This window comes from Acomys minous (genome assembly GCF_964271855.1).
Source record: "Acomys minous genome assembly, chromosome: 10".
In the NCBI taxonomy this organism is placed as follows: Eukaryota; Metazoa; Chordata; class Mammalia; order Rodentia; family Muridae; genus Acomys; species Acomys minous.
The window spans coordinates 71,289,292-71,428,474 of NC_140491.1; the positions used below are offsets into that span (position 1 = coordinate 71,289,292).

At 51.5% G+C, this 139,183-nt stretch overlaps 1 protein-coding gene and 1 long non-coding RNA gene across 3 annotated transcripts; one reads left to right on the top strand and one right to left on the bottom strand.

Annotated features, from left to right (window-relative positions):
* Window positions 1–38,191: 38,191 nt before the first annotated feature.
* On the bottom strand, window positions 38,192–117,772 carry LMX1B (LIM homeobox transcription factor 1 beta). Of its 2 annotated transcripts, none has more exons than XM_084798444.1 (8): window positions 117,518–117,772; window positions 116,564–116,750; window positions 44,596–44,828; window positions 42,695–42,876; window positions 42,413–42,490; window positions 42,227–42,293; window positions 40,469–40,612; window positions 38,192–40,164 (listed from the first exon to the last, which is right to left on the bottom strand). In XM_084798444.1, exons 1-8 carry the CDS (start codon window positions 117,654–117,656, stop codon window positions 40,007–40,009), a joined length of 1,188 nt encoding a protein of 395 aa, XP_084654570.1. In that variant the 5' UTR covers window positions 117,657–117,772; the 3' UTR covers window positions 38,192–40,006. The 2 variants fall into 2 exon arrangements, with proteins under 2 accessions (XP_084654570.1, XP_084654569.1); XM_084798443.1 differs by having other exon boundaries at window positions 40,448–40,612.
* LOC311606982 lies at window positions 116,808–121,515 on the top strand. Its single transcript, XR_014782487.1, has 3 exons — window positions 116,808–117,272; window positions 118,553–118,678; window positions 120,585–121,515. It is a non-coding gene; the product is annotated as an uncharacterized lncRNA (long non-coding RNA).
* The last annotated feature ends 17,668 nt before the right edge of the window (window positions 121,516–139,183 follow it).

Consider the following 139,183-nt stretch of genomic DNA (forward strand, 5'->3'; position numbering starts at 1 on the left):
CAAACAAACACCATTCACAACCCTACTGGTGCACCACACAGCATTGCTTCTGACCAGAGAACTCACTTCATGGCAAACTGAGTCAGTGTGAAGAAGGCTGTGTCCCAGGGGACCCACTGTTCCTGTCACGTTGCTGCATCTGTTATAGCAGTGGCCTTTTGAGGAGTCAGGTGTGACACTAGAGGTGTGGCAGCCCTTTATAAGGTTAAGGCACAGTCTTCCCAGATGGGGTTATACTCTGAATTAGTGTTACCAAAATGTGTCTTTTATTCAAGCAATGTGCTGTCTTACACTGGTTGATTGTCGTATTATTCCATGAACAGAATCCAAGGCTCTGGGGTCAAGGGTTGACCATGGAAATGGCTTTTCTCACTACTGCTCCAATGGTCCATTAACAATAATGTTACTTCCTAAGTAGTTGGTGTCCCTGACGTTTTTGGACTCTGCTGGTTTAAAGGTCTTGGATTCAAAGGGAACAGGGCTCCCGCTGGTGGCCGGGATTGCCATGCCATTGACCTGGAAGCTGAGCCTCCCTCCTGGCTACATAATTTCCTCAGGCCTGTGACCCAATAGGCAAGGAAGGGTTTATTGTGCTGGGTAGATGGATGGACCCTGGAGCCAATCAGGAGCCTGGGCTCTCACAAGGGGGTCAGAGCAGAGGATATGTGGGATACAGAAATCTTTGGGAGAGACTTCATCATATCTTATGCCCTGAGATTAAAGTTAATGAAAATTGACAACATCCCCAAACAAATTCTATGGTTTGTATATGTGTATATATACATACATATATATGTGTGTATACATGTTCAATTGTGTCCTCCAAGGATCCACTATGATTGGTAGTTTGGTATTGGGAGGTGGAACCTTCAAAAGCTGGAGCTTTGAGGAGGATCTTATATCCCTGGAGAGGCATCCTCAGGAAGCACAGGTCTGTAGGCCAAATGTCAACCTCGGGAGCCATTCCTCACCCTCTCTTAGTGGCCTAGAAGTCACAAGGAAGCTAAAGTAGCCAGCTAGCAAGACCTGGGATCCACCTGTCTCTGCATCCCCAGTGATGGGACACATAATAGTGCTCTAAGGTGCCTGGGCGTCAGACTCTGGTCCTCATGCCTGGAAGGCAAGCACCTTACCAGTGAGCTCTCTCCCGGCACATTAGCTTTATATCTGTTCAGATTCAGTCTTTAAAGTCACTTCTAGCCATCTGCATCTTTCTAGAAACATGTCTATTTCCCATAGGTTAGTTTGTTCATTGTGTTCCCCGAAAAGACTTTTTATTTCTAGAAAGTCAGTTGTATCCTCTCTTTCATTTCTGATTTTAGTAATTTGAGTTTCTCCCATCTCTTGGCCAAAACTTGGTAACATTCATTAATTTTGTCAAGCCCCTCAAAGAACTAGATTTTGGCGTGGTGTTTTTCCTTTTGTTCTTCCATTTGCCATTGAGTTGATTTCCACTTTAGTAGTAATTTTTCTCTTTACTACTTGGGGTTTGGTTTGTATTCCTCCCTTATTTCCCCTAGGTCAAAGATCAAACCATTGATCAGGGCTCTTTCTTTCTGTCAGTGTGTGCATCGACAGCCATGGCTTTCCTCCTTAGCGTTTCTTTACCTAAGTTTGCCATATTCCATTTCTGATCTTCCTTCCTCCTCCTCATCCTCCTCCCCCATCTCTGGGCAGGGTCTTATTATGTACCCCAGGCTAGCCTCAAAATTTCTAAGTAGCTTAGGCTGGTCTTGAATTCCCAGCAATACTCCTGCCTCAGTCTCCCGAGTACACAACCATGCCTAGCCCTGTGTCCATGTTAATTCCTCCTGAAGCGCTTTCTAACCCTCTTGTGGTTTTTTCCCCTCCGACTTGTTAGTTATCTAGCTAGGGCTGTGTTGTTGAATTGCCACACGTTGTGAATCCCCAACTTCCCTTCTGCTGCTCACTGTGAACTCTTGTCTAGTGACTGGGGACAGTACTTTGACCCAGATAGTTTTAATTTGTTGAGACTTGTCTGCTGGCCCAACAGATGATCACCCTGAGGAATGTCTTGTGGGCACTTGACAAGAAAGGACACTCAGCTCCTTGGAAGGAGTACATTGTGACCCGCGTCGGCTACGTCTGGCTGTACACAGCACTTTCATCTTGCTTCTTGGTTGATCTTGGTAGACGTTCTAGCCATACTAAGGCTGGCACTATGCCTTTGGTTGTGATTGTTCAATTGTCTATTTTTCCTTTTAATTCGGTTAGGTTTTGCTTCTGTGGTTAAGTCTGTATATGTTTATAGCTGTTGTGGTTCCTTTAAGGATTACCACTTTTATTATTATAAAATAGTCTTTTTAAAAAGATATGTTGCTGGAGAGATGGCTCTGAGGTTAAGAGCACAGTCTGCTCTTCCAGAGGTTCTGAGTTCAAGTCTCAGCAACCATATGGTGGCTCACAACCATCTATAATGAGATCTGGTGCCCTCTTCTGGTGGGCAGGCATACATGCAGGCAGAGCATTGTACACTTAAAAAGATATGTTTTATGTATGTGCTCCTGAGTATATTTGTGTGCATCACACATTTGCACATCCCTGCAGAGGCTAGAAGAGGGTGTTGGATCCTCTGGAACAGAAGTTACGAATGGTTGTAAGCCACCTGACATGGGTGCCAGATCTGAACCCAGGTTCTCTGCAAGGGCGTAGGTCCTTCCTGACTGCTGAGCCATCGCTCCAGCCCTAAAACAGCCTCCCTAGGGTGGGCATGTGGCACTCACCTGCAACCTCAGCCCTGAGGAGTGAAGGCAGGAGAATCTTTAAGGTCATCCTCAGATATACAGTGAGTTTGAGGTCAATTTAATAAATCTACATGAGGGGCTGGAGAGATGGCTCGGAGGTTAAGAGCACTGCCTGCTCTTCCAAAGGTCCTGAGTTCAATTCCCAGCAACCACATGATGGCTCACAACCAGCTACAATGAAATCTGGTGCCCTCTTCTGGCCTGCAGGTATACGTGCAGGGAGAATACAGTATACATAATAAATAAATACATCTTTGATCTACATGAAACCCTGTCCCAAACAAACATTTTTTTCTTTTCCTTTCCTTTCTTTTCCTTTCCCTGTTTCTTTCTTTCTGTTTCTAGCAATAGTTTTTGTCTTAAAGGCAGTTTTGTGTCATCTTGGACAGTCACTTCCAGACCTTTTTTTCTTTGGTATTTCTATCATATACCAATGTATAGCTATTTCCATTGAAAATGTATTTGTTTTATATGTATATTTTATCTGCATATATATTTGTGCATCACGTGCATACAATGCCCTTGGAGCCAGAAGAGGGTGTTGGATCCCTTGTAGCAGACAGTTGTGAGGCATCACATCGGTGCTGGGAACTGAGCCCAGGTCCTCTGCAGGAGCAGCTGGCGCTGACTGCTGAGCTCTCTCTCCAGCTCCTATTTCCATCTATTACCTTTCAACTTACTCATATGTGTGAACCTCAGGTTTGGGTTTCATAGATGGCTTGTAGTTAGACCATGTGGCCCTTCAAATACTACATTGACCTATTTTTCTATCTCTCTCATCTATCGTGTGTGTGTGTGTGTGTGTGTGTGTGTGTGTGTGTGTGTGTGTGTGTGTGTGTGATGGGGGTGCCTGTGCCACAGTGCGTGTATGCAGGCCAGAGGACAACTTCCACTATGTGGGTCTCTGGCATGGAAGTCAGGGCCTCAAGCTTGGCAGCAAGCATCTTTACCTGCCGAGGAGCATCTCCCTGTGCCTGATCGTGCGATGTTTTTCAGACCCATCCTCCCAAGTCCTGCTTCAGATGGGAACATTCCACCCACCCCCATTTAACGTAGCTGCTGACTCAGCCATGTTGACACCCAAGCTCTGCGTCGTGCTCGCTGTGTCCCCTGACACCTTTGGATCATCCATCCCTCCTCTACTGCTGCTTCTTACACGTATATTTTTCTAGTGTGCCATTTGCATCCCCTGTCATTCTTTTTGCTTGTGTGTTGGAATCATTTTCTTTGTGGTTACCCTAGGGGATGGAGTGAACAATTTAAGACAGTGTAGTTCATTTAATATCAGTTTGATTACAGTGGTGTGAAATTTTCATCCTACACAGCCCTGTCCCCTCCCCTCTTGTCTGCGGTCTGACCGTCTTGCAAATGATGTGCCACCAGCACAGACTATATTGCTGCTTTACTCTTTTGTCATTTAAATCAGGAGAAAAAATTTTTTTAAATCTACTTATACTTTTATGTTTACATATATTGTTACCTTTGCCAGTGATCTTTCTTTTATATTATGTGTGTGCCTGTCTGCTTACCTGTCCATCCATCCATCCATCCACCCACTCACCCACACCCACCCATACAACACCCATCCATCATCTATCTATCTATCTATCTATCTATCTATCTATCTATCTATCTATCTATCTATGAGTCCTGGCTGTTCTGGAACTCACTATGTTAACTAGGTTTGCCTTGAACTCACAGAGGTCTGCCTGGCTCTGCCTCTTGAATCCTGGGATCAAAGGTGTGAACTACCATACCTGACCTGATCTCATTTTTATTGTTTACTCTGTGTGTGTATGTGTGCATGTGTGTGTGAGTGTGTGTGAGCATGTGCGAGCATGTGTGTGCAAGCAATTGTGTGCATGCGAGTACATACACACATGTGCGTGTGCGAGTGTGTGTGTGTGTGTGTGCGTGCACGCGCGCATCAGATTATAACTCTTGGGAGCTAGTTCTCTCCTGTCACCTGGTCTGATCCGAGGATCAAACTCAAGTGGTCGGGACTGTGCAAACACCTCCACCCCCTGAGCCTTCTTGCCAACCCCAATCTTTATTTCTGCACATGAACTGGAATTGCCTTTGTGTGCCTTTATTTCACTGGTCTCCATTGTGGATGACATCACCTGTCCATCCACCCATCAAAAGGAGGCTCCCACGTGTGGTGAATTCCTTTCCTTCTGATGCCTTCATATTCCTTACCTTCACCTCCCAACAGCGGGTGGTTATCCAGGCGTGGATCTCTTTGATACTATGTAATCTGAGGATCATTGATTTTCTCTGATGTTGTAGGTTATGTTCGCCATCAAATTTGGGTGGTTAAAGGCCATTGTGTTTTGTTTTTTTTCCCCAAGTCTCAGTCTCCTCCTCCCCCGACCCCCAGATTCTCCACTTGCATATTTGACACTTGGTGATGTCTCAGAGGTCTCCACGACTTGGTTTTTCTCCATTCTTTCTCACTGTGCTTCCTCCACAGAGAATCCCCACTGACTGCTTCAGGTTTGTTCGTTCTTCCTTTCCTCGCTCGCATCAGCGCCTCCAGTGAATTCTTCAATGTGCTTCTTCGGCTCTTTCGACTCCAGCATTCCTGCTTAGCTATTTCCCATAATCTCTATCTCTATTGGTTTTCTCTATTTGGCATTATTCTTATGCCCCCTCTAGTTTTCAGATGTGGTTTCTCTTAGTCCTTTGAACATATTTGAAATAGCTGATGTGCGGTCTTTCTCCATAAGCCCAACATCTGTGTTTTCACAGGAACATTTTCAGTGGACTGAGAGCTTCCTGTTTGCAGCCATAGTTTTTGTTTCTTCGCATGTCTCAATTTTGTCCTAAGAACTGGATATTTCCAATAATTTAATGTGGCAACTCAGGAAATTCAATTCAGCCTTCCCTTCCCTGCTGAGAGTATGCTGTGACTGTTTTTGGTTGATGTTTGTTTAGAGTCTTGTGAACTAGTTCTGTAAGGTCTACATTCTTTGTCACATGTGATCACTGATAATCTCTGTATGACTAGCTTAGTGGTCAGCTAATAGCTGGACAAAAGTATTTTGAGATGCCTGGAACCATTGTAAGTCTCCCGGTCACTGTTACATTTATCTATCTGTTTGTTTGGATATTGTATGTATTTGTTATTGTATGTTATTGTATGTGTTGTTTATTGCGCGGTGCATGCAGTGCACGTGTGTGCACATAGCAGCACGCCACAGAACACACGTAGACGTTCAGAAGACAACGTGCAGGAGTTGGTTCTCCCCTTCTGCCTTGTACGTCGCAGGGATCAAACTCAGGCTGTGAGGCTCAGCAGCAAGCACCTTTACCTGCTGAGCCACTGTGCCAGCCCCACAGTCTCCAAGCCTTTCGGAGGGTTCACATCTGTGTGCATGTCCAGCATGCCTTCAATGCTCAGGTGGTCAATACGCAACTCTACCTTCACATCCTGTGTGCACAGAGCTCCCGTGGCAACCAGAGGGGAGGGCCTAAGTCCTTCTAGCATCTCTCTTGAGCGTGAACACAGTCTTACACATGCTTGTAGCCTTCTCCGTTTCCTGGCATATGCCAGAGCTTCCCCCATGCTCCCCATGAAATGAACACCAGGGAGTGGCATCATCTGTGGAAACACCCAAAGGGTTCGATACGGACTGTTTTCTGGGAACAGAGCTTCAAGGTCGACCAAACTGGCTTTTCCCTTTCTAATAGCTCCTGGGCTTTGGGTCTGCCCTAAAATCTGTGAGAGGCTGCTGGAGAGCCAAGGGACACAGATGGGAGAAGGGAGGTGAAACCCCCATAAAGCTTGCTGTTCTTGCCAAGAATCAGCTATTGCAATTTTTCCCCCTGCTTAAACAAATACTTGCAGATTGCTACAATCCTTTGGTTAATTTCCAGGCATCTGAAAAGGTTGTTCCTGACCTTCCTCCTCCCCTCCCCCACTTGCTAATGTTTTCATTGCTTTTATGGAGGAAGGAATTTTTAGGTGATGTCACCCCCTTTTCTTCTTAGGGGCACATAAAATAATAGTTTTTTTTCACAATTGATGACAGATTAGATAAAATACGCTAAACTTTAGCCCTATAATGTAACTAATGGAAGAGTCAAAAGTAAGATAGGCCAAATGTTAAATGAGAATGATTATAAAGTAATATTTTCATCTTTATGTTATTTCATCTTTATGTTACCTCTTTATGTTAGAGGTATTGATTAGCTCTTGGCTTTGCTGTGTCAATCATTTGCGCCAAAATTTAAGGAGAGCTACTCAAAACAATATAAATATAATATATAACTTTTAAAAATGATTGCTTGTATGTGAGCACACGTCACAGCATAAGAATGGAAGTTAGTGCTCTTGTTCCACCATGGTGGTGCAGGCCTTGAATCCCAGCCCTTTGGAGATGGAGGTAAGAGGTTTAGGCCTTCCTTCCTTGGCTATGGAGTAAGTTTGAGAACCTATCTAAAAAATAAAAATAAAACAAAACCAGAATGTCTGTAAAACTTTCGCAAGATACATCCAGGCATGGTGCAACATCTTTAATCCTATCACTCAGGAGACTGAGTCAGGAGAATCTCTGTGAGTTCAAGGTATAAATAGTGAGTTCTAGGTCAACAAGGGAGACCTTGTTTCAAAACAAACAAACAAACATTGCAACAGTATAATACCCAAGCTAATGTAAAATTCTGGTGGAGAATGGAGAACATATGTTTTTCATACAATGTTAAGATTTAAAACACAAGTGTAAATAGAGAGTGAGGAAACGGGTAAGTGAATGTATTGAAGATGCAACAAAGTTCTACCAGCCCAAACCAGAGTCTCCACTACTACAGATATTAGAGTGCAGCAAACTTCAAATGCCTTTATTAGAAAAGCAAAAGTGACTAAAAACAATGAGACAGAGGGCAGAAAAAATGAACAGGAAGCAGTCATTGTCTTCATTGTCTGCTAAGTTACAAGCTAGTTCAGTTAAAACACCACTCGCAAGACTGAGATCTTTCAATATTTGGAAAGGATACACATCAGAGACCGTAGACGTGAAAGGAGCTTGAGGGGTCCTTTGAGCGATGCTATGCAGTTAACTTATAAACTTGCATGGAGTATAGGCACCTTCTTTAGAATCTAAAAAGAATTATCTGTGGGAGGAAGTCAGTAAACCAAACAAATTGCTGAAGGATTGGACCCAGGTTAAGCTGGCAGGAGAGAACTGATTCCACAAACTTGTCCTGTGCTGTCATCTGTGTCCCGTGGCATTGTACAGCTCCTTCGCCGCACGTATACATCAATAACAAGTGGGGAAACTTAAGGTTTCATTTACGGTAGAGACAAAAAACCAACCGAATGCTCATAGAAGATACACAAAATTGGTCTATAAAACAAAATCTTTTATTGAGCTGATGAGGTCTGACAAAAATAATTCCCAATTGTAAGCATGCTTTTTATCTCCTTTACTGTATTGGGGTTTCTTATACCTCTACCTCCTGTCCAACCCCCCAACACTAGGTAGGAGAGAAAGTTAGAAGAGAAAGGAGATATAGACCTTTTAGTTCCTTGGGGCAGCCCCAATCTTCGTAGTCAGTATGTCCAGCTACCTGGCAAACCAGCGATCAGCAAAGGCAGCAGCATGGTGAACCAGCAGCAGCCTTCTTCCTCCTCGGACGCCTTTTCTTCTCAGCGCTCTGGCATTTATAACCACTCAGAGCCCTCAGGATTAAACTATCTGCAGCTGGCAAAGATCACGCACCTCTGCGAGCCTGAACAAGGCAATCATGGTTAACAGTTGTGGACAAACTAAAGCAGCCCATATCCCACACCTGGGATTAAAATAAAAACATGTTCACATAATAACATAAATGAAACCAACACTTCCACTACATTTCCCCCTTTTAGTCTAAAAAAAAAAATTGGCCTTTTCTCTAACATTAATAAACTATATACACTAAGAATAATTATGAGAATTACCAGGTAAGAATCACATATACAGCATCCAATCCATTTGTGTTTGGCAACCTTGGAAAAAGTATTCAACTATCTATCTTATCCTGGTGAGTCCAAAGCTCTAAACCCAAAGTACCTAAGTCGCTTTCTTGTAACTTGCATTTATCAGCCTAGCAATCTTTGTAGACCTCAAACACTTTCTTAGAGTCTAAACAACTTCAGCTTTTGTCTTTATTTTTAATAAGTAAAACTGTAAGACTATATGCCTATACAGTCTTCAACCCCATCAGAGACCCGAGAAGGATACATATTATCTGAGAAAACAGAAAATGCAGAGCAAGCAGCTTCTAAAATTATAGAAATGACAGAGGTTACTGGCTATATGGACAGTCGCCATAGGTGTCTCTGTGTCATTGGGCCATCCAGTCTTCAGCCTACAGGCCCAGAATATCTGACAGGAATGTATCGGTGAAGCAGGAATTTTGAAGACCTGACCTACGTTGACTCTTCAAAGTTGGACAGTCAATTTTCCAGTGTCCTGCTTGTCAACAGTTTGGACAACCTGCTGTCAGCAGTTGAGGTAAGGACAATTTTTCCCCCCAGTGGCTAGCTTTGCCATGTTTGAAGCAAACTCCAAGTAGAGGTTCTTTGGTGCTCATCATCTTCTCTGAGGTATATTGGAGGTGCTGCCAGGAGAGATGGCTCAGAGGTTAAGAGCACTGTCCATACTTCCAAAGGTCCTGAGTTCAATTCCCAGCAACCACATGGTGGCTGACAACCATATATAATGAGATCTGATGCCCTCTTCTGGTGTGCAGGCACACAGGAAGGCAGAATACTGTATAAATAATAAATAAAAAATTTAAAAGATTTAAAACATCTTTAAATGCCATATTCCCTAGATCTCTGAAGTTTTTGAAGGCAATCTATCTATAGTATATCACAATAGAGAAATGTTGCTTGTTTCTAGCATTCTACTTTTGCTTAACTTTGAAAATATATACAAGAGACTAAATAAAGCTTATTGCTATAATAAACTAAACAATACCTAACAAGACTACAAGTAAGTTTATTTATAGATGACTAACTACTAACTTGTATTTCTAATTATCCTGAGCAGTTTGCAATAGTAGATTTCATAAGACTAAAACTTTATACCTCATTTTAAAATGGTGGCATATATACAATACATTTATTTATTTATTTATTTTACACATATGAATGTTCTATCTGCATGTACACCTGCATTACAGAAAAGGGCATCAGATCCCAGTATGGATTTTTTTTTGAGCCATCATGTGGTAGCTGCAATTGAACTCAGTACCTCTAGAAGAGCAGACAGTGCTACTAACCACTGAGCCATCTCTCCAGCCCTGCATATATACAAAAAGCAAGAGTTAAAATAATCGTAAATATCCATCAATATACAACAATCCATAACAATGTAAAATATTTCAGACTAATAGATTCAATAAAAACTTATTGAAAACTTATAACTAACACCCCTAAAAAACAGCAAATGGCCGGATGCTGGTGGTGTACACCTTTAATCCCAGCACTCAGGAGCAGGAGGCAGAGGCAGGCAAATCGCTGTGAGTTCTGGGCCAGCCTGGATCTACAAAGTGAGTTCAGGACATCCAAGGCTACACAGAGAAACCATGTCTTGAAAAACTAAAACAACAACAACAACAACAAAATAAAATAAAAATAAAAAAACAACTCAACAACAGCAAATGTCCACAACCTGCCAAATGACCAAAAATACCCACCCCACCTCTTGGGAATGGCAATGTTGTGTTCTTAAAATTACTTCCTGCTGTCTGGGGATGAAGACATCTTTTGGGTACCCTAAGAAAATTGAGATATTGGCAAAGTCCTGGGAGAGTGAGCTGTATCTTTTTCTGTCCAGCCTCTGTGGGATCACTTGGGCCAGCCCTTTTAAAGTTACCTGGATTCAGATTCTTGAGGAAACAATAACTGTGTCTGTAAGGCTGAATTATCTGGGGTGCTTGTTTTGTCTTCATTGTTATCTTGTCTTTTACTCTGAAAATACACAAAGTTCTAAAGGAATATTATAGCTACATTTCTGCATTAACATATATATGGAATATACAAGGTGGAAAAATCAGCTAGAGGTAATTTTTTCTGCTCTGTATTTGAGCAGATACAGGTATCAACTTTATAAGTTTATCTGGACTGCAATACCAACTTTGGGGGATAGGGTAAGAGACATATATGTGGCCAGATCTAAAGCCTCACTGCCTCAGTAGCGTATGTGAATCAGTCATACTTAATTGTGGTTTCCCTGTGTGTTTGTTACCTTGTGGCTGACCAAAGGAAAAATGGCCTTAAGCTGAAAGGCCCCTCAGTTCATTTCCCTGTGGCAAGAGGTTACCTTGTATGTTTCTCCTAGATCTGCATTCATTAATCCAATGCCTTCTTTTACCACAGCAGCTACAAATCTCGGGAAACCTGGGCATTCCATTGCAGCCAGAAACTGCTTGTTTGTGGCTATGAGGGAAGGTACTATATTTCCCAGAGTTAACACACCTGTCATTTTGAGCTCTGAGGCTTTTGGCCTTACGATTTCTTTGTAAATGGCCAAGCTCACCGCAGTGAGAGCACTGGGTATTTTGGTATCGGAGACCACTATGACTTGACCTGTGATACTGGCATGATACTCGTGAGAGCCAATATCAGTTGTGTCTCTTATCCACTCGTCTCTTGGTGCTGATTGTGCCTTTAATGGTCTAATTACTCTCTTACATTTGATATTTGCTTTCTCAAATGCCAAGGTCTCTATTGACACCTGTCTGAGTTCGATATAGCTTTGTTTACAGCTGAAACTGTAAATTGTAAGAAGTCTGTGAAGGCTTCTCTAGAGTCTTAGATTATCTTAGTCAGTGAAGTGGATCTTTTCCTGGGCTCATCAACCATATCCCAAGATCTTAAAGCTGCCAAGTGACATTGTTCTAGAATGACATCATCAGACTGAATTTGTTCTTTTAAGTCAGAATAACGTCCTTCACCAAGCAATTGATCTTTGACAACATTTATCCTCTTTGCTCTATTTTGTTGTACTATATTCATGGCTTTCTTCCTCTACCATGATAACTGTTGTAACTGCTGACCAGCTTCTAGCACAGCTGACACTGATCCCTTCCAATCTTGGGGACTGCTCTTATTTTGGGTATCCAGGTGTAATGAATGGGAAACATATTCTGTAGGAAACAACAGACTCTTTAAAAATGCTTTAGATCTAACATTCCTATCGGATGCCGTGTTATCTCATCATATTTGTGACCAACATCATCAGCTGCTGCACAATTACTGGGAAAATGGACGGTGACTTTGTAATTCCAAGCAACTCCTCTGGTGGTGCATTTGGATCAAGATGAGCCCCTTTCCCCTGAACAGCTCTTCCGGGGGCCTCTTGCCTGACGCAGGGGCTGCCGACACCTGACAGTGATAGTGCGTGGAGCAGGGCAGGTTGGCAGTTGTAGGAAACTGTGGCTCTCAGTTACTGGGTCTGAACCCTTTTGCTGTTTTCTCTTGGACACGCTTTGCTTTCCAAATGCTTCAACCTCCACCTGCAAACTCTCTAGTTGCACAGTCCTTTCAAAAATGAGAGAATTGAGTGACACTTCTGGGTTTTTTTCAGCAGTTCTCCCAATCTTTTTAAAAACAGAATGCAGGAAGACAACAAAGCAAAATTAGAAAAATCCCCCTCTGGCAATAAACTGGGAGAGAATCTAGCCGCAGTGGCCACTGTGAACTGTTTGTTGACATCTCGAGAAACAGTTTATTTATTCCTTCTCACCCTGCCATCTCTTATATGACATTAGAAACCAAGTGTTCCATTATGCCTAGCGACGTCTGGGTGCCACTTGTAGCACCTATTTTTTTTAAGCCTGTTTTATTTGGATTCTTTGTGCATCTAGCTCCCTTCTCCATCTCAAGCCCTTCCAACACCCCAATACCAGGTAGGTGAGAAAGAAGGTTAGTAGGGAGAAGGGGCGCAGTTCTCTTTACTCTTTCTTGCTGGGTAGGATCATTAGGTTCCTTGGGGCAAGTCCAACCTTTGTTTCAGAATATCTCCAGTTTCTAGTAAAACCGCATCAACAGCAACCAGGAGCAGCAGAGGGGAGCATCATCAGTCTTCTTCTTTCTTGGAACCCCATGTCCCTCTCAGGGCTCAGGTATTCATACCCTATCAGAGTTTTCGGAATTAAACCATCTGTTGCTGGCAAAGACCACACCCCTGTCTGAGATGAAAGAGGCAATCTTAGTTAACAGCTATGGACAAACTAAGGCAGCCCTGTTGCAATGATCCATATGGCCTAGGAAGCCGATAACTGATACAATGGGGCTGAAGTTTATTTCAAAGCTGCAGAATATAAATTACTACTAATCTCTCCACCAACTGTCAACTGTCACCTCTCCTGCTACTGGCTCCTCCCATCTCCCCTGGAAGCCCTGCCTTCCACTTCCTGTCCTTCTGCCCAGCTGATTGGCTAAACAGTGCTTTATTGACAACTGCTACATCCACTCAAGGCATTCCTCCACACAGCCCCATGCCCCACACCTGAGATTAAAACAAAAACATGCTTATATAACATAAGTAAGTTATAAAAGATTTATTTATTATGGATCCAATATTCTGTCTGCATATGTACCTGCACACCAGAAGAGAGCACCAGATCTCATTATAGATAGTTATGAACTACCATGTGGTTGCTGAGAATTGAACTCAGGACCTCTGGAAGAGCAGCCAGTGCTCTTAGCTTCTGAGCCATTTCTCCAGCCTCATTAAAAAAAAAGATTTATTTATTTATTTATTTATTTATAATTGAGTTTGTTTTTTGTCTTTTTGTTTCTTGTTTTTTTTTGAGACAGGGTTTCTCTGTGTAGTCTTGGCTGTTGTGGACTAACTTTGTAGACCAGGCTGGCCTTCAACTCACAGCAATCCACCTGCCTCTGCCTCCTGAGTGCTGGGATTAAAGGCGTGCACCATCACCACCCAGCTTCATAATTTAAGTGGTCTGTGCATATGATTGGAGAGACACATTATTGCAGGCAGTGAGTCTAGAGATGTGAATACTGAAATCAGATGGAATTCCAACCAAAGACACAGCAGTGGCTTCTGTAGGGATGCAGCCAACTATGATGAAATCCCTGCAGGATAAGACCCAAGGGCTACGCAATGGCTCAGTGCTTGCCACACATGCAAGGGCCTGGGTTTGATCCATAGGATCTACATCCTGGTGCATGCCTGTCGTCCCAGCATTCAGAAGATGAAGATGGGAGGATTTCTGGGGTTCTCCAGATAGCTCGCTAGCTAAGTTAGGTCAGCAAGCTCCAGGTTCAGTGGGAAACACCACGGTAAAAGAAAAGAAACAGTAAGACGGAGAATGATTGAGACACCCAGTGCCAACCTCTAGCTCTCATATGCACACCAGCACATACACACCCCTACACCCACTCAACACATGCAAAGCAAGGATACCCAAAAACAGTGCCATTTTCTTATATGCTTTTGTGATGATGGAAATGGAACCCAGGGTCTGGCATCGGCTAGGCAAGTCTTTGCTCCTGAACTACTCCCCGAGTCCCAAACAGCCAACACAGCCTCAAAGAGCAACAAGGAGGAAGGGAGGCAGAGCCATGAATGAGCATCCTCAGCTGCCCAAACAAGCAAATCTCAATGAATCAAGGTCAAATAAGGTCCTCTCTCCTAACCCAGAATCCTAAAGAGAAGTTTCTGATCAGTGGCTAGCTCTCCTTTTTGGAGACCTCTATTTGGAGACCTGGTTTGTTTGCATCAAGGTGATGGAAGAGAGAAGTGGGTGAAGGCTTGGCGCCGTGCGGCTTTAGACTTGAGTGCTGCTGGTCTCCGTTTACTTCGCTGGTCACAACTCAGTCCCATGGCTACCCTTGCTTGCAGTGAAGGCTTACAGTGAGCCCAGCTGAGAGCCTCAAGCAAGAGTGAACAGGTGTGACGAAGAGCCTGCAGTCTGCTACACTTGAGATCTATGGAGTGTGTGGTCTCTCTCTCTCTCTCTCTCTCTCTCTCTCTCTCTCTCTCTCTCTCTCTCCCTCCTCTCTGGGTTGTTGTAATCATGAGTGTGACACTGCCTGATGCTCAGAGCCAACTGCACCATTGTACGTACGTTAGCGTACATGATCATCCTCAATCTGCTGGCACTTGGGACCATGTCTTGAGATCTGTCCATGTTGTTGGGCATAGACACCGGTTTGTTCATTTCATCAGGAGCCCAGCAGCCCAAGTTGAAAGCAACATGACCTCAGGTCACACATGTACTCTGACTGACGGACACAGATTCCTGATTTGTTGAAACTGCGAATGGTCCTTGTATGACTAACCATGTGCATCACGGCAGAACATCTCAGGTGCATCTATCAAGGAGGGAAATCGCTGGGCCCTGGCATGTATGGGGTGTCATATGGTCCTCCTTCCAAATTGCTCCAATTTACTCTCCCATTAGCAAGAATCTTCATTTCCACACATCCCCACTAACACTTGGTGCCACTGGATGTCAGATGCCACACTTCTGGGGATGTAAGAAGGGACACTTTTGCTTGTCTATTTTTTTTTTCTTTTCCATTTATTAGTGAAGCCGAGCATGTTTTCATTTTCTTATGGGAAATTCTCATTTTCTCCTCTTCATATTAGCTGTTCATATCTTACTCTCACTTTTCCATTAGTTGTTTGCCTTTGATATTACTGTGCTGAATATCTTTATGTAATCTGAATATTAACCTGTTTTTCAAGCTCCGAAAATACTTTCTGCCATTTTGACTTTTAAAATCGAACTAATAAATAGTTCAGAGTTTATCTAAAAGTACAAGTAATTATTGCCTGTCTTATGGATTTATAGGGTATTGTGTAGTGTTTTAATTAAATTAGTTGATTGTGTGAGTGTGTGCAGGCACAGGCACACCTGTCACGGTGAGATTGTGGAGGTTAGAGGTCAGCATGCCGGAGTTGGTTTTGAGGCGGGGTCTCTCTTGTTTCTGCTGGTGTGTGCTTGTGCTAAAGGGTCTGGCAGACTCCCCTGTCTCAGGCCCCATCCAGTCCACAGCCTAAACTGTGAGTCGCAATCTATCTTAGTTACCTTTCTGTTGTTGTGGTAAAAAATAAAATAAAACAAGCAAAAAACATAATGAGGGGTTGAAGAGATGACTCACTAGTCAAAAGTGCTTTACGGCTCTTGCAAAGCATCCTGGGTGGGTTTCCAGCACACACGTATGGCAGCTAACAACTCCCTGTAACTCCAGTGCCAGGTGATCTGACGCCCCCTCCTGGTCGCTGTGGGTACTTGCACACACAGTGCATATAAACTCACGCAGGCAGGCATACACACACACACACAACCAACCAACACATCTTTAAAGTTCCCTGACAAAAGCAACTTGAGGGAGGAAGAAGAAAGTCTCACAGCTCTAGGCTCCAGCCCATCGCTGTGTAGAGGTTACAGCCGAGGATCTTGGCCCAGGGAACAATGTCACTCACACGGAGTTAACCTAATCTATGCACTCCTCCACAGGCATGGCCAGTGGTCCCTCTTTTAGGTGATTCTAGACCTCATTATCTTGACAGTTGCGATTAACCACACACACCTCCAACTTGGAGTTCTTAACAATATAGGGTTCATGAAGCTGGACCCCAACTGGAGCATAGTGAATAGTTTCTGAACTTGCAATGACCAAAAATTAATTCAACATCAAATGTGGAACAGGGGCAGTGGCCACCGGTGTTGCATTAGGAGGCGTCACTGCAGCCTGGGTTCTGAGCACACAACCCGTGCACTTTACACTGCTAATGTGGTCATGACACACTAAGCCAGCGGACGCTGCCCAACCACCTCCACTCAGACCTCAGACCATTGCATGTTGCAAACAGCAGTGTTTGTTTGTTTTTAACTGTATATTCATTTTTTTCCCTGATTTTTTTAGTAGTTTAACTGTAGGAAACAAAAACCTTCAAATATTTTTCTGCTGTCCCACCTCAACTTGTGTTGACTTGGGGTATTTTTGGATTGTATTGTGCTGGAATACTTTATTTTAAAATATGCTGTTTGACTTGCTGATGCGTTGTGTAAAGAAATCATCTGATGGGTATTGGCTTGTGACTAGGACAGAACTCCCCACGCTGCGTCAGATGGCACTAATGATTCTCCTGTCATTGTTCACGACATATTTATGTGAAGTGGTACTCATTATTATAAAATTAAAATAAAAAACCCTGCCATGGAAGAGTGGGAGGGAAGGATAGAAAGACCCAGAAGGGACAAGAATGCTGCAAGAAGACCAACAGAATCAACTAACACAGACCCATGGGGACTTACAGAGACAGAGCACCAACCAAAGAGCATGCATGGGCTGGACCTAGGCCCCTACACATATTAACCAACGGGCAATTTGATCTTCATGTGGGTCCCTAGTAAGTAGACTGGGTGCTGTCTATGACATGGACTCTGTTGCCTGCTTTCAATCACTTCATCCTACCCAGGCTGCCTTGCCTGGCCTGTGGCTGATGATGAGCTCAGTCCTAATGGGACTTAATGTGCTGGGGTTGGATGGTGGGAGGGGGGCTCACCTTTTCTGAGGACAAGAAGGGCGAGTAGGGGAAAGAAGGTGGGAGGGAGGGCCCAGGAGGAGAGGAGGAAGAAAGCTACAATTGGGATGTAAAGTGAACATATAAATTAAAATATAATAATAATAATAATAATAATAATAATAATAATAATAATAATAATAATAATAACTCTGAATAACTTGGTTGTTCTATGCCCTGTGTTAACAAATACTCAGCCAAGATCCAATTCTTTATGTAAAAATAAACAAGCAAATCCATCAAGTATGCAAAATCTGCCCATTTAAAATAAGTGCCATAATTGTATATAAACTTAAATGTTTTAAAATAAAATTCTTCATGACTTATTATTAGGAAATGTCTGATTTATAGGTTTGTTTTATATACCGACATTCCTGGGGTCAGGAGAAGTTTCTTAAGTGGAAAATTTTTGAGCAAATTTGGTTCTTCCCCGGTATTGGTTTATGCGGTGGGTTAGGGAGAGGAACGTGAGCGGCCCCTATAGGCCAAAACAGTTAATGCAGCTGAATCTTCAGAGCTCTACTAGTACTACTAAGAAAAACAAACGGCCTCCAGAGGCTTCATAAAGGTATTCAATGTGCAGAAATGATCCGTTCAAAGTCCACAGACTAAGGACTGGCCAAATTATGAATCAAACCCAAGTCTGTTGACCTCCTGCTCTCAACCATATGCCAGGGGGAGGGCGTTGGATCATTAAAAGTCCTTCAAAGTGACCCAAACCCAAAGTGACCCGGCCTTTTCTCCTTACTGCCACCCATGACCTTTGTCCAAGCACACAAAGCCATGGCGGCCATGCTGGGGATGGTGCCAGACCTTTCTAACTGCCGTCACTGGCTGGGTTCCCTGGGGATTCTTTCTGTCAAACTATCCATGTTTCTAAGACTCAACAGTTTTTTTTTTCTTCAGGGTTCTGCAACATGCGCAGCGCTGTTGTTTGCTTGCCTGTCTCGAGGCTTCAGAGATGGGCTCATAGAGATAGGCACTGACTTGACCAAGTTGGTCTGCCCAGCTGGTGAATAAATTGAGAGGTGAGTGCATGAATGAATGGTAATGGCGATATTAGAGATCGGAAAGTAAGCCAGGAAGTCAGGAAGGATGAGGCGCCCGTAACCATAGCAACAGCGATGCTACTGAAAGATAATGCTCGGAAGATGGTAACCATAGTAACCTTGATGTTGAGGCGTTGTTTGGACCGACTTAGTCCCTCAGCTGTCCCTGTCCATGCCAAATTTGACCTGTTTACTGTCCTGACAAGATAACGACCACAATTAGCAGCCACTGTTCCAATACATTGGCCACACTCTCCTCTTGTGTGGCCCATGATGCTCAGCAGCTTCTCCAGCTGGGAGAGCGCAGAGCCTGCCTGGGAGTGAGTGCGTGTGGCAGGGAGGAGAAGCTGGCTGGAGGGCAAATGGGTAGGGTGTGGCTTGCGCAAAGGCGGGAGTCAGGCAGGGATGTGGGCGTGCGGCGGGTGCGTGGGTGCGTTGCTCTTCAGAGGAACAGTTTCATGAGTGTGCAAGCCTCACGGTCAGACGTACCGAAGGCACGGTGTGTGTAAGGCGGGGTGGGGCGGTGTGTGTGGTCGCTGTGCGGGGTCTCTCTCACTCTCCCGAGTGTGTGCGCGCGTGCTCTCGCCTCTGGCTGTTGGTGCAGGGGGCTTGGAGCGGGGGGGGTGCTCCGCACCATCCATCACCCTGAGTGCATTGAGCCGGGCGGATATGGCGGTGTCACGGGCGCCTCGGCTCGCAGATCTTATCCTCTTCATTTCCGCCCGAGCCGAGCCCGCCCGCGCCGGCTCCCTGAAGGCTCCATCCATCACTGGGGGAGGGGGCACGGGGGGGCGTGGGGAGAGAGAAGGTGGGATGCGAAGCCACCGGGCGGACACCCGGGAAAAGCACGGGGCACATCGGGCGCTGGTGACAGGGCCCTGGAGATGGGTGCGGAGCGCAGGCCCGCAGCCTGGCCCGGCGGGGTGACCTTGCCCGCTGCCCCGGAGGGAGGCCTTATTTCATTTCCCCGCGCTGCTGAGGTTTCTGCGAAGTGTCTCTCTCACCTCTTTAAATTTTACGGCGCTTGGCCCGTGGCCGCCGGGCTCCGCCCCGGGGAGGAAGCGGGTGCCGGGGCGGAGAGGCTCCGTGGGCCGAGGGGTGGCCCCGCCAGGCAGGGAGCGGGTCAGGCGCGGGTCCCAGGCCCTCCCCGCTGTCTGGACCCCAGGGCGGGGCTTCCTAGAGCTTCTTGGCCACTCCACGCCCATTTCACCCGGCTCCTTCACCGCCTCACCCCCCTCTTCCCGCTCCCGGGAAGTGTTGGGGTGTGCGATGGGACCCAGATCGTGGAAGAGGGAGCAGGTGGGGCCGAAAAGAAGCCAGTCTTAAAGCCCCAGGGGACACACTAGCATTCTGGAGGTTTCTGCTGGCAGGGTGGTGTCCCGAGGTCTAAATCACACTCAGGGATACCGGGCCAGGCAGGCAACACACTGGTTGAGGGTATTCAGGCTGGTGCCTAATGAGAGACCAGGGGATCAAGTTGAGAGTTGGGCATCAAGAACTAGAAAGAGTGAGTCTCTAGGCCTCAGCTATTCCCTGAGGAGTCTGCGGTAACTCTCGTCCAGCATAAATCCATAAGGGAAAGCTGTCTGAGGTGTGGGCAGGAAGAGGCTGTGTAGCCTTAGAGGTGCTCTGACAACGGTGGTGGTGTGGGGCGCTAGAGAAAACAGAAGACACGCGTGAACAGCAGAGCGGGTTGAAGGGGAAAAGTGTGACCAGAAGACGGGGATTGACGGGGAGGGGCGTGGAAAGCATAGGGGGCAAGAAGGAGAAAAGTGTGAATAGCTCAGGGGACGGGAGGGGGAGAAGTGTAAAGGGGCGACGGGGAGGGGGAGGGGTATGAACAGAGGGGTTGGAAAGGGAGGGGAGTGAAGAGCAGAGGGGACAAGAGGGACGGTAAGGGGGGGCGGGCGGAGGGGGGGGCGTATGAGAAAAGAGAGGCTGAGGGGGCGGGGTGTGAAGAATAGAGCTTGAAGATGAGAGATGTGAGCACTAAACGGGGACAGGGGCATGAGAAGCAGAGGAGAGGGTACACGGTAGGGGTGTCCTTAGTTGAGTGTCTTTAGGGACTAAGCTGTCAGGTTTGTGCCCCCTGGGGGGGGGGAGCTGAGGAAGTAGCTGTCCCAGTACAAACAGCCCATTCCAGGGGAGGTAGGATCAGGACACAGTTCTTAGACCTGCCAGGCATCAACCTGATTTCTCCACAATTTACTTTGCGCCAGTTCAACCGCGGCACAGCCAGCCGAGCAGTCATGTATACATCCTGGCCCCATATATGTGTGGAACCAGAACCAGGAAACCAGACACTTATCCCCGGGGATGAGGGGAGCCAGTGGCTGGGGTGTGTTCTGCAGAAGCTGTGGGATTCTGCGTGTGGAGGTTGGGGTGGGGAGGTGGAAGCTGGAAGTGACCACTTGGTTGGAGCTTGCTGGAAACCTCAGCGGCTGAGTAAGCTTTGGAACGTTCTTTTTATTACACACACACACACACACACACACACACACACACACACACACACACACACACCCCTGCATTGAGTTGGAAGGAAATGCTTTGGATATCACTCTCCAGGGAGCGCAAACATCGTCACCTTGTTGGGCACGCTGGTCACCTCTCTGGACCCAGCAAGAGTCAGCCTGCCTGGTCTAGCCTTCCTGACCCACTTCCCACCTTGGCTTTCTGGGGTCCCCTCGGGCTAATGCCCCAGTTATCACAGCAGACCCTCTTTCTCCTAATCCTACCCGTGCACCCCTCTACACATCCCTCACATCTGTTCCCTCCTCTTCTAACTGTCCTGGTTCCTGTGGTCCCTTCCTCCTTTGCATTACTGCACAGTGCTCCACCCCGGGGCCTCTGATTTCATACTCTGATGACAATCGTCAGCCCCTAGAACCATTTAAATCTTTCTCACTAGGCCTAGGCTAAGGCTTCAGCGCACAGCTTATTCATGGCTGAATTCTGCATGCCCTGGCCCCACGGGCTCTGCCCTCGCCCCCTTTACTTCAGAGCACAGGCTACCTCACCATGGTTCCCCTGCATGAAGTGCTCACTCCTCTTTCCTTCTCTCACTGGCCAGCCCCTCACTACCTCCCCTTCCAGGTCCTGCTCAAATACCCCTGCTTGCTGATGGCGCCAGTTCTACTGTGCTCTTGTGGCCCCTTATCTCTGTTAGGAGTTGTCTGACCTTACACTCGACTGATTGTTTGCCAACAGCTGGAGAAGGGGACCGGCACCTAACAGGAACCTTAGGACCTGGATCAAGGAGTGAGGAGAGTCGCCTCCGCTGGATGAAAAAGGGAACCCGGTGCCCAGTGGGCCCAGCGCCAGGGAGACTGCAGGCTGCTTCTGGCCTCTCCTCTCTAGGGCAACATAATTGGGGCATGGGTGAGCAGAGAGCGGCTAGTGGTGGGGCATTGCAGCTTTCACTTGTATACACGCATTCCTCTGGGCAAAACCCTCATGCTGTCTTCAAGGTCTGTGGGACAGCCACCTGGAAATGAGGACTCAAGACCGAGGAATGTTCCACTCACTGCTTGTGGCTTTTGCATCTCATCTCAGAGGAGGACCGGTTGCCATGGAAACCAGGGGTGGGGGGTGGGGTGCAAGAAGTGCCAGCTGGCTACTTCCCAGGGTGGGAGGCTCACGCTGAGCAGGCTGCACAAGCAGGCTTGGCTGAGCCAGTGTGGAGGGCACCTGGTGCCGAACGACTTTTGGCTGCGCTGGGTCTCTCCTCATTCCGTCCCCACAGGAATGTGAGAGCCCATCCCTGACCAAGCTGCGATCCTCCACCCCCCACCCCAAACCTCTGTGGAAGCTCTCGGGCTCTGGTAAACCTGGGATGCAGCAGCGCTCGTCAGGCTTCCTGTCCAGACATTTTAAAAAAAAATCAGTTTGCTTCTCTCTGAAATGGGGTTAAGAGATGCGGCTGCAATATCTGCTATTGGGAAGATGATGGGCTCTGCCGCCAAAACACAACTGTTATGGTGCGTGAATGACGAAAGCAAACAAGACGCTCTGGAGCCTGCTAGAAAGGAAGGGGCCCTTTTAAAGGCTAAAGCCCACCCGCCCAGCTAAAAACAAAGCAAAAACAAACCATAACAACACAAAACAAGCAACAAAACAAACCCACAAACCTCAATGAGATAACTGTCAGTTTGTTCTAATCTAGCACCATCTGAGAAAGGAGCCTCAGCTGAGCGATTGTGTAGGTCACGTTGGCCTGTTGGGCAAGTCTGTGGGAGACTGTCTTCACTGTGAACTGACATGGAAAGGCCAAGCTCACTGTGGGCAGCACCATTCCCTAGTCAGGTGGTCCTGAACTACACGAGGCAGAAGCCAGATGAGAGCAACCCAGAAGTGTGTTTATTCTTCCTCTACTCCCGACAGTGGGTATGACGCTCTAAATTCCTACCTTGACTTACCCAACAGTGGAATGTAGCTTGGAATTATAAGCCAAGTAAACCCTCTCCCCACACCCCCTTAAACTGATTTTTGTCATTGTATTTTATCACAGCAACAGAAGCCAAACTGCACAGCAAGATGATGTAGAACTCAATTTTTTTCTTTTCTTTTTTTTTCTTTTTTTGTTTTTTTGAGGCAAGGTTTCTCTGTGTAGCCTTGACTGTCCTGGACTGACTTCATAGACCAGGCTGGCCTTGAACCTCACAGCGATCCACCTGCCTCTGGGAGAACTAAAATTTAAGCAGGGAGTGGTGGTAAGCCAAAGGTTGCACTGGGCTCTGAGATGGGCAATTTGAATGTAGTCCAGAGGCCAGGTGAGAGAGGTGGACTTGACGCTTCTGCATTGAGTCAGGGTCTCTTAAAGGCGGCTTACATTGTCCAGATCAATAGTGGTCCCAGCCCTTGCAGGAGCAAATAGAAATGCCTCAGAGTGTCCTTCCAGCACAAACCTTCAAAATGCTCACAGATCAACTCCTCCACAAAAGAAGAGCACACAGTCAGTGGTTGCCAAACTACAAAGAAAGGAGCCATGATGAGTGACAGCCAGGCAATAATATACTTCAGCAGGCACCCTTAACACTTCAGGACACACACACACACACACACACACACACACACACACACACACACACACTTAGAAAAATTCTCCAAGCATGAATGAGAGTACTGGAAAATACACCATTGTTGTCAATGGTGTAAGAATCTCTTCAGGGTTGAGACAACAGCTCAGTGGGTAAAAACACTTGGCACACAAGCCTGACCCCCAGAGCTCAGCATCCCAGAACCCACATAAAAGCTGGACTCGGAACCACAGAGGTGAAAGCTGCTGCCATGGAAGCCGGAGAATGGCTCAGTGTGGGTGGGGCAGCCACCAAGATATGTAAAAGTCGATGTGTAAAAAAGTTAGTGATGGGATCCTGAGCTGATTAGGTTTTGTTTTTATTTTGGTTTGTTTGTCAATTCAACACAAGCTAGGGTCATTTAGGAAGAGGACATTTCAGTTGAGAAAACGCCTCCATCAACTTGGCACGGAGGGCAACTCTGTGGGATTTTGGTTGTTTTTTGTTGTTGTTGTTGTTGTTTTATGATTGATGTGGGAGGGTCCAGCCTACACAGGGCAGTGTCACCCTGGGCATGTGGTCCAGGGTTGTATGAAAAAGCAGGACGTGGAGCATAAGCCAGTGAGCAGCGATCCTTCATCATTTCTGCTTGAGTTCCCGCCTTCAATTTCCTGCTCTGACTTCCCTTCATGACAGATTGTAAGATGAAAGATCAAATCAAACCAGACTGGAGAGATGGCTCAGCTGTTATCAGCACTGGCTGTTCTTCCAGAGGACCCGAGTTCAATTCCCAGCACCCACAGGGCAGCTCACAACTGTAACTCCAAGATCTGTCATCCTTACACAGACATACACGCAGGCAAAAACACCAATGCACATGAGATAAAGATAAATAAATTAGAAAATAAAAAAAAAAAAGACCAAATAAACCTTTTCCTCCCCAAATTGCCTTTGGTCAGGATGTTTATCACAGCAACAGAAAACAAATTTAAGACAGACCCCTGTCCCTCCCCGAGAGCAAGCTGGCTAGTGAGACTAGTCACGTCGGCAGTGTGCTTCATTGAATAAAGAGGAAGCAAGATCAAGGTTAATTATGACACTGCAAGCCATACACTTGTGCCCACATACACGTAAACATGTGCACACATCACACACATGGAAATGGAAAAAGGAAACAAAAGCTGGACCCAGCAGCAAAAGCACCGTGTGGCAGCACACTCCTGTGGAAAGACAGGAGGCGTCTCCAGAAACCCACTGACCACTTAGCCTGACTTACACAGTGGCAAGGAGACCCTGCCCAGGCAAGGTGGAAATGGTACACAGGTACAGTAGTGCATATTTGCAACCTCAAGCATGAACAAGCACCCACCCACCCACCTACACACACACACACACACACACACACACACACACACACACACACACACACAGAGCATCTCGGCAGATGGGCTCAATAGCAGATTGTATACAGCTAAAGATATAATCACGAACTGGGAGGTAGATGTGTAAGAATTACCTGGACCACAAAACAGACAGCAGAGGGGATGCAGCAGGGAGATGACGGTTGATAAAACCGAATGAGAAGGGCTGTTATACTACAAGACCCATCAGGAAAAGGACAGAGAATGGGGATGTGAAAACCGCTGGCTCATGACGGAAAACATTTTCACGACTTACGAGATTTGAATTCACACCCAGATGCATTGTGATATTAGAACGAACGTGACACACCTGTGATCTTTGCACCTGGGAGGTGAAGGTGGGAGGATCAGGAGTTCAAGCTTGCCCTTGGCCACATAGCAAGTTCAAGACCAGCCTCAGATGCACGAGACTATGAAGTTTGTCTTCTCCAGAAGAATCAACCAGCTGGGCGCAGTGGCGCACGCCTCTAATCGCAGCACTCAGGGAGGCAGAGGCAGGTGGATCAGTGTGAGTTCGAGGCCAGCCTGACCTACAAAGTGAGTCCAGGACAGCCAAGGCTACATAGAAAAACAAAACAAAACAAAACAACAACAACAAAAAAAACCGATTGGAAAAAAGAAAAAGTTCAGAACAAAAACAATGGCATTTGGAATGACAGCTGAGGCATCCCTGGCCACAATAGGAATCTGGAATATGTAAGGAAGTCCAGGCTGGAGAGATGCCTCAGTGGTTAAGAGCACTTGTTGCTTTTCCAGAGGCCCAGATTTCAGTTCCCAGCAACCACACGGGAGCTTGCCACCTCCTATAACTCCAGCTCCATAGGATCTGATGGTCTTTTCTGACCTCCACAGACCCTGCACTCACATGCACACACCCAAACACAGAGATATACACATAGGCATATAATTTAAAATAAAAATAAATTCTTTAAGAAAAGAAACCACAAGTTATCTCTTTAAAATGTATTTATTTTTATTTTATGTCCATTGGCATTTCGTCTGCATGTGTTTCTGTGGGAGTGTGTCAGATCCCTGGAACAGGAGTTACAGACAGTTGTGAGCTGCTGGGAATTGAACTCGAGTCCTCTGAAAGAGCAGCCAGTTCTTTTAACCCCCGAGCTATCTCTCCAGCCCCAGAAGTTATCTTTAAAGGCATTTGAACTATTAAAATAAAATGAATTAGACAATGTAATCAGCAAAGGGAAAGAATTATTAACTTAGACCTTTATACTTGGCACAAATCTTTCAAAGTTGAGAACAAAAAGTCTCTTCACATAGGCCCAAACTGGAACTTTTCCAGAATTAGATGGCTTCCCTAGATAGAGTTCATGAGGCCTTAGATCTGATCCTCCTCCCCCTGTACCTCAGAAAATTAAGTTGAACTTAAAAGGAAAAGAAAAAGATTATCAATTTAAACGTCATTATAAAAATAAAGAAGTTCCTAATAATGATAAAAGTTTTAGTACTGGGAAAATGCAACAATGTAGCCAATAAAATAACCTCAAACCATGGGAAGCGCTAATGAAGAGGACCAGAGTGATGGATAGAAGCAAGATCATCATCTCATCATCGATCTCAGTGTATCCCCTCCCGTTGTCCCTTAGCCAAGCAAAGAAGAAATGGAAACATTGAAGCTTTACATTACACAACAAGCTTCCACTTGCTAAGCCAAATTTGTGAGGGGTTCTAAAGGCTTAAATGCAACAGTCTTTTCAGGCATGCGTGGGGGACACAGTGTGAGCACACTGGAACACAGAAAGCTTGTGCGTTGCGTATTGAAATGTAATGTGGGACCAGTGAGGCTGCTCAGCAGCTAAGAACACTTGCTGCCTGATGGCCTGAATTCAATCCCTAGCCTCCATGGTGGACAGAAAGGGCTAACTCTCAAATGTCGTCCTCTGATGTCCACATTCACACCAGGACATGTGCATGCATGCACACACACACACCACACACACACACACACACATGTAAAAATAAAGAATCCAATTCACATTTTTTCAATTCACATGTTTTTTTCAATTCACATGCTTTTAAATGAGAAAAATATTATTTATTTATTTATTGAGTATACAGTGTTTTGCTTGCTTGTGTGCCTGCATACCAGAAGAGGGCACCAGATCTCATTATAGACGGTTGTGAGCTACCATGTGGTTGCTGGGAATCGAACTCAGGACCTTTGGAAGAGCAGCCAGTGCTCTTAACCTCTGAGCCATCTCTCCAGCCCCGAGAAAAATATTATCATGGAAAAATTTTAAAGTGCGCGGCCCTGAGTGAACATCCTGTATGTATGTATGTGTATGAGGGTCTATGGAACGAAGCAAAAGTGACGGCAGGGTGAGAGAACCCTCCAGCGCTGGTGCTCAGGGTTGGGGAGCCTTAACACAACAAGCTCACCATGGCGCTTAAGACACGGCTGAGTGAAAGACAAACGAAACCCGGTAGCAACAGAACCTAGAGCAGCAGAATGCCTCAGAAATTGACTAAAATTATGCTGCCCCATAATTTCTATCAAAACATCTCACTGAGAACACACTGAGCTTAGATCATCTGTAAAGCGCGTGCCCTAACACTACGAAACAGTAGCAATAATACTGTTAATCATAACGCATTTTAAAAGTTCTTATCTTGCTAGGAATAAAAGGAAAGTTTAACTTGCAAAACTCACCAAAGCCGTACGTAGGCAGTAATCAGTAAGAAGTGTCCATCTTGCTTACCAGACTAGATAGGTGTCCAAGCCAGTGGCACCCATGTCAACCCTTAGTGCAAGTTCTGGCCAGAGTGTCTAAGAATGAGAGGAAAGTTTAAAAACTCATCATGACTCCTGACTGTAGAATTGCCTACACATAAAAATCCCAACTAATCTAATCTAATCTAATAGGCTGGCTGATCTGAATTAATTGGTTAATCAAAATGGCAAGGTAATCAGATCACTACTCAAACTTTTAAAAAACAAACAATGTATGTGTATGCAAGTGTGCTTTTTGTATGTATGTGCACCGTGTGCATGCAGGTGCCTGAAAAGGCCAGAAGGGGGCGTCTGATTCCCCAGATCTAAAACTACAAGTGATTGTGAGTCACCTGATATGAGGGATGGGAACCAAACCTGGGTCCTCTGCGAGAGCTGCGAGACACTACGCCATCTCTCCAGCCCCCACTATTCAAACTTAAATTGATTTTCTCTACGCTTGCTTACAAAAGCAGTAAATTCAGAAAAGGTAAGGTTAAGAATAGAGGCAGAAAGGAGATCTAAAGATATGTCCAGATAGAGAAGTGCAAAACACGGTTCAGCCTTCCTGGAAAATAGCAAAGACAACAAAAACACACAAGGGTGTTAATTATGATTTATCAGCTTTCCACGGATTACCTAAAATAACCATAAATCCAAGCAAAACTTTAAATGTGTTTTATAATGCATTATAAAGCCCATACAAAAAACCGGAAGGCCAAGGCCAGATGTGTGGTGCTCCCATGAGGGGGAAGACCTCCTCCAGACCCCCTCTGCACAATAGGAGGGCTAGCCATTAGGGTAGCGCAGGGCTGCAGTGTCACTCAGTGGCCAAGAGCGAGCAAGTCCCTGGCTCCATCTCCAGCAGAGCAGACAGAGACAAACAAAGTAGTATGTTGTTGTCATAGTGCCAGGGACACAGAGCGACGTGGCCATAATAAAGCACTCACACTCGTGGGAACCTGGCATATGACAAGACTGAGACCTCAGTTTTGTGTGCTGGGATAACTGGGTATCCATAAGGGAAAAAAATTTGAAAATTAGCTTTTTGCTTCACCTGGTTTCTTTAAAAAAAATTGAAAACAAAGATTCATGATGTGGCCTTGGAAGCAATCTATTTTAAGGTTTTAATATTTAATTACTGATTGATTGATTTTTTTGTGTATGTGTGTGGTGTGGTATGTATGTGTGTGTGTCTGTTTGGTGTGGATGTATGGTGTGGTGTGTAGTGTGTGTGTATGTGTATCCTGTGGTATGTTTGTGTGTGTCTGTCTGGTGTGGATGTATGGTGTGGTGTGTAGTGTGTATGTGTAGTGTGTGTGTATTGTGGTATGTTTGTGTGTGTCTGTCTGGTGTGGATGTATGGTGTGGTGTGTAGTGTATGTGTGTATGTGTTTATGGTGTGGTGTGGCTGTGTGTGTGTGTGGTGGTATGCATGTGTGGTTGTGAGTGTGTGGTGTGGTGTGTTAGAGGTAAATGAGAAAAAGACAAACAGCCAGAAGAAAAGTGAACAGAAGTCATGAACGTGTCACAGGACAGGACACTGAAGGAGAGGGCAGGTGTCAGAAGCGGCTCAGATTCAAGAGCAGCTCACACGGTTTAGGGCAAGTCAAAATCAAAATGTCAAGGTGCTGAGGTCGTGATGCCTCAGCTATTGGCAGCTCTTGAGGACCTGAGTACTGTTGCCAGCACCCACATCAGGCAGCTCACTACCCTGGGACTCTACCTGCAGGGGAGTCTGCCATGTTCTGGACTCTACGGGTACCCGCCCTCACAAGTGCACATGCACGCATACAATTAAGATAGAAAAAGAAATCTTTTTTTTTTTCCGAGACAGGGTTTCTCTGTGTAGCCTTGGCTGTCCTGGACCCACTTTGTAGACCAGGCTGGTCTCGAAACTCACAGCGATCCACCTGCCTCTGCCTCCCGAGTGCTGGGATTAAATGTGTGCGCCCCCACGCCCAGCTAGAAAAATAAATCTTATATATATAGAAAACCTCATGAAGATGGCCAACACAGGAATGCTTGTTGCTGGTGGAAGAACCCTGGTTTTGTCCCATAAACTTGACCCTGGTATTTTACTTTACCCTGGTAACCAAGCAGCACCCTCTCCGTGTGTGCTGGAAGGTTCTGGAACTTACACATTAGGACCTGTGCAGACAGGGACACTCGCTGCAGCACCGCGCATTCTAGTGACGGACTGAGAACAACTTAAGTGTGTTCAACAGGGGAATGGATGAATGCAGCGTTACACAGCTAACGAACAAGGAGTAAGCAGTGAGTCTTGTCACCAATAGGGGTTTCCTGTAGCCAAGGATGACCTTTGACCTCCTTCCTTGTCACCAGAATTCTACCCCCTAAGATCTAGGATTATAGGCATGTATTGCCATGCCCTGATAAAAATAGATTATTATTATTATTATTATTATTATTATTATTATTATTATTATTATTATTATTATTATTTAACATACACTGAGGGCCAGTGAGCTGGATCACTGGGTAAAGGGGCTTGCCGCCAAGCCTGATGGCTTGAATTTGATCTCTGGGTCCCAGGTGGTAGAAGGACAGCCAACCCCTTCAGCTCCTGAAAGCTGTCCCCTGACTGCCGCAGGTGTACTGAGGCACAAATAGGCACAAATGCATGTGCACACAAGATGAACATATGAACATGAAATATGTACATGAAGAAATTGAGTGCCGGGCATCCCGGTACATGTGTGTCTGCATCCAGGTACATGTGTGTCTGCAGCACTCTGGGGGCCGAGGCAAGGGGCTTTTTAATTTAAGGCCAGATTCTGCCTTAAACAAACGGAACCAAAGAAACACACCTGGATCCTGCACAGAATAAAATCATTCAGGTAAAACTCAGGCCAACTGCAACTGAGCCTCATGTCATTTTAAGTGATCTGGAAGTTTTTTGTTTCGTCTCTCAAGACAGGGTTTCTCTGTGTAGCCTTGGCTGTCCTGGACTCGCTTTGTAGACCAGGCTGGCCTGAAACTCACAGCGATTCACCTGCCTCCGTCTTCCTGAATGCTGGGGTTAAAGGCGTGCGCTACCGTGCCCTGCTTGGAGTTTTTAATTTTTAATTTAATTTTATTTTAACTAGACAGCCACTTTAACCAGCTAAGCACTCGTTGATATGAGTAATCAAAAGCAAGTTAATAACAAACATAGCGCAAGATGGTGATTACACACACACACACACACACACACACACACACACACACACACACACACAAGCACACTGATCCTATATAGAAAACAAGAGTCTTCCAGTGGCTACTTTAACTGTGCAAGGCAGGCTGGAGAGATGGTTAAGAACACATGTTGCTCTTCCAGAGGGTTCAGTTCTCAGCATCCTTATGGAGGCTCACAACCATCCATGACACCAGTTAGGACTCCCACCCTAACCTCCATGAGCACAGTGCTCTGGCCTTCTCCAGCAACGCCAAAAGGGTCCAGGGACACAGCCAGGCTCCCAGGGGTCCCAGCTCCTTCATCTACTCCTTCATTTGGTTTTTCTCATGGAAGGTCCTCTCTTTTTCCTGCCTGCTTCCTCAACCCTTGCCTGCCAGATGACAATGACTTTGGAGGCTCTTATTTACTCATTGCCTTCCTGGTGGGGCTATGGGAAGCATACCTGTGATCATGAACCCTGGGTCTAACCTCCTCTGACTCCGAAACATGCTCTCACATGTGCACAGGACTTGCCAGCCACCCTGAGCTCTGGGTTCCCCTTGGGGGCACAGCTGGTGCCTAGGCAGGACAGGTCCCCAACCATCAGGCTTCCCTACCCACGTTCATTCTCTGTGTTCAGGCACAGTGCCAGCGCCCACGAAGCAGCTCAGGACATGGCCACACCTCTCAGCCCCTGGAGCGATCTCCTAATCTGTGGGTCAGGCCACTCCTCCGAGCTCCTTGGCTTGGAGGCTGGGCTACTGAAGTTGCCCTAACCCTCAGGAATGCAGAGATGTAGAAAGTGTGGGGGTGCTCTCTGTCTTTCGTCATCGTAGGCAACGCTGCTTCATCACACTGGTGCCCTCAGGAGCTACCACTCGACAGCTCTGTGGACTTGAAGAGGCTCCCTCACCTCTCAGAGCATCAGTACCTTAAACCCTACAATGGGGGTCACGATGCCACTTTGAATGGGAGCTGACCGAGATAACACCCAGAGACTCCGGCTCGTGAGCAGAGGAGCCGTCACTACTGTTATTGCCACGGCCATGGATATTACTGTGCCTCAGCATTGCCCAGGCATGTTATTAGCAGAACAGCCAACTCACATCTTCCGCTGACCTTGGCTGCATAAGAAGCATCCGTCTTCCACAGGTACAGGAGCAGAGGACCCCGTTCCGTGCAGATGCTCATAGCAATGAGAGATGAGAAAACAGAAACCGCTTGCAGGGATGCTATGTATTTATATTGTCCGCTATACATGTCCACCGCCCACTTCTGCTTTGCTGTCTTTGGACCTTTGAGACAGGGTCTCCTTGTGTGTAGTTCAGGATGGCTTTGAGCTTAGTATGGAGTCCTGGCTTGTCTCAGACTTTCAATCCCCCCCTGCCTCAGCTTCTGAGTGTTGGGATTACAGGAGTGTGCCATTCAGCTTTAAAACAACAACAACAACAACAACAACAACAACAACAACAACAACAACAAAAACAGAAAGGCTACCAGCTGGGGGCAGGGGTAGCTAAATTGGTAAAGTACTTGTGCATAAGTGTGAGGGCCTGGCCTTGATCCCCAGAACTTACACAAAGCTGGGTGTGGTGGTTCTGCTTGTAACCCCAGCCCTGGAGAGGCAGAAACAGATTGATCCCTGGGAGTTTCCAGCCAGCCAGCCTGACCTCATCAGCAAGCCTCAGGGCAGAAAGAGACCCTATTTCCAAGAAAAACAAACAGACAAAAACAAAAACCAAACCAAAACCAACCAACCCACCACCAACAATAAAAAAAGAAAGGCAGCTGAGTATAGTGGCGCACACCTTAAATCCCAGCACTCAGAAGGCAGAGGCAGATGGAACTCTGTGAGTTCGAGGCCAGCCTGGTCTACATAGTTAGTTCTAGCCCAGTTGTGACTACATGATGAGACCCCTGTCTCAAAAAAAAAAATAAAAATAAAATAAAATAAATAAATAAATAAATAAAAATAAAGAGTGACAACCGAGGTTGTCTTTTACCCCGCACCCCCCACATGCACACACGAACACGTGTGCCTGCACACACCAGCATTGTGTGTGCATGTGTGTTGTGTGTGCATGCTGTATGCATGTACGTGTTCATGTGCACGGTGTGTATGTATGCCATATGTTGTGTTTAAGCAGCGCTGAGGGTGCAGCTCAGGGTCTCTGCATGCTAGGCAGGTGCTCTGTTACCAACCTGCACCCTCGGCCCACATTTATCATCCCCATTTGTTCTCTTACTCAGAATGTCTGACAATATCTTGTTGGAGGTGATTGCAAAGAAAACACCTTCGGTTTCTCTTCTTAAACACCAGTTCAACATATGTCCCTTATAGAACAGAATGGCATCGTAAATTTGGGGCTTTCTATGCTAGACAGAGTGTGTCACCCAAGGAAGGAATGCATATGCCACTCCAGTGACAGATCTGGGAGGCAGTGGAGCTTTTGGGCAGTGTGGCCTGGGGAGAAATACTCAGGTCTTGGGAGCACTGCCCTCCTGTAGTTCTCAAAGGGGCCCTGATTAAGAGGGGATCTTAATAAGGCCAGCCTGACCTGCCAGAATCCGTGACATGGAGCTATTACAGTTGCTTCTCCACGGTGTGGGGCAGGAAATTGTCAAGATCACGCATGCCATGAACCCCCTAGTGCCTGACATTCATTTTCCTCATTGGCCGTCTTCAGAACCCTTAGCAGTCTCTTCTGCAAGCTCTGGGAGGCCAGCGGGGCAGTCTGTGGACGATGGCCTGCCTGACTCCCGAGTGCCACCTTGTGGCCTGATGTGTGACTGCAGGCTCACTGTAGAAATTCTGGTGGTTCGGTCTTGGGGATTTAGTAGCTACTAAAAGAGAGGGAAAAGAAAAGAGTGGGGTGGCATTCGCAGAGAGCCACATGGGTGCTCTGTCACACGGGGGAAGATGTCCCTGCCAGGTTCTGTGCAAAGAACGTTTAATATGTCAGTTGATGATCAATTTTCCAAAGCAAAAGGTGGAGCCTCCTGGGACCATGGCAGGCACACCCAGGCCTCCAAGGCATGCACGATACAGTCTTCATCTTCGGAGTGGGCACGGGTTTTGTTGTCCCCTTTGTTCCATTCGAGAGTGCAGACATTTCTCTGTGCTATACAGTAGTTCTCAGTGCCCTGGCTTGATTTACCCTGCTAGTTTGAAGATGGGGGTGGGGGGGCATTCACTTGCCCCTCCTTTCTTGTCTGCTCCAGGCACGCTCTGTGTGGACACCGGTGCCACTCAGGCTCTCCATTTTTGACCCTCAGACTCCACGTTCACACGGGGTTTGCCCTACTGCCACGCCTCCTGTGCCCTCTGCTTGAGCCAGTGCCCTGATGTTCCCCCTCTTCCCAGATGTCCTGGGTGTTTCTGTCTTTGTTCACTCTACTCTGAGCACTTTGGGATGTTCAACCCAAGTGCTTCCTCTTCCAGAGGGTTCCCCCCCCCCCACCCCCGGAGTTCCAAATACTGTGGTGACTTCTTCCCACTTTGAGTCACTTATGTCTTTCACTCATGCTTGGCTCAGGAGACACGGGTCATGGAAGAAAGACAAAATGGGACTGGGATTCCCAGGCCTTCTTCCCCCCCCCCCCCCGCCCCCATCCACCCAATTCCAGCCAAGTCTAGGAGCCGCTGAGAACCCAAGGCTGCGACCAGAATGCCCCGATGTGACAGTGACTAGGACCAAGGTCTTCCTGGAATAGTCTGGGGATGCTGAGAAGCCATAGGCCTCCAGGAACAGGGACTTGGAGGAGAGGATCCCTCCCTCTCTCACCCCCTAGTCCATGCCTTCACCTGGACTGGGAGGGGGGAGGTGACAGGCAGGTGACAAGGAAGCAGTGGATTAGCTCAGCCCCCACCCCCACATTTTTTAGTGACAGGATTTTAGACATCGCTGTAGGCTAGATTTGGCAGCCCACTGCTCTTGAGGAGGGGAACAGGGGAGCCCCCTCCCTTCATCCCCCCACCCCACCCCAGTTCCAGCTTGGAGCCCAGCCACTAAGGCTCTGTTTAGTCCTGCCTCTGAGCTGTGCAGTTTGGCCCATGTGACTTACGTTCTCTGAGCCTTGTGAGGCACCCTGAAGGTAGGAGAGTTCCCTGGTTCCAGGTGTCTGGCTGACCGCGGAGGATCAGATCAGCCGGCAGCCGCCAAAAGCAGTGGGCCTGGGAGGAGCAGCTGGGAGTGGGTGTGAGGGTGGGGTGGGTAGGGATGGGGTTGAAGTGGGCTCCAGTGGGAACGGCAAGTCGGAAACGTTTGTGGTCAAAACCGCTTTCCAGTTTTGTCTTCCTGACAGCTTTGTTGTATTGAACTATGACCTTCTTTCCTGGGCCTCAGCTTCCCTTGTGAAGCCTGGGATCCCAGCTTTCAGGGTTGTTGGGTGGAGGGGGCACAAAGAAGGAAATGGAGTCTCTGGAGTTGCTTAGCTGCCAGAATTACCCACAAAATAGCCAGCTCAGCAGAGGCTGTGGGGGAAGGTCCTTAGGGGGCGCTGATGTTCATGGGCAGAGTGAAAGGTCCTGTGGTGGACCTCAGGTGGTCCTGACAGCCACGGGAGCCACTTTATTTGGTGTGTTTTGTTCCCTGGTTAAGCTGCCCATCTGCATCCCAGTGAGGAGACCCCATGCTTGACCTCTGGTTCCTCAGGGGCCCAGCCGTGCCCCACGTCGTCCCATTTGGGGGCATCCTTGGCATGCTCAAGCTCACATGACTCAGACCAAAGACCCCTTCATTCCTTCTTCTTCTGTGCCCCAATAGTAGTAACCTCAGGAACCTAGATGTTATCCGAACACCTTGAAAGTATGGGCTTTGTTTTTTTGTTTTTGTTTTTGTTTTTTCGAGACAGGGTTTCTCTGTGTAGCCTTTGCTGTCCTGGACTCGTCTTGTCTGGGCTTTTCTTAAGTCTCTCTACAGGCACCTTCCTGGTCAAAGTTATTGTCACCCCCTCACTACAGTGACAAGGCTGACCTCCCTGCCACTATTTAGTTCACATAAGCCATCTTTTCTCCTCAACAGCGTCCTTCTCCTGGCCCCACCTTGGCTACCTTTCTGGCCAGATTCTGTATCCTCCGAGGTTTATAAGCCTGGACCACTCCCAGACACCCCTCTCTCACCCCAGATCCCTTCCCAGCTAGAAAACTTTACATCTCAGTTGAATGGCTTCTTCCAGGAAGCCTCTACTGATCTCCCACCCACCCCACCCCCCCACCGTGAGACTAGGTGCCTCACTGTACCTCACCTGAACCCCGTCAGCCTTTCTACGTCAGTGGAGGTGACCATGCCTTCTCTGCTTCTCAGCCTGGCTGACACTCAAAGGACCCTTCATAAAGCAGAGGCTACGTGACTGAAGGAATGCGTGAGTGATGTAGGGGAGATGAAGGTGGATGGCTGTTGGGCTCAAAGTTGGAGATGGCAAGGGCTGAGGCAAGGAGAGAAGGAGATTATGAGGTGGAGTTGAGCAAACCCAGGGACCTCCCTCACCCCAAACCCTGTGTTCATGACTTGCTGCCCCTGGCAGTCTCAGGGAGGTCCAATAGCGTCACGGGCAGCTCCTTCTTCGTCCCAGTCCCCATCCCCCAAGGAGAGGCCACACAGGCGTGTACAGGTTGTTTATTTACAAATATACCAACATCTCATCTTTTTTTCTCTCGTTGTTTCCATTTTCTGCTTTTATGGGAAGAGGCAGAAGGTGAGTGGAAGGCGGGGGTGGTGATGTGGTAACGCTAATAAATAATTTAACAATGACAAGTTATTAAATAAAATGTGTGTGGGGATGGCAGGCGGGCAGTCTGTACAAGGTAAACGGAAGAATACGATGGGTGGCCTGGCCCCAGCCGGGCTGCAACAAACTCCCTCTGGTGGGATCCCAGGGCAGGGCGGGGCCGCAATCGCCTCTATCAAGGGCCACGTGTGGAGGGGGTCCTTCCTACTTCCCTGTTCCCAGGCCACGCGTGAACCTTCTTGTGTCAGGTGTGAGTGTGTGTGCACATATGTGTGTGAGTGTGGTGCCCCTTTCCCCACAGCGGTCAGCCCTGGGCTGCAGCATCCCCCTGGCCCTAGGGGTGCCCAGAGCTCTGAGTCCCTCTTCCCCTGTGTTTCCTGACTGAGCAGGGGTGGGGGTGGGGCATCCAGATAGACTGGGGAGGTGGCCTCACTTCAAAGGGCTATCCCTAAAGGAGGAGAGGCTGCCCCTCAGCTGGGCCTACTCATGTGAGGGCAGCTCCTAGCCACCCACATCCCCCTACAGGAAGCCTCCATGATAGGCAGCAGGCTGCCTCTGTGTCACCACTTGGTCCGACCCTCACACCCAGTGTGGTGTCTGGGCGTGGCCTCTTGTGGGTCTCTGAGGACATCATAGTATGAGGAAGCTTCATGGAACGAATCCACAGATAGGGCCCTGGCTGGGACAAAGCCTGGACTCTCGTCACCCCTGTATCACCCCTGAGCAGGCTCCATCCTCTGCCTGAGCCTCAACATGCCACATCCCCAGCCAGGGGGTAGGATTTGGTTTTTCTCTGAGATACCCCTACCCATCTCTCAATTTCTGCCTCTTCCACATCCCTCTGGTCCTTCAGGCCGCAGGCTAGCCCTTCCAGCCTCCCGCCCCCCTCACGACTGCCTTCCCTCAGCCTCAGTTCCCTAATCATAGTCTCTAACAGGGTCTAATCAGGGCTGGAGTGAAGGCTGTCTCTTCCCACAGCACAGAAGCCCCAGTCTCTGCAGCATCCAGGGCTGCCATGTTGTCTCAGCAGGGCCAGGAGGCCACAGCCATGGTGAAGGGATCCTGAAAATGGCTGCCAGGGCATCTCAATATGATGGCTGAGGTCCCTTCCCTGGCAACTTAGAAGTGTCCTGATAACATCTTCTGCTTTGGGACGCTAGCAAGAGGACAGCAGAGGCCGGGGCTGGATTTGAGGTCTGGAGACCCCAGAATAGGAAGGCAGGGCCCTTGGGATCAGCAGGTGTGGTCACTGCTGAGACAAAGGAGGTGGGGACAGACCTTCTGTCCTTTTCTCGGTTGCAGTTCTGCCACTACCTTGGTGTGAAGGCCCTCTCCTGTCTCAGATTCCCAGCAGCCACACAGCTGATTGGTATTGTGTCTTCCAGCTTAGAAAGTTGATTAAGAGTAAGCTGGGTCTCCTGGGAGCTGGTATCTACCCTGGGTCTGCCCCCAGTATGCCCTGTATGATTCAGCCAGGGGCCTGTGCCAGAGTGGTGGTGGGGGGAGGGGGGAAATCTCAGGATAGCAGCTGGCCCAGGACCACAACAGCCTCAGCATGGAGATTAGTGATGCTCGCTTTATAAAAAGAGGGACACAGGAGGGCTATGCTGGGGGCTCTTCCCTGCTGACTCCATATTGTGACATCTGAGTGGGGTTAAGGGGCTCTGGAGTCTCCCCAGAGACAGAGAACAAACCCACACTGCATAACTAGCCAGACACAGGAGCCCTAAGTGGAGGTGGAGAGAGAAGAGAGAGAGAGAGAGAGAGAGAGAGAGAGAGAGAGAGAGAGAGAGAGAGAGAGAGACAGAGAGAGACAGAGAGAGACAGAGAGAGACAGAGAGAGAGACTCATCCTTATGTGCCCAAGGCTAGATCTTAGCAGACACCAGGATGGGGGGTTTAGGATTCAGCATTGAATGAATGACAGCATCCTGGGCATCTAGCCTGGGACACAGTGCTTGCCAGGGACCAGTGGGGGGTGCCAAGGAAAGACCACCACTGCTTCTGCTTTGGGTAGGAAGAGTCCAGGAGACTGGGAGCTGAGGTGACACAGGAGGCTGAATGATGGTGGGATATATACTGTGCAAGGGTACTGTGGGGAGCCCCCCAGGGCTGGCCTCTCACCCAGCTGAGACAGGACAAGGAAATAGGGTGGGTTCAGAGTGATGGCCCAAGCTGGCTGAGCCAACGAAAGGAAAGGCAACCAGGCACGGGCTCTAAGCAATCTGCACCCCACCTACACATATCGAGGAGCTGTGGCTTGTCATTGTACCTGTGTGAGGCCCAGGGGGTTCGTTATAGAACAGGGGCAGTGTTCCAAAGTCATGAGACCTAAGCCAGCCACCTGCTGGATCTCAGAACCACATCCACAGAGGTAAGGTGCCAAAAGCAGGGAAGGCGAGATGGGCCTGTTCAGCGTGAGCTGGCTAAGGTCAGGAGTAAAGTTGGTCACAGCTGTCCCACCTCTGCAGGGCAGGCAGGAGCCCTGCCAGTGTACAGCCTCAGCCTACTGAGACGAGGCCACTAAGTGTCAGGGGAGGCCCCGCATGAACGGCAGCTGGTCCCGTCTAAGCACAAGGGCTGGGGGAATTGAGTATCAGATGGTGGCAAGTTGGTGATGAGTCTTGAGGTCCTTTCCATCTGGCGTGTCTGCTGTGGCCCAATTCTACCTTTAGCCATCTCTAGGCTGGGACCTGGTGGGTCTGTGACTGCTCCTCCTGCCCTGGCAGTCATGACCTGTACAGAGCCCAGGATCCACTTAGGTCCACCTGCTCATACCTCCAATTGCTCTCAGAGGCAGGCCCTGGTCACTGACCCCCACTTCCTGAAAAGAGCGGCACTTCTTCTACATCCGTGTGTGCGTGTGCACCCAGGTGTGCACCCGGGTGTATATGCATGCTTGCACAGGTGTGCCTACAGATGTGCCTCTATGGGCGTGCATCTCTGTCCCTTTGGATCTCATCCCTTCTCTTGCTGTGACTCCTAGTTCAGGCAGGGTCAAAGAACCTGTCATACCTCCTTGGTCCCTCCTCTCCTCTGCTCCAGCCTAGGGCCGGGAACAGTGACCCGGGGCTTTCTAGGGCCCAGAAACCATCCCCTGCGCTGACCAGATGGGGAAGTGGTTACCAGCGCAGGACACCCGTATAACTGTTTCTCAGGTACCAGGCACTGTCCCAGGGACAGTGGAGGTTGGCTGGAAACAGAATGTTTAAAAAAAAAAAAAAAACAAATTTAAGTCTCCCAAAAAAAGAGGTGGGGAGAGGGAAAGGTGGGTGATGGAGTCAAACGGCTGGGAGGTGAGTGGCTGTCCAAGAGCTCTGGGTCCCCAGGGGTCACAAGGTCTCTGTGGGCAGGACACAGTTCCTGCCCAGGCTGCACCCATCTGCCTGTCTGGCTGTGCCCAATGGGCACTTGAGCCAGGTCTGGCTGGCCGAGGGGAGGGCACCGTATGGCTGTCTGTAGAGTCAGAGCGGGTGGCGGGCTGGGGGGCCGACTGGCTGCAGAGGCCTGTGGTCCCACCCTAGGCCCAGGCCCAAGCGTCCATGCGGCCCGGCTGGCTCTCAGGAGGCAAAGTAGGAGCTCTGCATGGAGTAGAGCCGGTCGATGGGGTTCCCCACGCGGGCCTGCAGGGATCCCACGTCGGAAGAGCCGAGGAAGCAGTCGCTGAGGCTGGTGAGGGAGGTATCGCTATCGATATCATGGAAGATGGAGTCGTTCCCTGTGGGGTGCAGAAGGGGATGTTAGGAGCTGGGTGTAGGCCAGGGCTCCAGGGGGTCCTGGCAGCCCTGCAGGCTCCATGGCCAGGGGTTATGGGCAAGCCAGCTGGCTGGGGCTAGGCCCTTCCCGTCAGGGGAAGGCGTGCTCACGGTAGTGCTGGCTGGACTGCCCTGGGCCCTGGGCCTCTTGGCTCTGGGCAGCAAGGACTGTCATAGCCTCTGTCTGCCTGGCTAGGCAGGGACGGAGGGCAGTGCTGGGGCAGATGCGGGGGTGGGGCAGCTTACCATAGGGGTTCATGTGGTCACCTGGCATTTGGGGCGGCGTGAGGCCCTGCTGGAAGGGGTCGCTGCTTCCGTAGGGGCTCTGCTCCATGGCCACGATCTGCTGCTGCGGAGGGGCCAGCGGGGTGTAGGAGGCCATCATGCCCTCCATGCGGCTTGACAGAACCTCTGAGGACAGTGAATGTTTTCACCAACCGGCCCTGCCTACCCTGCCCTGATAGTCCCTGCAGATGCTCTCCAGGGGCCCCTGTGGACACCCCTCCTAGACGCACCTTCCATCTTCTATCTCCAGGTCTCCCTGTGCTCTGCCCCTGCTCCCAACATCTCTTCCCCATTTGCTCTATCTTCCCCCTGCTCCGTCTGCAAGAGCTGTGTTAGAGAGGTTGCGGGGTGGGGGAGGGGGGCGGCTTCGCTAGTCGTAGCCATGTACCACAGTTCATCATGTGGGAGCATTTAAGGTGAAACCCAGGAAGCCTTCCTGGAGGAAAATCCACCATCCCAGCAGGAACTAAAGAACCACCAGGAAGTGGGTACAACAAGCTGGGGGGAGGGGATGGTCAGTCAGATGGGACTGGAAAGTCCAACTGCTGAGGCCAGACCATCAGGGAGTGAGGCAGTTAACATGGGCAAACGGGTAGGACGGATAGACCATAACGGGGTGCCTTGGGAATTCCCCCTGGGACTATCTAAAGCAAGGGCAGCACAGTGGAGAAATGTTGGGAGTGCGGGGGTGGGGGTGGGGATGGGGGGACAGAGCACAGAGGCTGGGTGTGTTTGGGGGAAGAGGAAGTGGGGAAGGTCCTAGGGACCCTTTCAAGGTCTCTCTGTAAGAAAGGCAAACAACGGGGCAAGGGACAACCATTCCCCAGATGGTGGCCGAACAGAGGGAAAGGTGGGGGTCAGAGGGGGTCATGGGCAGTGAGTTAGCACTAAATGGGCTCTGGTGATCTGGGAAGATGCCTGGTGGCCAGGGACACTGGAGAACAAGGCACGTTGTTCTTCAAGAACAAGTACAGGGCTGCCTGGTGTCTGGAGGCAGGAGACGGTGGCCCCAGGAGGACATAGAAGGAAGGGTCAACAAGAAATATGGGGCTTTGGAAATTGTCAGTAGATCTCCAAGTCCAGGCTCCAACCCTGACTGGCAGAGCTGCCTTATAGGTGCCTGGCATCTTCCCAGGGGCTCCCCGCACCCCCAGAACAGGTGCTCTATCACTCTAACCACACCAGTAGTCTTTGGAGCTGTCTACACCTTCTCTCTCCCTATAGCTTCGGAGTCTCCACATCCCCGTTAGCCTAGGAGACCAGCCCTGGCCCAAGATGTTGGTACTGAAACAGATTTCTGAGCAAAAGTCCAGCTTCAGAGGACCTGGCCTCTGCTCCGTGGACAGACCCCTTACTGCTAGCGCAACCTGGGCTTCCCCTGTACCTCCCGGCTTCTCTGAGGCACTTTCATAAGGTGAGTGATCGGCCAGCTCGTGCCACTGCTAAAAGCGCAGGCAGGAGCCGTATATCCAGGGTAGCTTTGCCCCGTGGTAGTGGTGTGGTCCCAGAAGGTCTCTTGACTATCTATCCCCCTGCCTCAGTTTCCTCATAAGGAATGCCTGACAGCCCTGTCCTGTTGGGATCCCATGAGCTGAATGTGACAGGGTGGGTAGCGTGTGGGGAAAGAGCCCGGCCACCCTGAGCAAAGGGGACAGCAGTGGCTTTCACAGCAGAGACCCTGACAACCCTCCCATGGAAATCTTTGCTCCCCGACTCCCCCGGGGGGGGGGGGCGGCTCACCTTGGCCCAGCCGCTGGGAGTTCTGTTGTTCTTGCTGCTGCTGGTGCCGCCTGGCCAGCTTCTTCATCTGCAGAGGGACAGGCCAGGTGCCCACTCAGTCCCAGCCCACGTGCCAGGCCCCCTGTCCCTTCCTCCCCCCATCTCCTCCGTCTGCCCTAGAGCACTGGTGTAGCAGTGACCTCTCACCTTTGCTCTTTGGTTCTGAAACCAGACCTGTACCACACGCACGCTGAGGCCCGTCTCTGCTGCCAGTGTCTCTCGTACCTGACCCAGAGAGAAGTAGACAGATCAGGTCTGTACAGATGGCAGCTGGGAGGTGGTGGTTGGGTTGAGGGGTGGAGGACACTCCTGCCCGCCCCCCCGACACCCTCACTCCCAGTGTTAGCAGTGGGTCGGGGAGAAGGAGGAGACCCACGATAAACAAAAGAGAGATGTTGGCCCCAGACCGTCCCACCCGGAACTCCTCACCTTGCGACAGGGCTTGGAGGAGACCTCAAAAGAAGCCTTGAAGGCTCTTCGCTGCTGCGTGGTGAGGATGGTCCGGGGACGTTTGGGCCTTCTCGGGTCCTTCCCGTCGTCCCCGCTGCCCTTATTCTGGCTGCCCTGCCCCTTGGCCGGCTTCATGTCTCCATCTTCATCCTCACTCTTCACTGTGGAAGACACAACCCAGCCTGTCAGTCCGAGCTTCGTCCCTTTAGGTGAGAATTCTCTCGCCCGCTGCGGACACCTGCTGGGGTTCCCTAATATCTCAGGATAAAGCAGACCCTTGCCTGGGCCCACAGATCCTTCTTTGCCAGGGCCTTCATCTCCTGTTCCCTGCATGTCCCGTGGCCCCAATATATGCTCCTCACTTCCTCATTCGGGGATCTAGGCTGGTCTAACCCTCCCGACCCACAGAGTCTTTTATGGCATCCACAGGCGCAGCTGTGCACACAGACACTCAAGGGGACTGTGAGCCAGGGCCCAGTGGGGAACAGTCCCCAGGTGTGTGCCCGTGTGCAAGCCTCAGGTAGACACGCATTAGAGTGTGTGCAGTGTTCTGGCACTTTCACACAAGGGCAGATTATGGCCCAGGCTGGCCCTGGGCTTCCCTGCCTAGTCTTGTTCGAAACCCTTCTTCTCCTGCTGGCCTGCGAGGATCATGTGTCACCCTAGCTGGGGACCATGGTGAAAAGAGAAAAATGCCTGGGCCTCTCTTTCTTGAGGCTTCCAGGGACTAACAACTGATTAAAGCACAGGGACCGGGAATCCTCACAGGAGGACTTAGGACCGCAATATGCAAACACACACACACACACACACACACACACACACACACACACACACACACACAGAGTGTGTTCACTGATGGTTACACACACCTGCATCTTGGTATGGAGGCCCACACATATGCTGTTTAGAGACATTTCCAATTGTGGGCTCACAAAGGTCTGAACCTCTGTGCGGGACACATGGACACAGGCACAGACACATACATGCCAACATACATGTGGCATGAAGAAGTATGAGTGCACACCTAGTAACACACACACACACACACACACACACACACACACACACACACACATCACTTCCATGACCCTAGGGTTTGGGGTTAGGTACATGGCCAAGCTTTCCAACAACCATAAGCTCTGACACCCTTCACTGGAACCTGTCCTTTCCCTAGCTCCACCTTTTTTGGAGGTGAGCCCCATGGAGGACTGTGATCCCTTCTATCATGTCTGTAAGCTGGGCCAGGGCCTTCCTTCTGTGGGAGGGCAGGTGGCCACAGGGATGCGGTCACAGTGTCTAACCCAGGGACGCCCAGCAGCAGATAACATGAAGACTCTGCACACTGAGACCCAGACACTGGGGCCCTGGCAACAGCAGACACTGCCCCCACGTGGGCAGCATCCATGCTTGTGGGGCTAGGAAACCTCCAAAGGGCAGGCCAGCCATCTTGGCATGTTCCCTGCTCAAGGATCAGGCGTGACAAGGTGCCAGAAAGCAAGCATACGCATCATGTGCACAGTGCCTGTGAGTGTGTATATAAACACTCGTGTGCAGCCTATGAGTGTGCCGGCCAGGTGCAGAGCTATGCAGCATATACACGAACGTGTGTGCACCTAGGGGGAGCTTTGCATGTTTGGCTGTGTGAGTACATATCCCCGCATATGGGCATGTGGGGTGGTATCTCTACGACACTGGGTACGTGTTGTGGTTGCACACAGGTATGTGTGCCTCGGGACTGGCACCAGATAAGTGATAAGGTGGCTTGTAGGGGTGGACGTGACACATCGATGCTGGCCTGGGGGGTGCAGGCCTGTGGCGCTCAGAAGACCAGCATCCTACTGACGGGGCGTCCTGAAGCTGCCCCAGCCTAGGCTCACCAGAGTCAGACTCGTCAGGGCTCACGGAGCTGAGAAGGTCCTTCTCCTTCTCGTAGTCGCCTTTGCACAGCAGCTGGCCCTCCTTGAGCACGAATTCGTCGCCCTTGCGCAGCTGCCTCTCGCACACGCAGCAGCAGAAACAGCCCAGGTGGTACACGCATTCCAGCGCCCGCATCACGAACTCGGTAGGTGCGATCTTCTCCATGCAGCCGCTGCACTTCGCCGCGAAGAGCCTGCAGGGTACGGCGGAGGCACAGGCTGGGCTAAAAAGGTCTTACCCAGAACACCCCCCACCCCCACCCCGCCACTCTAACAGACGGGGCGGGGGGGCGGCGGTGGCAGGGACACTCCCCCTCCTCTTCTGCAAGTCCCAAAGGGTCGGACCCTGGGTGGTCAGCTTTGCTTCTGGCTCTTCCTGCTCAGGCATGGGAGCCACTAGAGGGCAGTGTGCAGGGTCAGCCTCACACCCTGACCACTAGCCCCCCCCCCCACCCGTCACCCCCATTGCCAAACAATCACAAGTTTGCCCCTGCTCTCTAGCCAAGGCCCTTCTCCCCTCCTCTGATCCTCAAACCCTTTCACTCTCTCATACCCCGTGCCCCAACACAGGGCAGGGAAGCACCGTTTGTAAAACGCAAGTCGACTTTGTTTTTTCCTGCTCCACAGTCTTCCATAGCTCCCCAGTGCCCTTAAAACAAAAAACAAAAAACAAAACAAAACTCATCCCGTCTCTCACCACCCCCTGCTTCCTGGCTGTGATCCCTCAAGAACAGCCACAGGGTTTCCAGAGCACCCTCACAGCGGCTTCTGGACATGTTCTGTCCCTACCCGTTGGCTTGGCGCCACCCTCTCGACCGTCCTTTTATTTCAGCGTGGGGACACGGGTGGCTAGCTGCTATACTCAGCATGTCACCTGGTCTTGCAACGGCCTTTGAGACCAGAGAGACCTGGCCCCGTTTTTAGGAATGAGGAAATGGAAGAGCAGACAGGAGTTCCTCTTGCCCGTGTGGGCTGGTCCAGGCTGTCGTCATGGCAGCCTCTGTCTCCCATCCAAGGAGCCAGCCGGGATAGTATCTCTGTGCCCCTGGCTGGCTTGTGCTGGAGGGTCCGGATGTTCTGCTGACCGCTCCCCCCCACCCCCCCACACACACCCCGCACCCTGTCACATGCCTGCTCTGTGGGAACTCAGCTTCAACAACACTTTGATGGAAAAATTTATGAAGAATCAAATTATTGCTGCTGGGAGGGAATTAAAACCATTTTTCATTCCCTGCATCCCCGGGCCACGTCTGCGGGCGCCACCTTGGGAGCATCTCGCGTCCCATCCCTCTTTATGGCCCGCCATCACGGGCGCAGATTACAGCTGCAATTCTCTGCTAATCGGTTCTGGAGCAGGGACAGCCGTAAACACCAGGCTCACGCCCTGACTCCCTTCCTGGGGCTGCCATCAGTGCTGCCCACGACAAAATGCTGTTTCGCAGTGGACAGGGATTCCTCCAATTCTAAATGCTGCCCTGGCACTGGCTAGAGCACTCAGCCTGGGGACAACCCTAGTATCCACCTCTGTTCTGCCTGGCAGACTCCTATTCAACCTGCAACACCCAACTCCAATGCCACCTCCTCTGGGAAGCCTTCTCTGATGGTGCCCTGGTCTAGGGGAGGTGGCCTCTCCCACCTACGACTGAACTTCCTTTTTGCGTCATATTACTCTGCTGCAAAAACGGGGGTGCCAGAAGGCCATCCTGATGATTTAATGACATTGAGCGTGTGAGTCAGCATGGAGTCACCTTGCAGGTCTGCACGTCTCTGAGGGGGTCCCAATTCTAGTGGGGATACTTCGAGGCAGGTTATGGCTGCTTCTAGCTCTCAGGGCACCTCTGTGTGGACTTGTGGTGTGGGTGTGCAAAGCCTTGGTGTGGGACTGAAGGTCAGACCAGGTGTGTGAGGCAACCCTCCAACCCTACTCCAGCTTGCGGCTTTGCAAGGAAGGCACTGGGCAGTGTTGTTCAGAGTCCAACCTGCCCCACTGGCAGCCATAGGCAGACAGAGGCTCCTGGTCACAGACTCTTTCCCAGAGGCAGATGCTGCTCTGTGCTTGACCAAGGTGCCCAGTGAGGGCTGCAGGGGTCAGAACAGATGGGCATTGGTCAGGTCCCAAGCCAGAGTCAGCACATCTTGCAGGCTCCAAGAGGCAAGAACTCCCTAGCTAGGCTGCAGAAGGTAGCAAGCGAGTGGGGCGTGTGTTGGGGGGTGACCTGCATTCAGCGACTGTGCCACAAAGCTGGCGTTCCTGCATTCAACAGCCACACTAATGCCTTGGCAGCAGGGGGTGGATTGCGACTTTCTCCAGGCTCATCAACACAATCTATTATTAATACCCCTCCGAAGGCTCCAGCAGCCATTTCCAGGCAGCACAGCCACTCGGGGTGTCATCTGTTATCTGGATTGCAAGAGCCTGGGAAATAAAACAAACGGCGTGCACTTTATAAACGAAATGTGCCATCCGTTCGGTCTCCAAGCATCTCTCCACCCAATAAAACATCAGGGGGCACGTATGAAATACTCACTCCCAATTATGGGGCAGGCTTTGTGTACCGTGCAGACAGGGAGTGAGAGCTACTCACGGGTGCATGGGTATCTGTGTATGTAGGGGTTCCCTCCTCTCTCCAAATCCCCCTTCTCTCTCTCTCTGTCTCTCTCTCTCTGTCTCTCTCTCTCTGTCTCTCTCTCTCTCTCTCTGTCTCTCTCTCTTTCTCTCTCTCCATCATGGGCACATGGCTGGAACCAGAAGCCACTGAGAGCTGGGGAGAAGCAGGCTGGCCACAGGCAGGGCACGGCCATCACGGAAGCTTGGGGCTTCAGAAAGAACAGCTCTCTCCCAGCCTCAGCTTGCTTTGTGTGTAATGGGCTCAAAGCTGAAGCCTACTTTCTCGGGCACAGAGGGCAAGAGCTTAAAGCTTAAGGCTGCAACCAGACAGGGCTGGGACGCACCTTGACGCCACGGCTTCAAGGTACAAACCCAGATCGTTGCTCGTCCTAGGTGAACGCCCTATCCCTTAGCTCCATAGCTACTTTGGACAAGACATTTAACCTCTGAGAATCCAGTTCTCAATCTATTACACAGAAACATTTGGGTTGGGCACGTAGCTCAGTTGGAAGAGTGCTTACCCAGCATGCATAAAGACCTGGGTTCCATCTCCCACACCATGTGAAGCCAGGCACTGTGGCAAACATTTATAACCTTAGCACTAGGGAGGGGGAGGCAGGTGGATCAAAAGTTCAAGGTCAGAGCCAGTGATATGCCTCACTGGGACTTGCTGCAGAAGTCCGAATCCCTGTCCAATCCTTCAGACATGCATAAAGTTGGAAGAAGAGAACAGACCTTCGTGTGCATGCTGTAACACGTATGCCCTCCCATTACACACACACACACACACACACACACACACACACACACACACACACACATAAAAAGAAATGTAACAGTTCAAGGTCATCTCTGCTTATGCAGAAAGAGTTCAGGGCTAGCCAGCCTGGGCTACACAGAGAGTTCCAGGCCAGCCTGGGCTACACAAAGAACCCTATTTAGAAAAACCAAAAACAACAAACAAAAACAAAACAGAAAAGTGGTGTGTGGGCACTGCTGCTCTCTAACTGCAGAGCCATGAGGAAGATCAGGTCCTTGTGAGGAGGCTCTTGGCACTATGCTGGTCCAGGGGTCCTTCCACTTTGATCTGCCCTCTCTGCCCTGCACTGTCCCCGACATTCACACTGCCTTTGTGGTCCATGCTTACTGGAGCCTCCATGATTTCTGAGAGCAGGTTCCTGACATTGGCTGTGCACACAAGTCCCAGCATGCCTTGCAGAACCCCCTGGCCTCTGGCCAGCTTCTCTTGCTCTCATCTGCCCCAAAGGACCCTGCTCTCCTGACTAAAAAACCATTTGTCTTAGGGCCGCTCTTAGCACTGAGCAGGCTTGGTGGCCACACCCACCACCTGCAGTCATCATTCTAAGTCCTCACAGACCTGGAGGGCATGGGCAGAACCTTGTCCAAGGTCACACATAGTGCTGCCCTGATCCCGTGAGGCCAGCCATCCTTGTCTCTATTTGCTGAGCCTGTAAGTCTGCCCCCAAGGTTATGAGCATCCTGGAGGCCCAATCGACTTCACACCCCGTGATTCTTTCTCTCTGTGAAGGGTTTGGGTTCTTTACAGACCAAACCGAGGGCTGGGAACATAGTTCAGCATGTTTGCTGAGCATGCAGGAAGTGGGGTTTGATTCCCAGCATCGCATAAAACCCAGGCATGGCGACAAGCATGTGTAATCCCAACACTCGGGAGTTGGATCAGTAAGCTTAAAGTCATCCTTGACTGTATAGTGACTTAGAAGCTAGCCAGGGATATGTGAGACCCACTGTAAACAATAATAATAAAATAAATAAGAACCAAACTGGACATCACTCTCTATGCACAGTTTCCAACGATTGCTGTATAAAACATTCTATTGTGAGGCTTTCCATCTCTGAAAGAGTCCCAGGCTGTGAGAACCCATCTCCAGCAGCAATTCGTTTGGTTTGTCTAAAGCACAATTTATTAAACTCATAAGAGGCTCATTAAAACACAACAAGTCTAAAAAGACAGTGTTTTGCGGAGGACTTGAATGTGGGTCACAAAACTGACTAACTCCCTAGGCAATAACCACTGTGGGACGCATGGAACACAGATCTTTAGCGGTGCACAACGCTGGCCTCCCTGAGGTGTTCCCACTCCAGATGTCTTCAGCTCAGAGCTCTGTCACTTCCAAGCCGTGGGACCTTGTACTTATCCTTGGGCCTCAGCATCTCTGTGTGTTTAATGGAGACACTGATAGCTGTGGTTGGCTGAGGCAAGGCTCCTGGGGCTGGATGGGTAGATGGGGACCACAGTTGCTGCACTGGTTTAGCATTCTTGTTGAGTGGAGGCTCCCTAACTGTCCAGCACGCGTGTGCCCCACCATCGGTGCACTTTACGGTGTGTGTGGCCCTTTGTCAGGTTCTGCCCCGTGTTTGCTCCATGCCTCTCAGTGGGACCTCCCTCAGCCCTGTAGGCAAGCCCTTACTTGGTGGCTCCAGTGGTGAGCCCTAGCCTCTTGGGCCTTGTAACCACCAGGGGCCTCTCCAGTGGACAGTGCCACTTCTCAGTTGGTAAGGAAGAGAGGCTGAGAACACTCAAAACAAAACAAAACAACAACAACAACAAAAAAACCAAAACCAGTCTTACTTCCTTACTTCCTTCGAAAATGCCTCAGAAAGGCTTGTAGGTGACTATTAGCAAGTGGTGTTTCTTTGGAAGGTAGGGCCTGGGAAAAGGTTAGGCCCCTGGGGTGTAGCCTTGAAAGGGATACTGGGGTCCTAGCCACAGCCATGACGTCACACCCTGCTGCAGACTCAAAGCCACTGGGTCTAGTGACCATGGACCAAAGCCTCTGAGCCCAGATAAACATTTCCTTCTTAGTAGCTGATGCACTCCTTTGCCAGTCAAGTCAGACTTCAGTTTGCTTCGGAACACTTGAGAACACATGATAGTCTCAAGGTGAACTCAAGACTAAGCCAGGGCCCTCAAAGCTACAGCCAGGCCTGCCCTCAGCCATCATATTTTTCACTGCTCCCCAAACTGTGAGTGAGTGTGTGTGTGTGTGTGTGTGTGTGTGTGTGTGTGTGTGTGTAATGGGAGGGCATATGTGCTACAGCATGCACACGAATTCCCATCTCCCTCCAAGGTTTGCTTTCTCTCCCTCTTCCTTTGCTTCCAGAATGCCCATCCTTCAAGGTCTGCTTCAAAGGGCTCCTTCTCCGGGAAGGCGTCCCTGATGCAGTCTCAGCCACGATCTGCTTATGTGTTCAAGGTCTCTACTGAGCTAGGAATTGGCAGTGGGTCTAACTCACGCCCTGGTCTGACACTGAGATTTAAGTGTTTGTGAAAAATGAAACGGCAGCCAGGTTGGGTGAGGAAAAAAAACTATGTTTCTTTAAGGGGCTTTAAGAATATCACTTAGAGAGCTGGGCGCGGTGGTGCACGCCTGTGATCCCAGAACTCAGGGAGGCAGAGGCAGGTGGATCTCTGTGAGTTCAAGATCAGCCTGGTCTACAAAGTGAGTCCAGGACAGCCAAGGCGACACAGAGAAATCCGGTCTTGAAAAACCAAAATCAACCAAACAAAATCAAAACAAAACAAAATACCCAACCCAAACCAAAACCAACAAAAATACCACTAGGTAAAAAGAAATACAGGTCTTTTCTCTCTGGCCCCCTCCACATCTATACAACTATTTGTCTGTCTCTTTGTCGAGGTTTCTGTCAGAATGTCACCCAGGGACCACCATGGTTAAGGCAAATGCTTCCTAGGAGGCCACCCTTAGCTAAACCTCAGAGTTCCTGGACACTGCTCAATTCTTCTTCCCAAGGGAGGCCATGCCAATGGGTCTACTGTCCTGATGGCTCTCTGTTCCCACTGCTGCGGCTTCCTTAGCTTCACCCAGCCACATGCTGCCTGGTCCCACAAAGATGATCACAGCGTGGCAGGTGATCTGCTAGGCCACGCTCACCACAGGAAGGTGGGATGACTAAATGTGGAGGAGAGCTAGGGGCCTTCCTAGGGGTGGGGACATGGCACGGGCATAGGAAACAGGTTCTAGGGGGTGGAAGGAGTGGTTTTTAATCCTGGCTCTGCCCTACTAGCTTCCTGATTCTGGGACAAGCCACTTCTACCCAGTGAGAAAATGGAGGCTAGATGCAAGTGTGGTAGCTTCTTGTCCAGGCCACACCCAGGTAGTAGCAGGACCCCAGGTTCCACCAATGGGGCTCAAGATAGCAAGAGCTCCCTGTGGTGTGAGCTCCTTACAGTGGGGGCTGTGCTGTAGGTACAGGGGTGAGGAGCAGATTTCTAGAACCTGAGGACAAGGCCTTGGACAGTAGGGGTGGCGGGGTGTGTAGAAGCCAGCCCATCACTGCAACTTACTGACATCTTCCCCCGAGTGCCTGTGCATCCTTATCATTCCGGGCTTAGCTGTTTTTTATTTGGAGACAAAAAGGGGCCTGTTGATGGGATCCAACTCAAACCAGCTGCAAACATCTGCTTTGATGCGGCAGGAGCCGCAGGCAGGCCCGGAGTGCGTGTCAATCAGGCGGCTGGAATGTGCTGTGTGGCTGGCCATGCTCACTGGCTGCTGGGTTGTCCTACCTCCTAGCCTGCCAGGGCTTGGCAGGGCCTTGCTGACCTGCAGCCTGCCCAGCCTGCATGAGGGCTGCCTGGGGGGGGGGGCTTCTCTTAGTTCTTTGATCCACCTCCGGGGCACAGTGGGGAGGCCCCAGCCAGGGCTGGAGGTCACAAGCCATAGGCAGGCAGGGACCAGCCCAGCTTGGAGCCTGGGATACTGTCTCCACACCAGCAGGCACACATTCAGTGATCTCAGACACTGGCACCATCTCCATGCCAGGCATTAAGTGGGGAATGGAGCCAGGAGCTGAAGAGACAGCCCACTCTAGGCCCCACCTCAACTTCCATTCTCATAGAGGGGACATTCTATCGGTGAGGACAGTGTGTCTATCTGAACAAACGGACCATCACACACAATGTACAATAGGAGACAATGAACACAGGAAGCAAGGAGGAGTCCAGAGGGCTGCAGTTTTAGAGGGGGGCAGTCAGAGGCAGCTGGGGTATCTAGGAAAGGGAATCCAGCTGTGGGAACAGCAGTGTAAAGGCCCTGAAGTCCGAGTGCATGTGCGGTGCCAGGAAGTGACACAGGACACTGTGGCTGGAGCAGGTGAGGGACCCAGGCGCAGGCAGAGCTTGGGGAGGACAGATTCTGTGACCTGGGAAGGCACTTAAAAGTTTAAAAAAAAAACAAACCATTTATTTAATTAATTGTTTGTTTGTTTAGTGTTTGGAGGCGGTGAGTTACAATTGTCTGAGGTCTGGAGTCAGTTCTCTCTCCTTCTACCATGTGGGTTCTGGGATTCGAACTCAGATCATCAGTCTTGGTGGCAATCACCTTTTTACACAGTAAGTCATTTCTTTGGCCCACTGGGCAGGCATTCTTAACTGGCTTTGTCTGCGGCTGTGGAGCCGTGATGGATGAGGAGCAGAGACAGGCAGGGGGACATTGGCAAAGGTGAGGCTAGTTCCTGCTAGGTACCATCAGGGAAGCCATCTGAAGTAGTGCCCCTCCCCACCCCCCACTGCTCTGGGTAACAGATAGGATCCCCTCTTGCTACCAGGGAGAGACAAAGACCGGGACAGAGGAGATGTGGATAAGCACCTCCTCCCCATATGAGTACCTTCCCAGGATGCTGGTCCTGACAGAAGAGCCACAGGAAAGGCAACTAAGGCTGCCAAGTGTTTAAAGAGTATGGGTTCTGGTCTGGGCCCCCAGGACTAGTACTTGGACGGTAGAGGTTTTGCCCAGCCTATAAGAAGGCCTGGGTTTAAATCTCTAGCACTGCATAGAGGCAGGTGAAGGAACACATGGCTGCAATCCCATCACCTGGGAGGTAGAGGCAGGAAGATCTACAGAGTGGGTTGTCCTGACTCAATGCATTTGTGAGCACCTATGAGCCAGGCCTTGGCCCGCTGCGCCTTCCTTTCCTCCTGCCCATCATCCCTGCCCCAGAAGCTGATCCAGGTCCTGCCCCCTCCCCCATCTTCATTTGAGGTTGCCAGCTCCTGCTGCTGGATCCAACAGCCCTTAGTACTGATACCACCACACTCTAGTGTTTTTTGAGTGTTCCCTACAGACCAGGCCCCAAGCACTCTATGCACACAGACTGTTCCTCTCACTCGTCCAGTATCATTACAAACGAGGGAAATGGTGCTAGAGAAGGAATCAGGTTGCGGCTCTCTTGGCCTTATCGAAGGCTTTTTTCTTTTCGGTTTTTCAAGACAGGGTTTCTCTGTGTAGCCTTGGCTGCCCTGGACTCACTCTGTGGACCAAAGTTGTCCTTGAACTCACAGAGACCTGCCTGCCTCTGCCTCCTGAGTGCTGGGATTAAAGATGTGTATCAACACGCCTGGCTTTTTTTTGGGGGGGGGGAGGCTTTTTAAATTTTAAATTAATTAATTTATTTTATGTATATGATTGTTCTATGTGCATGCACACCTGCAGGCCAGAAAAGGGCATCAGATCACATTATAGATGGTTGTGAGCCACCATGTGGTTGCCGGGGATTGAACTCAGGACCTCTGGAAGAGCGGCCAGGGCTCTTAAGTGCTGAGCCATCTCTCCAGCCCACAGGGTTCTTGTTCTAGAAGCCCTCTGTGGTTTGCCTCTTGCCCACCTAGTGATAATTTTGTCTCACTCTTTCAGGTCAGAACGGCCATGTCTGTGACCTTGGCTGGAGGTGTCCAGGGCATAAAGGGCTGTCTGCTGCGGGGGTCTGTGCACACCTTGACCCTGTCCACAGCCCAGGTGGAAGATGAGAAAGCCTTCATCATGAGAAATGGAGCCATTGGCTTTGTCTTGAGGTCCTCCACGGCCAGAGTGGGCTGGGTCCAGAGCCATGTGCCCAGGAAGGGCACATCCACTTCAAAAGACTACATAGTATTCCAGAGAGAGAGAGAGAGAGAGAGAGAGAGAGAGGGAGGGAGGGAGGGAGGAGAGGGAGGGAGGGAGGGAGGGAGGGAGAGAGAGAGAGGGAGAGAGAGAGAGGGAGAGAGAGAGAGAGAGAGAGAGAGAGAGAGAGAGAGAGAGAGAGTGAGTGTTGGGGGGGGGGCGAGAGCTGCATTCTGTGTAGAGACAGACAAGTAAAGAGGCCAAGCCAGGTGGGAGTTGCTGGAAAAAGCAAAGGTGTGAGGAATACATGTGCTCTTTGTAAGGCTGGGGAGACAGTGGATTAGACTGAAACAGGCTGATAATAACGAATGTCAGTGAGCAAGGCTCCAGGCCCAGCACCCAATACCCAAAGGTGAAGCTTTCGTCCCATACAATGATCTATCCACTCACAGAGCCACCTGACAAGCCATGCATCCATCTTCTCTACCACTCTCTTGCCCATCTTCCCATCCACCCACCCATCCCTTTATCCATAGCCCGTCCATAAATGAACCTAGCCAGACACTCACCCACTCATGCATCCATCTGTCATCCATCCATCCATCCACTGACCTACCCACCCATCCATGCACCATCCACACATGCATTCCTCTACCACCGTCCATCTACTGACCTATCCACCCATCTTACATCCACCCATCTATTCACACCTATGTCCTTCTTACACATCCATCCTTCAGACATCTGCCATCTACCAACTCCTTTATCCCACCCACCCATTTCACTCCAGACCTGCCTATCACCTCACCCATCCGCATGGACTGCCTCTTCATCCACCTGTCATCATGCCAGTAGGAAGTGTTAACATTTACCACACACACACATGGCCAGTTGCTGTGCCCGGTGACAAGGACTGGGTGGGGAAGGAATAGAACCCAGGTCACAGTCACAGGCTCTCCTGGTAGAAGAAACAGCAGCAAGACATTCAAGGGAAGGGGTCTCCGCAGGAGGGATCCGGGACACCATGGGGGTGGGGGTGGGGACGGAGCACTGCTCAAACTGGCATTGATGCCCACCACAATACCGAAGTCCCAAAGATGTTGGCTTCTTTGTGTGTAAACTGAAGCAGGGCTTAATTAGGGTTCTATCAACATTGATAAACTTCCTTTGAGCTAGCGTGTTCTTAAGGCAATTTAATTTTTTGATCAATTTTCTTTCTTGTATAGTTAAATAATTTACAAATTTTCCCTTCTCATTTTTTAATTTTACTAAAATTATTTTTATTGAGATAAATTATTTTTTTCACAGACTTTTTTTTCTTACAGAGTGCTTGCTCTGCTGCGGGGGGGTGGGGGGTGTCTGTGCACACCTTGAGCCTTGCTGACATTGCCCCTCGAAGCCTCCCTGCTGGCAGCTAGCTGTACTTCATACTGCCTTTTTTTTTTTTTTTAAACCAAGGTAAACCTCCCTCAGGCTCAGGAGGGTGTTTTTCAGTGCTGCCAACTAAATCATTGAAGTTTGTTTTCACAAACTTACCAGGCAGCCAATGAAAACACACTCACCCAAGGGACCAAAACCCAGGGTCAGGACAGACTCGCAGGTTGTCATGCGTGGACTGCAAGGGTCCCCAGAAATTGTGTGTTCCCTCTTGTCCTTTGGGGACCCAACACTACCTCCTTTTCTCAGTCCACGCCCCAGGTCCCTGTGACTTGTTTCTCAGAGTCTGGTCCCTTACTGAGTAAGTCTGAGTTTTTCCAAAGAGACTGTAAGCCATAGAGTTGAATAGTTCATTTCTCAAACAGGTGAGCTTGGTCGTTTCCTTACCTGCTTTCTGGCCCATGTTCCGCTTGATGAAGCTGTAGCACACGCTTTCTAAGCCCAGACACTCCAGCTACCGTGAGATCTGGCTCTCCTCCACTACCCATTTTTGTGTGCACACGTTTCTCTGGTCCTGCTCTGCTCTGGCCCACATTGTGAAGCGTGTATAAGGTCCTACCAATTGCCACACTAATGAAACCTGCCCCGGCCAGAGCTCACAGCTACACAGGAAGAGGCTTCCTTCAAAAATCGCTGGATCACCTCTGAAATGGTGGAGTCCTTTCCTCAAAGCAGAGCCAGGGCCTGACCCAGGCTAGTCCAATAGACTGGCACACACGTATGACTTTGGAGGGAACACAGTTATAGCTGGTGGGTAGACCAAGTTCCCAAGATGAGCATCCCCCCGCCCCCCAGGAGGATTCCGAGAGGTGGGCGCAGGAGGTGGCGGGCTGAGAGTGATTCTACAGGCTTGGAGGCGTGTGGGTTAGACCTCTCAAAAGCCGGTGGTCTTTCTCCTGCAGGCTGGGGGTGGCTAAGGCAGGATAAGCCTGGTGCCCCTGCTGGGTAGGGCATACAAGGCCACTCACGCAAGGCCACTCCTGGGGGACCCCCTTCTACTGTTGGCCCGTTTAGTGGGTAACTGATCGCCCCACGCCCCGCCCCAGCCGCCCGCTGCCCGCGCGAGCCGCTTAATCACCGCCCGCCCGGCTGCATTAGCATAGTAATGGCCTTTAAATTGAGCCTCTTTGTTTTTTAATTAAGCTCCCAGCAGGTACAGAGAAGAGCGATTATTGAGGAAGCTGCCAGCGCTAATCGCCCGCAGTCATTTGACAATTAAAAAGCGCCTAGCTTTAACCCTTTCCCTGCGCCCGCAGCAGTCCCCCCCAGCGTTTAGCACCGGCTCTGTGTGCGCACGCTTTCGATTGGGATCCTGGGATCCGTCCCCTAGCAACTCGAGAGAGGTCTTTGCCAATACCCCCATTTTGATGAGGGGTAAACTGAGGCACAGAGCAGGCTAGTAACTTGCTCAAGGCACACAGTTTGGACGTGGGAGACAAGCGGTTGGCAGACCCGGTTACTATGGAGATCCAGTGCCCGGCCTTGGCGCCCTGCAGCACCCTTTGAGAACACCTTCCCACTTAACGAGTCTGGCAATTTTTTTTTTTCTCACCCTTCTAAGCCCTTGTGGATATCTCCTAACGCCCGTGAGATGAAATTCCCAGGCCTCCTCTCCCTGCCCTCACCCATCCGTTATTGCGTACAGGTACGAGGTTGGGGCTCCCGTACCCCTGAAAACAACTGTGTAAGAAGAGAATGGAGTGCGCTCTGCCCAGGTGGGTGACCCATCAAGAAGTGGGAGGGTCAGCCAGTGTAACCCTTACCCCTGAAGTTTGGAGGGGAGGTTCTGGGGAAGGCTGCAGTGTGTGCAAAGACACAGACGCACCGCCAGCATGACCTAGAAAGAAAAGCTGAAGGGGAGGGGGCAAGTGGAACCAGAGACTCCCGAAGAGCAGGAGCTAGCCAAGGGGCGGGTCTTACCGACTTCACGAACAATCGCACTTATGTTTGAATGGATAATGCCTCCCATGACTCCCGAAGGCAGCGGGTTCACCCACCCTATTCCTAGTCTTCAGAAAGCCTTCCCAGAGGCAACCTATGTTTTGGCTGGGGTCTCCTTTGTGAGAATAAGATAAGTAACACATGAGTGTGTAGACCCATGCAACTCCCACCCCAGGCTTGGCCTTCTCTACGGGATTCTTTCTTTCTTTCTTTCTTTCTTTCTTTCTTTCTTTCTTTCTTTCTTTCTTTCTTTCTTTCTTTCTTTCTTCTTCCTTCCTTTATTTTTCACAAACCCTACCACTGTTCCCCAGAACACCTGACTTCCAGCTGCCAGGTCCCTCACGGTAGCCTCAAACCCTGATTTACTTAACCTGCACCCTGCCGACCACAGCCTTTCGGGCCATTTAAAGGATTTTGTCTTAATCTCAAGAACCATAGGAAGCCACTGAAGGGTTCTAAAGTGAGGAGTGGCTTGAGTGATTTACATTTTTAAAAGATCACTTTGGTTCCTAGCTGGAGCCCCTTAAGAATTGCCACTAGACTCCAGCAGGAGGCAGGAGGCGGAGCAGTTCCTGGCTGGGGGTGCGGGAGTCGGAGATAGAGGTTTAGGGGAGATCACTGGAGGGTGGGATAAGCCCTGGGTTTGGAGTTGGGTGGAGGGTGTCCCGGCCCTGCCCCTGTGCTGAGATGGAGGCACAAGGTGCTGTAGGTAGGCTCTCTGGCATGGCGTTTCTCTCATCTCAGGGCAAGATCTTCCCCAACATAGGCTCCACAGACACCCAAGAGGAGATGGGGTGAGCCCGGTTCCCCACAATGTCCCAAGCTCTGTCTCTGTCAGGCTCAATTTCTCAGGGGCTCTGACCCCTCTGTTACATTCTCTCTATTCTACTCCTGGTTGAGCTGAGGGAGCCTGGCAGTGGCTGTGTCCTTCTCAGAGGACTATTCCCAGGGTGTGGGGGGCAAGTGGGGTATTTGACTAGACGGAGGAGCACTTGGCCCCGGTCACTATTTTCACTCTGTCCCTGGCTCAAGGCTGTCAGCACCCTAGAGCCCCCCCCCCTTCAGTCTTTCTACGACTCAGAGCTGTGTGGCGGCTGCTCAAGAGAAGCTAGGGTAGGGGCAGTCAGGGCCACCCACCGGGCTGCCTGGTCCGCTGGACAGAGGCAAGAAGCATGAAGCCCTTGCAGGCAGGCAGGGGTTAACAGTCAGCACCCTCCCCTCCCGCCCCCCATCTATCAGCTAACATCTCCCAAACAGACAGACAGACAGGGCAGCTGTCCAAACAGGCCTGTGTACCTGGCCACAGCCGCAGAAGGGACAGGGCAGTGCTGTTTACTCAGCTCCTGGCCCCACTGCACACACACACTTACACACACACACACACACACACACACACACAGCATTTCCATGCAGTCTCCCTTGGGTTTTGTGCTAATGGTTCATAGTGCTAGCTGTCCTTGTTCTGAACTGGAGGTCCTGGCTACTGGACACTCGAGCTGACTGGTCTGGCGCAGCCGTTGTCACTGTCACCATGAGTAGAAAAGCAACAGTGGACTGTGCTCTCAGAGCAGAAGCTGACACCCTGGAGCCTGGGAACCTGGAGAACCATCTCAGATAGCCTGGGGGACTTGCCAGCCCCACCCCTCCTTCTCATGGCTCCCGGACCAAATCCCATTGAGGTTCCAGTCAAGAGCACCGACTGGTTGAGTGGCCCAGGAAGCTCCCTCCCATCAGACCTGTCCATCACTGGTATCCTTCCTATGGGGCCCCAGGTCTGACCCTCCTCCTTAGTGCTGAACTGCCTTCCACCTCTCCACTGGTCCCCAGGTCTGGGGGTATTAGGTGCCCATGAACTCCAACCATCAGCATGCCTCCTCTCCCTCTGCTGGTGACTTCCCACACACTCTGCAAGTTTCCCCCATGTCCTTCCTTCCCCTGGGGCACGGGTGCTCCCAGCAGTAGCTCCTACTACTTCTTGGCTCTTCACCCTGCTAAACTCAGCTCTCACCTCCAGCCTGGGTACCCCACTCCCACCACCACAGGAGGCTAGGGACCACACCTTTATAGTTTACCAAAACAAAACCAAGGCTCAGAGAGGCACTACGCTGTGTCAACCCGCAACAGCGAGACAGGGGCTGGAGAGAGGCTAATGGTTAAGCATGCTTGCTGCTCTTGCAGAGGACTGGAATTTGGTTCCTGACATTCATATTAGATGGCTCACAATTGCCTGGAATGCCAGCTTCAAGCAATCTGACACCCTCTTTGGGCATTCATAGGCACACACAAACACATGCACACACATGCATGCATGCGCGCACACTAGAAGAAGATGAATGAAAGAAAGAAAAGAAGAAGAAGAAGAAGAAGAAGAAGAAGAAGAAGAAGAAGAAGAAGAAAAAGGTGGGTGCAATTCATGGGGAAGGACATTGAGCCCATGACTCCTGTAAGAGATGCCCAACTTGACCAAGGTACCCTGGGGTCTGCAAACCTCATCACAACTGGGTCATTGCCTAGGGAGGGTGCCCCACTTACCAGGGCTCATGAACTCAGGCTCAGGCTCCCCCAGCAGGGGTGCATGCAGCCTAGAAAGCATATCCTCTCCCCAAGGCCAGGCTCTGGACGACTCCTTAGTGCCCTTACCCAGTGTGACATCTTTACAGCACATGCCTTGCCTGGGAAGGTCTGGGTGGGGGTGTGGGGGGAGGCAGGACACCTCTCAAGTAACGGATTGTAAATTCCTGGGCCCCTGGCTTTCCATCCCTAACAACCTCCTCCCATGGCCACAGCGCCTGTCCCTTCGCAGCCAATTTAAATGAGGGGTCCCAGACCTTGGGCGTAAAGCATTCCAGACTCCAGAGAGGGGGGCAACTATTGTTTCTTTGGGAAAAAATAAAATAAAATAAAATAAACCGGATCTCTGCAGCGTCTAATCACTCCAATATGTGCTGTGGGGTTCGCAGCGTGGACAACCCTTTACAGTGGTGAGAGCCCCTGGGGCACAAACCTGGCCTTCCCTCCCACCCTCCCACCCCCAACACCCACACAACAACAGCCTGTGAGGGAGGTCACTATGGAAGAGGCAGAGGCAGAGGGCAGAGTCATTAGGTCCTGTCTAATTTAATCTACTCCTTAACCCCACAATGATGGATGGTCCCATTTCACAGAGGGTACAACTGAGTCTCTCATTCAAGGTCAACGGCCAGTACCTAGCCCTGCCAGGATCTTCTTAGAGGCTCTGGCCTCCTGGGAGCTGCCCTGCACTGAGTGGCCTCCCTGTGTGAGGGCCATGAACTACCCTTGTAAGGGGTCTGATCCCACCAGTCCTGCCCCAGGCAGGCTCTGCCATAACCACAGCTGGGGCCTGGAAGCATCAAAGCTGGTTTTTAATAAGGAGGATGAATCTTCTTGGAAGCTTCAGTCCAGGAGGGAGGGGCAGCCGGGCAGCCGACCTCAGTTCTTCTCCCTTTCTGTAGGCAGGGAGGGGAGGCCTGGCCCACTGGCCTGTCGCTGGCCGCTGGGGGCCTGGGCGGTGGGGGTGGCTGCCCCCGGGCCTGGAGGGAGCTGACTCTTCTACCAGAGTAAGCTCACAGGATATTACACCGCCTTTGTGTGCCTGGTGACCCAGCTGCTGGTTATTGAAAAATTCCACCGCTCGGCACAGGGCAGGCCTGCTGACCCCTCATCCCAGGACGCGCCTATCTTTCAAAAGATACAGGATTAGAGCGGCAGGCCCGACCCTGAGCAAAGCCCCGTCTGGGGTGTCTGTGTTTTCGTGGCCTCACGGGATACTGGCTGGAGTGGGTTCTTGGCGCAGGATTTAATTAGTTGGAATCAGTCTGCGATTACTGTGGCGACTATTTACCCAGGCACTCGGCAGCAGTCTGAACCCTACTCAGAACAAAGATGGGCCCCTCAGCCCTGGGCTGGCCAGGCCAAGGGCCCCAGCTGAGCTTGGGCCCAGCTGCTGGGCGGGTAGGGAGAGCAGCAGGCCCAGCCAGGCCTTCTGCTGGCACACCTCATTGAGTCGATATTTGTGGGTTTTCGCAATGCAAAGCATCTATGCTTTTAAAAAATTAAAGCATCTCAAGAAATTTATGGCCAACTTCCGAGCGGCCCCTCCCCCAGCTCGTGGCTCTTTGGCGGTGGTCAGGCCAGGCCAGTGTTAGTTTGCTGAGGTGGGATAGAATTCCTTCAGGAAGATGGTGAGGGGGCTCTGCCCAGAGGCTGCCCTGGCTTCTGCTCTGCTTCCTCAGGTATCCTAAACTCATGAGCATGCGCGTGTGTCTGCAACCACGCCTGTGTGGCAACTACTTTGCTTAGGGAGGTGAGCTGGTGCACACAACAGCTAATTTCATTTGCTTATGCCTATTCCCACACTATGGGAGCTTTCCCAATGCCTATACTGCAACTGGGGGATACCAGTCCTATGGGTATACATGTATGTAGTCTATATGCCCCCCCAACTCCTGCACACACCTGCTTGCCAATGCACACATGCATGCACACTAGACTTACACCTACCTGTTTGTAGCTGTTCAGCTCCTGGTATATGGTCACTGTTTAGATGCGTTTGCGTGTGCCTGCAAATCTGAGGGTGCTCCCCCATGCACACATGCTGTGCACATGGACCCCCACCACCACTGACACAGGCCAGCTGAGCCAAGAGCCATACATGTGTTCAGCCAAGGACAAGCATAGCTCCTAGTGTGTTCACACATTCATATACAATGTCTGTACATGCACATATACACACGTGTCCCCACCTGTGAGAACATAAGCTGCCCAGGAGGCTGCAGGGGTAGTTTTGCAGCCCAGAGTCAGGTGTGGCCTAAAAATGCTTTGGCTTTTTGTTTGTTTGTTTGTTTTGTTTTGTTCAGTTATCTATTGATGGGGCCTCAGTAACTCTGGGTAGATTGGAGCTCCCTGTATATCCTAGCTGGACTCTAACTCATAGAGACCACCTGACTTTGCCTCCAGAGTGCTGGGATTACAGGTGTGAGTCACCACGCCATGCTAAGGTAGTTCTAGTATGGGTTAAGACCTGTCTGGTCAGGAAAGCTGCCAGGTCAGACCACAGGGCAGATGTGGGGTTCTGGCAGATGTGGGGTTCTGGCCTATCATTTAGGCAGGCCTTGTCCTAGCTATCATTAATCTCTGCCCAGCTTGTCCTCAGCCTCCTCTAAAGATGTCTTGTCTCTCACCCGCTCGCCCACCTTTTTCATGGCCACTGAGGCCTGCCCTGCTTGGGACACCTCAGGATTACTTGGAGGTCAGGGACAGAGAAGCAAACTGCTGGGCACAGAAAGACTTTGGGTATAATGGCTTCCCTTCCTGCCCTGCTATAGAAATAAGTACCCTGGCTCTCTACCCCAGAGCCACATGGTCTCACGGGGACCTCCCAATAACACTTGTATAACTGTGAACACTCACATGTGCAGAGTCACACCTACGTGAAGCCATTAGGATGCCATCTCCTTGCACTAAGAGACACAGGCATCTACAAAGGGACACAAAAAAACCCTGGCAGTAGACACATGGGAGTGGTTGGCTAAATGAGGACACAGTAGACATTGGTCCACACAGAAGCCTCTCCAAGCAGCAGGCACATGCTCACTAGCATGCACGCTGTGCGCACGCATGGACACATGCAGGTGTGGATGTTGCAGTCCTGAAGGAAACTGTTCTTAGGAAAACGAGTCATGGATGTTTCAATGCTGGTCAGAACATGGCTACTGGCTCACTATTGTTGAGCTTTGGGGCAGCACCTTTATGCAAGACTAGCTGGTGACCAGGCAGGCCTTCTGACTTGTCACTGACCCTCATCCCCCTCTGTTCTGACACTGATGAGGGAGGGGCCCTCCTTCAGGCTTCTCCAAGTCTGCTCCCCTCACAGACACCATGGGGGGGGGCCTCAGCTGACATCCTCCCTTCTCCGCCAAGCTGGGTTTCTTCGCAATGTCCTACACTTGCACTGGGCTGACTTCCCAGCATGCCTCGCACCTGCCCGGCTTCACAAGCCACACCCTCGCTGTCCTCATTCCACCTTTCTGCCTCGCTCTCCGGGGTAGCCATGCCCAGGCTAAACTCCACGCCTGCTGCAGTCTTTGAGTCCATGTCTTAATGGCCCACAAGATTGATGGACCCCTTAGGTCTTTCTTATAAAACCTCCGGATGGCTTCACGGAGGAGGGCCGGGCAGGACATTTTCTCAGAACTGGGCAAGGGAGGTTGTTCCCTTGTGGTTATCTTATCCCCACCCCAGCTCAGCACCACTTGGGAGGGGGCACCAAGTGGGGGGACAGTAGGATGAGGTGGTAGCCTCTCTGGGGTCTGGAAGAGGTGCACTCCAATCCCCCCTCTATTTAACTCTGTGGCCGGGGCCCCTGGCATTCCTCTAGGGCCTCGGTCTCCCCTCTATTTCTGGAAGGCCTGAGCCTGCTTCTGCAGGCACTAAATGGCAAAGTTACAATGAGAGTGTGGGTGCTGAATGCTCAACACAGACTCAGAGGGTGGCTCCAACATCCCCTCCAATTTCTGCCTCAGTTGCTATCACCACCCAGAGGGACCCTTGACCCGTGCTGAGGTCCCTGCAGATCTCAGGACCTCCATTGGTCTTAGGAAAAGTCTGTGGCCCAAGCCCTGGGCGTTATAGTACTTTCTGGTGTCTCTTCCTCCATCTTCCTCGAGCCTGTGAGCTCTCAGCTTCCTTCCCTATTTACCTCTAAGCTCAGAATCAGCAAAACCGGCTAGGCTGTTGGGCATTGTGTCTCCACCTGCACTTCCTCACCCAAGGACCCGGCTTCAGCCTCTCTGAAGCCACACACCACCACCGAAATGGACGCATGCTTCACTGTCCCGCTTTCTCTCCCTGTGTCAGAGGCAGCTGACCAGGGTTTGCTAAGCAGCTGCTGTGAAACAGGCAGAGGACAAGGGGCTGGCCACAAAGCTCACCCCCTCACCCCACCCCCCCCATCTCAGCCATCGGCCTCTTTCAGCTTGCTTACTTTCTTCCATTTATAAAATGTCACACACAGCTGGGCGTGGTGGCGCATGCCTTTAATCCCAGCACTCACTCAGGAAGCAGAGGCAGGCGGATCTCTGTGAGTTCGAGGCCAGCCTGGTCTACAAAGCGAGTCCAGGACAGCCAAGGCTACGCAGAGAAACCCTGTCTTGAAAAACCAAAAATAAAAATAATAAAAAAATAAAATGTCTCACACACACACACACACACACACACACACACACACACACACACACAGAGAGAGAGAGAGAGAGAGAGAGAGAGAGAGAGAGAGAGAGAGAGGCAGAGACAGAGACAGAGAGACAGAGAGACAGAGACAGACAGAGACATAGAGCAAGCACGACGTGGTGGTCAGAGAACAACTCTGTGGAATCCGTTCTCTCCATTGACCTTTATATTGGGTTCTGGAGATTGAACTCTGGTCTCCAGGCTTGCACGTCAGGTGTCTTTTTCCTCTGGGCCATTTCACCAGCCTCCCATGAGCCAACCCTTTCTTCTGGAAACCAGAAACTCCAGAGACTCTCAGCCCGTCTCTCCCCACTTGCAGGCTCCTGGTCTCTGCGTCCTGAGGTGCTGGGGTCACAGCCCACCTCTTCTGAAGTGTGCCAAGAGCCTCGATCAGAGCTTAGTCCTCTTGTGGCTTCAGTTGCCACTTCCAATACCCAAAGTCCCCAAAACTCGGCTTTAATTTCTACAGCACTGGCTGCTCCTCCAGTCAACTCCATAACCTTGCATTACGACATGACATCATATCACAGAGGGTACAGCAGGGTCTCTTGCTCAAGGCCACCAGCTAGCATGTGATCCAGGTGCACAGGCTCCTGAAGGCTATCCTGCCGCTGCTGACTGCTCCATCTCCTAGGCTGCTCTGTGGCTGCCTCAGGGCAGTGGAGCCTGGTGTGCACACCCCAGCTTCTGTCAGTTAGCATTTGTGCACAATGACAGATACACCAGGATGCCTGCTGATGTGTGACAGCAAAGCCCTGGCAGGGAAATGGTTAATAAATCAAGGCCTACCCATTCCCTGGACAATTGTACCTGCCAATACAGGTTAATCTGTGTACACGGACATGGGAAATGATCCTCGGCATTTTACTAAGCAGGGCAGGGAAGAAGCTGGCAAAAAAAAAAAAAAATATATATATATATATATATATGTGTGTGTGTGTGTGTGTGTGTGTGTGTGTGTGTGTGTGTGTGTCCCATGAAATGGAAAACAAGCTTCTAAGAAACGCGTTTGTGGAGCTCAGTAGATAAGGCACTTGCTTCAGAAGTGTAAAGACCAGAGTTCAGGTCCCCAGGACCCATGAAAATGTAGTGTCTGCCTTTAATCCCAGCACTCTGGAGGCAGAGACAGGGGATCCCCTGGGCAAGCTGGTTAGCTAGACTAGCTCAAATTAGCAAGCCCTAGTTTCTGTAAGAGACTCTGTCTCAGTAAATTAAAGGGGAGAGCGATTGAGAAAAATACTTGATGTCAACCTCGGGCTTCCACATGCATGCACAAACAAGCATGCACCTGTACCTGTGTTTGCCCATGCACACGGACACACATGCTCATGCCCATACCACGCATGGAAGAAGGATGGAGGGAAGGTGTGTGAGAAGGTTCTGGAACTTCACCTTGGTCATCTGACTTCCAGGGGAGAGATGGGAGAATGGGAGATGCCCCGTTTTGTTTAACTTCTGTTTTCCAGAAATGTTTTTTTTTTTTTTTTGGTTTTTCGAGACAGGGTCTCTCTGTGTAGCCTTGGCTGTCCTAGACTCATTTTGTAGACCAGGCTGGCCTCGAACTCACAGTGATCCACCTGCCTCTGCCTCCCAAGTGCTGGGATTAAAGGCGTGAGCCACCACCGCCCAGCTCAGCAATGGTTTTTATATTGGAAAACACAAAGGGATGTAAGAATTTTTTTTTTAAAGAAGTATAAAAAAGAGAGAAAGTGATCACTTTGTTATTTTTGCCTGAATGGGGGTATTATAGAGGTGACGTTACTCTCCGGGACTAAGGTCCCAGAAACCCACCTGCCCAGGTCCTCACTGGCCTCCCCAACCTCAACTCTTTCTGCCAATTCTTTGGGAGTGAAAATCCATCCAGCTGTAGGGGAGATGGCTCTGTAGGTAAAGTGCTTGCCATGCTTGCATAAGAGCCTAAGTTGGGCTGTGTGTGGTGGCGCACACCTTTAAGCCCAGCACTTTGGAGGCAGAAGCAGGCAGGATCTCTGAGTTTGAGGCCAGCCTGGTCTACAAAGCCAGTTCCGGGTCAGGCAGGGCTATACAGGGCTGTCTCGGGAAAAAAAATTAAAAAGAGCCTAAGTTGGGATCCCCTGTGCCTGTGGAAACACTGGGTGTGGTTGTATACACCTGCTGTGATAAACGTATAGGTCAGAGGACGACTTTGTAGAATCATTTCTCTCCAATCACCTCCATGTGGGGTTGTGGTGGTCAAACTCAGGCTGTTGGGCTGGGAGGAAGTGATCCCTGGGGGCTCTGTGGCCCATCTGCCTCGCCTAATCTGCGAGTTCCAAGTTCCATGAGAGAGCCTGTCTCAAAGTAGAGGCTGGAGTGTGTTATAGGCAGCCTCCACATACACTCACATACATGTGCACCTGAATCTGTTCACACACATACACATAACACATATGAGTAGAAAAATCAAACCACCATTCACAGCCAACACGGTAGAGAACCAGAGCCTCTCAGAATTGCCCCCACAGTCCCTCAGCTGGCCTCGGCTTGCCCTTTTAAGCATTAATTAATTAATTTTATACACAAAGTACTTTGTACTTTGGCTGGCACTAAGCATAGAGGGCATAGCTCTCTGCCATTCCTGTCACTACTGCTACGATGCTGACACCTGCTGTTCACATTCCCTCTGCCCTCTGCCTGTTCTCTTTGCCCTCAGCTCTCATTGCTTCCCCTGCCCCTTCCTGGAAAGAGGCTGTGTGGCTGCAGCTACACAAAGGCATGCATGCTGTCACTGCTCCCCCACCACCTCAGCATCCCCTCTCCCTGGTCCACACATTGTCCCTCTAAGGCTTTCCTTTCATCAAGGCTAGATTCGGCAACTGTTTCCTCCAGGGAGGCTGCTGGGCTGCTGCTAGGTCTCTAGGAGAGGAGTCAGGCTCCTGAGAGATCCGGGTTCAAGGCCAGCCTCTGCCTCCCGTCGGGTGTTTCTAATATGTGAGACAGGAATAAAGGCCACGGCCATCCAGCAGGACCTTTTGAGGATGGCCAAGGAACAGGAATGGGTCCTAGGTGACCTGTGTGTGGTAGGTAGGTCTCTGGGACATCAAGGTCCTTTGTCTTATGGCAGGTGCAAGTGCAGCCTCCTGCAGACTGCCTTCTGTGTCTGGGTCTCCATTTGCATTCACCCTGGAGACAATGGTGCAGTCCTTAGGGAGTGCCCAACCCCCCCTACCCCTCCCTGCCTTGCTCATCAGGGGGACACAGCTGAGATGCCCCAGGCTGGCATGGGCTGGCCCTACCACTAAGGAGGCAGACTACTCAGGGGCTGCTGGGGGGGCAGCTGGTGCCTGCTCTATTCAAAGGCTAACAATTCTCCACAGCTAGTGAGGGGTGAGTGGGAGTGCCCCCACAGGCTCCGCTCCTCTAGTAAACATGCCACCCAGGAGAAAGTGTGTTCAGATCAGAGATTTGCGTTCTCATCCCTGCAGCCCAGCACCATGGGTGTAGGGGCGGGAGAGATCTTTGTTTTCCTTGCAAGAAGCTGCCCCCTCCCCAGATCCTTCTTGAAACACCCTTCCGTCCATGTTGGCAGGCACTGAGCTCACACTGGGCAAGGTATTTTTTCCAACACTCTGTGACTACTCAGTATTGCATTAGTGCAATAAATACTCATTTTAAGAAAACGGAGACTCAATTTAGCCACCAGAGTCAGGAGCAGTAGTTAGCAGGGCTGTAGAATGTCACTGCACAGCTGGTAGCTCCACACCCTCCCCCACACCCTTCACCTCCCCCCCCCCTTGCCAACCCAGCCCTAGCTGGGGGGGTGAGGATTGGTCATAGGCCATGCCAGGCTGTACCACATCCCCACCTCCCCACCCCAAATTCAGATTACAGCATCGGCAGAGGTGGCGGGGGTGGGGGTGGCAGAGCCTGCACGTACGTTAGCAGCTCCAGGGAGCTGTGGTGGATCCCTGCACGCCGCCTGGAGAACATGACAGCCTCAACATGAACAGGAAGAAGACAGTGCCTACCTAGTGGAATCTGCTGGTGCCAAGCTCAAGACAGGTGTCATGCACTCAGTGTCTCAACTTTACTGATGAAGTAGATGCTTTTATCCTTATTGAGGGCAAGGAAGGTGAATTACTTTGGTGAAAGCCTTGTGCAGCTTTTTTTTTTTTTTGTCTATTTATTAAGCATGGAGTAGGGCCACGTGCTGTCTCCATGGTACTTTCATTCTCTCGACAAGGGAGCAGAGTCTGCACGCAGTCACACCTCTCACTCCTGCCTCTTGACCTCAGTGGGGATAAAGGGCCTTAAAGGTGTGTGGGGGTGTATACTGCCCATTGTCTCCACAAAAATCATGGGGTTGTCCATCTGACCACCAGCGCCTTGGGTTAGACGGAATAGGGGACTTGAAGGAGCCCGGCTGTAACTAGGTTCTACAGGCAAAACAAACAAGGCCCCTCTGTGAAGGGCTGGGGATTTGTGCTCATTGCCATGGAAACTGCACAGAGAATGGGGGGAGGGGGACCAGGGCCTGCCGCTGGCTGCCTTTACAGATGTGAGACCCCCACAGCCTCAGCCAGGCCAGGCCAGGCTATGGGTGGCTGGGAGGCTGCGGGAGCTAGGGGTAACCGGTGTTCCTCTGGGCTGGGCTTGGGAGACAAGGCCCTGGCATAGACCCCAGGCTTGGGCTCTGGGTGTGGTGGCTGGTGCACCGAGGGCAGGGGAATCCTTCTGAGTCACATGTGCCAAAAATATATGGCAGAGATAAGGACAGTACCTCCTACCCACCTGGCTAAAAATAGTCACTCTCAGGAAGCAGAAAGAGGTGGGGTGCTTCATCTCATTTTGCTAATGAAGAAAAAGTCTCTAACTGCCAGTTTTAAAGATGGTGGAACCCAGACCCACGGAGTCCAAGTCCTTAGTCAAAGTAAACCAATGTTAAGAATTACTGAGCTGGAATTTAAACCCAAGCCCGGTAAGGTTCAGAGAGGGACATTCATTTGCCTCATGTTACCCAGCAAGGACCAGGATCGGAAATTAGGATCTTCTGGCTCCCAAGTTTAGCATCCATCCATTCAGGCCCTAGGCACATCGATGGCCAAGGCCCTGTTGGCTTGGCAAGGCTTGCCTCTGAGGCAGCTTCCTCCTCTGTCTGGGTTGGGTCCCACCAGAGCTGAGGGCGCAAGCTCCCTGCTCCGTGGGGTGGCACAGCCCAGGACAGGGCTTGGGGCTGCCTCATCTAGACAGTTGTGAAGTTCAGCAAGGGTAGCCACTCTCAAGCCAGGTAGGGGCCCAGCAACAATAAGTCCTCTGTGGCCAGGTCAGGGCCTGCTCCAACAGGCCGCCCACTGGCTCCCAAACCAGCCTCGCGCATTTCCTCAGGCCCCTCGTGCCCACCCTGAGAGCAAGCACCCTTCTTCCGGTGATTAGCGGATGGGAGCTCACCAGGCCAGCCGGGGAACTGGTTCTGCAGAATTTTCTGGGCTGCCCGTGCTTAGACTAGGCAGAGGCCAAGAGGGCTCACGGCAGGAGCTAGTCCCTGGCACTGCCCTCTGGCAACAAGACTCCTGCTTCTCAGCTAAGGAAACTGAGGTTTGCAAGGAATTTGTGTATTTCCTGGCCCAGTACAATAATGATAATACTGACCTAGTTATTAGGTCAGCATCTCTTGGGCAGGCGTGTCTACCAGGTGTGTAAAAAGCATGACACACGGGTCCCCTTCAGATGTGAAACCTGAAGCCCAGAGAGGTCAAGCCATTTGCAGGAGACCACACAGCAGGCAGGTGACAGCGTGGATTGTGAAGGAGTGTCCAGGTTGCTCTGGCTCCTGCTTTTCCCCCCCCCCTCTATGGAATAAGGCCCTGTGTAGGGGGTGGTGTGGGGTGGTGTCAGGACCCCTGCTGTCCTAAAGGTGTTATGCCCTGTGGGCCTAGTCCTGGGAGCAAGGCCCCTCCCCTCGCTGCTCTCTTTCGACAATCCCTGCATTGTTGATTCATTAGGTAATTTCTCTGGAAGCACCAGCTGTTCGAAGACTGAAGAGATGAGTGATAGAGGTGGCTCGGGCAGCAGGGACCACTGGCCCAGAGGTGCTTTGGCCTGCCCTAGTGGGGCAGAGGTCACGTTGGGCCAGGTGTTCCACCCCCCCCCCCCTTACTGTTGCAATGACCATACCCTGAGGGAACCCCTGGTATTTCATGGACAGTGAGGGGGAAGGTCTGACCCTGCCCACCACGGCCTGGCATTCCCAGGTGCCTGCTCAATGCGAGGCCACAGCCCGCACACAAGCTGGTTGTGGGGAGGGAGGGGCCACACTGAGCCCCAGGCTCCATAGGCCCAGCTGAGCAGAGGCAGTTGGGGGAAGGAGGGACTGCCCTCATCCATGGCTCCTCTGAGGCCGCCTCAGGGCTGGCCCATTAAACCTGCTCCACTGCCCAGTAAACAGACAGCAACCATGTGCTTCAAGTCGGCTTCAGTGCCTGCCCCACCTCCCCCCATGACAGCTTCTACCATCCATACTGGGAGCGGCTGTGGGAAGTATCAGTCCCAGTTCCTGGGGCAGCATGTGTGGGGACCCCCAGGTCACCCAGAGGCTGCCCAGTATGAATTAGAAGGTACCCCGGGCATAAAGCACTCCGTACAGCCGAAGAAGCTGTCCTAGGTGTGCCAGTTTTTTCAGTCTTTTCCTTGGGGACTCAGTGTCTCTGACTATTAGGTACTCCTGCTCTGACTGTCTTTGATCTGCCTGGGTGTCCCCCCAAAGGGCACTGTCACTGCTTGTGGTATTGTTTGAGACCTTAGTATACCCCACCCCACCCCACCCCGGGGAACCACGGCTAGCTTGGTTCTGGCCGTAGTTCCTTGCTCCCCAAGCTGCCAGGGAAAGGGGATTGACAGACAGAAAGCCAGGAGGGGTGAGTAAAGTGCAAGTATGACAACCCAGCTGAGGTCCCTGGTACGGGCATAGTAACCCTGGTGCTGGGAAGCAGGCAGGAGAGTTCCTGGGGCTTGCTAAGCAACCAGCCTGGCTCAAATGGGAGCTCCAGGTTCAGCAAAAGAGCCCATCCTGAAATATAAGACAGAGGAGTGATTAAGGGAGCTCTCTGATGCTGGCCTCTGGCTTCCACATGTGCCTGTACGGGCAAGTGCATGTACACACACACACAGAGGAAGAAAGGGTTGACTAGCAAACCCAAGCACGTGAAGCGCACCCTAAGTATTCATGCCAGTCTCGGTGGTACCCTGACCTGTGGCATGTGCAGCTCTTGTATGGCGCTTACCGTGTCCTAGTTGGTGTCAACCCAACATTTTGCAAATGCCAACGCTTTGGAGGTGGGCATTGTTAGTTTACAGTGGGAAAATGGAGGAAAAGAAGGGTGAAGTAGTTTGCCCAGTTTGACAGTTGTCAACCTAGGATGTGATTCCAAGCAACTTGGATCCAGCATCCAAAATAACCATAATGCTGTATATGTTTTGTCTGTGTGTGTACTGGTGTGTGTGCAGGTGTGTGTATGAATGTGTGTGTGTGCAGGGTCATGTACATGTTTATGTGTGCAGGTGTGTTCATGTGTGTGTGCATGTAGGTATGTGTGCAGGTGTGTTTGTGTATATGTGCATACATGTGTGTATACAGGTGTGTTCGTGTGTATACATATATGTATGTGTGCAGATGTGTTCATGCACATGTGCATGTATGTGTGTGCATGTGTATATGTATGTGTGAGTGCACAGGTGTGTTCATGTGTGTGCATGTATGTATGTGTGCAGGTGTGTTCACGTGTGTGTGTGTGTGCGCGCGCACATGCTAAAATTGACCACAAGATGTGTGTGTGTGTGTGTGTGTGTAGGTAGGTAGGTAGAAGCCAGAGGATAACATTGCAACTTCGGGTGCTGTTCCTCAGGTCTTCCCCACCTTTCCTTTCTTCCTTGGAAACAGTCTCACACTGGTCTGAGGCTCTCCAATTAGACTAGGCTAGTTGGCTAATGATCTCCAGGGATATGCTAGTTTCTCTTTTCTTTTTAAAATTTACTTATTTTTATTTTATATGTGTTGGTGTTTTGCCTGCATGTATGGCTATGTGAGGGTGTTGGATCTTGGAGTTACAGACAGTTGTGAGCTGTCATATGGGTGCTGGGAATTGAACCCAAGTCCTTTGGAGGGGCAGTCAGTGCTTTTAACTGCTGAGCCATCGCTCCGGCCCTGGATCTGCTAGTCTTGGTTTTCCCAGGGCTGGGACGACATGCTTGCTTTTTAATCACACTTGGCTTCTTATGTGGGTTTTGGGGATCAAACTCAGGTCCTCATGCTTGTGTGGCGTCCACTGAGCCGACTCCTCGGCCCCCGTGGTGGTTTCTATGCTGGTGTCAGAAGTTACAGCTACAATGATTATGCTACACTAGAGCAACCTCCAAGACTAGCGTAGATGCCCAGCCCCAACACACACACACACACACACACACACACACACACACACACACACACACACACAGGAAAACAGAGCAGTGCAGACACCCTGTGCCTCTCAAGGCGATGGCTAAGGCTCTCATAAGCGCCCTCCCTCGGAACCATCTGGGAAGCTGAGCCTGTGTCTGCGCCTTGAGGAGCTGGCTGGGTCTTACCTTGCTTGCCCTGTGTGAAGGTGGCTGCATGGGTTTGGGGGGGCGGGGAGTGCCCCCTGAGCCAGCCAGCCCAGCTCTGGCCCAGCTGGGGCTCATAAGGACCTCCAGGGGACAGCATGAAATTGCCATTTTCCACTCAGGGGCTGCTGTTAGGAGGAGCCTTCTGGGCTCAGCTGGGAGGGGGTCAGCGGGTGCCCCTGGACATGTTCCACCCAAGCCTGGGACGGTCCTTGCCACCTGCCCTGAGCTGGTGGCAGAAGAGAAGCCAGACAGGCCTGGGGCAGGAGTTGCTTGAAGCTGTCATGCTCCGTAGGGGTAGGGTTCCATTCATCCAGGCCTGTGACAGAACCCTTCTGGGGCCAGACAAAAGGCTTTGGCTCTGGCTATGACAAGACAGCAAGGGAGGGAGAGAGACTGAGAGATGAGAGAAGGAGAGAGAGAGAGAGAGAGAGAGAGAGAGAGAGAGAGAGAGAGAGAGAATATAAATGTCTATATGTTTGTATGTCTTTCTGTGTGTATGTGTGTGCAGATGTGTGTATGTATGTGCAGAGGTGTGTATGTATGTGCAGAGGTGTGTGTGTGCGCAGGGTCATGTGCATGTATGTGTGCAGGCGTATTCATGTGTGTGTACACGTATGTGAATGTGCAGGTGTGCATGTAGTGTGTGTACACGGGTGTGTTCCCGCACTCCAAGTGAAGACTTCTGTGGCTCCTCTCACCACTGGCTGTGAGCCCTGGTTGAACTCTCCTGCAAAATGAAGGAAAACACTCCTTCTGAACAGACATGGGCCCGTGACAGGCGAGCATGGTGGACATCAGTCCTCATCTTGCTCTGTACACCAAGGTGTGTGTGTGTGTGTGTGTGTGTGTGTGTGTGTGTGTGTGTGTGTGTGAAGAGAAGAATTCTCTACAGACCTACTCGCAAATGCCTCTAAACCCCAGCCAGGTCCTCCCATTCTCTCTCTCAACCCTGGCCTAGGGCACCTATGCCACGCAGCGCCTCAGGATGCCTCATGTGTGCAGTGTGGGCCTCCTGCTCTTCGTCAGAAAGCCCTCCCTCCCTGCCTGCCAAAAACTCTGGCCTGTCAGGGTGCAAGGCCCTTCCAGATTTGGACACCAAGGGCCTCTCGGGCTGCAACTTATGCAAATGACTTAGCGAGGTTTCGGCTTGATAATTCGATTATTTGTTCAGCATTTATCTTAAGCAAACTGGATGACAAAGAACTGCAAACTAATGTGATAAAAACCATTTATAAAGCTGCCTTGTTCGGGGGCCTTCCCCTAAATATTTGTGACAAGGTAATAATGCTGCTGCGTGCGTCCGCCTGACTTTAAATTGCTTACTTAGCTGCGTGATGGATGACGGGCGAGGCCACCTTCTTCTGAGGAGAGCTCCTGATTTCTGATCTCATTTTTTGAGGATAATGAATTATATCTAATTAGTCCTTCCCAAATCTAATCAGGGGGTAGGGATTTGGTACCCACAGGGAAGGGGCTGGCAGGTGGCAGGGAGGGCAGAGGGGTCAGCAGGCAGGGTGCCCTGGGCCCTGAAGGAGGGGGTTGGGCAGCTGTGTACCCACTACCACACCTGGCTGCAGAAGTCAGGGCTCTGAGTCTTTCCTACTCCCTTTCTGCCATTCTGTGCTCTCTGCGGGCCTGTCTCACGCAAACTCTCCCTCCCTCTCTACCCTACTCTTCAGACCTACACCTCTATGAGCTTTGCTTTCACACCTAGTCATCTCCATCTTGGCTGGCTGGGCTCAGGCCCCTCAGCTCATCTCTCAGGCCTTCTTCAACTCCACTGTTACTCTCCCACACTCCGAGTGAAGACTTCTGTGGACCCTCTCACCACTGCCTGTGAGCCTTGGCTGAACTCTCCTGCAAAACGAAGGAAAAACACTCCTTCTGAACAGACATGGGCCCGTGAGAGGTGAGCCCTCACCTTGCTCTGTACACCAGGCTGGCCTTGAACTCACAGAGATCCACCTGCCTCTGCCTCCTGAGTGCTGGGATTAAAGGTGTGCGCCGCCGCGCCCAGCTCTGATGCTCTCTTACTTAACTTTATATAGTCCGTTCCTGGCATGCCCATGCCAAGCCATGGCACGTTCTGCTGTTTGCCAGTTGCCTGCCTGCCTGAATAATCAAGACCCTCTCACTCCCAAAACTGGCCCAGGAGCTGCAGAACTGGGCCAGCCACACCCTTGTTGAGACAAGGACTCTACAGTCAGGACGCACTACCAAGTTCCCTGATGAGGCTGATGGGGTCTAAAGCCCACATGTGTCTCTCTGATCTAACCCTAGTCCAATGGTTGGCAGCCTCTCCTCCATATCAATATGGGACCCCGGATAGGAGCTACAGTGTACCACTGTACAGGACAGAGTTCCTGAGTGCTGCTGAGGAGGGAAAGTGGCTGTGCTGCCTCGGTGCTTGCCCAGCGACAGGATTCACCCACCTCACCTTTAAACATTCTCTGACACTTCATGCGTGGCCAAAGTGTTTCTTTTCACAACTGGATGGTCCTACCATGCACCTTTCTTTTGTCCACTTCCTGTGTAAGTGAGCAGCAGGTGTGAGTCTGCACGGGTGCACAAGGCCAGATGCCAACACAGATGCCGTCCGTCTGCTCTGTTTACTGAGACGGGATCTCTCATCTGGACTAGAAGGCACCAGTTAGGCTAGGCTGGCCATCGAAGTCCCAGGGAATCTAGCTCCATCTCCCCAGAGCTGGAGTCATCGGTTCAGACCTGGTACTCCATCTACCACTCTCTTTAAATGTGGGCTCTGGAGTTGAACTCAGGTGCCCATGCATCTACCTCCCCAACCCAGTTTACTTGTTTTAAAGCCCCAGGATGACAGATGACATATTCAAGCCTCACACCCCACTGCTTGGAAGGGGCAGTGGGACCGAGTGAGTGGCAGGTGATGTCACCGCTCACACCTGGGTGCATCTCCTCTGCTCAGCGGCTGAAGGTGGTCAGCTGATCTGGGTAGGGGGTTGTTTGTGGATACACGGGAGAGAAAGGTCAGAAGGTTGGATGTTCTCTGTGGTGTCCACAGGGCACACATAGCAACTTCTGCTAGCACCTTTGATGGTTAAACTAGAGAGAGGTATTAGTGACACTGTAAATGGAGCCTGCTACCTAAGTACGGCCACCCAAGACAGCCGCCGCCCCCCCCCCCCCAATGTGGTGAGGAGCTCTATAGACTGTGAGTCTCACCTCAGAACAAGCACTGAGCCTCAGAGGGCATGGAGACTGAGGAAGGAGGAAGGACAAGCCACCATCTTTCCGGGAGCTCCTGCAACCCTCCCTCCCTCAGCAGATAGGTCTCCAGCCTGTCAGAAGCCATGAGCCCAGGGAGAGGCCTCTGAGATCCTGATCAGTATTTCCATTTATCCAAGTGTTAACCAGAGCCTGTGATGAACAGGAACCAGGCAAGAGCTGAGATTCTCACACCTGCCCCATTTCCTTTCTCACAGCACACACTTGTGCTGTTAGCACACACTTGCTAACAGGAAAAAATGAAACTTTCCCAGGGCGCGCAGCAGTAGCAGCAGCCACCGCCACCACCTTCGGTGGCCAGACAGTGAATGACTTCCAACCTTGTCCTGTTTCCCCTTCTGCTTTGGCTGCTAGGAGACTCAGGGCTCAACTTTATCCTCTATCATCACGACAGCTTAGCTTGGGTGACTTTTTCTAAGTGTCTACCTCTGACGCCTCCCACCTACCCTTTTTGAAAGGATCATCATAGAGGAAGTGCACCATAGAGAAAGTGCACCATAGAGGAAGTGTACCATAAAGCAGGAAACAGGCCAGTGTTCACAGAGAGCTATGCACTGTTCATGTCCAGGCTACACTCATTGTCAAACCAGCAATGACCTCACTAAACCCCACTGAACTGTGCACTTTAAAACAGTGAGCCAGGGCCTGTGGAGCTCTGTGGCAGAGGACTTGCCTAGCTTGTGCAAAAACCCTAGGTTCCAACTTCAAAACATGGGGGGAGAAACTTTAAAAAGTTAAATTATGGGGTTTGCCGGGCGATGGTGGCGCACGCCTTTAATCCCAGCATTCGAGAGGCAGAGGCAGGCGGATCGTTGTGAGTTCGAGGCCAGCCTGATCTACAAAGTTAGTCCAGGACAGCCAAGGCTACACAGAGAAGCCCTGTCTCAAAAAAAAAAATTATGGGGTTTGGAGAGGTGGCCCAGTGGTTAGGAGCACTGGCTGCTTTTCCAGAGGACTGGGGTTCAATTTCCAGCACTCACATGATGGCTCCCAGCTGTCTATACAGGGGATCCCACACCCTCACATACAGACCAAACTCTAAAGCACGCAAAGCAAATGAACAAATAAAGCTTTAGGAAAAAATTAATTATGGCCAGTGACCTGCCTCTCTGGTTAAAGAAGCTTTCAGCAAGGTTGGCAAATCATGAGTTTGATCCTAGGGGCCCAGGTAGTATAAGGAGACGGCTGACCCCTCTCAGCTCCCCACCCATGTACAATGGCATGCTGGTGTGCGCTGGGGTGGTAGCACAAGACTGTAAGCCCAGCACTCAGGAGGCAGAGGCAGGCAGATATCTGTGACCTCTAGTCCAGCCTCATCTACAAAGCGAGTCCAGGATAGCCAAGGCTACACAGAGAGACCTTGTTTCAAAAAAAACAAAAAACAAAAAAACAACAAAAAAAACCAAAGCAAAACAAAAACAATAAAAAGGGGATGTGATCTATGCATGAAATACAAAACGAAAGAAAACAGAACTATACTCCTTGCATTTCTAACTTAGAGGAGAGTCGTGCTTTGCTCAGAAATTGTTCATCCATTTGGCAAATACTTTCTTTCCTTTGTTTAGATTTTTGAGACAGGGTCTCACTCTGCAGCCCACTCTGGCCTGGAGCACTGTGCAGCCCGTGGCTGTATAACACCACGGTGGGCTCCACGGGTATTTTTGGATTGCCTCCTGTGTGCCAGGCACAGTTCTGGGTTGGGGTGAGCAAAAGAGCAGCCGCTTCTCCCTTTTTGCTGTTGTGTTGTAGCGGACTTAGCTGGGACGAAGGGAGCAAAGGCAGGATCTCAGTCCATGGGGCCGAGCGTCCTGGAGCTCACTTCCTCTCTCATCTGTCCTCTTGGGATGGGATTCCTCCGTACTAGCAGGCTTTCAGACACAATTCCCTCAGGCCCTCTCAGGATGGTCTGCCTCCATTAAATCTGGAGTGGAAGCTGGGACAACAAAGCTGCCATATCAGGGCAGAGGGATGGGGCTGGGACACCTGACTAGGGCATCCTTGGGAGCCTCCCCGAAGTTGTCCGTGCTGAAAGAGATAGCTCTCCACGGGTTCCTGCCAATCCTGTGTTCCTGTCCCCTTGTAGAGCTTCAGCATACAACAGTACTGCTGCCTGCCACATAGTTAAGGATCCTGCCGAGGCTCACGCAGCTCAGAAACTGAGCTCAGGACTGGTGTCACACCTCTCTCTCCTCCTTCCTCTTCCCAATGGCCAGTCTTGATCCTTGTGGACTGTCCAGCATCTGCCCAGAGCTCAGCAGTTGCCCCTGTTTCCTTCTCCAGAATCGGGCACTTATGTCTTGTCTACAGGGCTATGTAAGAAGTCTCCCCAGCCCGGGATGAGTGCCTACTATCTGTACCAGACTAGCAAGCAGCCCCTCCCCCCGGCCCTTCGTGCCCTGTCTGTCCTCACTCTACACTGGCGTGGAAGGCTGACCTGCCTACCCACTCCCTACCTGCCCTCCCATCACAGTCTACATGGGGTGCCTGCTACCCCGACACCCCAAGACACAGACTTTGCAGACAAGATTTCTGCTTTTGAGTTACTCCTGACTGCAAGGAAAAGCCTGAGTAGACAGAGGCTAAGAGGCCAGGGGAATCGGGACTGAGATGGAGGCCACCAGGGGTTGTGAGAGCCCAGAGTCAGGGATGGCTCTCTAGATAGGATGCTTAGGCAGGTGCCGTATGGCAGGACCACCCAGCATCCCCAGAGCTGCCCCTCAACATGCAGGCACTAGTGAGGCACCAAGCCCAGCTACTGATCTTCAAACAGTGGGGTTAGGAGATGGAACAAGGCAGGGTTATGGTTCTTGCTGCATTTGAGCAAGCTCTGGGCACAGCACAGAGACTGAACTGGGGGCAGGGTGGGGGTGGGGTGGGATGGGGACAGGCCCAAGGCACAAAGGAGAGGTGCAGAGAAAGGGAGAGTTCCAGAATGGCCAGGCCTGGATGGATGGGACAATGGGATGCAGCCTGTGGGGTGGAGAGATGTGAAGTGACAATGTGATGACCTGAGTCCCACCATGGGAGCCTGGAAGATGGGAGTGAACTCAGCTTAAACAAAACAAATGGCACAGGAAGGCCTGAGGCAGGAAGGGGGTAGGAGGGAGGGAGGGCCCTTAGAACCAAATGCAGGGATCCTTGTGCCAATGGGCTGGCTGGCTCTGTGTCTTGTGTGGAGGTGGACATGGTAACCTACATGTGTGATCAATTGCACTTGTGTGTGTGCATGCACACACACACACACACACACACACACACGCATCAGGTAAACTAAGTGAAATTGGAGCATTAGGCTGGTGTCAACATGCAAGGTAACACCGTGATACAGGTTAGCACCAATAGAAGTGGGGTAAAGAGTATGTTTCTGACAATTGTATATGAATTCAAATTGTCTAAAAAGAGAAAGGTTTCAAAAAATGCAACAGAACATGGGTTTGAGATGGGCCTGGGGACGGAGCTGAATGAAATCCCAATACAAAATGGACACCCCCACTCCCCGTCGCTGTGCAGCCTGTGGGTATTGATTTTCCTCCTTGCCTTGCTCTGGCCCAGTTGCTTCCACAAGCTTCTCCATCAGTTTCCTCAAGTCCCTCATCTCCCTGCAGAAACCATGGTTTCCCACAAGCACTGCAGATCTGTCACCCCCTCTTTCCCATAGGCCCTGGGGGGAGGGGACATTTGTAGGGTTCGCAAGGACCAAATATCAGCAGGGAAGCCAGGTAGACCCAGCCCCAGCCTCTGGCTCAGGTCTAAGCTCTATGTTAGCAGCTGCCTGGAGTGAGTCTGTCCTGTACCCACAGGTGACCTGCACTAACTGACCTGGAGGTGTGAATGGAGAAGATGGCAGGCTGGCAGGCATTTGCATGTGTCACAGCCACAGTCCCCTGGACGCACATCCCGGAAGTAGGCCTGCTCAGACTGCCACACTGGACTCCCTGCCTATAGGAAGGCAGCCCTGCCAGGTGTGGGCCCCCCTCCACTTCACCCCAAACAAATCCCTGAGTGATAAGGAGCCTTTGAACAGAAACCCCCCTCCCCTCCTCTGCCATCAGATAAACAGGGAAGAAAGAGAAAAACCCCTTCCTTCTCCCACCTCCTCCAGCTCCTGAAACTGCACGCGGGGGCTGCCCCAGGCCCGCGCCCCCTCCCCTCTCAATCATCGTGGATCACAGGCACCCTGACAGGCCGCTCCTCCGGTTTGGGTTTCAATCTAGGGAGCTGCAGCAGCCTCGGGCAGTCCAAGGAGAACTTTACACCTGAGTCTGATTGACTACGGAGCCTCTGTTGTTGGGACAGCATCTCAAGGGTCCTGGCTGTACGGGATGCCTGGAACCTCCTGTGGTGTCCCACCTCTGAGACCCCATCCTTGCACCTCAGTTACCCTGGCTTGAAGTTTTGTTTGGCTTTTTTTCCCCCCTTGTCTTAGCAGCTCTTCCTTGGAGGGTTTCTCCGCCCCCCCTCCAATCTCTCTCTCTCTCTCTCTCTCTCTCTCTCTCTCTCTCTCTCTCTCTCTCTCCCCCCTAATCTCTCAATCTCTCTTCCCCCCCCCAGGCCCCTGTGTGTGTCTTAGGTTACCTAAATTTGGAGGCCACCACTTCCTGAGTCCTAGTCTGTGGGGTTCCTGGAGTACACCCCCAGTTTGACACCAGCTTGGACCCCTCACATCCTAGATCCTTTGACTCAGATCCCATTTGTCAGAGACACTAATTGCTGTGCTCCCATATTTCTGAACCCAAGTCTAGTACTAGAACTGGAGAGGTCTCAGGAGGTGGACAGGACCTAGGGGGAGAGGGGTTAGGCAGGCAGGTGAAGGGAGAGCCGGTCCCTGCCTGGGGCGAAGACATAATTACAAGGCATAAGGTCTCAGGTGTGTGAGCTGAGGGGCATGAAGACAGGCAAGGCCTTCAGTCTGTTTATCCTTCACAAAGACCTCCTGCAGGGGGCCACCATCTCCCCGAGGCCTCTGCTCTAGGCTGACCCCAGCCCCTTGCACCTGCCAGCTGCCTAGTGAGGAAGCCTGCAGCACTTGGGGGGGGGGGCGGGGGCTGTCCCTGGACCACATGGGGACCACAGGCCAGGCTGGGCCCCCTCTCCTACCCCTTCTTCCAGGTGCCTCCCCCGCCCAGCTGACTCAACAGAAAACCCTATGATTTATTTATGCCCAGGAGCAGCCTCTGCCCAGGCTGCAGGAAGGAGGAGGATCCATTCAGTCCCAGAGAGGGAGGAGAGGGGGAGGAAAGGGAGGGAGGGAGGGAGGGAAGCAGGGAGGGGGAAGGGAGAGGCCTGTCTCCTTCACCCAGGAGCCCCATCTAGGCCCCTGTCTTCAGGTCCCCATATCCTAAGGAACCTTTCCCCGTCACCGCTTCATCTGGGCCGTGGAGGACCCAATTACTTATAATAAACAATTCCGTTTATCTTTATCAGAATCATTATCTAAATTGGCTACATGACACATACTGTTCTCTAAGTGTGCCCCGGGGAGGAGGGGCCATAAAAGCCGGGTTCTGCACTCCGTAATTATCCCTCTATGGGCCATAAACCATTACACTGGTGTTTAAAATAGGTATGGCGAGCAGTTTCCCTGGCCATGAGGGCTGCCCAGGGCACCCACGGAAAAGACGGAACTAGAAGTTTTGCTGCGGCCAACAACTTCCAGCCGCTCCGAGGTGGCTCCTGTGACGACCCCCGGCTTTGCTGTCCTCAGAATGATGAGGGGGCCTGGCTGGAGAAGTGGGCGACTTGGAGAAGCCAACGAGGGAGGTAGCCATCCGTTCCCTCTCCCGTGCCCTCCTGACATAACGAATGGCCTCTGTCCAGGACTGCTGTCCCTCCCGCTCCACTGGTGCTGACTTGAGTTTCCTTTGGTGTTTGTAGAGGTGCCTCCACCGCTGCTCCTCCCTTCGTGGTCCCCAGGGAGGGACACATCAGCATCTCACCCATGATTAAAACAAAACACAGGCTGCCCCCTTGCAGCTGCCCCATTCCTGTCACCTGTCAGCTGATTGGTCAGAGCTGTGGCTGGCACTGGCCTTGGCTTCCCAGAGGCCTCTGCTCCATCTAGCTACTATGAGGGTTGGCCAAAGGCTGTACCCCTAAAACTGTTCCCTCTTCCAGCACCCAGGTCCTTTGCTTGATTTGCTGGAAGCAGAAGCCAACCTGGCAGGGTAAGATGTGCACATACCCTGAGGTCATCCGTGTCCAGCTCCTCCTCAGTGGGCTCAGCCACAGAGACTGACAGGTACAAAATGGTACTGTGTCAGAGGGGCTTCCTGCTGACCTCGCTCTGGGGATGTGGGAGGGGATGGCAGGAGCTCCCCAGGCTTGGATACCCAGCATAGGCACAAAGCAGATGTTTGAGACTAGCACCAAGGACTGTGTCCCGGGAACAATGTCCGGTGGGGATGGGGGTGGGGTGGGGATGAGGGTGGGGTGGGAGGAGTTTACCATGGTTCTGACATCTCTGCAGATCTTGGAGAATTGCTGATTCTCAGACCACAGGCTGAACTAGCTGATTGGAAGAAAGGCCTGGGCAAGCAGCAGCAGCAGATCCAGTGGCTGCTCAAGTTTGAGAACCTGATCCTGGGGCTCACACCAGAGGGAGGGTGTGCTGAAGTACGGAGACAGCACAGAAGGGGTGCCTAGGATGGTCCCAGAGGTCTTGAATCCTCCTGAAGGGATGCTGGAGGCTATGAGAGACCAATCCAGGGAGTGACAAAAGTCAGATCCTATAAACTTTATTGAGACTTTAGAACAGAGACAGGGCACAAAGCAGGGTTATGGGGATACATAGAGGGACAGAGAAAGGGCAGTATGAGAAACAGTAAAAGGCTCAAATGGAAGGATGGAAGTGGGGAGGGAGGATGTAGGAAGGCACATGTGGCTCTGGCCTAAGAACCTGGAAGGAGGGGCTAGAAAGATGGCTCAGTGGTTAGGAACACTGGTTGCTCTGGCAGAGGACCTGAGTTCAGTTCCCAGCAACTTACGTGGTTCATAACCATCTTCGTCTCACCTCTGCGGGCACCAAGCATGCAGACAAATGCTGATATACATAAATTGAAATTAAAAAAAATTTTTTTAGAGGGTGTGTGACTCCCCCAGGATATAGAGTTGAAAAAGGCCCAGGTTCTGAGTAGGTGAGTGGGGTTTGGGAACTGAGAGTTCAGATGTGACCGAAGGGCAGAAGTTGCTGAGCCCTAAGTGGTGCTCAGCAGTGAAGAGCTGTCTGAGAAATGGGCACCTCCCTCCACCCAATACATGAGCCCAGCTTGCAATCCTTTCAGCCACAGCCTTTTGGATTCCAGTTGCAGTTCCCAGCCAGCCTTGTCACCCTCCAGTGCCTCCAACTGACAGCCCTGTATCTTCCCGACTCAGGCCACCCTTAGCTGTACAGGCACCCAGCCTTGTGTCTACCTCTACTATCTAGCCATTATACCAGTTAGGGAAGTGCCAATCCATGTACTCCGTGCTTAGGGATCTTCCCCTACCTCTCTCAGGCGCCCCCCTCCCCAAAAAGGACAAAGTTGCCTGTTCTATATCAAAGACATTAAGACCCAGAGAGGCCAAATCCCTCGCCTGAGGTAACAGCAGCCAGGAAGGACTTGAGGTGTGACGCCAGGCAGACCCGCTGAGCTCTGTCCTGCCTTTCCCTCAAGCAGGGTATGGGAGCTTCTTCCACTGCAGAGCAAGGTCTAGTTCTCCCAGGGCGGGAAGAAGGCAGGACCCAGGGCAGGCAGACCCACAGGCTGAAACCTGCCTTCAAGGGAGGCCCTGGAGGCTCGAGGCCTCCTTAATGTGCCTATAACTCATTCTCTGGGTTCACTAATGCTCCCGGCTATTAGTGCCGAGCACAGCTAAGCAAACTACAAAATATTCCTCCGCCTCAACAATCAATTTCCATATTGTTACAAATGGACTCCATGCCCTGCAGTGGTTCATCTTTCTTCCGGGTTTTCCCCCCTTCCCTTTGCCCAGGACTGTGAGGAAGTCATTATGGGGTGTTATGAATTTCACATTGTGCTAAGAATAAAATAAAATAAAAATGCAAAGTGCGTGGAGTCCACGTGCTGGAGAGCAGCCCTTCCCATCATCCAGGGAGTTGCTGGGGTCATCAGAGCAGGTGGCAGAGAGGTGGGGGGGGGGGCGGGGATGGCAGTGATGGCTGCTCCCTGGGTACAGGAGGAGGGAAGTCAGGAGGAAATGCCAAGTCTCTAGGGGAAGGAAGTCTGTGTCCTTCTGAACTGCTTTTTCATTTTGCTCGATTTTTTTTTTTTGAGTCAGGGTCTTGCTATGTAGCCCAGGCTGGTCTCAGACAGATGGCTATGCCTCAGTCTTGGAGTGCCATGTGTGCCATCATCTCTGTCTTGTTTGGGGGCTCCTGAGCTGAAAATTCTCCAAAGGACAAAAAGGGCACAGTGTGGTCTCACTCGTGGGCTAAGGCACTGTTCAGCCTGGACAGGAGAGGCGAAGGCTCTCATGGCCTCCTAGAGGGTCTCCCTGAAGGGAGGGAATGAGGCAGCAAGGGTTTCCCTCAGCAGCCTTGAGTCACCATCCATTCCCCAAAGTGTCAGGCGAAGGGCCAAAGACCCGGGTTGTAAACAAGACTGCCCATCATTAGGGGACTAGTTAAATATGGGGGCCAGTGGACAATGTGTGTGTGTGTGTGTGTGTGTGTGTGAGAGAGAGAGAGAGAGAGAGAGAGAGAGAGAGAGAGACAGACAGACAGACAGACAGACAGACAGAGAGACAGAGACAGAGAAACAGAGAGAGAGAGAGAGACAGAGAGAGAGACAGAGACAGAGAGAGAGACAGAGACAGAGACAGAGAGAGAGAGAGAGAGAGAGAGAGAGAGACAGACAGACAGACAGAGAGACAGAGACAGAGAAACAGAGAGAGAGAGACAGAGAGAGAGACAGAGACAGAGAGAGAGACAGAGACAGAGAGAGAGAGAGAGAGAGAGAGAGAGAGAGAGAGAGAGAGAGAGAGAGAAGGAGTGTATGGCTGTGGAAGGAACTATGCAATAAAGGACATACCAGTCGCCCATCCCTTTTCATCACAAGGTTTTGTGGGAAGAAAAGCAGGAAATTAGGATATGAGGTCTGGAGTTGGTTTCTGGGCACTGGTCTTGTGTAGGGGTGGGCTCTTTTTTTTTTTTTTTTTTTTTTAACTGTGTTTTACACTTGGTATTTGGATTCTTTTTTTTTTTTTCCTAGCACATATACTTTGACAATCATTTCTATTTACATTACATTTTTACATTTAATTTGTCATTATTGTCTGTGAGTTTGGACATGCATGTGCACAGCTCGAGTGTCCTAGTCAGAAGCCAACCTCACGGAGTCAGCTCTGCTTTCACTAGGGGTCCGGGAATTGAACTTAGGCCATCACGCCCCGGCGGCGGCAGCAAGCACTTTTACTTCCTGAGCCATCTCGCCAGCCCATGCTTTGCTGTTGCTGCTTTCTAAAAGGCTGTTTGCCCAAAGGACTTTGCACACATGCATTTTCTTACAGAAAACTTTCTCTGATCCGATAAAGCAAAATTGCGTTCACTGCAGCTGAGTGCCTCCAAAGCTCTGCAGCCATGTGTGCACATTGCACCGTGTCCCCACTGGACTGTGACCTTAAAACTAGGAACTGGATGGTCATATTACCCTGGCAACTGTGGATCCTGAGCTGGGAAGGACTTGTCTGCTGTGTCCTAGCAGAGGGAAAGGGTTGGGCACAGGAGAGCTCAAGGAAGATTTGGTGACTGGACCAAGAGTTTATTTCAAGAAGAGCCTGCTCATCTGCCAAAAGATGAGCCCTGGGGCCAAGGTACTTGTCTCAAAAGATGTATCAATTGGCTCTGACCTCACAGGAGATAGCACGCCTCACCAGCCACTGTCCCATGGACACGGACCTTACATAAGTAGGCTTTGCTTGTGGGTTTTACTGTTGTCTTGTCTTTATTTGCTTAATATATCTGTATAGCATGGGAGTTCAGTAAACACTGGATGGGTGGGTGGATGGCTGAGGAGATGGATGGATGGATGGATGGATGGATGGATGGATGAGAGGAGAGATGAAAGGATGGATGGATGAGAGGAGAGATGAAAGGATGGATAGGTGGGTGGATGGGAAGATGGATGAATGGGCAGATGATGGATGAAAGGATGGGTGGATGGCTAGGGAGATGGATGGACAGGTAGATGATGGATGATGAAAAAGGATGGCTGGGAGGATAAACAGATAAGAGGATAAAAGGATGGGTAGTCTATGAATGGATGAGTGTAGGGACAGATGAATGGGAGTTGGATGTAAAGATGGACAGATGGACAGACAGGCAGATGACTGAAGACAGGAGGTGTCTGCGCACCTTTTCTTCACAGTGATATACTCCTACCATTCACAGTGTCCTGGAACAACATGGTCTACCTACCACAGTGGGCAAATGACCGCTTTCTGAGCAGACCCACCTTCACCCACTTCCATTCCAAGGGTCCTAAATCTAGAGCCCTTATTCCTAAATCTCCCTCCCATCAATGTCCCTCACAACTTGTCCTCCATGAGGCCGGGGGTGGGGTGGGGGGTGGGGGAGAAACATCATTACATCTTCTTTATAGCCTCTGGAGCACTCCCTTTAGATTCTACAGTCAGCCCAAGCATGGACTCTGAGGACAAGGGCCAGGACTAGGTCTCCTGGGAACTGGTTCCTGGGACACACCATATCCTAACTGGCTCCCTGTGTCCTCAGGGATTGCAGAAGGCGGGTCTCCTACCCTTCATACTGTCAGCGCCATCTCGCTTTAAGGGTCCATGCAAGTGCTTTCTACGTCAAGAGCCCCGCCCCCTTCAGGTCATCCTACATGGCAGTGGAGGTTGTCCACAGAATGAAATGCTCAGAAGCGTAAGTGAGTTAAAATTCTGAGCTCAGCTAACCATGTGTCCTGCTGGGGCTATGTTAGAGATGGTTCTGCATGCTGCTGGGCTCTGGAGTATCCCTCACAAAGCAGGCAATATCAATGTAATCCCAGTTGGATCTGGTAATATTGATATTCCTGTCGGCCTCTCTTATCCACCTAAGTGTTCCCTGGCCCAGGTGTGAGTCTCTCTACGGTGCCCAGCAGGCCCAGAACGGGTGCTGAGGAGTCTGCTGGAGGCCAAGTGCAGTTTGGAGAAAGCTGTCTACTTGCTCTGTGGAGGTGGGCTCCCTGCTCCGAGTGTCTTCACAGGGGCCTCCCAATGGGACACACATAGCCAGCCAGATGAGCTTATATCTCAGGGGGCCTACTGCTGCTGGGCCAGGTGGGAGATGAGAGCAGACAGCCATTCTGTAGGGAGACTGATGGCAGGAAGAGCCCCAGGCCCTCTGTCCCTGTCAGCGCTTGGCAGGGGTTCTGAGGAACTCCACATTGCTGCTGAAAGGACCTGTCTTGCTTGAGAGAAACTCCAGCGAAACATACTGGCCTCCAGCCGCACCTCACACCTGACTCAGGCAGATCCAACCAGGGACAAAGTTGGCACCAGCCCAGCCTCCCACTCTGTGAGGAAGAGGAGTGGGTCCCGGCTCATAGGACAGGAAGGGGAAGGCCAGGATGGACAGCCAGTTGCCTGAGTACCATGGCTAGGAAGTGGCTGGAAGGAGGGCATGGCCTTAGTGAGGGGCCCCTCTAAACAGTCACATGATCGCCCCAGGCTTTAGGGAGGGAATTGGGAGCACTGGGTTCTGGGAACACTGTTCCCAAGGGGTGGGAGCACCTCCTAGGGGAGGGTGTTAGGACAAGGCAGCTCACTTTTCCTCTCCCACCATCTCTGTAGCGTGGAGCTGAAGGTTGTAGGGATCTGGGAGGGGCCTTCCCAGGGGATCGATCAATACCTAGCAAACACGGTTTTCTCCCCTAGAACTGGTGTATGGATTTCTCCCCCTGTCTCATTCTTTAAGCCTGACAGCTGTGGAGCTGATGGGAGAGACTCTCCAGCCTGGAAGAACTGGCCGTGTGGAGGACACATAAGGGCTTGGTTACCTGGCAGGATGAGAGGACTCCCACCTGGCCTCCAGATGGCCCTTTGTCAGCTGCGGGGACACAGAAGGGGTAATAGTTTACAGTGGTTAGTCTGCAGCTCTGAGTCTGCCACAGTTTCACCCCGTCCTGGCCACTCACTTGGACCCTCTTTTAAAGTCCCAGTTTCTAGAAGGCTGGTGTCCACTTCCCAGGGTCACTGTGACATTTCAGTGAGAACACAGTGACCTGATACACAGTAAGTGCTCCATAAAGCCCCCAAATATCACCTCCAAGGGAACCCCCCTGCCCCACCTCAGGAGCTCTTTACTCAGCAAATCAGAAGCAAAGGAAGAAGAATGCACGACACCCCTTAAATCTATTGTATCTGTAAGTTGTTGTAGAGGAACCCTTTCTGAGAGGAAAATAGGACCCACAATGCCAGGGACTGTCCTGGTGTACAGGTATGGTTTGGACACACGTATTGACAGCATCTCCCTTTGCTCTGAAAGCATTCCAGCTTGAATGGTGGAGACACAGTCACGGATTCATCCTACCGGGGTGACCTCTCAGTCTTGTTAGCAATCCAGTTACAGAGAGGCAAGCGCGCGGGGGTGGGTGGGGGGTGGTTCAGAAAGGGTATTTGGCTTGTCTAAGAACACACAGCCCAAAGTGGCCGCGTTAGGGGTCACGCAGATCCTGGCCCTCACTGTGCTGTCTACATTGATCCAGCCAGCCTGCTTAGGCACTCTGGTCTCTCTCTCCCAGGCCCTACAGCCATGAGATTCCAGTTCCTTCTGCAACTGTCTCCAAGAAACACATACAGCCTTCTTTTACACTGGACTTGCAGGCCAGTGAGAGCAGGCCAGCTACCTGCAAAGCACCCCCTCCCCAGCTGTGCACACAAAAGGGCGAGACCCAGGATAACAAGCTGAGATTTTTATCAGAGGCCTGGAGGCTGGGGGCTGCCTCTGTGCGTGCGCTGTAGGCAGCTCCTCCTCAGCCTGGGCAATCCTGTTTTCTTTCCTAAGTGGAACACCAGATACTCATCTCTGATTTCACCCTGGATTAGGGGGCAGGGATGGAGCAGACACTTAACACCTAGACCCAGGGGGAGGTGGGGGGGGTGCCTATCACCAGCTGGCATTGCTGTCCCAGCAGGTGGGGGCTGTGATGAGAGGTGGGGTCAGCCCAGCTCAACCTCTAGCACAAGTGAGGCCAGAGCTGTAGTGGCTCATCCTCATGTTTCTAGTCCCTGACTCATTGGCAGAACTCCCCCCACTTCGTGCCCCCCCCCGCCCCCCCCCCCCGTGGCTATGCTGGAATGCCCACCCTCAGGTAATGCCTGCCTGTCCGGTAGATGGTAGTGAAGGCTTGTGACCCAGCAGGCAGGGGCAACCCTGAAGGGACGCTGGGAAGGGGCATAGGGGGTGGGATTATTTTGGATGAGGAGGGCTTGGTTGGCTGCCTAGGGGGGTGGGTGGGAGATGGAAGTCACCTCTTTGGTATGCCTGTCACAGAGGTGTGAGGAGTGGTGGATCCAGGGAAGGGCCCTAGGGTGGAGGTGGGGGGCGGGTACTGAGTGCTGGTGGTGGGTCCCTGACTGTGTGTGTGTGTGGGGGGGGGGGGGAAGCTACCATTCATGGTCATCTGGTGTCCAGAGTGTATCTTTCTCATGGGGGCCAGGAGAGCTGGGGGTAGCTGAGGCAAAGAGGCTCAGAGAGAGCGGCTATTCCTGTGTCACATCCAGACCTTCTCCCTATTTCACCATCTCTCTCTCTCTCTCTCTCCCCCCCCCTCTCTCTCACACACACACACACAACATACACACACTCTGTACAATGTACAAGAGTCTTCCTGGGGTCTGAAGTTGGTTACCCCTGCTATGTGTGGACAGGCCCAGTTTCTATTCCACCTGGTCCTTGGGCCACCTGGGGACACATCATCCCTGAACCCCGCTGCCATAGCATCAGATGACATGATACACAGAGCTGTGGGGTAAGACAGCTGTCCCAGCTGAGGTGAGTCTCAGGGGGCTGCTCTCATTCGCCACAGAGATATGCCCTTTTCTCTCTGCACCCCAGTTTCTTATCTGGAGAGGGGCGGGCATGACCAGGACTATGTAGAGCATGCTTGTCCAGGGCCTGTTCTGGAGCAGGGTTAGAGCCCTGTTGCTGTCATGCCGTGTGTAAGAGGGTAGGAGACGAGCTGGGGCTGACAGGTGGGCGGCAACATGGGGAAGGCGGACCACATTCTGGGCGACACAGGAGAAACCTGGGAGGGTGATGACATGAACATCCTCAAAGGTAGAGAGATTGGTCCCATCCCAATCTCCACCTTCCGCTACACCTACACACACACACACACACACACACACACACACACACACACACACACGTTAGGGAATGGTGTGGGTCTGACCCCAGGACAGAAACTCTGGCTGGGATATTGCCAATCAGGAGGAGGAAGGGGAGGAGAAGGAGGAAGGGGAGGAGGAGGAGGAGGAGGAAGAAGGAGAAGTAGACGCAGTCCCTGCACAGGCATGCCCTGCCTTGAGAAGACCCCGCACTATCGCACTATCGCACCTGGGCCCAGAGAGCTATAAATACCTGGCTTCGCAGCATCCTGTCCTGTCACTTAGCTATGATTTCAGACAGGTGACAAAATGCTCAGGGCCTCGCTTTGTCTCTGCAAATGGGAAGAGCCACGTGGCCCTACTCTTCTTGAGGATGCAGTGAGCTATGTGCAGATCTCCTAGCACAGCGCCCAGGAGGCAGTGGGTATGCCACAGAGTCAGAGGAATTCATCCCACAGCCTCAGAGACCTGGACCCTGGCTATAGGCAAAAAAAAAAAAAAAAAAAAAAAAAAAAAAAAAAGAAAAAGAAAAAGAAAAAGACTTTCCGGATCATAGGCGCTTACACAGACTCTGGAGGCCACCCGACTGTGCCCATCAGAGCTCTGTCATCAGATCCCAGGCCAGGTGGCCTGCACTGTCCTATGGAGTCCCTGGTACCTTGGCGGGACAGATACAGCGCACCTGCCGCTTGTTTGTTTCCAGGCAAGTTCCTCTCTAAACTCTTTCTCTGAGAAGATGTTCACAGAAGGAACGGCAATAACGAGTGGTAACCTCCTCCCCGCAGGAGTGACTCTCCAGAGCATCCTTCATGCTCCCTGATTGCTAACAAAGGGCAGAGCCACCTCTGGCCACTGTTCAACCTGTCACCAGGTCAGGTGACTCACCTTGGAGATGCTGCCCCCAAAAGGTACAGAAGCATCGCCTTTGCCCTCACAATAGTCTGGCCTCTAGGAAGTTAGGCATGGGACACTCACTGACCATCCCTGGTCTTGCCTGTTATTTACCCCTCCCCAGAGAGGGGAAAGGGAGGTGCAGGTAGACTGGAGAGAGGTTATCCTGACGTGGAACGCAAGAGAGCACATTTGGTGAGGCCCCATAGGAATCTGTCACAGCCCATCCTAGAAGCACCCACTGTTCTTACACTGGGATTCAGTTCACAAAATTTGGCAGCAGCGGGGAAAGTTCACCTCCTTGGCTCTGCAGCTGCTCAGCTCCTGGGCAAGGCAATGGCCCGAAGCCACTGGGAAGAAGTCTTGTGACAAGGCACACAGACCTCAGGATAGCTGGAGCAAAAGGCCACCAGGAGGCTTTTGCCTGAGCCCTGGGTACCATCACCAACTCCCCTATATCTAGACACTCAGCCAACACCTGGACCAGGAACTCAAAAGGAGTTCTTCTCTAATGGACACAGCTTTAAGTACATCAAAGGGTGTGCATCACTGCATCCCCCCCCAACTTCTTTCTATACATTGGGCTTTAAAATCTGGGCCATCCCGCCACTCGCATTAACTGTGTTAAGGAGGAATTATAAAAAGAAATCAAATTTCCCATAGCATTTGAACGCCATTAAAATGCCAAACAATAAACTACCAGGCTGCAAATTAGATCAGTGGAAATATCAAACACATTGAGGTATAAAATCCATAATTGCATTTAGTGGCAGCCGTCCCTGGAGAGGCGCTGCTAAAGATCACCACAGCCCCACATATGAGGAGCTATTGACAGAAGAATAAAAATCGACAGGCCAACCAAATAAACCGGCAGGCCTCATTAAATATTCAGCTATGGAAATTTGACTATCCAGGCTTCCTCCCCTTGGCCCCAGCTGGGGGCTCAGTCCCTGTGCTCCCCTAACTCTCTTCCCCATGGCTTGCACAGGCAGGGTGAGGGGAGGGGGTCCGGGAGGATGGTGGAAGAGGGAGAGGAGGCAGCAATAACAGGGGCTTCACTGGGGTTATTATTGCTGGGCGGGTGTTATTAGCTCTCACCCAGGAGTGAGTGCCCCGCCCCTCAAGTCTTTAATTAGGTCATTACAGGGTAATTTCCAGGGAGGCCTTAACTCCTTAGCGGCCAAAGGGCCTCCCTCCAGCACAGTCTCAGATTCCCAGAGGGCCTTGGGGTCAGCCCACGGGCTGGAAAGGAGCGACATGGTCCAGGAGAACGGGCTAGGCTTGGCTCCAGGTCTCTAGAGACGGAATTCACCTGCTCCAGGACAGATGGATGCCGGCGCTCAGCCCTGGGGGCGGTCTCGATTTGCCCAGCCCAGGTGGGACCCCCCAAGCCCATTGGGTTCCAACCTACGCGAACCCTCCCCCCTTCGCTAGGAATGGCTTTTCATCTCCTGGGTCCCCTCCCCAGCGCCTCCTCTCCCTCTCCCCTTCTTTCCATTCATGTCTCCCCACCTCTCCTCCCCGGCCTCACCCAGGCTCCTTCCCAGCTCTCCTCCCCTTTCCTTCTCTCTCCTCCCCTTCTCTCTCCTCTCCCGTTCTCCTTCCCAATTACGCCCTCCCCTCCGTGCACACCTAGGAGCTGCCGCCATGTATAATGCATGCGGTGGAAGCACCAATAGGATTAGGCACCTCCGCCCGCCTTGGCGGAGTAAAGTTTATGTAAATGACTGATGACAGCGCTATTGTGTGAGGAATATCAATGGAGTAATTACAGTTACATCGGGCGCCCGCGCCGCCGGCCCGTGTTAATTTTTCACCGGCTCCCCCGGGAGAGATCGCAGCGCGCTCCGAAGAGCACAGCTAATAATGGGAGCTCGGAGCCGCCGCTGCGCCATGCGCCCCGAGGTCTTTCTGAGCAGACTGCTAAGCACTGGCTGTCTCCCCGGAGAGCCGAGAACAGAGATAAAATGATTAAAAACTGCCAAGCGGGCCTGGCAATCACTCGCTCCGCTGTCAGCCCGACACAAGACAAATCTCTGCGATTTTTTTCTCTTCCCTCCCCTCTCTTTGTGAGCCCCAGGAGCTGGGACGTGGGGGGGGGGGGCGGCCGGGGTCAGGGTCAGCTCTCCAGGGTGGTAAGGCCGTGGGCCGGATAGGCAGCGGTGGAGAGGAGGGCACTGGCCTTTTGGGTTGGGGGTGGGCGCACAGGCTGCAGGGAGCCGGGAGGAGCCAGAGACCTAGAGACCCAGCGACTTGCCTGCTTTTCCCAGAGAAACGCCTGCCAGGGCACACCTGTCAGGGCACACCTGTTGGGGGACATGGTGGGCACACCTGTGAGAACATACGGGCCAGGGCACACCCTAGTAGAGCACACCTGTCATGACCCACCTGCCAGGGACACTAGCAAGTGGGCGGGATCATTTTGGTTCGGAACTCCTTAGGCTTCTAAGAACTTGTTCCCAGCTCTCCATGCCCCCAAACCCCAACGTGGACACCACCCGGCCTCCTTTCTCATGCTTCTAAGGCCAGCCTGACATCTCTGGACACTAAGACCGCAGCCTGAGCACTGACCCAAAGCAGATCCTGGATAGGGTGCCTGTCCTCTCCTTCTCAGGACTTGAGCCGCACCTGGGCATCCATCCCTGTGGCTGTGAAAGTTTAGTCCAATTCCAGCATCAGAAGTAAGGGGTGAGAAGGAAGAGTAGACACAGGTGAGGCCTCCCCACCGTTCCCATCTCCAAGAGCCTGTCATCCACCATTAGGCTTTGCCTGGGCCACGATGCTAACACCTGTCACGCCCCCGCGTGTCCACACACCCCATCTGCAGGGCCCACATGGACACAAGTGAAGTCTTCCCTGCTCTGACAGAGCTCTCCGTGGACAACACCACACGCTGACACCAACACCCACAGCGTCCCGGGTTGCAGATGCGTAGGCCACCCACCGAGGAATAACACTTACCAGGCATTCGCCTGCACCCAACAACCTGAGCCTGTGCCAGCCCACGATAGGCACCGCCCCTCTGTGCTGCTTGCCTGGCTGCATGCACTGGCATGCGCAGCATAAGCCAGGGTCCCCACGGAGACACAAAGCCAGCCTCTCCAGATGCTGTGTGTGCTGGAGTAGTGCATGGCAGGACCACCTGCCTATGGCTGGGCAGGTACTACAGCCTAAACTGGGACAATCACAGTGGGGAGACCCCAGGCAGCTAGGTGGATCTAACACTAAGTGGACCTTGCACTGGTGGCCTCTGGTTGGACACTGAGTGTCAAGACCAGGTGGTATCTGTATCAGGCCTGGCTGCTCCACACAGACCACCAGCTGTCTACACTCTTACTCAAGGCCCCTGGCGTGGCTCCAGATTTTGAACACTAATAAATGTAGGTATTATAATTTCTTCTTTTGCTAGGCTCTCCCTGCCAAGAATACCCATTTCATAGGTGAGGAGACTGAGCTCAAAGGCAAGGAGTGCCAAGGTCAAGGTCACCAGCCTCTGAAGCACACAGTCGATTTCTTTCCCCGAGCTAAACCACCAAGCTCTGCATACATACTTCTTTGGAGATGCGCAAGTCACACCGAGACCATCACTGTGCTCAAATGTGAGTGCTCACATGCAGCACAGATGTGAGCACCCCGGTTCACTAGTGTTTGCCCACACATATATCCACTGAGTCTCCATGTTAAGTGGGAGGATCGACCCAGAATACAAGGTCAAGGGTCAGGCTCTCACAGAGCTCCAGTCAGCTGACAGCCTGGCCATGTGAGTGTAGAGCTGTGACTACTGCCTTACAGGATCCTCTTCCGGTGCCCGCAGCTGCTCTCTTCTCTGCCTGCGCCCCCTCAGCCCCCAACCTTCCCTACATCTCACACAGCAGCCAGTGCCTTTTCTAACTTCAAATCTGACATGCTACCCCCCCCCCCCCAACACACACACATGGCATCTAGTGACCCCACCTCCACCCCTGGAGTAAGGGGCTGCCTCTGTAGCAGCGCCTTCTAGCTCCCCAGGTGTGAGCTCAGTGCATCTGCCTGTGCTGACCCTTGCCTAACTGAAACTTGTCTAGAACTAACCTCTACCCCCACCCCCACCCCCACCCCTGGATAATCTATTTTGGCTTGGACATTCTTCTACAAGGATGCCCTCTTCTGTGCCTCTCGGCTGTGTGAAGAACCCTGTCCTGGCTCCGGTACAATAACACCCTGTTTCCCTCGACCAGAGCCCTAACTAGCCATGTTCTCTACCCCCAAACCTGCTTTCCTCTCTCCTGTGGGCCAGAGATTCTGTAGGGGTAGGGTAACCTGTGTCTAAAGAATCTGGGCTGAGGCACTCAAGGCCTGACAAACACTTGGAAGGAGGGAGGAGGAAGCTTCCAGAGGTATCCTGGCCAGGTCAGGCCTATAGAGAGGCTGGCGGAAAGGTCATTACAAGGGGGCTCAGGCAGGAAGAACACACAGGCAGCTATGGGGCCAGTAAGCTGCCCTTTGACAGAAAGGGACTGCCTCTCCTGCCTGTCCTTGTCCTCAGGGACCATTCCCGGGCTGTGGCTGTAGGGTGCTGCTCCGGTCCTCACTGAGGGGCTAGCAGGCCACAGGGCAGCCCTGGCTCACTGTGTGACTTCAGGCTCTACTTTTCTCTCTACAGCTAAAGACAGGGCTTCTCACAGGCTCAACCCAAGCCACACACTTTACCAGGGAGTCCTAGCACAGGCTCAACCCCAGCGCTTTCCTCAGCAGTGATCTGTGAGATTTGAACATTGAGAATGCAGATCATGTCTGTTAATTCTTTATTTGCTTAAATCTTGATTTTATTTTATTTTTTAAAGAATTCCCATTTAGAAGCCCAGGGGCTCACTTGATAGGCTGCAAGTTTAGCATGCGGAAAGCCCTCAGTTTGGTTCCCAGCACTGTGTAAAATGAGCACTGTGGCACACACCTATAATCCCAGCACTTAGGAGGCAGAGATAAAGAGACCAGAGGTTCCAAGTCATCTATCTTGAGTACATAGTGAGTTTAAGACCAGCCTGGGATGCATAAGATCCTGTACACACACACACACACACACACACACACACACACACACACACACACACACACACACACACACACCACTTGCAAAAGAGCTAAGGCTGGAGACAGTACATGACAGAACAAAGCAGAGCAGCCGACTCTGAAGTACACCCTCATTCCTTGGAGGCACCAAGGTCCTACCTGTGACTGTGCCATCAGTCATGTGCACAGATCTGCCAGCCCAGACCCTGGCCATAGTGTTTCCTGCTGGCAATAGCTGTCCAACACTTCCAGATCATCTCTTCTGCACACTGGTCCCATTCCCCCAATTTCCCTGCCTTAGTGGGAGAGCCCCAGATGTCGGGCTTGCTCTCGCTTAGGTAGTGAAGGGCAGGGCTTCTTACTCAGCCTACAGAGGGAGGGCACAGAGAGCTTCCTGAGGCTGTCTGAGCCAAGGAAAAACAGGGAAAGGAGCAGGTTCCAGGCAGAGACCAACACAAAGGAGTCGAGGGAGATCAGTTCAGAGTCTTGAAGGCAGTGCTAGGAAGGTGATGCTGGGGTCAGGGGAGTCTAAGAAAGATGACACAAGACAGAGAAGGGCAGTGACCTAGTGATGACGAAGAGTGGGCTGGATAGCTGGAAGTGAGGGACTGACGTCAAGCCTGGTAGTGGCACTCCCATGCTGTGTGGCCCTGTCTCAGGCACCTCAATGTAGCATGGAGGCATGCTGTGGGCTTCAAATGGTGTGCCTGCCTGGCACCCAGCAGGTGCCTGCTCTTCAGGACACTATGGGGGAGGGAAAAGTGCTTCTGCCAAGGGCTGCACCATCCGCTGGACAGTCCACCTCTTCATCTTCACTGATACTGTCCAGTGTCACTTGCTGGCAAAGGTCTTTCTGTTTCTCTGACATCATTCATCACTCCTTCCTCTAGGGGGTCCCCTTCCCCGGGGTCACAGCTGCCACCATGAGACTGCCTTCACCCTCCTGGCTCTCCTTGGTCTTGTATCCTGTGAACCTTGAATTGAGCAGTCGTGGGACCAGTTAAATCACCACTGTCCCTCACTTCTTGTTGGGTGGGGAGCTGACCCAGAGAACAAAGGGGGCAAGTCTAGAGGCCTCTACTGGTATGGCTTTTTTGCGTGTTCACTGGTAACAAAAAGGCTACAGTACACTTTCCTAGAATGAGTAAAGCCTTGGGCTCTGTCCCCAGCATTGACTGAACACACGAAGACACACACACACACACACACACACACACACACACACAGACATATGAATGTACACTCACGTATAGACACACACATGCGAAAATGCACATATACACACATGAACACACAATACATACACACAACCTACATAAACACACATACACACATACACAAACAGATTGATGCCCCCCACTGCCATTCCCCCCCCAGTTTTTGCAGTGATGAGCACTGTGTTAGGAGACTCAAAGCTCCTCTTGTTATCCCTACAACTTGTACCCATTGCACAGATAAGGACTTGGGACTCAGAGAGGTCAAAATCTAGGTTACAGACTGACACTACCTTAAAGAGTGTCCAAAGCCGAGCAGTAAGGGGGCAGTAGGGCTGCTGTAAGAGGTGGCAATGCCTGAACTCCATGGGGACAGCCCCTGTGTACCTACTACATGCCAGGCCTGCTCTTGGCATCTGCTGTCCCTTGGCTAGAGCCACGATATTCAGCACCTCCCTGTTTCAGGGCAGGGTCTTCATGGCTCTAGTTTCCCCCACACCTCCCCATCAGTGCCTGGCATGGGTGGGGGGAGGCAGAGTCAGGCCACTCAAGTGAAATGGGATGTGGTATTCAAAGACTGGCCCACCCATGGCCCTGTGGTGGCAGTCTTGCCGCTTCATGCCAAGGAGCTCTAGGCTCTAAGCTCCTTTGCTGAGCTTTCTGAATCTTAAGTATCTCAGGCTGCTACTTCACTGTCTTGCCTCTGCTCCCGGGTTGCCTGGCCGGTGTGCTCCTGGTCTCCCTGGAGTCTTCTCCTAGCAGGGATGCTCCTTGAGGGATTTAAACTTCCTTCTTATTTCATCTCCCCTCCTTCCTCAGACACTGACATCAAGCCTGGTAGTGGCACTCCCATGTCTAGGCATCTACTGTGTGCCTGGCACGTCCAGGCACTGAAGGCTGGTGGGAGATTGGGACAAGCTTCGTTTATCTTGGAGACTGATGGTCTCTCTTGTACCTCAGTTTGCACATGTCTGAAGTGGGGAATCACACAGATGCTACCTTGCAGGCCTTAAGGATTGCTTTTGGTGGGGGGGATGGATTGGTTGATTGATTGATTGTTTGGTTTATTGAGACAGGGTTTCTCTCTGTAGCCCTGGCTGTCCAGGAACTCTGTAGACCAGGCTGGCCTTGATCTCAGAGATCTGTCAGCCTCTGCCTCCTGAGTACCTGGATTAAAAGCTTGTGTCACCACCCAGCTGCACCACCACAGCCTTGGTGACCTTGAGGTTTAATGAGATACTGTGAGTCAGTATCTGCATGGTGTAAAGATTCTAGAAATAACAAAACATAACCTTTCACTTCACCATGTGCAGGGAGAACCAGGTTGAGAGAACATAGCCCCTTTAGAAGTGAAGAGAACCCAGAGAGAGGCTATTCTGGGGGACCCCATGGCTTTTGCCTTTTCCTGCCTTCCAGAAGATGCTAATTTTGCCCTGACCTCTCTTATCTTGCCTCCCTCCCCATCCTGAGATTTCTAGAAAAGGGAGAGAAGCCCTGCCCGGTCATTGCCTCTCTATACCTCTTGCTACCTATACCTGCTACCACCCGGCTGGTACTGCTTTCCAGGTAGGAACAGGGCCAGGCTCTGGGATATGGGTACCCCAGCATAGCCAATCAGCCACATCTTGTTTATACATTTGACGTGACATTGGACCCAGACACAGATGCCAAGCTGGGGTTCCCACATGTCTGTGTGCATAAGCATCCCCTGGGCCAGTTAGGACCGTTCATACTCAGGCTTTGCCCTAAAAGCTGAATGTTTCCACAGGCTTGGGAATCTGCAAGTTTAATAAGCACTCAGGATGGACTCACGCCGTGTGTGGGTCAGGACACAGCCGGGGGACTCCATGAGACTGTGACACATGTGTTAGGCCCTCGAAGGTGGATGCCATTTCCAGAAGCAGGAGGACATGGCCAGGAGACTCTCAGCTGTGGGCAGGCCCATCGGCTCAGCAGGAAACCAAATGCCTGGTCAGAGCTCAGATGTCCACCAATGGGGGAGTTGAACAGTAACGCAACCACACACACACATGAACCCTGGTAACTGGTCACATGCCCTTGGGGCCAAAAACTCTTTCCAGAGGCATGATCAAGTTGGTCAGCCTCGCTTGGAGCTGGCCAGAGCACCTAGGCCCCAGGCTCCAACCAGGCAAGTGAGACCCGAAGTTCCAACCCCAGGTTTCTGTGCCGTTCCCTTTGCCCTCACGCAGAACCACAGCCTGAGGTTGCGTCCCATCTGCCTACCGTGTACTTCACGACCTCCCATCCGTTTGCCAGTCTCGAATCCCGTTCACAGGCTCATCATCTTCATAAAGAGCCTCCCTCGTCCCCGCCACTCCCCTGTCCAATAACCTTCAATGGCTCCCTCCTGCCCACAGGATCAAATCTAAGCCCTGTAGCATAGCTACTGGCTACTGCCCTGCTTTGCAGCCTCCTGTCCCAGTGTCCCGAGGCAGCCCCTTTTCGGTTCGGATTTAACCCCAAATAGCCGCGGCTTGCAGCGCTTACCTGCAACATTGTCCCCAGTCTACTTAGCTTTGCCCACCCCACCCCCACCCCCAGAAAGCTGTTCGCCTAACAGCACAGACTTTGACACACGGGGTCTCTTGTATATGGGGCCGGATGACTTTCAACTTCTGCTCTTTATGTTCTTCCCAGGCAACCTCGGGCGTGCACATCACTACACCCTGTTTATTCCGTGCTGGGATCAAACCCAGGACCTGTCACGTGCCAGCCAACACTGTGCCAGTGGAGCAGCAACACATAGATCCTTGCATAGATTCTTTTTAGATATTTTATTCTTACTCGGTGGCCCGTTGGGGGAGGGGTGCGTGCATGTGCCACAGCATGCATGTGCCATAACATATGTGTGGAGGGTCGGAGCACAGCCTACATTTGTTGCTTTTCTCCTCCCACTGTGGGTTCTAAGGATCCAACACATGGCATCAGGCTTGCAGCACCTTTACCTGCCAAGCCATGTCACCCCATCCCCACCCCCAAGCCTCCTCCAGGGGCACAGCACTAGCCAGATGTCCTTTCCCTTGATGAAAGCAAGAAGTCACACTGACTGGTGTTGCTCTTTACACATATCAACCAACACATATAACATCTCTGGACCACTCAGGGGCTGGGTAGGTTCTTTGATTACTAACATTTTTGGTGTGACCACAAGGCTTACAGAAGCCGAGGAGCCTGCTGAGGGTCACAGGGCTACAGAGAATTTATGCCAGGACCCCAAACTAAAACTAGATCTCCTGCTCTATTCCTCCCTACTGACTGTAAACATCTACCATTGCACCTGAGACCTAACACATATCACCAAGCCACACACCTGCTAGGGCGCAAACACGAATACCTTCAGGAGAAGGCACCAGGGAATCTTCAAGAGCCTGGCTCCTACCCAGAGGCTGCATCCACCTGTTCTTTGAAGAGCATTATTAACCCGAGGCAATCGTTCAGGCCTCGGCTGACTTTTGCCCGACCTGAGATGCAGGAGCAAGCTCTAGCCCAAGGTCACAGTCAGAAAGCAGCAGAGCTACTGCTGGAACTCAGAGGCTGTGAAGTGCTATTGAAAATTCTGGCCAAACACTCGGGAGGCAGAGGCAGGCAGATCTCTGTGAGTTCGAGGCCAGCCTAGTCTACAAAATGAGTCCAAGACAGCCAGGGCTACAGAGAGAAACCCTGTCTCCAAAAACCAAAAACCGAAACCAAAAACCAACCAACCAACAAACAAAAAACAAAAGAGGAAAAGAAAAGGAAATATGGCCAGTGGTCCTCAGCAGGGCTTGTGGGCTGCAGGCATGCAAATGCCCCAGGCTCACCTAACTCTCCCTGCTGAGACTCCCTTCAGGATGCTTGCCAGGCGCTGGGTGCCTCATACCTAAGATAAGCCGTTTCCTTTTTACAAATTATTTATCTCCATTATTTACTGCTATTTGGATTTAATATGACTTTTGAGTTGCATCTCTGCATCCAAGCCTGTGGGAGGGTGGCACCTAAGTGACCTTCCCGAACTCTCACCATGTAGACCAGCTCTGTCCTTCTGTCACTGCTCACTTATCAGTCCCTCAGGAGGCAGCTGCCCTGCCCACTCCCTCTGCCTCCAGGCCTGCCGACTGAACCAGACCTGGAGGGGTGGGCAGAGGAGGGGGGGGTGAGACAGACACGTGGGAGGGGGCTGAGCTTCACCACAGGCCCCTTTGCAGTTCAAAGTGACATGCTCAGGCGGCTGCCCCTTCAAAGGGTAGTCACAGCCTGCCTCCAGTTGCTGTAGCAGCAGTCCGGAGCCAGGAAGGCGATGCAGGAATAGAGATGGCCCTGGGAGGTCTGGCTGTGCCCCTTGCCCATGCTTGCCAGGCCTACACTACCCTGGGTAGGAGGGCTATGCCCAGCTGCAGATGCCTTGCTATATAATCCTGGGAAATCACTTTCCTTCTCTGAACCTCCCTGCCCCTGTGCATTTGTAAAGGACACAGAGAGGGTACTCAGAGCATGAACAAGGATGCTAAGGAGAAACCCCACCTCAGACCCCAGGACACTTGAGGGTGCCTTCCATCAGCTGCTTCCCAGCTGTGTGACCTGGGGTGAGTCACTTGAAGAAGTTCCTTAAGCTTACTTCTCAAGAGTGATATAGGACAAAGATGGAATGACATTGTGCCCAATGGAACTAGACAGGTCACAGATAAACTCCATTAGTGTTGAAACATGTCCTGCCTTCCGCTCCTGCAGTCCCAGTGAGACTCAAGGGAGGGCTTGGCCCAGTAGCCAACTGGCTCAAATGCACCCCAATGGAAAGGCTTGGTGAGGTAGTCACTCTCCAAGTCACAACCTTAGCACCACAGAAGAAGCATAGGACTTTTATCAGAAGCCATTTATTCAGCACACACCGAACTCCTATGCCAGGCTGCAACTAGGGCACCAAACCCACCAAGGGGCGGAAAAAATCCACCTTCCCAAAGGATCTTGGAAAATTTCTCCAGGGACACAATGCCAGGGTTCCACTTTCGGATCCACAGGCTGGTTGTGTGACCTTGGGCAAATTATTCAACTTCTCCGCATCTTCTATCTTATCTAAAAATGAAAACAACAGTAGCGCCTATGTCAAAATGTCACTGAAGAATGAAAATCGCTCAGAGCTGTGCCTCTGGGGCTGCCAGTTCTAAGCAAGCATACAGCTGTGGGGGCGGCAGCGACAGTAGCTGCAGCGGCAGTGGTTGCAGCCTGCAGCCGCTGCTGCAGGCTCTCCAGGTCCTGCCCTGTGGTTACTGCTCCTGCTAAAAGCTCTCTGGGTCCTGGCCTGGCTGCTAGAATCCTGTGCAGCTGGGCGCCCTTCTGCCTCTCAGACTTGTGAAGTGTCAGCTACTAAGGGGCATCCCGAGACTCCCGCAGATTGCAGGCTGCCGAGGGCTTCCCCTCAGCTCTGTTTCCCTAGCAGCTGGAAAGTGTAGAAAAAGCACCCAGCCCTGCTGGGCTTGTCAAAGCAGGGCTGGCTTGACTCGAACCAGGCTTGGATGGTAATTTTGTGGTCATGACAGCTATTTTCTTTACATACTGCTATGGAAGGGGGAACCCCCTGCTTTTTTTTTTTTTTAAACCTAATTGAAGACACTATCAAGCGTAAATATGCTGGCATTCTTAATAAAAACATGATGGAGGGAAATATTCAAAAGCTCAATAATCAGAAGCAATTTGTGTTGTGTAGGGAGATGTGTCATGTGCCGGCTCCCCTCCCTGACTGAGCTCCCTACAAGCTTGGCTTTCAGGCTGGCAACTTTAGACCTATGGCAGAAAATATCAAACAACAGTGGGGCTCAGAGATAGCGTGAAAACTATCCTGGAAAAGAAAAACACATGCCAGAGAGTGTGGCGCAGAAGTCATATTTCATGCCTGACTTTAGAGACTGTTAATAAGGATTAGAAACACTCCAGCAGCCAACTATTAGGCAGGGCGGGGTAATTAATGCCGCCTCAGATCTCTGCGTGGGGAAAGCGGGAAAGGCGGGTGTCCCTCATCTCACACCAGAGAAGATTCATCACAGTGCAGCAGCCCAGAGTGCTTCCGGACCCATGTCCTCAGCTCAGCTGAAACCTCGCTGTTGCTTCCTGTCCCTCCTGATCTGTCATCGGGAAGATTTGGGGATCTCTTCTAAATTGTAGCAATATCAAACTCTTTTTCCCCCCCTTCGGGATTGGCTAATAAATATGATTAAGATAACACGTCTGAAACCACATGTCCTCAGCTCGGTGTCCCACATGTGGAGGACAGATGTATTTTCCATGCACAGATGACCTAGTCGGCTAGTCCCCTGAGGCAAGGACCCTGGAAGATGGAACTTGGAGAGGTCTTGACAGTTGACTGGCTCTTGTGGCCCTGGCCAGGTTGCTGGCCTCTCCATGACCCACTGTGGGACTAAAGGGCCAAGTGTGGGGTGTTTGGGAGTCACACACAGGGATTGTAGATAGAGGTCCTGTACTCACCTGCCTCTTATCCTGTGATGCCCCAGAGCTGCACCTTAAACTCTTAAAAGCATTCTACTTCCAGGCCACCTGTCACTAGTTCCCTCTTAGGAGCCAGGAGCCTGAGACCTCAGACAAGTGCTAATGCTCCAGACTGTTCTACAGAGGACTGTGGCATGCTGACCTTTATACAGGTATCTGCAGACTTGGTTCTTGCTTCCACTCAGGTACTACAATGCAGCAAGCTTGTCCAGGCTCTGGCTGTCCCTAGCCTCAGCTCTCCCCTTGTTTCAAGGATGGCTTTGTTTGTTTGTTATTTTGTTTTTGGTGGTGGTTGGGAGCACTTTGGGACAGGGTTTCTCTGTAATAGCCCTGGGTGTCTTGGAACTTACTCTATAGACCAGGCTGGCCTTGAACTCAGAGATCCAGTTGCCTCTGCCTCCAGAGTGCTGGGATTAAAGGCCACCACCACCTGGCTTTTCAAGGATCTTAAAGAGATTTCAGCTGGGACCTCACGGAGCACTCCAAAGACCCTGAAGGTATGGTTAAGCTATATGCTATTTATATGCTATCTAAGCAAGGTCCTGGGTCTGCTGAGGCAGATAGCCCCAGCTGGAGCAACGGGGAGAGAGGGGCTGCAGGCTCAGAGGTCCCACCGTGACTACAAGCCAGGCTGTGGGGCACTGCCATGGCATAAGGGAGGCTCTTTATATTTCAAACTCAGTTTAGGCCAAGCATTCAAGATCAAGCAGAGAGGCGGGGCAGACTTTCCAACTCCAGTAAAGTCTGGGTGAATGAGCTGGGCAGATGCCTCTAATCCCAGAACTTGGGAGGCAGAGGCAGGTGGCTCTCTGTGAGTTCGAGGCCAGCCTGGTCTACAGAGGAGGTTCCAGGACAGCTAGAGGCTACACAGAGAAACCTTGTCAGAGAGAGAGAGAGAGAGAGAGAGAGAGAGAGAGCCCTCTGTGAGGGGCATTGCACCTTGTAATCAGGTAAATCATCCTCTGGTAAGGGCTTTCTTCCCTGAATAGTCCCTGGGCCACTTAGTGCAAACAGCTGAACTCTGGTTTCCTGCACCAGTCTGGCCTGGTAGATCAGCACTGTCCTAGGCCTCTGGCTAATGACCACTACATTCGGACCCACTATTAGAGCTCTTGCCGTGGCCTCATCCAAGACTCAAGGCCCCTTGTCCCTTCCCAATGGAGGAGCCTGAGGCCAGGGGCCAGACACTGTGAGCCCAGGGTGCGGCCGGCAGGCTGGCTGATAGGAACCATCTGCGTTGTCTTAGACTGCCCCCTCTGCCCACTGTCCCTCTGAACTCGGCCGGTTCCCGCGGGCCCGTTTGATGCTCGCAGGGTCACAGACCCCCTCACACAAATCACCATCGAGGGGCTGGGGGTGGGGCGGAGGAGCTGAAACCTAATCCACAAAGTTTGCCGGGCCGCAGGCTCACTCCTTCCCTCTGCTCTTAATGCCCCCTCCCTTCCCAAACAAACCTTATTTTTTTTCTTGCCAAAAAAACAAAAGTTGGTGTCGAGTGTTTCGAGGGAGAAAGTCTCCCCCCGCAGCCCCCACCCCTTACCAAGAAGAAGGGCCTGCCGCTTGGCTGAGCCAGGGAGTGCGGAAGGGCTCAGGGAAAGAATACTGGGAGGTTAGCTTTAAGGTATCAGATCCATTGGTCCTCGGCCCCAATTGCCACAGATGTGACCGGCCAGACCTTGTGCCCCTGTGGTCCTACTCCTCTGGGATCCAGCTTCCTCCTCCATTGAATCGCTTGGTCCCAGTGCAGCCAGAGATAGCAGCATTACTCCTGCCCTTCTCCCACTCCATAAAACAGCCCTAGCCTGTCCCTTTGGCGGCAGGGGGGGGGGGGCGCGGGCTCGGGGGGGTGTGGGGGTGGGGGGTGATATCCTACTCTTGGCCAGTTCCTCTCGGTAACCCCAGGCTGGGCTCAGGCAGAGAGGAGACTGAACTGCAAGTACCCCCATCCTGCTAGGGTGCCTGGGTTCCTGGCACAGCCAAAGAGCTTAGGAAAGAGGCCAGGAATCCTGGTATGAGACACAAATTCCTGCAAAGTTCCTCTTCCTGCTCTTATGACTCTGAGGCCTTGTGCTGAAACCCTGGGGGATATAGATGGTGTCCCTAGAGGGGGGCAAAGAAGATTTCGGGGGGGGGGAACACCAGAGCCTGAGCAAGTGCAAGTGGTTTCACTTGCTAGGAAACAGGTTTACTTTTTGTCATTGTTGGCTTTGTTTGTTTTGTTTTTCAGTAGGTGCGTACCTGCCCCCCCACACCCCCCCCCCCGCCCCCAATCACACTTGCCTGCTGCTTCTGTATGGCTCCGGGTTCCCCACTGTGCCTAGATGTTGCTAAGTCCTTGCATTCTAGCTGCTCTGTATGACCGGTGTGGTTCTACTAGTCCACGCGGGCATCTGGGGCCCCCGGCAAGGTGGCAACCCAGAGGGACTGAGGCTGCGTACAAATGGTTGAACTGTGGGGTGAAGAGGTGGGAGCTGCAATGGAGAATAAAAGGCGCCAGTGGCCAGGCTGAGAAGAGGGTTTCTGCGGGAAGGTAGAACAAAGGAATTTGGCCTCTGAAGAAAGAGGCTGAGCTCCCAGCTGGGAATGCCAGCTCCAGACCTGCAGGAGTTTCAGGACTAAGGCATTAGTCCCTAGAACCTAAGGAAATCTGCCCCTGGGAGGACCCTAGTGTCCACTGCAGCTCTGTTTTGGCTCTCTTACCAGACTTGCCTTGACCAGGGTGGCAGCTGCATGGACTTTCTTACTGGGAGCCCCAGATACCTGACTCTAAGGTACCCTCTAAGGTTTGTGGGGTTGTGTTCCCATTTCCCAGATGATGCTGCCAAGAGGGGCTTCCATTTTCTCTTTCCTCCGCAGTTCCTTTTAGCCGGGTCAAGAGGCCCCTAGCCACTCATAAACGAAAAGCTAGGAGTGGGGACTCTGGGGCCCTCCAAGGCCCCCCCTCCTCCGGTCGCCCTCGGAAAGGGGTGGAGGGGACACGGTTGTAAGGTGTTCAGCCTCTTTTCTCTGCTTGACATGAATAAGGGGATTAGGGAGGCAGGTTTCCGTCGGTCACTCGGTGGGACAAAGGGCCCCACGGTTTGAGCGGTCAGCTTCTGATTAAACGCCAGAGCCTGTCACTCAGCAGCAGGCTAGGTACTTGTGTTCCTGACATAATCTTATTAGAAGATAAAACCAGAGAAATCCTTTTTCATAATGAAAAGTTACATTTAATGGCTGCACTCGTCCCCCACACCCTCCCAGACCCTTCCCGCCTTCCCTGGTTGCTGTTGGATATGGCTCGCCTGTAATTGGCATTTAAAGTACCAAGTCCGGGAGAAAAACGGGGTTTAGGGTTTTTGTAATCCCCCTAAACTGTCTTTGTTCGAAATCTCCACAGATACAAGTCTGTTAAGGGTAAATATTTGTGCATTGATACAATCACACGCCCACCCCCGCAAACCAAATCTGAAAGGGGGAAAAACCCTCCAGCTACGGAGCTGGTACGCGGTGGGGGGGGCAGTGTGTGGGGGTAAGTCTGCCTGCGTGTGCAGCTTGCTGGGGACTCTGCTGCGGGGCCCCTTCGCCAACTCCAGGAGAAGAGGACTTCGGATATTTCTCAGGCGGGCGCGCGCGCGGGGGTGGGGTAGGGGTGAAATCTTACATGCTTTCCTTCAATGTTCCGTTCCCTAGATCAACAACTCTCCCGGACTTGCTTCTGTGCTTGCCTAAAGGGGTGGGCTGGAGGGCTAGAAGCGGGAATCTTAAAGTCAGTTCTCTCCACCAGCATGCTCTCTCCAACTGGACCCTTGGGGGGGGGGGTCCAGAGGGTGCCACTCCCCCACTCCGTGTGGGTGCTCCATCCCAAAGGGCACCGGGACTCCGGCACCACGAGCCTCCAAGCCTCCGAGGATCCCTCAACCGCGAAGGAACCCAAGGGCTGCGGCGGGGCCCGGGGCTCCGGGCTCCAGCCCAGCGCGTCTTGGATCGGATCGGATTCCTTCATAAATCAGCGGCTGGGTGAAAGGGCTGCGCGTTAGAAAGGGCAGGACCGTGTGCGCGTATTAGAGCGCACGGTTCCCAAATCCGGGCTAAACCCCTGGTGACACTGAAATTCATCAACCTCTGCCAATGCCCCTGCTCCATCTACCAAGGAGCCCCCGGGGCCCCGCATACCCTAGCTTCCCCATTCCTGGGAAAAGAGAATCCAGGGCAAGAATGGCTCTGAGGAGTGTCTGGAGCACAGCGCAGGCCCAGGGTGCCGCGAGTCGCCTTGCCAGCCCCCTGGCAAAGGGGGCTCTCCCTTCGGGGAGTTATTCTAACCTTTCTGTCCTCTGGTCAGGGCTGGCCTCTCAGAAGCACTCACCCCCGACCCTTCCAGGCTGGTGCACTGAAGCGAAATACCCAATATCTGGGCCTTCAACAAGTCAGGGCACCGCGATCTGGGATCCCCGGAAGGGAGGAAGGCCCTCCTAAGCCTGTTCCCTCATCCACAGTTCCAGCTGGGGGCGTAAAGTCAGCAGACTCCGCTGGCACTCAACAAGCAACGTTCCTTTCTTAGCAGCAGTGCGACTTGCAGGCCCACTGCGCTCAGCTCGGCTCTGCTCTTGTAAGTTCACGTGCATTGGTTAAGCCCCGGAGTTTAAGAGAAACCGGTCCCAGGGAGCCTGCCAATCACCGTGGCCATCCATAGCTGCCCGTGGCGGGGAAACTTGCAGATTCCCCTCTCAAGGGATCCAGACGTGGGCACCAGTCCCGAGTAAGAAACAGAACGGTGGCCTCCCGCGCAGAATTGAGAAGTGCAGACAATGAGTCCCTGCCTCCAGCTTACTTCCCAGCAGGAAGGAAGAAAGCACACACTGACTGAGTGCCTCCGTCCAGGCTGGCACCTCCGAGTTTGCTTCATTTTGTTCTAAGAGCAACCCCTGTGAGATGGGACCTGTCACCCCCAATTCACAGAGGAGGAAACGGAGGCTCAGACTCCGGCCCTAGTCAGTAGGAGATGGTTAGGGTATGTATCCCAAAGCTGCATTTGGCCAGAAACTTTGTTCTCTCTCCCTCCCTCTCTCTCTCTCTCTCTCTCTCTCTCTCTCTCTCTCTCTCTCTCCCTCCCTCCCTCCCTCCCTCTCCCTCCCTCCCTCCCTCCCTCTGGGTCCCCCCCCCCCTTATTTCCACCCTGGCCTAAGCTAGGATCCACACTGGATGGCCCAAGTATCTGCAGCATTTTAAGAGTGCCCTCTACAGCAGGTGGGGGAAGAGGGTAACAGTCACATCTAGTGTATTCTAGCTCAGCACTGCTCCTCTTTTCCCGCCAAAGCTGCGGACACACCCATAGGGCAGTAAGGAGCTAGGTCCCCAGTGTTTTGGTAGGCTCATCTCCCCCAGAATATTTGTTCATTTAAGCAGCTTCCTTCTGCTACTTTAGTGGGCACGTCCATTACTTGGGCAGCCCTGAGAACTAACTCCTTTTCTGCCAGCAATCTCCCTAATCTGTGTGTGTGTGTGTGTGTGTGTGTGTGTGTGTGTGTGTGTATCTTTCTCTCCCCCCCACCCCCAGGCCAGCCAGGAAGCAAACACCCTTGTTTCTTATAGAACCAGACTCCAGGAATGAGATTTTTTTTCCCCCTTCAGCCACACACCAAGTACCAGGCCAGCCAGGTACCCTGCCATCAACCTTCTGCCAGGTCTAGGGTCACTTGGGGCCAGGCACTCCCTGAGGTCCCTTTCCCTCCATAAGTCCACACAACCTGAGTTCCTCAACCTCTTCAGGGCCTCTAGGGTCAGCAGGGCAGACCCAGGGGGCTGCCAGTCATAGAGCTGAGATGGAGACAACATTGCCCTGAGAATAACAAAGGAAGGACTCGCGTGAGAATTTATTTGTACTGATCAGGGCCAAGCAAAAGGTAAAGGCTATTGAGGAAGTGCTGTCAGCCAGGCCTGAAACCCAAGAAAGATGCCATTGGGAGCACAGTGGCCCCTTGTGCCCCCCCCACTCCATGCCACAGCGGTAGTTAGAGCAAACACAGGCCCTTCACTGCCCGTCACTTACACCTTCCCCCCAAATTACACAAACTTTGAAACATTTTTCTAGAAGAAGATGGATGCTTCAGGAGACTTGAGGTCAAGGCTGGGCTGTTTAAAGTATATTATTAACAAATAAACATTTACTGCAGGGGGAAAAAAAGAAGAGGAGGAGGAGAAAAACCCTATAGGCCACCAGGGAACCAAATCATGTTGCTTTTGGCATCAAATGACAGGAGACATTTATGACATGAATGGAGAGCACCAGCACCGGAGGCTGATGGAAAGGCAGCCGTCTGCCACTTTACTTCCCCTGCCTTCGGAATCAACTTTTCAGCCCCCCCCACCCCTCCCCTGTTACCATCACCTCTCCACTTCTGACCGCAGTGGTAATAAATAAATATAATTTAGATTTTGCTCTTTGCTGCCATCAACACAGAATCTGGGGACGGCAGAGTGCTAAAGATCTCTGGCTGGGTCAGTCAGAGAGCCAAGGGCCTGGAGTCCTGGTCACCTCAGGGCTGACTGAAAGCTCACGCTGCTCTGGGGATATGTGGCCATTCTCCCTGCCCCATACCCAAGCCAAGGACTGACTGTGGTGTCCAACAAATTGGAAGTTGTAACTCATGTCATTCGAAGTGTCCTCTATCCTTCGGCCAAAGTGATGCCAGGGTTGATGGACTGTTTGTTTATGTTTTATATTTCGCTCTCTCTCTTTTTTTCTTTCCCCCTCACCCACTCTGATTCTGTCTCTTTAAAAAAATAAAAACCCTGCATAGTCACAATACACACCTCCCCCCAAGTTATGTTAGCTATGTTAGCCCATCACAAGGCCACAGAGCCTGAGCTGGTGTGTGTGTGTGTGTGTGTGTGTGTGTGTGTGTGTGTGTGTGTGTGTGTGTTCGTTCTAACCTTCTGGAATGTTCTTCCACTTAAGTCTATCTTCCTTCTAAGTCCCTGCATGTCTTCTCCAAATCCCTCCCCTTCTAGATCAGCCTTTCTAATGGAGCAGCTTATCTGATGTTTGAAGAAAAAAAAAAAGCTGGGACAGTTCTTCAAATATGAGATGATATGATTGAGTATGCTTTTCCAAGCAATGTGCGGACCCCTGGGATGCCCATTGTTTCCCCAGTGGAAAAACTGCTTCTCTGGGCCAACACATGCTCCCAGGAAGAACAGAGCCACACACCAACCCAAGCTGCTAACATACTGTTGGCATCTGTACCCACCCTCACAACCAGAAGTTTCTCCAACACTAAAGTCTTTAGAATGAAATGTTGACTGAAGCTCCACCAGGTGCCCCTTGGGATCCTGGAAGCCACTGTGCAAGGTGATGTCATCATGCTCAATAGAGACAATGGTGGAGAGTGGGTGGGATGCCGCTCAGCTGAGTGCTGGAGCTGGGAGGTGAGCCTGGCTCTGACTTGGTGTCTAAAGCTCCTTTTTTCTGGCAGAGGGAGACAGGACCTTCACAGAGTCCTCTCACGTAAAGGGAAATGGGTTCCCAGGGGATGATGCTGATCTGCTTAGAGAGAGGCTTGTGCCAGCCTGGTCAGGGCAAGAAACCTGTCTGTAGTCAGCAGGGTATCTTTGGAGACAAGGCTTTCCCTGCAACTGCAAACCCCCCTCCAGGAAGACAACAATAATTTACAAAATGTAACAACGTACTAGGCAAAGACAGCAGGTCCTTTGGGCACATAAGTTAGAGTTTATAAGATAGTCTTTCCCAGGTAGGCAGTGGTAGGCAGAGGGTCAGCTAGGTGCCTGATGGCTGTGTGTTCCTTAGGTTGGCCTGCAGACAGTCAGGGATGGAGCCTCCAATCACACACGTGATGGAGTAGACTCTCACAGTCGCTTCCCCCGCTTGAGAAAAATACTGCAAACAAATAATCCCGCAGCAGCAGATCCTTGGGAATAGAGGGTGGGCCAGGAGTCCGGCAGTGAATAATGCTTTCCTTCAGCCCCGAATGCCTTCACGGCAGGAAAGCTTTCCCTCACCTTCAGCCCCAGCTCCGTGCTGGGGTTAAATATACATGCTTCCTCCGAGGGACCAGGAATCCCCGGACTGGCGCTGGCAGCCAGAGCCCTTCAGCCCTTGGTGCTCCAGGGAGAACACCCCAGGTCCTTTCTTAAGGCAAAGTATTGAGTTCATTTTCTAAGCAGGTTTCTGGAGAGACCCTGTACCCCAGGCAGTGGGCTGGGGTGTCTGTAACCCTGAATTAGTCTGTTACAGCGGGTGAAACTTGCAGTCTGAGGTTCCCACTGTTAAGTGGGTGACGGTGTCGAGTGGTACACCAGAACATCCTAGGAAGAGGCCTTCCAAGCTGGGAAACGAAACCTAGAGGCTAAAAAGGGCAGGGAGTCCGGGGGGGTTTGCTCCACAGATCCTAACTGCTGCCCCTAATCCCGAGGCCGAGGTGTGCCTCCTAATGCAAGAAAGCCTTTTCCTGGGTAAACACTTCCGAGGAAAAGAATGTGCCGGGAAGAGCCCGGCTGAACCTCTTGTGAAGAAATGTTTTAAAAACCAGCCCAGGACTCAGAAAGCTTTTTTGTCAAAGTCATAGTCTAGATGCCCTCTTCTGCCTCGAAGGGGTCCCCTAACTGGACGGACTGGCCCTAGGCATCCCCAGTGCTCTCAACAGAGCTAGGGAGGTCGCAGCATTAGACGTTTTGGGTGCCCGGGCAGGCCCCTTACAAGAAGGTGGAAGACCTCGGGGATACGAGCCCTGCAATCCGCGAGCACAAAGGCTCCGGCTCACACACCTACTAGTCCCCAGACCCCTACATGAGCTGCTCTACGTGCCCCCAGACTCCATTGTGTGACAGATTTTTGGACTCTCCCACCGACCCTCCCGCTTCCGGAGCCTCCTCCAGGAATCCGCCACCTCCTTAGGACAGAAACCTTTTCCAGACAAGTGATCGCCGCGAGTGAGTGACAGCCGGCAAGAAAAGGGAGTTACATAATTCGATTTCACCAAATTGCCAAGAAAAACAACATATATTGTGGAGGGAGATTGTCATTTTCTCCCCCCCGCCCCGTAGTTTCTTTGGGGGAAGACACGGGGCTGGGCTCGCGATTTTGCGGAGGCCGCCCGGTTTCTAAACCCCCCTTTTTTTTAATTCGAAAAAGGGCGGAGGTCGTGGGTCCCCCTCCCCCGCCCTTTAAAGGAGTCCCCGAAATGCACGTAGGGGCACAGGGGCGGGGAAGGAGAGTTTTCAGGTTACAAACAAAACCATCCCCGTTCCGCGGCCCCCATTTTCTTTACTCTGCCAGGCAGAGTGAATTTTATCAATTGTCCTAAATGTGCCCAATAGTCAATTGATCACCCCTGTGGTGCGTAAAACAACTTCGCGCTTTTGGGTGCCTGCGATCTCGTTGAGAACAAACCGAAAGGAAGAAGATAACATTAAAACAAAAAACAAAAGCAAAAAACCAACAACCTCTTTTTACAAGGACCGGCTCTGCCGTTCTGCTCAGCTGGGTGAGGAGTGCCTTTTACAAAAGTTGTGGTGTGTGTCTGTGTGTGTGTGTGTGTGTGTGTGTGTGTGTGTGTGTGTGTGTGTAGAGGGGGTGCTGACTATTTCCCAGTACCGAGAAGGCACACACTCAAAATGAAGAAAGCACGTTTCTGTACCCATTTGCCTTAATTCCCGTCTGAAAAGCATTTGTGCACACATGATATAAATATGCATCTGGGATTCTCAAAAAAAATCATGAATAAAAAATATTTTTATTGTGTAAAAGAACATTGTTTCCTTGTGAGTTCTCCAGGCCTGGCTGATCTCCTACTCCCTGCAAAATGCTGCCAGTAGACCCTGGGGATTTGTCCCCAAGATTGTCTTGATAACCACTACCCCGCCCAAGCACACCAGGAGGCCCGCCTATAGCAGGTACTTAATTGTCATTATTGTTAGAAAAAAAGGCTGGCGGAGGAGGGAAGGGGAGAGGTGTGGATAAGGCCGGTCCTCCTTTCCCCAGGCTTCGTTCCCCCCCCCCCCTCCAGGAACACGCACTGAAACCTCGGGGACCCGAGTCCTGCAGACTAAATTCCTTCGCAGCACCTGGAGTTAGCACCTAGGCAGAAGCTAGCTCTTTAGGGATGTTTTTCTTTTCTTTCAAAAACAAATATCAGTGGGACAAAGCAGCTGCAAATGTTTAATTGTTTTGTAAAGTGGGGAGGCTGGTCACCCAACTCTCTAAGGCAAAATGCAGCTCCAGTTGCTGTTTGGTGGCTGAAGTGGCGGGTGTTGTGCCTTTGCCCTCTTTTAGGAGAAGTTCCATAAAGACCCCAGCAGCAACTATGTACAAAAGGTTACAAAGTATTTGCAGTGTTAAAAAATTTTTTTAAAGCCACCACAAAGTTTCAGAGGTTCCTTTCTACTTTCCTAAGCCTCCGAAAAGACCGGTGTGTGGGGCTGCCAGGTCAGTGGCTGAGCAGGGTGTAAGTGGTACTGCCAGGGGCTGCCTGAGTTACCAAGTTCCCCAACCATTGCTACCCCACGTTATTTGTGCTGCTGTATGCACAGCTGTGGGTGAACTGACTGGCGCGGCCTTTACTCAGGAAGCAGAGTTCTAGGGCACAGACACAGGATGGAACATCAATGATGGGCCTAAACCTGGGGAAAACCCGTACAGAGGGACAGGCCTACACCAGGTTATAGGACCAACAAAAGAGCGGATCCTTGAAGTCCACCCCAATTCTTGCTAGTTAGAAAACCCCAGCTTGCCCCAGGCACCAAAAAGAGGAAGGTGCAAAAATCAGTCCCCATCAGTTTCCCAGTTCCTGGGGGACACTACCACAGCCAGCCACCAAGGCCCTCTGCAGGGCTCTGGCCGGCAGTGTCTGAGCCCAACTGCCCCTCTTCCCGCTAGACCCTGGATTCGGAGACAATACTTTGGATGAACTCACTGCTTGGCACGTGTAGCCCTGCCTTTTTCTTCAAAGGTGTTGGCACCCAGAGACCACTCCATCCCAAAGCGCCCGAGTAGCTCCGTCCAAGAAGCCTTTCCCAGCACCACTCAGAAGTTCTCACAGGCGCACACTTGTCTCTGCAACTCCGCTCCCAGGGTCCCCACACCCTCCTTCCCACCGAGGCTCCTCATTGCAACCCCCCCCCCCACAATTACACTTGCAGGTATTTCACTCCAGGCAGGTCACAAGAAAAACCCTGTATCACCTCTAGTCTGCTCCCAGCCTCCAGCCACACAAATCCACAGTGCCCGCCTGCTGAGCATAGAAGCCAGCAGGTAAGGCTCAACCTATACCTCCTGTATCAACCACTCTTTCCCATCACACTGCAAGAAAGGAGGCTGGGGAGGCCTAACTCCTTCAGTCAGCTACTCCAACTAGGATCCCTAGGTTGCAGTTTCCTAGACACATTGATTCTCCAGCTAAGAAAGAACGTAAGAGCAAAATTCCCGTATGGAACGGTTTTGGAAGATGGACACTCATTTCTCTTTACCAGAGAATAAAAGTGCAACAAGGAGCCAGGCAGGGAGGGGTTTTTCCCGCCTGTACCGCAGCCCGGGTTCAGCATCCACCTCCCTGCTCCAGGAATCCCAGACACTCTTGGACTAGGGGATCACAGTCAGGCTTGGCTCTTTATGCAATGCCTTTCTTGGAAAATAAATTCTTGGTCCCTACTTCAGGCCTTAATGGGGCCAAGCCCTTTCCCTGGACAAGCACCGTTTCCACCGGGCTGCCCAGAGCTGTCTTGTACCCCAATTCAGTCACTCAGCGCAGGTTTCTGGGACAACAGATGGCACCTAGGAGCATCCCACCAATGTCGGCAGGGATGCGATGGTTCGCCCCAGCCCGGAGACACTCAGCCCTTTGAGCCCTCGGAGTTGCCCGGGCCCAGTGGAGCGCAGAGCCGGCCGCGGGGCGGCCGGGGGCCCTTCCCGGCAGGGACCGGCCGGGCTGGAGTGTTGGTCCGTGGCGGGGAAAGAGAGGAAGGCGAGAGGCGCTTACTGTTGGTAGTCTTGTTTGCAGTACAGTTTCCGATCCCGGAAGTAGCAGCTGGTGGTGAGGGCTTGCTGACATGCCGCGCACTGCAAACACTCCTCGTGCCAGGACGACTCGTTGACTCGCATCAGGAAGCGGTCGGAGATGGGCCGCTGGCAGCCCTCGCAGACGGCGGGATGCGGGCAGTCGGAGCCTGCAGCGCACAGGGCGAGAGCCGGGCCGTCAGCGCCGCCTGGCCCAGCCCGGGAGCGCCACCCGTCGCCTGAGGACCCCAGCCGGCGCGCCAGAGACCTGACAGCCCTAGACAGCACGTCCCTTTCCGTAAGCTGGGGCGCTGAAAGGCCGTCGGCCTGCAGCCTTGACTGGGCGTTGCGCTCTCCCCGGCCGCGGAGACCCAGCATATGGTGTTATTACCATTGAGAAGGAGCTCCGCGTGGGGTGGCCGGCTGCAACCCAACCAGCGAGGTGAAGCCGGGACACTCGCTGGCTGACACGCCCCACGAAGCTGATCGAGCCTTCTGCCTCAAGACCCGTGGTTTGGATGGACCGGGGGATATGTTTTTCTTCTAGAAGCTCCCCTTACCCCAGGTGACCCGACACCTCTCCAGGGTTCTAAGGCGATAGATACTTGGTCCTCTATCATCCCTGCCACCCGCTTCCTATCCCAGCCCCGTCCGGAGTAGCAGTTCTAGAACCCAGACCCGGGGAGTATGGGGTAAGTGACCGCTGAGACTGTTCAGTCCTCTGTCTGGGTGACGTCCCGGCACGTTGTCCCTTCAGGTAGCCTGTCTGGGTGTGCTTCTTGTCCCTCCAGTTGCCATTCTGGGGGTCCGGACCCCCTCCCCACGTCCTGAAAACCTTTTTTCTTTATCCTTTGGCCCTCATGCCGGTGTCCACAGTGGCACGACGGCCCTACCCCCTTGACCTGGACTACTCCGGCATTGTGACCCCAGCACTCACCCAGCAGCACCCCCAGGGTGGTGGGCCCGGGGCGCAGAGCGTGCTCCTCCATCTTGATGCCGTCCAACATCTTGGCGCAGTCCGTCTGCCCGCGAGGGAAGCACCTCTCCAGCGACTCGGGACCTGTTGCTATATCCATGGGACGCCCGGCGCGCTGCGGATCTCGCCGGCTGGGCCGCTCGCCCTCCCGTCCGTCCTCCCGCTCCGCTGCAGCCCGGGAGGCGCGGCGCCCGCGGGATCCGGGCGGCCCGCTGTCCCGGGGCGATCGTGGAGCGGCGGCGCGCTGGCCCCGGGCCCCGGCGTTGTGCGTGCGGGCCCGGGCGCCTGGCAGCTCCACACGCCGCGCTCTCCCGGCCACTAGCAGCCACGCGCGCCCGTGGCTCGCCTGTCACCTGCTTGTCAGCCCCGGATCCCCGCTGCGGCGGCGGGCGGCACGAGGAGCCGCCGGGAGGAGGCGGCGGCGGCAGCGGCAGCGGCAGCGGCGGCGGGCGGGGTAGGGGGCGGGGGTGCAGGGGCGGCCCCGCGGGCTGGGGGGGCGCGGACGACGCAGCGGGGTCCCGGGCGGGGCGCAACTGGCCGCGGGGCTCCCGGCGCGCTCCCCGCACTACTCCAGTGCCATGGTGCGCCGGAGGAGCCGCACGGTTTAGAGCTGGGGCTGGTGGCGGAGGGATACTCCGGCCCGGAGCCGCCTCACCCCTCCTCAAACTTCCTGACATTTGAACTCATTGGTGCGCCTCGTATCACTGCGCCGGGATGAGCCGGCAGCTCCACGTCAAATAGTGCCGTCGCCTCCCCCCCTCCCTGCGGGAGGGCTCCCTGAGCCCCTGGCCTGCACCCCGCGCTACACCCGGGCCCAGGCCGGTCATCCTGTCCATCCTTTGCAGAAGTTTGGGTAGCCATCGAAACAAACCCTGTGCCCCACCCCTCTTGAAAAATTGATTTGGGAATTGGCAAAATCAGGCTTTCTTTTTTCTTTCTTTTTTATTATTAATATTTTTGGGTTTTTTGTTTTTGTTTGCTTTTTTTTTTTTAAAGCTCCACCGCTTAGAGCAATGGCCCCGAGCGAGGCCAGACTGTGCGGACGGCGGGGAGCGCAGCGACTCCTCCAGGGGACGGCGCCAGGCGAGAGCACTGCTCCGAAACCCCGACTAGTAGGCGGAGGTAGGTCGCAGGGTCTGAATTGGTTTCCCCTCCGGGAGGCGGGGCCTGCACCGGACAGCTCGGTGCGCAGAGGGGGCTCCTGGGATCGACGGTTGGGGAACATCAAATGCGTGAGAGGCCTGCTGGTCTGGACTCGCCAGCGGGAGTCTTGGTTTGAGGAGGGGTGCGAAAGGGCTATAGTTTGAATGGGAGGTCCCAAAAAGCCCAGGCCTGGCAGAAATAGGGCAGGGGGAGTGAGCTTCAGGGGCCCTCAGATTCAGAATAGGAGACATTGGGTGAACGAGGTCTGTCAGGACTGTAAGAGGATCAACAGGGCTGGAGAAGGGATCTCCTTCACGGGGCGAGGGCAATGGACGAAGGCTGGGCCTCCCAGGCCTTGGAGTGTTAGGTGCAGGTAAGAAAAGGTGGCCCCAAGATCTAGGGGGTGGAGGCCTGTAAAGGCGCGGATTAGGCTATTCCAAGGAAATCGGGGTGATCTCTGGAATCGGTGCCCTTTCACTGTGGCCAAGGATAAGACGGAGCACTGACAAAGTGGGCCTCGACAGCGGGAAGCCCAAGGCCAGCAGCAAGTAGCTGGCGACTCCGGCGTGCATCCGGCCTGAGAGGAAGCTAGAAGACTTTAGTCGGGACCCAGGGTACCACTCTCGGGCGAGTTTCGTACTGGAGTAACAGGAGGGATGGTGCGGCTCCAGGGCAGGATCTTGCTGCCCCGGGTGAGCCGCTGCTGGGCGGCTCTAGCCCCTCCGGCAGTTGGGGCAGCGGCGCGAAGCCGGGTGGGGATGGAGGGCAAGGAGGGCGGGTCCCCTGACCCCTCTGGAGGCGAGAGGGCGGATCGGATTTGGAGCCTGCAGGAGGCTTAGCCAGAAGTGCCCCCCTGTGCTGCGGGGGTGGGAGTGGGGGGGTCGGAGGGGCCCGGCTTTGTGGAGGATTAGCGGTCACCCGCCCCACCCCAGTACCTGCCTGTGTGTCGGTGGGTATCCGAGTGTGTCTGTGCGTGTCCGTGTCGGCGCTCCCGACTATTGAGTACTTGTGCACCCGTGGCGTGTCCCTGTGTACATACATTTTGTGTTTGTGTGTCCTTGCCACTTTCCAGGCAGTGAGAGTCTGTGTATTGTGCGCACATCTGCAGACCTTCTCGTGCTTCTGTGTCATGTTTTTGCATGTCTTTGTGTGTGTCCTTATGTCTGTGTCACTGTGAAGATGTCTACGCCTTTGGGTGTGCTTTGGTCCCTTAGCATGTATGGTAGAGTCCCCCTCCCCCCATATGCATGTCTCCGAGTTACCTTTGTGTTTCTGTTTGCGCCCAAGTTCCTGAATTGTTCTGTATCACCCAGAGGTTTTTGTGTTTGTGGCTTTGTGTTCTGTATATTTCTTGGCGCCTTTGTGTGTCTGTATCCGGGAGCATGGGTTTGTGGATGTAGTTTTCCGTACGTACCCTTCCTCCCTATGTCTTTACCTACTGTGGGAAATCTCAGGCCTTGAGCCCTGAGTTTGGGCATAGGCCTGGGCCTGGGACGCCTTTTCTGGGTCTCTGGGCCCCAGCGCGTCGTTGCAGGAAGAAGCAAGCGGAGAAGGCTGGGGCTTGCAGAGCCAGGAGGCGCCGAACCGCGCGCGGGGCCGGTGGGCCGACCGTGTGCACTCCGCCCTCTGCTGGTCATAGTGTGCCCCTGCAACCACTGCGGGGCACCGTGTGCAGGCGAAAGCCCGGGTTCCAGGCCCTGGTTCCAGGAGGCCCAGACCTTCGCAATCTCCTTCAGGCCGAATAGAAGTATCTTCTCTGTTTCGAGCCCCAAAGACGTACCCTGGACCCTAAGCAATCCGCGCAGTGTTCCATCCCCATCTTCTCACCTCTCCATGCTCCCTGTGCCTGACCATTTCTATTCCATCCCTCTCCGTTTCTCTTTAGCTGAGTGGAGGCTCCTATGGCCTGGTCTCTGAGACTTGCCTGATCCCTCTGACTGGCGTCCAAGACCAGGTCGGGGCCTTTGGTTATGCTTGCTGCGCACCCTGCAGTGCTTGAAGCCAAGTCTCAGAGCCGAGGGCACACCTGTAGCCCCCCATTTGGTGCATGGCTGGTGTTTTTCCAAGGTGCAGAGTTATTGGAGTCTTTCCTGGCGCCCCTGTTCAAGCCGCAACCCTGTTACCCGGCCGACACTGAGCCGGCTGCGGGAATCGTCGGCAGCTGAGCCCAGCGCTCCCCGGATGGACAGTAAAACCAGGCTTCCGATCTCCAGTCTGTTTGAGGATGCTACGCTCACAGCCTTGATCCCTTTTCTATGCCTGTCCGTTCTCCCCCGACTTTTAGGCCTTGGTTCTTGTCCTTTGTCCTCACTTCCTTAACCTGAGTTGACTATCCCTGCTTCTCACATAGCCGTTCACAGTCGTCCGTCCGTATTTCTCGAAGCATCTTTATGCTTCTTGGCCTCCCAGCCTCTGCCTCTGCGGAAGAATAATACAACTGTACAGGAGGACGCAGGCCTAGACTCGGAGCACTTCTCTCCCCGGGCCTCAAGCAGCTCCTGGCTCCGTAGGATCTCAGCCTGTGGCTTCTGTAGGAACCAATCTCCGTCCGCGACTTTGAGACTCAGAGGACTGGAGGCGGATCGCTCTCCCGCACTGTCCGACGCGGTGCCTCCGATGCCTGCTGTAGAATCCGCTTGGGATTGTTTACACCTGAGCAAAGACGGAGGAGGCGGGATGCCGGCACCGCTAGGATCCCAAGGAGGGATCTGGGCTCTTCCTACTCTCAGATGCGCACAGCTCCTGAGCCCTGACCTAGGTCTCCTGGCTTTTCTCGTTTAGTACCGTGCAACCTCTCTCTGTAGTGACCCGTCTCCTACGAGCGGGGATGAGGGCGGAGGTGGGAGGGAGGGGTAGGGCTACACCAGTGAAAACCCAACCATTTCATGCTTCAGAGAGAGGAAGAAAGGGAGAGAGGAAGGGAGGGAGGGAAGGAGGGAGGGAGGAGGAAGGGAGGGAGGGAGGGAGAGAGACAGAGAGAGAGAGAGAGAGAGAGAGAGAGAGAGAGAGAGAGAGAGAGAGAGAGAGAGAGAGAGAGAGAGTTTCCAGGTTTAGCGCTACAGCTGGAGTATCAGATCCTAGCAGGGATGAGCACCAGACACAGCCTTGGATGCACCGGCAAGAAGGAGACTATCAGAAGCATCCGATTGCCCTTCCTGCTTTGCCGCAAGAGCCGGGGCCGTGGAGCAACTAGGCCCGCTCCAAGGTGCCACAGTCTAACGGAGCCTCAAGATCTTCAAGTTGTTCCAAGCCGTGGGCCAGGTCCAGAGCCGCTCTCCCGGGAGACTCAGTCGACCCCAGGTCCCCCGAAGAACCCACAGCCACCAGAAGTGAAGCAAGAGGCTCAGCAGAGGTGATGGCTGGCAATTTCCAACTCCGGAGCAACCACGCACCCTTCCGAACCAGGACACATGGACACATGTGTCAAAGTATAGGGCGGCCACGTCGCACCGCACCGCCAAGGGAAGAGCATTTGAGGTCTTCCTGTGGTGGTGGAAGTTCTCTAAAAAGGAGAAACTGGGAGGGATTTCTTATTTTCCACAGGGTACCAGGGTTTGCGGTGGCCAGCGCGTGCTAGGATGCCCAGAGCCGGAGATGAGTTCCTCAGCCCTCCAACAATCCCCGCTCGGGGCGGGCCGTTAGTCTGGACCATTAGTTATGAACTTGCTCCACTTGTCGGGAAATCAGGCTCCCTCAAATCCAAAGGTAGTTTTTGGGAAAGCTCAAAGAAAGACCCGGCCCTTCCAGGACTAGGTGGCCCAGAGCTGAGGTCTCCCACCAGCCAGGCAATGATTAGGGACAGGAGAATGGCAGGTCTCAGGAATCTCTCAGATCGTCTCTCAGGGTGTGGTTAGGAAACATCATGGTAGGAGACCTGCACCTCTGCACTTCAGTGTTCCTGTCTGTGCAGTGGGCATAAAACAGGCATTGATCTTACAGGGTTGCTGGAAGGGTGACATCAAAGTGCTCACAGTGTGTGTGTGTGTGTGTGTGTGTGTGTGTGTGTGTGTGTGTGTGTCAATGGGCGCTCCCTAGGGATCTAGGCTTACTCTCTGATGGGTAATTGTCCAGGAAGGGAGTTCCAAGTTAGACATAGGGGACTCTTTTCCTCCTTCTCTTTCTATTCCTCCTTTAGAGGCAGAGGTAAAACAGCCTCATTTCGAATTCCTTCCCTCCGGGACAGGTGAAGTCTTGGTGCAGGCTGCTGTGGTCCGGCCACAGGAGACTCTGGCCAGTACCTGGGCATCCAGCGCAGACTCCTCAGCCTTCTCTACTCACATTGCCATGAAACTTGGGGCTGAGAGCAGCTAGCATGGACAGTGAGAGCTATGGGATGCAATGGAATAAAGGATTTTTTTAAAAAGCCCATTAGGAGGAAACCCTGTTAGAGACTGTGATACGTGTGGGTTCGTGGCTTATGTTGGTTTTGCCGAGCACTTTCCTTAAGAATCTCTGCATTTCTTGCCAAATAGATGGTTTTTAGCATCTTTAAGATGCTTTAAGAACAAGGGGCTTCCCAACCCAGGATAGGAACCAGAACAAAGAGAGGGTGAAGGACCGTGTTTGGAGCCATAAAAGCCTCATTAGGACCTCAAGAATAACTCACAGAATCGGACAGAAATTCACAAAAGCTATGGAGTTGACTGGTCTCCACCCTGAGGGTCCGCGGGCTGGGGAAGGGGGGTGGGTGTGAGGCAGGGCGGCTGCCTCTCTTATTTGATCTCTATCTTAAATCCACTTCAAAACGCTGCGGCTCAGCCGAATTGGAGGTTGGCCCCTTCCTGTAATTATTTGGTGTCTAGTAAAGTTTTTACGAGTGTCTGTGCAAATAAATGCATCTGATGATGTGCATTTGTTTGGCTCTGCTGCTTGTTCCATGCGATGGAGGAGACATGTGCATCGTGTGTTGGCTCTCGGAAGAGAAAAATGCAAGGCGCAAGCAAATAAGAACAAACCTGGGACCTCTGCATCAGTTAGGCGGAGGGGTGGGGCCTGGGCTGGTCCACTGCTGTCCCCAGCCCTCTGATATGCAGGCCAGCTCAAGGCCTCTCGCACCCCGTCTTCCCCCCCCCCCAAAAAAAAGAACCTGCCAGTGGAATGTGAACCCTCTGGGTGCTCCGAGGGGGTGCTCAGGGTTGGGGGACAGACTTGGTGACTTCCTGGCTTTTGGAAGGGCCTTTTTTGGAAACAGAACAAGGCTCGCCCATTCTTCCCTCCCTGCAGGGTTTTATGGCAAAGTCAAATGAATGCTAAGTAAGGGTGAGTTTGTGGAGTTAGCGTTTGCCTGTGTGAGCTCAGAGATCTGCCCAAGAGATGGTGCTGGTCAGAGAGGCACGCTAGCTTCTAGTCCACTTTGAGAAAAGCCTCCATGTTGGTCAGGATGGGAAGCGGGGCTCTTGCCCTTCTTCACATGACTTTTTAGGGCAGTTGGAGGGTACCCCTTCCCCCCAAGTCTTGGTCTCGTGATGCTAGCTTTCTCTCCTCCCAGCCCTGCAGCCTTGATGTGTTTGCTTTGAACTGATTATAGAACTTTTTATTGAACTATAATATGCATATAGAAATGTGTACAAAGCATGACATTATAAAGGGGACACTCCCATGCCACTAATCCTAGATTAAGACAGAGGGTGCCTCTGGTTTTCCAAAAGAACCCCCGCCCTCATCTTGCTGTCCCCTGCTCTACCTTCAATTTGGTTGTTTTGGGACTTTATCTACATGACGTCATTTAGCACAGTTTCCTTCCTGTACTTAACCATGAGGTTTTGTAGGCAAAGTTGGTTCCCTGTGCTGGTTGATCAGGGGGCTGACAATTTGGGGCTCCCATACCCTCACGGGGCTGACTTTCTGGAGTTTAACCCACCCTTGTTACATATCTTGTGCCAGCCATTCAAAACGCCCTTTTGGTCCCACGTTCTGTCAGAGGCATGTGTATTGATCATCTTGCTGTAAATCTAGAATCTGGCTTCCAGGTTAGAACTCTCCCGAAGGAATATCCTGTACACTGGGGAGATGCCCCCAGAAGTTTCTCTCACCTCAGCCTCCCCTGTCCATATCTAGTACCCTCTGAGACAACTGTTGAGGAAATCAGCACCTCAGAGAGGTGAAGTCACCAGTGAGAGGTCACGCAGCCTTGAAAAGGGTCAGATCCTGGACTCAAACCCCAGTTGGCCTAACTCCAAACCCCAGGCTCTTGTCACCTCTCCACATGGCTCCCTTGGGCATCCAGACCCAGGCGTGAACAGTCCTCTTCCAGCAGTGAGGAAGCTGGACTTTTTCCAAAGGAAACGCTGGGAAACACAAAACCCCAAACAGCAAAACAGGGCAGTATGGTTTCCCAGGCCCCAGCTGCCTAACCTCAGGTAGTGCAAGTCTGATGGGGCTGGTTTGGTCTGGACTGGCCCAGTCTCCCTAGATGTTGTGTGTCACCAGGTGACTGTCTGCGCCATTTACTGAACCTCCAGCGCATGCCAGCAAGCGTGTCATTCCTGCAAGACAGCTATTCAGCCCACCTCACAGATGAGGGCACTGAGGCCCAGAGTGGTCCAAGGTCCGGCCTCAGCCCACCAGTTTCTTAGAGCCTGGACTGGACAGCAACTGCACCAAGGACTGTGCTATGCATGCTTGCCTGGCCTTACTTTGAACAAGTCCTGTCCTTTACTCTCTTACCTGATCCACTCCGGGCCCCATTTTGCTTGAAGCATGGCCCAAAGGCCTCGGAGCCTGGGGGTGGGGTTGTTGGTGGAGCTGAGTTGTGAGAGCTGTTCTCCTGGCCTCTTATTTGGAAAGGGAGTGATTTCACTGGCCTCACGTTACTATTGGGGACTGTAACAAGGTCTGTGGTCACTTTGTTTGCATGTATGTGGGCACATTTATATGGGGAATACATTGTGCATGCATACGTTTGTGTGTACGTGTGTGTATGTGTGTGTGTGTGTTAATCACTCTCCACTTTATCTACTGAGGCTGAATCTTATTCTGAGCCTGGAGTTGTGGGCTCTGGCTCCTCTTGCTTAGCCGTTCTGCCACAGGGAACCTCCTGATTCTGTCTCCTGAGTGCTGGGATTACAGGCCACCTGCTTTTTGTTTTCGTTGTTGTTATTTAAACAGGAGTTCTGGGGATCCAAACTACCAAGCCATCTCCTCGGCCCCTCTGTGGTCTTTAGAATCTGTAACAATTCAGAATATCAGTTCCTCCTATTAAAGGAGTCAAGGGATGTGCAATGACCCCTAAGTCAGAGTGCACCGGAGCCGTGGTACAACGGTGGTCACAGCAAGGCCCTGTAGGTCATGGTGAGGAGTGTGGACTTGCACTTGAGAGCAAATAGGAAGCCATGACGGGTTTCAACAGCCATACGGCACGGCGGTCAAGTGTGTTGCTTAGGACAGTCTCTCGGGCTGCAGCGAGGGGCAAGCCCATAGGCCAGAGGCCAAGTGACCAGGCATTGGGTTTCAATAACCCCTTTGTATGCAATGAGGCTGGGCAGTCCGCAGAGCAGGCCTTATCCTCCAATTTCCCATAGAGGTTGTGTTTCCAGAGTCAGGGTTTCATGTTACACAGAGCTGTTCTTTCTGGAATGCGGCCCCCAAGCAACCCCTGCTGGACCCTCCACAGAAGGAGGGGCTCCTGTGAGTACACTATGCAGGAGGTTCTACAGCGTCTGTCTCCATGGTCAAGGCCGTAATCTCGTGCTGTTTTTGCTACTAAGCTTTGTGGGAGGCTTACCGTAGGGCCCTGGTGAAAAGCTCCTGACATCAGTGACCTCACCGAAGCCTAAAGGGGACCCTGTGAGCTAGTTGTCACGGTTACCCAGTGAACCCACAGGGAAGGCGAAGGCTCACCCGGTGAAGCCCCTTGCCCGAGGTCACTGCCTCTACACTGACACCTCTGGTACCAAGATACAGGAGTGTGTGTGTGTGTGTGTGTGTGTGTGTGTATGTGTGTGTGTGTGTGTGTGAGAGAGAGAGAGAGAGAGAGAGAGAGAGAGAGATCCAGAAAGCCCTGTAACTGTTCCACAGTGTGCAGAAAATTCCATTTATGCGTCCTAGCCCCACCTCTGCTTCAGCCCACACAATAATGCCCAGCAGAGTCGTCCTCTCTGGAAGAGCTTGGCGAGTCAAGCTTTTCTAAACTCAAGACAAGGCTCCAAGTCCAGAAACCTCCCGATGGCCTCTCACTGGCCTGTCCCATGCCTGCCTCCCCTCGGCTCTCTCTCTGCATGGCTCACCTCCCCAAGATTCTTGGCCTTATTTCAGCTTAGCTTCTCAGACCTTGCCAGGCTGCTCCATTGGCCTTCATAGCTGTCCTGTTTTTTTTTTAGCTCGCTCCTATGCATCTTTTGTGTATCTCTGTAAATGTCACCTCCTCCCGGAAGCCTTCTCTCATATTCTGACAGGTCAGACTACCTTGGCTGTATTTTCACTGTCCTTGTGTCTCCTTCACTCTAAGTAGGTTATAAGTCTCCTTCTCTCTCTCTCTCTCTCTCTCTCTCTCTCTCTCTCTCTCTCTCTCTCTCTCTCCTGCCCCTCATGTGTGTTTCTTTGTCTCTGTTTGTCTGTCTGTCTCTCTGTATGTGTGTGTGTCTGTCTCTTTGTCTCCATCTCTCTCTCTTTGTCTCTTTGTGTGTGTGTGTGTGTGTGTGTGTGTGTGTGTGTGTGTGTGTGTGTTTTACAGCTTTGAGAGAAGCCCAGACATGATGGGGAAGGACACATGGTAGGGAGGGCATGGGGGGATGGGTACTATGTACTTTGGTTATTTCACAGACCACTAGCAGTACAAAACTCCCCAAATGTTTCCTATCACAGTCTACTCTAAGGTGAACTCTAACCGGTGTTCTCACTTTTGTCAGCCTTAACCCTAGTCAGGGGAAGCCACATGCCCAGGTCCCACACATAGGAGCTAGAAGACCTGAGACTCGAACCTGTACGCCTCAAAGCCCGGGCTCATACTTCCTGTATCCTGCTGGTGGCATCTTTTTGCCCCTTGACCTCTGTGGGCTTCCCAGCACTGGACCTGCCCAGAGGATGCCTGCCTCCCTGGCAGGTGACTTTATTGCCCCTACCAGATGCCTGTCATTGTTGGCCCGAGAGCTGGGTTTCCTCTGCTTGGCGACTGGTGGTTTCTCCCAGGAGGAAGGCTGGCACAGGGTGGGTGCCAGGAATCTAGGGCCACCTAGAAGGAAGCTACTTACAGGGGTGTGAGAAGAGAGTTCCCCACTAGCACTTTATACTAAACAGTGACAAAAGCACGGGGCCCTCAGAGGCCCTCAGCAGGACTCTGCTTGCGTTTTGTGAGAAAGTAAATTTCAAAGCTTTTATTTTATTTTATTTCAAGACAGGATTTTTTCTGTGTAGCCCTGGCTGTCCTCGAGCTCACTTTGTAGACCAGGTTGACCTTGAACTCAGAGATCTGCCTGCCTCTGCCTCCCCAGTCCAAGTACTGAGACTAAAGGTGTGTGCATCACTGCATGGGGCATTGCCTTTTTGTTTGTTTGTTTTTGTTTTTTGTTTTTTTGAGACAGGGCCTCTGTTCTGGGTATCCTGGAGCTCGCTATGTAGATCAGGCTGAGCTTGAACTCACAGGAATCTTCCTGCCTCTGCATCCCAAGTGCTGGGATTAAAGGTGTGCATCACTATGTCTGTCTTCCAAACCTGTGTGTGTGTGTGTGTGTGTGTGTGTGTGTGTGTGTGTAAAAACGTTTTGTTTATTTGCCCTGGCTGGCCTGATACTCACTATGAAGCCTAGGATAGCCTTAAAGTTCCAGCAACCCCTCTTTTTCAACCTCTGCAGTGCTGGGAACAAAGGCATGCATCGCCACACCCAACAACGTCTTCTGTATTATGGAAAAGTTCACATTTATATAAAATAAAATAATACGCCCTTTACTTAGGATCAGCTGTTACAGCTCACATCCACCCTTGCTTCATTTTCATCCCATTCCAATTTCCCCATCTCAGTGGATTTAATTTTTTCTTTTCTTTTTTTCAAGACAGACTTTCTCCTTGTAGCCTTGGCTGTCCTTGAACTCCCTCTGTAGACCAGGCTGGCCTCGAACTCACAGAGATCTGCTTGCTTCTGCCTCCCAGAGTGCTGGGATTACAGGTGTGCACCACCAGCTGGATTTAAAAATGTTGATTAATTTATTTTGTATGTAGGTAACAGCCTGGGGCCTCATACTTGCTAAGCCAGCACTGTTACCACTAAGCTCAGCCCTCCGCCTTCCTTCACGCTGTTAATGGATGGCTTGAACATTTAAAACCATATTTATCATTTGCATGTCTGTGCTTATGCATGGTGTGCATAGGTGGGTGCAGAGAGGTCAGAGTCTTGTGGAGTCAAGCCTTCTCCCACCTTTATGTGGCTTTCACCTATCAAACTCCAGGCCACTAGGGTTGTATGAAAAGTGCCTTACCTGCTGAGCCATCTTGCAGGCCCATTCAGAAACAAAATATTTAATTATTTATTTCATTATTTCTTATGGATTATTTCAAAGAAGATCCTAAACTCTTTATCACATCAAGCATAGCTGTTGGGATATGTGAAAAATTTTTTTCAAAGACTCACTTATTATGTATACAGTGTTCTGCTTGCATCTGTGCCTGTCCACCAGATCTCGTTATAGATGGTTGTGAGCCACCATGTGGGTGCTGGAAATTTGAACTCAGGACTGCTGGAATAGCAACTAGTGGTTTTAACCTCTGAGCCATCTCTCCAACCCCTGAAAAAATAGTTTTAAAAATAATTTTAAATTTTTATTTGCATTGGTGTTTTGCCTGCATGTCTGTCTGTGAGAGGGTGTCGGATCCTCTGGAACTGGAGTTACAGACAGTCGTGAGCCACCATGGGGTTGCTGGGAATTGAACTCAGGACCTCTGGAAGAGTAGCCAGTGCTCTTAACCATTGAGCCATCTCTCCAGCCCCTGAAAAAGACTGTTGACACTAGGTTTTGCTATGTATCCCCAGGCTGACCTTGAGTTCACCAAATAACCTAGGCTGTTCTCAAACTTACAACAACCTTCCCGTGTCAGCCGTCCAAGCGCCAGAATTACAGGGGTGGGGGAAAGGGTGCCAACACACCTAACTTGGTATACATTTCTAAAAGAAAGAGAATCAGTTGAATTCTTCTATTGTATTTATTTATTTATTTTTAAATTTATTTATTTACTGTATATGAGTGTTTTATCTGCAGAAGAGGGCATCAGATCACATTACAGATGGTTGTGAGCCACCATGTGGTTGCTGGGAATTGAACTCAGGACCTCTGGAAGAGCAGGCAGACGTCTTAGCCACTGAGCCATCTCTTCAGCCCCTATTGTATTTATCTTTAAATTTTATGCCTATGAGTGTTTTGCTTGCTTAAGTGCATGCAACCTGTGGGTACAGTGCCCATGAAGACCAGAAGAGGGCGTCCGTCAGGTCCCCTGGAACTGGAGTTAGTTACAAATAGCTGTGAACTGTTGTGTGGGAGCTAAGGATTGAACCCAGGTCCTTTGCAACAGCAGTAAGAGGTGCCTATTTACCATGGCACATGTGTAGAGGTCAGAAGACAGCTTGTGGGGAACTGCTTCTCTCCATCCACCCTGTAGGTCCTAGGGACCGAAGCCTCCTCCCCTTTCTTAATTGCGCCATACCTTTGTATCCACTGGCTGGTTTTCTGTTGCGGTCCATCATGGGGCAAGCACGTGGGGTGGGAGATGGAGGCAGCTGAGAGAGAGGTGAGGTTGCCCCTCCCCCCACCCCAGCCCTGTACTTCATCAGTGCCAGGCATTTGTTAATCCAATCAAGTTGACAAGTGAAATTTACTATCACAATCTGGAGAAATTATCACCCAAACCTATCCAGCCAGTGTTCTGGACGCTTCCGCCCCCCCCGCCCCCCTGCCCCCCCCGCCCCCCCCCGCCCCCCCCCCTACGGTCTTCCGCTTTCCCATCTCGCAGGAAGGACCGTGAAGGTCTCTGTGTCTCTGAGGCTGTGGCTTCTGGCTCCCACCTGCCTGTCTCCCCAGCCCTTGCCGTTTATTGGTTGAGAGAAGCAGCTCATTTGTCCTTCAGCGTTTCCTCAGGACTGGATCTGGCTGCCGGTATTCCTGAGGGGTCCTTAAACATGTTCCTCTGTCCTCTGTAATTCGTGTGATTAGATGTGGAAACTTGGTCAGATTCAGGTTCAATTTTTGGCAGCCTGCCTCACGGGAGGTGTGGTGTCCTCCTGCCAGGAGTCCACAGTGTCTTTTTGTGTACGTGTGTGTGTGTGTGTGTGTGTGTGTGACGTTAGCGGTCACTGGTGTTCGCCACCTGGACTTGCTATTCCATGGCTAGCTTCCTTCTTCATTTAATAAGCTGGGATATGTGAGGAGGGCAGAATCTCCTTAGCAACTCTTTAGTTGTACTGAGCGCTATAGATCTTCTTCAGAATATGCAAAGATACAGTGAGGGCTTGCCTCTCGATTGGTTGATGATTGATTTTTTTTTTTTTTTAACCATTAGGAATTGAACTCAGGGAGCCTCACTCATGCTGGACAAGTATTCAGCTCCTAAGCCACACCCTCAGCTCCTGTTCTTTTTTATTTTATTTTATTTTATTTTATTTTATTTATTTATTTATTTATTTATACCTTTAAATCTTATTTTGGAACAGTCATGCAAAGCTGCCAGGTGGGTCTTGGGCCCATAACACCCATCCTGACTCCCTCATGAGGGCAATATGGGGGTGACCACTGTGCCTAGTTTGCTCCATGCTGGGGATCGAACCCAAGGCTTTCTGCTTGCTAAGCAAGCACTCACTAACTGAGCTATACCTCGAGACCAAATTTATTTTTGTTTTCAGTCCTGGGGGGAAAAAATCCAGGGTCTTGGGCATGCTAAGCAAATGCTCTAGTGCTGAGTCACACTCTCAGACTGGAGTTATCTTTAAAATATTTGTCCCAATATTTGCTTATTTTGTATACCTGTGCATATGTGTGAGCATATGATACACACATATGATACACACATATGATACACACAGGTGGGCTATGGGGACTGAACTGTGATTGTCAGCCTTGGAGGCGAGCCCTTTACCTGCTGAGCCATCTCACTAGCCCAGGGGTTATTTCCTTACTATCCTTGTGAATATAGGGACTTGCTGTGTCACAATCTCCTGTGACTGCTACTCATGTCCCCACTCTGCCCTTCAGCCAGAGGGGCCCAAGCCCTTTGGGTTGACCCCCTTTCCCCTCCCCCCCCCCCCCCGAAGCCTGCAATTCCAAGAGCCTCTGGAGGCCTCTTTGCATCCTGAAAAGACCAGGGTGCTCCAGATGTGTGAACTTGCTGCTACACATCTGAGATTATTATTAAGGGGCCCCAATCTCTTTGCAGGAAAGATGCTTAGGAACCACAATCTAGATTTAAGCAGCATGCATTGCTATTGGACTAGTGTTGTTTCTGGGTGTTTCCAGTGGGTAGGCTAGGAAATATACCCCGCCCCCCAAAAGATAAAACACAGAGTGAGTCATGAATGCCAAATCTTGGACTCAACCCGGATGCTCTCCTAGAGGAGAGTGGATTAACAGACTGTGGTATGTCCATTCAGTGGACTATGTAGCTATTTGTAGCTAAATGCATATTGCTATATGAAAGAAGCCCATCTGTATGATTCTAATTACATGGCGTTGTGAAAAAGGTAGAGAGTAGAAAGATTGGCGGGTGCTAAGTATTGGGAGGAGAGCAAGTATATCTCACTATCTATGGAGCACCATGGCTGCGGGAGGGGGGGCGGGGAGCACGTTGTAGTGCAGTGCAATGACTGCCTGGCCCTCTAGCAATCACAGCGCTCTCTATCTGCGGTGTACTCCCCAGGTCTAGCTATCTGTGGTCAATAGCAGTCTAAACACACCAGATGGAAAACTACCTCCCCCCCCCCCAAGTAATCAATATTTTAAAATTGTACTTCATTTTATAAGTACAATTATCATTGTATAAAAATCTCCCATTGTTCCACTTTCCTGGGCTATGGGTCGGCCTTTCATCCAGTGTGTCCATGCTGTGTGTGTGTGACCTGCCTATTAGTCACTTAGTTGCCCAAGCCTTGGTCATCATATGACCTTTTGGAGTATTGCAGGTGCTTGCAGTTTTGGGGCTTGTCTATTTTTTACTTTTAAACTGTTATTTAAAAAAAAAATCTTAACTTGAGGCTGGTGAGATGGCTCAGTGGTTAAGAGCACTGACTGCTCTTCCAGAGGTCCTGAGTTCAATTCCCAGCAACCACATGGTGGCTCACAACCATCTATAATGTGATTTCATGCCCTCTTCTGGTCTGCGGATGTATATGTAGGCAGAGCACTATATACATAATAATAAATATTTTTTTAAAATCTTAACTTATTTGGAGGGGGTGGGTTGGTATGTGCACGTGTGAAGATGTGTGGGTACACTCACGGGTAAGTGTGTCTAGAGGCCCGAGGTTGGTATCAGATGTCTTTCTCCGTCACTCTCTAGTCTCTTAGTGATAGATTGATCGATTTAGTGTGCACGTGGTGTGTGTGTTGGAGCATGTGTCCAGCATGTGGAGATAGAGAACAAGTCTGTCTCCTTCTGCCTTTATACGAGTTACAAGGACGGAACAGAGATTGCCCTACTTGTGTGGCAATTGCCTTGACTTGCTGAGCCATCTCATTGGCCCCTCCCCACCTTATTTTTTGAGTCAAGGTCTCTTACTGGGACCTGGGGCTCACCAATTATGTAAGGCTAACAGGTCAGGGACTCCCAGGGACCTACCAGTTTCTATCTTCCCAGTGCAAAGAGAGTGCCACCATGCCTGGCTTTATTTTTTTCCCCCATGTATTTCCCATCCATTTTTTTTTCTTTCTGGATGGCAAACTCATGTACTGATGCCTTCACTGAGTGAGATTGTCTCCTTAGGCCTCGGTTTGTTTAGTTATTATTTTGAGACAGGGCCTTACACTCAAACTTCCTATGTAACCCGGGGTGGCCTTGAACCCCCTGCCTCTGCTTCCCAGGTGCAGAAGTTACAGGCATGGGCCACCACGCCTGTTCTTGCAGTGTTAGGGCTGGAACCGAGAGCTGTGAACACCAGGTAAGCTCTCTACCAATTGAGCTATGTCCCCACCCCCAGGCCATAACTTTTCCATTTTATTATCAATTATTATTGTTAAATTCTTTCTGTGCCTGTCAGTGTATAGCTGTGGACTCATGTTACACATTTGTCAAAAACCACAGAGTGCCTAACAGGAAGAGGGAGTCTGATACATTTGAACTTCGGCTGGGAATGTATCGATGTCGGCTTAGAAATGAAAGCAAATGGTGCCTATCGGTGTAGGGGGTACGGAAACTGTACTTAGCCTCAAGTTTTCTATAAACTGAAAACTACTAAAAATAATGTTTTTTTTAAAAAAAACTATGACTTCATATTAATATTTCCAACTTAAATTCTGGACTGTAGTGGGATTTTTTTTTTTTTTAGGTCAAAGTCTCATGTAGCCAGGTGCCTCCAACTCTATACATAGCTGAAGAGTTCCTGCCTTCCTGATCTCCCTGCCTCCACCTTCTCAGAGTTCTGGGATTGCAGGTGAGCATTGCCAAGCTTATATGGTGCTGGGAGTAGAGCCCAGGGCTCTCACCAGCTGAACCACATTCCAATCCCATATAAATCTTTTTTTTTCCCCAGTGTATCCTAGGCTGGTCTAAAACTCACAGAAATCCTCCTGCCTCAGCCTAAGCAGTGCTAGGGTTCCCGGAGTGAGCTACGGGGTTCTGGCTACCATGCCTTTGAAACAACAGCACACAACTCCATTAGAATTTTTGCCCCTGCCCCCCGGGGCAGTTGATGTGTTTGCTTTTTGTAGCCTCCTGGGGATATCACGGTGATGGTGGTCAAGATTCCCACACTTTGGCACTGGGAGTGAGCGACTAGGGGACCAGGTCACCAAGTCGCCATAAGCTAGCTGCTTCCTCTTCTTCTCTTTTGTTTCACTTTTGATATTTGGAGTCCTCTCTCAAACATTTAATGTTTAAAAAGTTTGTGGTACATATAAATGGGTGCCTAGTTTCCAAGTCAGGGCAGGCTCTGCCCGTCCTCATGGCCAGCCTGGCTGACACCAGTCCTCTCTGCCCATTGTTGACAGTCCGCACAGTTCCCAGACATCATAGCGACGTTGTTCTGTGTGTACACTGGGCTTTCATACAACCCCATGCTCAGTATCCACTCCCACCCTTTACAGGACAGGAAGCCTGCATCCATCCCGGGACTCGGTGCCCAGCCTTGTCCCAGATCCCACCCTGGCCGCTCAGGTTCAGAAATGACAGAGGCTTGTCCTGTCCTCACAGAGTTAACATCAAGTGGGGTCTTTCACACCCCCACCTGTACCCGATTACAATGTAGGACTGTCTGTCCATCCAGGGCACCAGGAACTCGCTCTAGGCCACTCTGAATACCAGCTCAGGGCAGCAGAAATCAATGTAAGTTTGTTGAATGGGGCGGGGGGGGGGCGGAGGAGGGGGAGGAAAACAAAACTTGAGGTCATTATGGACATCTTCAGCCTCTTGGACTGAGGAACTTTTGTACAAAATTGAAAAACTTTTAATTATAAATATAATGTACTTCTGTAAAGGCTATTTGGGAGGTGCAGAAAATGAGATAATAAAAATAACCATGATATCACCTTTAGGCCTGTGGTCAGCCCTATTTAAAGTCAGCCTTTTACAAAGCATTAGAACCTTGAAATACGAGAGTCTATGTACATATATTTATGCGTTATATACACAGTGGTGTTTGCATTTCCAGGAAATTGCCGCCAACAGTCTATCACGATCGTTTTCCACTCTGAACATTCCTTTAAGCCTCCCCATCTACTTAGGGCTTGGATTTATTTTCACAGTGATGACATCCTTTACCACATGAAACAATTATCAAGTGGAGAGGAAGGCTGCAGTCACAGGAAGCCGATCATCTAGTTGCCGGGAGGCCCGGGAGCCCGGCTTCTCAGCTGATTGCGTAACCTTCTTCCCACGAGTGCCAGCGAAATGCTGCAAGGATGGTAGCCAGAGGCACCTGCCTGCCTGGTCTCTTTTGCACTCGCACTCGGTGTTCCGTCCTAGCACTTTGGCTTTCTACAGTGCTGGGCCCTGCGGGCAAGTGCTATCTCCTTCTTGGCTGTAGAGAGTACTATTGGCACAGAGACTTTTAGAACAAGCGATTAAGGACTCCCGCCCACAGCATCAAACACCGAGTCAGCTGTGTGACCTTGGTTTTCAGCTTCAGTAGCACAGGAAGTGAACTGTATCCGCTCCCGGGCCAGGGAGAGACCCCGTAGCTCAGCCCCTGCTCGTTCATAAACTACCAATAAATAGACGTTCTTTTAAAACGTTATTTTTATTTTTATTTTGTTTATTTTTATACAGACAGCGTTTCACCATGTAGCCCTGGCTGACCCCAGCTCACACAGATCTGCTCACCTCTTCCTCCCCAGTGCTGAAATTAAATACGTGTGCCATCATGCCTGGTCTTCTTAATTTACTGAAGATGTATTTATTTTTATTTTATTTGTATGAGTGTTTGCCTGCATGTATGTAAGTGCACCACACCCATGTCTGTTTGCCTTCAGACGCTGGAAGAGGGTGTCAGATCCTCCCCCTGGAACTGAGGTTATATACTGCTGTGAGCTGCTGAGAACTGAAGCTGGGTCACGAGCCATATTCCCAGTCCCTTGTCTTTATTTATATGTGTGTGCGCCATGTGTGTGCAGGTTCCTTGGGGGCCAGAAGAAGGCATTGATCCCCGGAGCTGGAGGTACAGGCGGTTGGAGCCACCGGGCATGGATGCTGGGAATTTGGGATCTCCGGATGAGCAGCAAGCACTCCTAGCAGCTGAGATGTCTCTCTCTTGTTCTCCAGCTGTGCCGGCCCTTTGCTGTCACCAATTTGTCTTGCTAGAAGAATAATCCAGGACTTTAGGATTGTTGCTGTGTGGCAGCTATCTATCTTTGGGATGGAAGCACTGGCCAGGGTGTATCATGAGGCTTGGCGTGACCCCGCCACAGCTTAGACAACTGTACTTCCTGACTCCCCCCTTTAAAGGTGGTCTCCCTCAAGGCGGGTGGCAGGAGGATCTCTGAGTTTGAGGCCAACCTGGTCTGCCAAGGCTGCAAAGAGAAACCCCCAAACCATAAATAAATAATAAATGAATGAATAAAGTAAGCAAGGTTCTCTCTCTCTCTCTCTCTCTCTCTCTCTCTCTCTCTCTCTCTTCCCCCTCCCTCCCTCCCTCCCTTCCTTCTGGGTCAGATGTAGTCCAGACTGGCCTCGAATTCTCTACGTAGTTTAAAGTGACTTTAGATTTTGTTTTGTTTTGGTTTTTTGAGACAGGATTTCTCTGTGTAGCCTTGGCTGTCCTGGACTCACTTTGTAAACCAGGCTGGCCTCGAACTCACAGCGATCCACCTTCCTTTGCCTCCCCAGTGCTGGGACTAAAGGTGTGCGCCACCAAGCCTGGTGACTTTAGAATCTTGATCCTCCTGCCTCTACCACCCAAATTCTGGGATTACAAGCAAGCCCGGCTATGCCTGCTCTATGAGGCAATGAGGTCCCAAGCAAGCACTCTCTGGGTCAAGCCAGATCCCACCCCACTACAGTTCACTAACAGGAATTCAGGATCGCATTTTATTTCAAAACCATGTGTGTAGCCAGGGCACAGCCTCTTCAGGGCCACCTGCTCCCAAATGGGACTGGCTATCTGAGAATGAAACTGTCCAGGGAGGTGAGGCCAGGAGAAGACTCCTGGCAGATGGCAGTTCTGAGCCCCAGCAGAAGCTGTGAGTAGGTTCCCCTGACTCTCCAGGGACCCCTGGGCTTTGTCAAACCTGTCCCAGCTGAGTGTGCTTTGCGGTGGACTCTGACCATCGCAGTAACTCACTAAACAAGAAGAGCAGCATAGGGGGCTGGGGTGGGGTGGGGTGGGGTGGGGTGGGGTGGGGTGGGGTGGGGTGGGGTGGGGTGGAGGAAGGTGCTCAGCACACAAGCCAGAGACCCAGTTTCAGCCCTGGGACCCACAGGAGGATGGAGGCAGAGAACTAAGTGTTCTCTGATCCCACCCGCATAGTGTGCCACACATGCACAAGTACACACACGTACACACGCATGTGCACACATGCGTACATGGAGACAGAGACAGACAGACACATACACACACAGAGAAATACAGAGAATATATACACAAAATTTTTTACAATAAATAAAAATTTTGAAACAACACAGTTCTTCTGCCCCAGATTCCCAATCACTGTGAATGGAGGCCTGTGCCACCATGTCTGACCGCCATCCAGTATTTTACACTTTGGATGGCACGTCAGCACTCAAAAGACTTTGAAAGTGTGTGTGTGTGTGTGTGTGTGTGTGTGTGTGTGTGTGTGTGTGTAAACCAGAGCTCAACACTGATCTCATCCTCAACTGCCCTCCATCTTATTTGTTTATTTATTTAATTGTGTTTCTCAAGACAAAGTCTTATTATGTAGCCCTGGCTGTCCTGGAACTCATTATTTAGACCAGGCTGGCCTTAAACTCACAGAGATCTGCCTGCCTCTGCCACCTGAGCGCTGGGATTACAGGTGTGTGTGCCACCATGCCAACTTATTTTTTTGAGACTTTTTTTTTCTCTCTGAACTTGTTACTTGAAGATTAGGCATGGCTGGCTGACCAGCAAGCCTAGGGGGCCTTCTGTGCCCGTCTGTCAGCACTAAGACTGCAGGGGCGGCCGCCACACCTGCTTATGATAAACTCCGACCCCTGTGCTTTGATGGAAGGCGTTTTACCCACCGAGCATCTTCTCAGCCTAAGCTCAGGGTTTGAAAACATTCTGGAGTTCAGGTTTTCAGATGAGACATATCCAACCTCCAGTACACATGTCTATAAAATGCCATACAAACCCACAGAGAAATCAGAAAGCTTTTGGTGTGGTGTTTGATATCCAGAAAATGCTTAATAAATGCAAGTTGTTTATACCTTTATGAACTTAACTGTAGAAAATGAGAGAAAATAAAAGTTAAATGGATTGGAAGATGGACATTTAAAAATTCACACCTTTAAAGGCTAGATAAATATTTTGAAATAGTTCTCTCTCAGTCATTTCAGATCACACAAATGTGTGTGTGTGCACACACATACGTGTGTGTGTGTGTGTGTGTGTGTGTGTGTGTGTGTGTGTGTGTGTGCCAAAATGATATCACAGTGTTACAAATCAAACATGTTGGGCCAGTGAGATGGCTTAGTAGGTAAAAAAAAAAAAAAGCTTGCTGTCAAGGCCAAGAACCTGAGTTCAATACCTGGAACTCCCTTGGCAAAAGGAAAGAACTGACTGGCATAAGTTGCCCTCTGACCTCTACATACACTCAGCAGTATGTAAATCACTTTATGATAAACAATAACTATTGTTTATAGTGATAAATAACAATTATTTACTACTAATAAAAAGATAACTTTAGAAATTAAAAAAAAAACAAA

What these genes read in the sequence shown, in the direction of transcription:
- LMX1B (XM_084798443.1), bottom strand. Translation starts at nt 117,656, where the DNA reads ATGGATATAGCAACAGGTCCCGAGTCGCTGGAGAGGTGCTTCCCTCGC. An exon ending in CCTCCAAGCCCTGTCGCAAG is followed by an intron (nt 42,491 to 42,694) that starts GTGAGGAGTTCC and finishes TCTCTGGGTCAG; the next exon opens with GTACGAGAGACACTGGCAGC. An exon ending in CTCCCAGCGGCTGGGCCAAG is followed by an intron (nt 40,613 to 42,226) that starts GTGAGCCGCCCC and finishes CACTGTCCTCAG; the next exon opens with AGGTTCTGTCAAGCCGCATG.